Source organism: Numenius arquata, chromosome 1, assembly GCF_964106895.1.
Source record: "Numenius arquata chromosome 1, bNumArq3.hap1.1, whole genome shotgun sequence".
NCBI classification, from domain to species: domain Eukaryota; kingdom Metazoa; phylum Chordata; class Aves; order Charadriiformes; family Scolopacidae; genus Numenius; species Numenius arquata.
In genome coordinates, this window is record NC_133576.1 from 65,257,539 (window position 1) to 65,401,717 (window position 144,179).

The window sequence follows — 144,179 nt, forward strand, 5'->3', positions numbered from 1 at the left end:
AGGGAGACAAGATGGAAGAGCCTTTCTGACTGGATAGAATTGAGATTTCCACAGGTATGAGAGTTGGGAATGGTGTGATGAGACCTGCACTGGAGTAAAAGGGCCAAAACCAAATTTCTACTTTCTTCACCATGTCTTTGCAGAGTGGATTCTTTCCTTCAGTCTTGGTTTGTAACCTAGAAAATTTCTGTTGCTTCCTGAGTTGTACCATTTCCATCTAGTTCTTTCCAAGTCCATTAAAAAAATCTCTCTGTTATTTCTAAAGCTTTACTTTAATATCTGCTCCTTGATGCCTGCAAGCATCCTTCTCTCCTCAGGAGTATCCTTGTCCTAATTTGATCTGAAAGCTCCTTCCCTGCACTCTCATTTCTTGGCCCCATTCCATGAGCTTCTCCCAGCTTCAATTACTTCTACCAATTTCTTCTTTGGGCAGAAGTTCTTTGCTCTTGAGGAACAATTACTACTGCTATATCCATTTTAGTCTCTAATGTTCTCCTTGAGACTCCTGTACTGCACACACTGATGATGCTATGAATCTCATTGTATCCATACATTGTATTTATCAAGGTCTAGTTAATAAGTTCTGATTGGTTTTCTCCACCTTGTCATGGCATTTTGTATTAATATTTATTTTGGCCTCTGAATGATGTCTACACCAAGAACCTCTACCCTTTTTTTCTGGCTTTCTTTGAATAAAACCCTTATGCAGTGGCTTACAGCAGGACATGTTTGTACCCTATTTTTAAACCACCATAAGCACATGTAGCCAGTAAAAAGAGGTGTCTGGTGCCCCCATGGGCTTGTGAAGTTGTATGACAAGCCAGACTGTGCAACCATGTAAGTATTGGAGCTGGCACAGGAGAGAGCTCACAGCCAGAGGAACTATAATAACAAAATGAGGAATTAGCCTGCCTGCTGGAGTTTGTATGCATACTCCAACGTGACATTACAATAATTTATTTTCTTTGATCTCAAGGGGGCTAGTTGGCTCACCCTCTGCGTTAGCCACGGCTATCCTGCTTCCATCCACATAGCACGATGTAGCCTATAGTCTCACTGCTCGTGATTTATGATCTTCCACTCACTTACCTCTAAAGCTCTTTCTATTAGCTTTGGCTGTTATAGGAGCTCTGTCTCTGGCTTCTACTTTAAAGCAGTTGTTCCTTACTCAATAGATGTTAGCAGCAGTCAGGAAAGCCCTCCTCTGCGGCAGGCGGGATGAAATACCTTTGACCAGATTTTTAAAGGAGACCGACACCCACTAATTACTCTGATACGAGTATACAAGCTGTGCTTTTGAAAACCCCTTTTTAGAAGCAAAGATCAGAAAGCCTGGGATGAAGAGGAAAGCAGGAGCAAAGGTCCTCCAGTGAGTAAGCAAGTATGGAGTAAGTAAAAGATCAGCTTTTTTACTTAAAAAAAAATAATAATAATAATTTAAACATAAATCACTTCCATTTTTCCCTCGGAGGGAGACTTTTTCCTGCCTCCTTTACACAAAGCTGATGCTTCTTTCGAGCCGGGGGGTGAATTTGCCTTGGCTCCCACAGAGCCCCAGTACATGGTGTGGGATGGAGATCGGGACAGGGGCAGCCAGTGGGGTCAGCACTTTCCCGGGCGGCATCCAGCCCATTTCCCACGAGGTGTTTCTTAGGAAGCTGTGCTCAAACAATGAACTATATGTCCTGCAGAGCTCTGCTTTCCTTGGATGGCATCCTGCCTCTGCTCTTGCCCTGCTAACCTCTGGCTGTGGGGGTAGCCCAGCCTCTTGCCTTCCAGCGGAGCTGCTCCACCAGATCATAAATAGCAAAAACAACGTGTGAGGGGGGTTAAAGTGTGCATATGGGAGGTAGAGGGGGAGTTACAATAATTAGCAATCTCTGTTTTACTTCCCTCTTTAGTGTTTCAAATCAAACTCCAGTTTTTGGAGGGTTAGGTGGTGAATGGCAGGTATTCTGATTTTATTATTGCTAGAGTTAGTATGGCTTTACAACGGGATGCACAAAGTATCATTTGTTTCCATGTGATCTTCACCGTTTCTCTAGCAGCCACACCTCTAGTTGCTGCTCTTTTAATGTTGTTTGTCTGCCCTGCTTCTGTCTCCAGTTTTCCACCCTCATAAATTGCTCTTGTACCAGCTGTAAGGAAAGCTGCATGTTCATAGCTGAGTAGTTTGAAGCCAGAAGGCACAATTAGATCATTAGACCAGGGAGTGCTAATCATGAGGTGAAAATGCATGACCTAATTTAAAGCTGAGGGGCAGACCATCTCTTTCTGCTAGTGCTCTGAAGGCAGTGTGCTGCTGTGCAGTAGCAAGGCTAGAACAGGGTAGCCACAATAAAGTAAGAAATTTGGGTTGCTCACCACGAGAGTTTTGGTTACCAACAATGCACAATGTTAAGTGGTAATACAATACTATAAACATGGTAACGGATAAGAACCATTGATGTTATCCAGGTCAGTAAGAACTCTATCCCCTCAGTGAGCACTGTTGTAGTTGATTCCCTGAGAGTGTAGAATGGACAGGGAAAAAAAAAAACAGACTACTGAGCATCCCCTGATTTTTGGCTTCTACCTTTCTTGCAAGGACTTCCCTTGTTTTATGGTTGATGAATGGCACCTGTTTCTGGCTCACCAGCTGCAAGCACTGTGCAAGTGACTGCATTCACACCAGCTGGGAGCTTTTTATTCCTTGTTTCACTCATTCTTCGCTTATTGCCTCTTCCTTCCTGAACACCTGGATGCCTAGAAGCTACAGGAGAAAGATGACAGGGACAACAAGGTGGAACAGTGTATTAACGTATGTTTCTTCCAGAGGCACACTGTAAGATGAAGTTAGTTTTTTTAATTATATTCCAATATACTGTTGAATGTGTAATATATTTTTATAGAAGGTGGAAAGCAAGTGTTTGTTTTTGGCTAACAGCTAAGCAGCAACATACCTCTACATGTTACTTGAAAATGTTTGTCCTGATACTTATAATTTACTTTTGTTATATTTAAATAAGTGGTAAAAGGTTTAGATTTTTGTTCTCTTTTTGCATCAGTGTGCAAATAATTTTTTTCAGTAGCTGAAGTTAGAAAAAAAAAAACCAAGAAAGTAAATTCTTTTGCTGTGTCTGATTACTGACAAGAGCTTATTCCAAATTTTTTAGTCAGAGCTGTATCTCTCAATGTTTTTAAGAATGAGAAGTTCCTTTCAATTCTGGTTGATTCCCAGAGTGGGTGGTGGTATTACCAGTCTTCTGGGAGGGAGGGTGAAATGTGAGATATGCCTGGCTTCAATAAACATTGGCCATGGGCAGATATTTTTGAAGCAGAGGTTTGGTTTTTTTTCTTCTCTGTAAGACATCAAGAAGGATAGACTCTTATCTAGGAATATATTCAATATGCGAAATATTGGGAGGATGGGAGAACCGCCTGGAGCCAAGCTGCATTGGGCAAATTGGCGGCTCATTTTTTAGCAGTTTCAGGCTTGCATCTTGCTTTCTGTAAAGCAAAGCTGAAAAAAAAAAAAAAAAAAAAAGCAGGGTGGTAGGGGGGAAGGGTCTGTACAAGACAGGTGATTAGCAAAAACTGTTTAACACTCCTTGGAGTTGTTACAAATTCATTTGAGTTAGGTCCACCTACTTCAGCCACTTACACCAAGCAAAAGCTTCCGTTGCTAAATCTCTTCAAGTGACTGCTGAGGCAGCTGCAAGCTTTGTGGCATTCATGGCAGGTTGAATTAATTGTTTTGTAAGTTGATTAAGCTTTCATTAATGGCTGATAAATTTGGAGAAAGAAGTGGTAGGGCAGTCAAGTGCAGTATCAGCTGCAGAAGAGAATAAGTTTGGGATAAGGTTTACAGACAACCAAAATTGTTTAACTAAGGGGAATGCATCCACACAAAGTTGTGCTGGCCAGTTCCTGCTGTTCGTGGCTCTGCAGGATTTGGCCTCGTTTTGCAGAAATGTTTAGACTGAACTATTATAGAGTCCTATGACTTTATATGTAGAGGTACTAGGCTGAATAACTGATGCTGTGTACTTCTGGTTGTAAATGAAATAATAATGTTTTTAGTTAATAATGACATTTGAGAACTCTTCAGTTGAAATTAAGTAGTAACAGCAGTGATAAATTGCAAGATTTTACATGCTATCAGCTTGAAAATAACCAGCCCTAGTAGACTTCGGTAAATCCACAGATGCATCCAGTAATTCTTTGGGAAGACTACTGTTGAGAGTAATTTAGTATCATCACATATATTCACAGCCCCCTTTGTCTGTGCAAAGACTATCTTAAAATATTAATTCTAAGGATTACTTTGGGATTACATGAACCAGAATTTATATAGTGGGGAGGCTTATTAGTGTGAGAACTAAAAGCAGCCTTGAAATAAAAAAGGAATGGTTTGATGAGAAGGAGCTTCTTCAAGTCAAGGGCCACTTTCTTCAGGTTATTTCAACTCTTTAGGTAAGAGTCTTAAAATTAGTTTTAATTGAGCTTCTTTAGGCCGCTTAGAAAAAGACATCTCATGAAGTGGCCTGTTGTAGAAGATACTATGGAGTTTGTCAGAATGTTGCTCTGATCATGTTTACTGTGAACTGTTAAGTTTCAGCTGGCTGCCATTTATGTGGAGTCCCTAACTTGTGTTACTTTATAATACTTTTCTTTCTTCCACTTAAGGTACGCAATCATGATTATATTGCACTCTTCTTGGACACATGGTTGGATAATAAACGACCTTGCTTGCAGAAAAAGCATGCTCTGTTTGTCTGACTTCATCTTCCTAATACTGGCCCTGTCTCAGCAAAATCGATGAACTTTCAGAGATCTGTGTTTTCTCCCCATGAATTTATGTACTAATTAATATTTTACTGTCTTGTTCTCTCAAAATAAAACAAGTTTTCCTACTCTTGAATCATTTATACGTGGTTTTCTTCTCCCTCTCCAATTCTCAAACTTCACTTTGGAAAAAGTCCGCTTTTGGTCAGTGCACAGTTTGATCCCATCAGTGCTCTTGTCTTTGAGGTAAAGTAATCTCACTAGTCCCTCTTTTGTAAAGAGATATAAGGATTGACTGAGTTATTTTTCTTCCTCCAACATCACACTGGAGACTGTGCTCAATTTGTTGCTTACTATAAGCTTAATTTTTTTTCAGAATTGCCACTTGCCAGGACATGATTGCACTGCTACCTTGCACAGCCATTGCTGCGATTCGCTTCAGCTGAACAGATTTCTGACTCCTTGCTGCATGTATTTTTTTCTACTTCATAGTATTAAAATTGTGTTGTTTGAATTAACCTACTTTTTTTCCCCCAAGCAACCCTGGGCTCAGATGAATCACTTTTCCTGATGCTACATTTGCTTTACGTTTGTGTTATTCCCTTCCCTACCCCCATATAAGAAATTCAGTTCCATTAAAAATCATGTCATCGTTGTTCTCTACTCCCCCCACCTTTTTTTTTTTTTTTTTTAAATTCCTCCCTGACTGTGAGTCTCATAATGTTCTAAAGTCTCTCCCTTTGTACAAGCCCTTAGAGAAGTAGTTTAAGGTGCCAGGCTCTTACACAGATACAACTTCCTTGCAAAGTCTTGTAGGAGGAGCAGATTTCTTGAATGGAAGGATGCTATAATCTCATAATGCTATAATTCTCTAGGTATGCACTTAACACAGCAGTATCACCTTAGAAAATAATTCTAAGGCAGGTACAAGCACCAAATTTTACAGTTCATGTTTTTTTTCAACATCTGTTTGCCTGTGCCAATGGTTTCTAACCTGTCCTCAGAAGATCATTGTCAAAAAAGCTGTGGAGCTCAATTGTGGTGTAAATCCATGTTAAGTCTTGTAAATAAAAGTTACAAATTTTTAATTTATTATTTTAGTGTTTTTTCTTGTATCTTCCTAATGGTTTGCACTTACCCGATTCATTAAGCAGATGTTGTAAAATCACTTGGTAATGTTAGCTGCCAAATCATTTTTAGGACCATCTTAATTACATACTTATTTAACATCTTCATGTTTTTAAGATATGAGAGCTCTCTCCTGAGTGAAAGTCTCTGGCTATACCTTTAATGTTATCATTTCCAGAAATAGCTTTCTAGGTAATTCTGAAAAGGTTTAGTTATACATATGTATCTATAGACATGTTTTGTGTTCTACTTTCTTTCAACCTATTGCTTTCAAGATTTATGTGTGTTTAGTAATGAAACATTCTTGCATTCTTCCTCCGTGTATTGCTGAAAGATGATCACTTTGAGCTCTAAGCATGGTCATTTTATAATGTACAGTGATGCTACATAACAGTTTGGAATACAGACTTGGAACTATAAGCAGTAGGTTACCTGAGATGGAATTTGCCCTTGACCCTATCTTAATCCACAAGCAGGATTATCACAGGGATCAGTAAATATCCAGCACTTAACACCATGAGAAAACAAAGTCCTAGGATGGGGCTGCAGATATCAGTAAAAGTGGATTTCATCATTTGCAGATGTTTGTTTGTTTGTTTTTTCCTTTTTTTTAATGTAACAGAGAGAGGTAGGGAGCAGTACTCTTGTCCCCAGCTTGGAAAGAAGAATGGCCAAGTGATTGAAATGCGCTGTTGGGGACTGCTAATTTCTAGGGTTCTTTACAGAGCTTCCTCCTGCAGTTCTAACTGAATGTATTAGCGCTCTGAAAGGATTCATGATACCAGTATAATGCCCTGTAACTCTTAGGAGATACAACATTGGCAAATTGAAAATTCTCCTTTCCTTAAAATGAGTAATCCAAGTATAGCAATAGGAATTGCCCACACTGCCCTTGAAAAGTAAGGTTTCTCCACAACTCTCTAAATCGCTGTTGTAACTTAGTAATAGAATGTGCAAAACCCCCCAGCTGGAACTTTGCTCTTGGATTACTAAATCCACATAGCCACTGGTTACTTATTTACAACTAGGAGTTCAGAGTCATGTTTACAGAAAAGTCCAGTGTGTCGTGTTTGCCTGTTAGAGGTGATGGTTATTTATTCATTCAAAACCACATTTTTGTATACAAGATCTTCACACCAAAACTGCAAATCCTGGAAAGATTTGCAGGAACTTTCTCAGTCCATGCTAGAGAGTTGCTGCTGCCCCATGTCCTACAAAATTAGTACATATTGCAGTGATAACTCTGCCCAAGTGAAAAATCAGTCCAGGATTAGGCTTTAAGACTATCGATCAGCAATACTTACTTGGAGGAATACATCGCTTCAAATGTTCTAGGCATATTTATATAAAAGGTATGGTGTGTAAAATTTTAAATTCTGTTTTCTGCAGTTATTAAATGTAGTTGATGCTGGTATGAGGCCTGGTTGGCATCTTAGAATGGCAGTAGAGGAGATGGCTTCAAGTCCAAGTGTTCTTGAGTTGGAAGTGCGAGTTTGTTTAGATTTTCCCATTTCTCTTCCAAATATAACTAAAACTGTTTTATTCACTGGAGACAAGGTACTAAAAAAACACCAGAGTGACTTTGGAACATAACCTGAATTTTCATAGATTTATAAAACTTAAAAACACTAATTTTTCTCGGCTCTTTGAAGTTTTTGATATGTTTTGAAATCTATGCAACTGATTCAAGATGAAAATTCCTGGGCCAAATAAGATAACCACCTTCACTCATGTCCTCACTTCTTGGGCTGTAGAAAGGCAGCCTCTCTGACTAGAGTGATCTAGGTGGTAGAGATGGAAGAAATGGAACCAGTAAAATTCTGTCCTCCTCCTTCTGACTGAAAGGGGAGCTGGGAAACAAAGTTCCCCACTATTTTGTGTTTCATGCTTCAGATCTGCTGCCAGATGGCTCCCATCACTCTCCAACCTGTACAAGTCACTTATATTTTGTTGCATTTCAGGAGGTACCTCCTAATGGCTCTGACTTCATGTTTGTTCTGGAACGTGTTTGGCTTCAGTGCAGCTATGGACTCTAAACCGAATATACTTCTGTTTCTGGCTGATGATCTTGGCATTGGAGATATAGGTTGTTATGGGAACAATACCATAAGGTAAAAGATTTCTCAGTACAATATATTTAACACTATAGAACACTTATCCTGGGTAATTAAGCCTAATTATAAAATAAGAAATGTTCTTAACCTCTTAATCCAAGGCTATAAGAATTGTGTATTTAAGTACTTGTATATATACACATAGCACTGGGGCCAAAGTAAACAATATGCAGTGAAAGAAAAAAAGAAATACTCTATTGTCATTTGGTTTTTTAAGTTCTTGCCGGGAATTCCTCCCACCCCTTCCTCCTTTGTGCTAACTCGCCAGCCACTTGTTTTACTATTATAGTTACTGTTTTCTCTCCTCATGCATGAGTTTCATCCTTCCTTTTCATGTGTAGTTTAGCCTTACTCTACCCACCAAGAACTTTTCCAGAATACCTCATCCACTTGCTTGCTGTCTCCTCCAAAACACTCCAGTTCATGTGGGCTGACCCACATAATTTATTACATGATTATGTGCCTTCAAAACTAGTGATTAAATTCCTTCAAAACTAACAAGGCAAAACAGAAGTGACTGGGAATTGAGAGCATGATTTACAAGCCTCAACTCATGTCCTCCAAGCAGAGCACAGACGCTTTGTTGACATGCTCATGGTGCATCTCCCTCATGTGATGTTGGTGGGGTTGTGCAGAGAAATGGGAATGTGCTCGTGGAACTCTGTTGTCATCCTCTGCTGGTGGTGAAGACAGGCGGAAGGCCTCTTTCACTCTTTGTTGTGCTGTAGTCCTTTCTTCTCAGAGTTAGGCTCCCATACAAATGTAACTATGAAAAGATATCACTGTATGTAACTATGTATATAGATATATGTCAAGAAGATGGGACCGGTCTTTTTTCAGTGGTGCCCAGTGACAGGACAAGACAAAATGGGCACAAACTTGAGCATAAGAAGTTCCATCTAAACATGAGCAGGAACTTCTTTACTTTGAGGGTGGCAGAACACTGGACTAGGCTGCCCAGAGAGGTGGTGGAATCTCTGTCGCTGGAGACATTCAAAACCCGCCTGGACATGTTTCTGTGCAGCCTGCTCTAGATGGAGCTGCTTTGGCAGGGGGGTTGGACAAGATGATGTCCAGAGGTCCCTCCCAACCCCATATCATTCTGTGATATCACTGAAATAAATAGCATGTGTTAAAAATATGGAACAGAAAGTCTTGGTTCTGAGAGCTCCAGACACCATGGGATATTCTCTGGCTCAATGAACTCTGAAATTTAGGGCCCAAATGTGTTGGTGAAAGCAATCTGTCGGAAGTATTGAAATAGAAAAATATCAGCCCTTCTTAGTTTTATTTTCAAACTAAACAGTAGCCATAATGCCTAGGTTTCTTTTCAGTGTTGCCAAATGCACTCTATGGCTGTGTCCCTAGAATGGATTCTTCAGTGGCTACAAACCACTTCCTCTGCAATATGAAATTTATTACTATGTCAGTCCTGGAGTATGTAAAGATGAGATTTTTTTTTATTATTATTTTCTAAGGAACTATTCAAAAGCTCTAGTTCTTCTTGGCAATTTATTAAAATAAGTTTCAGATTATCTTGGTTCTATTAAACTTGAAACTGTTTTTTAGGACCCCCAACATCAACCGCCTGGCAAGAGAAGGTGTGAAACTTACTCAGCACATTGCCGCAGCTCCACTTTGCACTCCGAGCAGAGCAGCTTTTCTCACTGGCAGATATCCCATTAGATCAGGTTAGGCCCATTTTGAATTACAAATTTCTGTGTATGGTGCTGAGGTACTACAATAGCCGATAAGTACTGGAACAGGAGAATTCAATATTTCCTCAAGCTGAGACAGAAGATACACTGCTAGAGGCTCAAACTTTCTATCAGTAACTTCTGAGTAGGAACCGCTGCCTCACCAGCTGACAGATCTTTAGCCTGACTTTATAGGATGTGGGAGCTCTATATGATGAAAATAGATAGGTATGGAGAAATGCCAACAGCAGTAATATCTGTCATTTCCTTACTGCAACACAGCCTAGGGCAAACTGATGGAATTCCTTTTGATGGTGATGGTTAGTGGTAAAGGCTTGAAACAGAGCTCCCAAGAGAAATGGGTGAGTTCACTGCCAACAAAGTGCAGGTGGTCATAAAACTCTAGTGAAAAATGGAGTGTTGCATCCATTCCCCATCTACCTAAGGTGCCTAATGGAGGACTTCGTAGATATCCTGCTCTCAATAGGTGCTATATAGGAAAATTACATGCCCACTTTGAGGGCTCAGTACAAAATCAGTGTGTTGGGTGAACTATATCTCATCTAAGATGATACAACAACCCTATGAGGTAGGGAAATGCAACTGTTATCTCTCATTTTAGATGAAGAGTGGAGAGACTAAATTATCATAGTTACTCAGAAAGGCAGAAAATAAAGCTGCTCTGTACTGTCACCAGTGATTTATCTCAGTTTGGTGGTAAATCTGGCGCCAAGCAGTATTTGTTTTGAAATATAACTCTTGACTGCCTGAAGTACTTATACACACTGATGTGACTCTCTACAAGATATGCTCATTTTTGCATCTTTTTGATGACACAAAACTGGGAGGGGTGGCTGACACACCAGAAGGCTGTGCTGCCATACAGTGAGACCTGGACAGGCTGGAGAGTTGGGCAGAGAGGAACCTGATGAAATTCAACAAGGGCAAGTGTAGGGTGCTGCACCTGGGGAGGAATAACCCCATGCACCAGCACAGGTTGGGGGCTGACCTGCTGGAGAACACCTCTGAGGAAAAAGACCTAGGAGTCCTGGTGGACAACAGGATGGCCATGAGCCAGCAATGTGCCCTTTGTGGCCACGAAGGCCAATGGCATCCTGGGGTGCATCAAGAAAAGTGTGGAAAGCAGGTCAAGGGAGGTCATCCTCCCCCTCTACTCTGCCCTGGTGAGGCCCCATCTGGAGTACTGTGTCCAGTTCTGGGCTTCCCAGTTCAAGAAGGACAGGCAACTGCTGGAGAGGGTACAGCGAAGGGCTACAAAGATGATTAGACGACAGGGACATCTCTCTTATGAGGAAAGGCTGAGGGACTTGGGTATTTTTAGTCTGGAGAAGAGAAGACTGAGGGGGGATCTGATCAATGCTTATAAATACTCAAAGGGTGGGTGTCAAGAGGAAGGGGCCAGTATTTTTCCAGTGGTGCCCAGTGATGGGATAAGAGGTAATGGGCGGAAACTTGAATATAAGAAGTTCCATCTAAACATGAGGAAGAACTTCTTTACTTTGAGGGTGGCAGAACACTGGAACAGGCTGCCCAGGGAGGTGGTGGAGTCTCCTTCTCTGGAGACACTCAAAACCCGCCTGGACATGTTTCTGTGCAACCTGCTCTAGATGGAGCTGCTTTGGCAGGGGGGTTGGACTAGATGATGTCCAGAGGTCCCTCCCAACCCCATATCATTCTGTGATCTTGTGAGGAGCTCTGCTGGCTTCAGGTTGAGCTCCTGATGAGGAGGTTGTTAAGGGCAGTCCAGCCTCTGCCGGCAGGAATAACTGGAACTGTTTCTGTCAGGGATGGCATCCAGCAACAGGTATCGAGCGCTGCAGTGGAACGCCGGGTCAGGAGGGCTCCCTCCTAATGAAACTACTTTTGCCAGGCTGCTACAGCAACAAGGCTATTCCACTGGACTAATAGGTAAGGGGAAATGTTTTAGTGTGACCTTGAAGAATGAACTAGTTATATGAAGGGAATTTAGGGATTGTGTTCACCAAAAATGGTCAGTTAATCACAGATACAAAACCTCTCCAAAAGGTTGAGGGGGAAAAACCTTCTTATTTGCAAGAAGACTAACAATACTGCAGTCTAAAGAGTTTTAAGACCATGCTAATGACCTGAACAGAGCATCCCAAACAGGAAGAATTAAAAACTATCTCATTATAATGGGTGAGCATTTATTTTACTTGGCCTAAGATTTTTCAAAGGTTGGTCCACTGTGAGAGTTTTGTTAATGTAGAGATTGTTACAAACAAAACAATGTCTTTAGGTATTTCATCTGCCTTCAGGAGGCAAAAGGCAGAGAAACAAAAGAGGATAGGGAAAGAAAGGAACAAAGTTTCTACCCCCAGAGATGAAGATGAAACACAAGTGTCTCACAGATGAGGTTGTGAGGTGCCGAAGAGGCATGATAAAATGGCTGTTTCCTTAGATGAAGCCGAAATGCAAGGGTGTCAGAGAAATACTGCCCCAGAGCAGCTTCCTGTCTGTGACTTTGGTCAGACCTCAACAATTTCAAGATTCATCATTCTTTTGCCAAATATCTCTAAAATGAACTGGCAAAGTCTCTATTTTCCCCTTCCATTCACTTTTATTACTGTCAGGTGACAGACACTCCTGCAATGGATCCCTTTGCTTAAACGGGTGGTAGCGTAAACACTGTGTTCCTTAAAGCTGGTGTGGCTGGGTCCAGCTGTGCCAAATTCATCGTCATCTCCAAGTGCTGGAAATAGATGTGGCTGCATTGAATCACAAGCTAATGAACTGTAGTCTTTCTGGCTGAGTCTGTAATTACTTGGCAATCACATAACCCAGCAAACCTCAGAGTCCTTTGATCCAGCTGATCCAGCTCATTTTCTAAGCAGACAATGGCTGCTGTCTACTTGCTCAGTTTTGGGCAGGGATAGAGTGAAAGGTTGGTTTACAGCCTTTTCATATGGAGTCGGGACATTTCTGAGAAATCATCTTTCCGAGTCTGGTGATCAAGATATCTGTTAATATTGTCCAAAAGTTTACTGCATTTTCCAGTAAATTTTTAATGTTATGTTAAAATGAAGTTGCAAGTAAACAATTGAAAGTTAGGAAGGGAATATATTAAAGCAGCCAGCGAGTTAGAGTACCTTAATTCCCTGATCCTCATTGAAAGGTAATGAAATCCCACTCTTATGTCACCCTAGGCTAAGTAGCTAAACATCTTGCAAATTTCTCTGTTTACCCCACGTCCATTTGTTGATCACCCATTACAGTATGGCATTCCCCTGATTGGGCACTGGTTTCACCCAGCATCCTTGTGCATGAGGAGAACGCATTGATACTCTTGTCGAAAAATACCCTGTTGACTTTCAGGGCATGCTCTAGTGCCCGAGATTGTTGGATTGTGTCTGTTTGGGAGTGGGGCGTGGTTGTGGGCATTTGTTTTGGTTTGGTTTTGGTGTTGGTGTTCTGGGATTTTTGAGGTGTGTGGGTTTGTTTTGTTTTGTTTTGTTTTTTTTCTGTTGGTTCGACTTGATGATCTCAAAGGTCCCATCCAAACAAAAATATTCTGTGATTCTGTGACTTGCTTAATTCCCAAAGAGAAGTTAATGACGCTACCTTGGGCTCCTTTTGAGTTGTCTACCTTAATGTTCTAATTTCTTTCATGCTTTAAAACCTTCAGGAAAGTGGCATCAAGGTGTAAACTGTGAATCCTTCAGTGATCATTGTCATCATCCTCTAAATCATGGATTTGACTACTTTTATGGTATGCCTTTCACACTTCAAAACACCTGTCAAGAAAACAAACCTCCAGAGCTGGATGTAGCCCTTCAAGCTAAGCTTTGGCTTTACAGTCAGATAATTTTTCTTGCTGTGCTCACTCTCAGTGCTGGAAAAATGACTGGTTTGATTTCCATCCGCTGGAAGATAATTGCCTCTTTTACTTTGGCGGGTGGCCTTTTCTTCATTTCTTGGTACTCCAGTTATGGCTTTGTGCAGTATTGGAACTGTATCCTGATGAGGAACCATGATATCACTGAGCAGCCGATGAGATTAGAGAGGACTGCTTCCCTCATGCTGAAGGAGGCAGTGTCATTTATCAAAAGGTAAATGATTGTTTGTAGTTTTCTTTAAAGGGGCCAGGATGTTCTGGGCTCTTGGAATAGAGTATTTTTCTCCAGTAATTACAGCTGTATCATGATAACTGCTTTGAAACTCATATCCAAGTTCTCTATTTAGAAAGCAAATGCACTTAAATTTTAACTGCAACTGTCTCACATTGGAAGATACAGTAAATGAGGTGGATTTTAACCAAATGATATGTGACCATCTCACTATGCCCCGTGATCTGTAATTACTATTGCTCCAAGATTAACCAGCTAATTTTTACACTTTGCTCTTCAAGCCTCATTTGTGCTCTTTTTCATAAACCCTACAAAACAGCTAGATAAAGCGTGTGTGATGCACAAAATGATTTTGTGTGAAAATCTCAAAGCACTTTACATCTATTTTTTTGGATTGAGAAGGAAGCCAAGATCATTCATTTTCTACATTAAAGTTCCATCTGCACAGCATTCTATAATATTTCTGTGCATCAAGTCTCTCTGTAAAACAGGGAAAGTAACTGTTCTTCTCTTAAAGTTTGTGAAAACAAATATATTGTAAATTGAAGTGGCCATCTTAGAAAAGCCACATGAATGTTAAAGTAAATATGAGACTGTATCTGGTTGCATTTAATTAAAAAGGCATCAGTTAGGCATCTGATTCACTTAAGCACTGTGCAAATGCCATGCCTGTTTACACATTGGCATTTGAAAACAATCTGTCTGAAAAGGATCTTTCTTGCTCACTTTTCATGCAAAAAGAAAACTATCAACTGTGATCAGTGGGGATGTACTAGATATGGGTACAGTCTACACCCAATGTGTGTGTCTGTGCATAAACGAATATGAAATCTTTCAAAATATTCCAAACAAACAAAAAACATTTTTATTTTTTATTTGTTTTCAAGAAACAAGCATGGACCATTCCTCCTCTTTGTTTCCTTTTTACATGTTCACACCCCTCTCTTTACCACGAAAAAATTTCTTGGGAAGAGCCGACATGGTTTATATGGAGACAATGTAGAAGAAATGGACTGGATGGTAGGTAAGTATTCTTCATGAAGGATTTGTTTGTCACATACACCTGTGTGTTTTAAAGCAGAAGAACTAACAAGGCCAAAATCTACAGAAATCTAAGCTATTAAAAATTTCTTATAGGGCTTTGCAAAAGATTATTATCGAAATGTTATAAAAGTGGCTTGATCTTTCTAATTGGTTAATAGGAACCTTGCTGTCTCTCTTCTTAAATTTAAGGCAAAATTCTGGATTCTCTTGACAAAGAAGGTTTGAAAAATCACACATTCACGTATTTTGCATCTGATCATGGAGGACACTTGGAGGTTCAGGATGGATCTGCCCAGCTAGGTGGTTGGAATGGTATTTATAAAGGTGGGAAAAACACTATGACTTTACATGAATGTTAGAATCAGAAACAATGAATTTGCCTGGCTGAAGCTGTCAAGGCTGGAATGAGTTGCATTTTTAGCTTGAAATATAGGTGACAGAGGTGCTTCAAGATTAAAGTCACCTTTTCGTTCAGTAAAGTGCAAGCATTATTACACATCTCCTTGACAAAGGTATTGTCTAGTGTGACACCTGTAAATTATTTGCTGTTCTCAAGTAAAAGGTACTAGAAAAAAGTGTGATAGTTCCTTATATTGAATTCTCTCTCTCTCTCTGAGGCTTTTTTCCTCTCTCCACAATAGGACTGTTTCCCAATTTGCGTTTCTGTTTCTCATTATGTTCCAGAAATCATTGTTCTCCAGCTAATTAATACAGAATAGAGTAAAGACACATTGTGTCATGACTCATCACAACAATTTGTTCCCCGTATGCTTTTGTATTGCACCCAAAATCAATGATTGGCATAAAATCCAAATGGGCTTGGTGGTCTAAGAGGATCTCACTCTTTACCTTCTGCTCGTTCCTTTCTGCTGTGAATCATTCTTCAGCCTGCTAAGCAGTGCAGTGGCTTTTTTCAAGCCTAAAGCATATGCATTCATTGCATTTTCTCCCACCTACCCCAACAGCCCTGTGTCATCAGACCACCTCATCCTGTGACCTGTCACGAATGTGTGACAATATGTGTCAGGGCTTAGGCTCTGTTATCACCGATGAACCATCCACCTCTTGCCTAAAATTTTGATGCTTTTATTTTCCAAAAACATGTTTTTTTCCATTTCAAAACCTTCTTGAGCTGCTCCACAGGGCACAGCAGGTGTCAAAGATATGGAATTTTGGCTCCCATGAGGTGGATGCTCTGCTGCTGGGCAGTGGAAGTTGCTGGCCCTTATGAAGGGGAAGGGTTTTCAGTTAGTCTTTTCATCCTCCCTCTCACTCCCTGATTTTCCTTGAGAAAGCGCTTCTCTGTGTGGATGATAAGACTGATTCGTAAGCCTGATGGGATCTAGCAAAGACAATGTTCATTTCATATTTTAAATATATTAATTAAAACAGGGAGTTAGGTAAATATTGTATTCATACAGCCGGCATCAGGGTGCTTTATTAGGTTAGTTTCTGTTGGTAGCAAGTTGAAAAAAGATGTTTTCCTGCCATTTGAAGTAAAGCATATAAGGTACGATTTCACAGGTTCAGATTTTTTGGCTTCTGAGTTAAGACATGTTGCATTAAGCATTGGGAGAGTCAGATCCAAATCTCAATTTCTAAAAAAAGAAAGAGATGCATAACGCACATGGAAATATAAGTGCTAAGGTCACATATTTGAAGGGAATCCATGGCTATAAAGAGAATTTTTTTAGCTGTCTATTAAAATAGGATACTAATTAGTAAGTCTTGTGTAGGTTTAAAGAGAATATTAATTACTTCTTCAGTCTCTTGAGTTCTTCCAATTTCCAGTTCCCACTCTTCTCTTTTACGGGGATGCTCTTCAGTAGCGCAGGTGAATGCAGACAACCATGAAATGGAGGATAACAGAAAGTTGAAGCTGTTTTATTGTTGCTGAGCATAGGTTTTCAAAGGTAGATTTATTATTTCTACCCTCCCCTGTGGCCAAAGTTAAAATAGAGATTGCCTTCCCCTATTTTTCTAGGTTTGGATGAGTTATATGTCACATTTTGAGGCCTTCTAAAGTATATGAATTCCGATGCAAATTAAGAGTTAAATCTGTTGGATAAGTGGTGTATTACTGCATCTTTTTCTGTACATTCAAATGCAACAAGCCAATGAACCGGTTTGTATTTGTCTGTGAACTGCCATATGTTGACTCATTTCACTGCAGGTGGAAAAGGCATGGGAGGCTGGGAAGGAGGCATCCGTGTGCCGGGAGTATTTAGGTGGCCAGGAGTGTTACCTGCAGGCACAGTTATTGATGAACCTACAAGTCTTATGGATATTTATCCCACACTTGTTCATCTGGCTGGAGGAATATTGCCACAGGACAGGTACGGAGATCTTTTCAACAGGAGAAAATGATAGGAAAGCTAACTGCTAAAAATTTACCTTTTAGATTCTGCAAATATTGTTTAGCCTTGACTGGTCTGAGATTTTAAATTAGTGGGCAAACTCTCCCAGATATGCCCACAAGTGTGCTCATGGCCAGAGGAGCTGTTCCTGCCAAGACCAGCTGCTAGTTCAAAACCCAGGTTCCTGAATGAGTTCAGAAAAGAATTGGTAGAAGAAGTTGTTTTGGTACTAACTGACTTGACTTATGGACACTTACAAATACCTCCTAAAGTTGTTAAACCCAACCTTGCTCAACAGATTTCTTTAAGCTCCTTTGAAAATTTCTAAATGTAAGCAATTATGAGTTTGGTATTGATTTCCCTAACAAATTACTTCTTTCCACTAGACCAAACTCTAAATATTGTTTACATATTGCTAAATGGAATCGTTGACCCAGACATTAAAAAAAATAATATTATCTAGGGACCTAAATATTGGCTTGGCAGTCTGCTGGCTGCTCTAAATCTATGATCAAATTATTCTGTATGCTGTTTCAAGCACTGGTGCAAACAATACAAAGCCAGTGATAAGCATGCAGTTCACTGCCAGGTTTGTCCCTACCTGAATATACTTCTCCCCATTTTATTAGGGTGATTGATGGACGAAATTTGGTGCCTTTACTGCAAGGAAGAGCCCAAAAGTCAGAGCATGAGTTCCTGTTTCACTATTGTGGGTCCTACTTGCATGCAGTGCGGTGGCACGAAAAGGACAGTAAGTATAAATGTTTGTGATTGCAAAATGTGATATTTCTTCTCTTGATAGCCATCTTGCTACTTGAAAAATTTATTGCATGATGGGTGTTGATCAGGACTGGTCTCTGAGATTCTTGAAATTGTTGCGCATGACATACCAGTGACTCTGGCTAGTTGGACGTGTCAAACAGCAAAGAAATGTTTGTAAGTAACAAACCTATAGGAAGTGGGGAGGGAATACAGGCTGTCTACTGTCACACTGGAAATTTAATGTGGCTTTCTTTGTATTTCTAGTGTTTTCCACCTTCAAAGTTAGTACTCCACACAGAGAATCTGATTTGTGGTGCTGGGGGTGCCAGGGTGTGTGAGAAGAGGTCTCCTTAGTAAATAGCTCTACTCCTATTTCTTGAAGGCATTCTCCATTTTCCTCTGTTGTTTTGTAGTTGTGCCATAAGATTTCTTTCCTGCCAGGTGGAGCCATCTGGAAGGCTCATTACGTGACCCCCGTCTTTCATCCACTTGGGGCGGGGGCTTGTTATGGAAAAGGAATTTGCCCATGTTTTGGAGAAGGCGTGACCCATCATGACCCGCCCTTGCTGTTTGATCTCTCGCGAGACCCTTCTGAAGCCAAACCTCTGTCAGCTGACACTGAGCCCCTTTTTGACACTGTAATAAAGAAGATTGGAAGAGCCATAGAAGAGCATCGCAGGACACTGACTCCAGTCCCTGAGCAACTCTCCTTGTACAACATCTTGTGGAAGCCGTGGCTGCAGCCATGCTGTGGGACCTTCCCATTCTGTTGGTGTGATAAGGAAGGTGACAGCACACAAAGTTTGTGAGATGGATGTCTACTAAGATGTCCTGCGGCATCTGAGTCTTCTGCTGACAAAGCCTTTGGAAAATAATTGTGTCCTTTCTCTGGGACACAAAGTGGATGAAAATAAAGAACAGGAATGTTGATCAGAGATTTTCGCCTTCATTCTTCACCACTAGCCAAAGGTCTAAGGAAATCCTGTCTGGTGTGGCAAAGGGCTTGAATGGAGACTGGTTTTGCAGGTTTGGATGTAAGAGATGGGTGTAAAATTATATGCCTAATCTCTGCGTAATGTATGCCTGCTGAAGGAAGACAATTGGAGAACTCTGCAGAGAGCCTAGTGTACGGTGCTGAGCAGGCAGCGGTAAGAAATACTAGACTTATGCAGAACTCTAGATCTTTGCAGTTGTTCCCCTGTAGTCCACAAATCACGGTCGTACTCACTCCAAACATAGTAGTTTGAGTCATTGTTGCTTCCTGTACTGATGTCTGCAGAAATATTGTTGAGAAGTTAGGCAATACCTGAGACCAAGCGAATCTGGTTTAGTGAGGGATCATCCTGAAGTTGTGAATAGCTTTTTGAACAGATTAACAATAGCTTTATATGACAGACGGTAGGAAGTGCAAAATGTTGATGTTGGGTATACCTCTGCAGCACTTACAAAAGAGAGAGAGGCATTTTGCGTTTCAGAAAAAGGTCCTAGTGCATGCTAATCTGGCAATTTGCAATTTTATTTCATATAAGATGCCAGTAGAAATGTTTTGGATTAATAGTTTGCACTGTTTCAATGTCAGTTCTAGAAAAACAAGGTTCATTTGAGAGTCATATTGGAATTAACGTCCAAAAATATTTGGTAGCAGAATATATAGGTTTACGAAGTACAACTTGTAAAAAGGGATCTTGGCAATACTTGTTAAAAACAAAACAACGATCCACCAAACAAACACAGCAAAAAACCTGCAGTGGTGGACCCTAGCCAGATTTTCTAAGGAGACATGATTTTGCACTGAACTTTGCAGTGAAATTGCAGAGATTTTAGGGCTTTGAACTGTATTAATGGCTGTATTTTTGCAGGAATAGATGAAGTCAGAGTTTATTATAAGCCTGCTGCTAGACCTTTAGAGAAATTGGAGTTTGAATTTAGTAAATGGAAAAAAAACTATTCTAGTTTGTTTTGTTGTTGTTTTGTTTGTTCCCTTGAATACCCCTGCAAACATTTTACTCGCTCAGCCACTTCAGTTGATAACGGTTTTCTTCTTATCTCTTAGTGTTTTTTCCTAAGTGTAACATAGTAACAATTTTACAAATTGCTGTTTGTGTCTTTTCAATATTTATGTTCTTCAATCCCTAAGTTCACTCAGGAAATTTGTCAAAAGTAGAAGGGACTATATGAATGCCAGTGTTTACTTTTAGTACTCAGTCATGTGCAAAAAGACAGACAGAAAGTGGCCGTATAAAGCACACAATGACTCCAAAATTAAGTTTTTGCTGGCAGAGAAGTTGCCTGTATGCAGCAGTGAGTAAACAGCAGCTTCCTGTGCTCAGGTGCAGTGTAAAACCAGTTAGCTGAAGAGGAGGAAATACTGCAGGGCTCAAAATGCAGAGATAACAATCATCTCCTTTCTTCTTGATTGTTACAAAGTGCTGCTTTTTTTTTTTTTTTTTTTTTTGGAAAAAGTTCTTGGTTTAAAGCTTGGTTCTGTTGAAGACGATAAGTAATCACGGGTATTATGACTGTACTGGGTCACTAATGTAGTGGTGAGGAACAGGATGCAAGGTCTGTGCTAGCATAATGCCTCCTCTGCTTCCAGATAGTTTTGTTATCAGGGAAAAATTTAAAGTTGTGGTAGTTTAGGGTTGGTTTGGGTTTTTTGGGGTGTGGTGGGTTGGAGTTTTTTTGATTGGCTGGGTTTTTTTTTTAAGACATACCGGCAGCAGCGTTGGCACATCTTCAGTAGTGCTCACATGGTGAGAAAGATGTAAACAGTCTAGAAAGGCTGTCAGAAAAGTTTAGTCATAATTTGGACTAAAGGCAGACGGAAATTAATACTTATGTTACTGGCAACTCTTAAAGATCCATCTTTCTCGAAGCATGATGTAATTTTTGAGAAATATAATTTTTTTGAAGAAAAATCTTTGCACCAGAAGCATCACAAGCTGTTAAGTAATCGTACAAAATAAGTAGTATAGTCAAATAGGTATGAGTAAAAGTAGCCCAATTTGAAAACTCATAAAAATAACTGAGTACAGTTATTAGTGCAAGGGGGTCAACAAATAAAGAAAAAAAAAACCAAAACTGTTTCCAACCATGGTTATCCCTGCTGTGTATTATATAAATCTAATAGTTTAAGCTGCTTCATCTTTCCACCTCACTGACTCCTACTGACTTTTCTAGAATGCAGTGTTAAATTCAGCATTCACTGTATTCAAGTAACTTGGAGAACTGAAATGTCAAAAACCGAATAGATGAGAGCTTCTCTAAGTAATTGCTTAGGACCTTTTGAAGGGTATAGTGTATTATAACAGAGTTAAGTTCTGAAAGGAGTGTGATTGGCAAGGGGGTTACTAAACTTTCTGTTCTTGGGGGAGGGGAAGAAAGTGCTATTAATATCTTCAGCACAGGCAGGTCTACCTTTCTTGAAAATGCAATGAAGAGGAAAAGACAATGTGACAGAAGAAAAGGGGGAGGACAAGCTAGTCCTCTTATCCTGCCTGGAAGGCTGGAAAAGTAAGGTGGGAGAAACAAAACCCCAGGGCTCCAAGTCCTGTCTTGTTATTATTTATAGCATCTCTTTTGAGACGCTGAAATAAAGCAGTGACAGGCTTTATATAAATCTGCACAGAATTAACTGGAATCTAGCAAAGGCAGTAGCCATGTTGTGCCAGTATTTCAAGAATAAGGACTTTGTACTCTGCCTGGAATTCATGTAAAACCTGCACAGCAGTTCCAGTTTGCTGGCTGTTGCTGGCGGGGATCCCAGGCGGTTTCTGTGCTGGAGACTGGGGGAAGGGAGAATACAAGGAAAAGGAGCAAGTCTCAGCCTGCTTCCTCCCACACGCGTCTTGAAGGATCAGGACCACTCAGCACCCCAAGGAGAAAGAGGGATTTCAGAGCGAGAAGAATAATTGAGACAAGGGTTTGTTTTCCACATTGTTAAAAGGGGTTGGCCTTTTTTTTAGTAGTCTTGATGATCATTTATTGTAGCGTGCTGGCTTACAGAAGGAATTGCTATCTGATGTTTTCTCGGATTTCTGTAAGTAACTGCTGATTTCTAAAGACCGATGTTAGATTTATTAAGTTGTTTGTTCCATTTAACAGCTAACAAAACTGGACAAGCCCTAGGGCCCAGTACTGGGTTCATTGCATTCTAGTGATGTCAGTGAGAGCTCTCTTTTCAGAAGGAATCAGCTCCCTAATAGACAAAAGTGAATATGCATATTTAATTTATTTTTTTTTTTAAACAAGTTTGGTACTTCTAGTCCTTCAATAAGGGCACTGTTCCTAAAATGGCTATCAGGAAGCACTAGTTTTAATCACATCATAGCCAGTGTTATTAAGACCCAAATATCATTTAAAACCACCACTGCACTTCCCTGGTTCTATATTCACTGCTTGCCTGAGAGAGGCTGTACAAAGTCTCTGTCTAAAAACTAACATGCCGGCTGAGACCAGCTGGCTGTGCTGCATGGACCTGTGGGGAGAAAGTGGAAGGCAGCAGAGCTGTTGTACCAGCTTGGAGATCTTATCAACACCCATGGGTAATCAAGGGATTTCTTAGATGTCCACATCTGTCCAGTTCCTTTGCACCATTACAGCTCACAAGAGCTGTGATGATCCTCAGCTACTCAGTGTAGGCTGAGAACATTTTCGTTGCAATAGTTTTGGTTTAATCATGTACCCTGAGCCCTTTAAAGGCAACGCTGCCTACCAGTTGCTGGAAAGATAGGGCTCTGCATCCATTGTTAAAGCACCTTAAAGATATGGACCAGGGCCATTGCTAGTTCTTCCATCTTGCAGGTTAATGCCTTTGTGCACTTGCCTGATTGTCACCTCAGAGCTGTCCTACAGGGCCATAGCTCATAAAGGCTTCAGGGGAGCTGCTGCCAGGCTATGATTCTGAGACACCACTACCATATAAATAAAAGATTTGAGCCCTTGGTAGCGAATCCTTTGCTTCACATTAATACAGCCTGCTTTTCAAAGAATGCTATTAGGCTTCTGGTGTCTGCATTCACAGCAAGGTCTTGGTTCAAACAGTCAATGCCTTGGGTAGGAGGGATCTGGCTGCTACCCCATTAATCTCTGACTCAGCCAGTGGCCAGGGAGGATGAACTCTCAGTACTGTCTTTCAGGATCTTGCCAATAGAAAGGGGAAGCATCACCAACCCTATGAAAAATTCCATAACTAATAGAGATCAAGCTTTTTTCTTAAATTTTATTTTTATTTCCCATATTGTCTCAACCGTAGCCAAACAATCACCTGGGTGTTACTTGGAAAAGTCATCTATGGACCCCAGCTTCTGACTCTTTTTATAGTATTTTCCTGGTCAGAATAACAGCACCTACTTTTTTTTTAATCCTGTAGCTCATTCTTTGAAATGCACAGGGCAGGATTATACTCTGCTCTGGCCAGTTTAGTATTCCTTAGACATTCAAGGTAACTGTAACACCCTTATGTACCAAAAAGACAGAAAAAAGTTCTCTCAGAAAATGCTATTTTTTCCCCACTGGAGAACATGTTGATTTTTTGGGGAAAAAAAAAACCACCACACACAGAAAACCCCAAACAAACACTCCCCCCCAAAAAAAACCCAAAAAAACCCCAAAACCCCACCAAAACACAAGTCTTACATTAGTTAAGATGGAACTTTTGGATTCTCTGTGTATTTAAGTGACTTTATGTTTACAAACATGCTTTTAGTTGTTATAGAAAGCAAATATTCATATTATCTTCAATCTGTTCCATAATAGAGGTGACAACGTCTTTGTTTTTGTGCTGGTTTGAAATGGAAAGAGGTGTAGAAAAGCAGGGATTTTGCATGAATGGGGTATTTCAGATTTTTATCTCTCTTCACAGTGAGGAAATGAATGTCATCTCGAATTTACTTCAGTGTACAGCCTGAAGATGAACACATGCCAGTCCCTGTGGAGCTGGTTTATCATGTACTTCTGCATGACTGTTTGCGTGATTCCACTGCAATATTTTCTGCAGATCCCTTAGTCTGTGGCCATTCACAAGGACAAGGCATTTCCCAGGGCATTCTTTGTTTGAAGTGACTAGTTGTGCCCTCTGTTCCAGCACGCATAGGAAACTGCATCTACTCATAAAATTTGCCTTGCCAGATAAAAACAAATATTTAAAAACTGAAAGGTTATTTCAAAGTTTTTTAAAATCCAGTTTGAGTTTATAGAGTTGGCAGCTAGAAAACTTGGCTTGTTAAATTTATAAATGGTATTAAGCTTTGGAGTCCTCTAAGGAAATAATCATATTTATGTTTCTGGACAGTTTTTAGTAACATTCAGATAGAAGCACCTCCTAGAATGTACTAGATGGCATCCAAACCTAAGACTGTTACAGTTCCTTCCCTAAGAATTACACAACAAATATTGCTTTCCAGGATGACTTTTCTTGGAGTCATTTTTTTGTAGTCTTTTAACTCACAGTAAGGATTAGATTATTTTCCTGTACCTTAAAGATAATTTGTGGTTAAGTAAAAGTGAGATACTAGTTTTACTTATCATTACTTCATTTTTAAAATGATTCAAAACTTCCTTTCAGTGAACACCAACAGTTCTGTGCGTGTGTCAAGTCATTGGCACCTTTAACACTTGTTTAAAGCCACGGGCTTAAAGCCTTTGTGCCAAACACAAGTCCCCCTGAAGTTACTGGAAGCTGAGAACAGGCCAGATCTTGCAAAGCTGCATGCTGTGCTGTCTATGTGACCTTACTGGTCCTCAGAAGTGCTCTTTCTGCCTTGCTGTGTCAGTCCAACAGGGTTCTGCCAACACACGCTCAGGAATGTAAGGCCTGCGTAATCAAGCTGTGGGAGTTCACCTCTGTGGTAGCCAGCCGCAGGCAGTGGGCAATATGTTTGCAGTAATGCAGCAGGGCGGTTAATGACTAACCTCACAGACAAGATCACCAGAGCTACTGGGCTCTGATTTTTTTTTTTATTATTATTATTTTTTATTTTTTTCCCAACAGAATTTGTGTAACCAACTATGTACCTGTTTTATACAAAGGGAAGCCATGAAGTTTACCAGAGAAAACAATGGTAAGAAATTACATTCACTGAGAGTCTTCCTGGTTTTTACATGCTGTCCTTAAGAAAATTTAAACAGATCAACAGATCTCCTTTTTTTTTTTTTTTTCTTTTAAGAAACTCCTTGAGAATTGGAAAGCAGTTAATCAGTTAATATAGGTTTAGAACTATTGGCCTTTCAAGGCCTTTTACCCTACTTCTATAGGACATGAAAGTTTAGGAATGCATACAATATATATTTTAGTACATTTAGTATGCATTTGTGACACTGTGGTATCTATTAATGAGCTAGCAGCCAGTTGATATGTTCTAGGATATGTATTTTACTTCAGGTGAACATCTGTAAGCTACCTCTTGCAAATCCCTTGAGCAACTAAGGTAGGTGCTGAGATATTCTTAGGGTTTTCTAGGAAGATGAGCAAGGTTAAGCCCATTGCTGCAATCTTGATTTTGCAGATAGTCCCATGGCTGAGGCCTCACTTTCTAGATGCTATGTGTAGCACTGGGTGCAGTGGACACTGCTGTCATAACCAGTGTGCCTCCCCACCAACAACATCCATGCTCCTGTCCCACTCATTCCAGGAGCCCTAACAGGAGTGTCGTACACCCCTGTACAAAGGGTGCCTCAGGAGTCTTGCAAGCATCCAAGCACTCATTTTACTGGGAGCATCTGCTGAGATCAGTGCAAATCTCAATAAAGGAGTGCATATAAAAGAGTACTGTGTGAATACAAAAAAATAATAATTCTGGTGTTAGAAAACTCAGGAACTTTTGTAACTATTCAGGAGCTCCATCTGCTGGCAGCATTTGGTAGCTGTTTGCATTTATACCGAGTCCCTATAAAACTTTAATAATAGTTCAAAGTCTGTTGTAAAGCTCACAAATGTTTTTGTAATATTACCTCTTTACTTTTAATTTCAGGATCTGCCTAAAAATTTGGTTAATTTTAGGCTTGTTTCCAAGAACCTGTGTATCACATCCTTCAAAACCCAATTTTTTACTGATACTGGCTGATGATCTTGGTATTGGAGATGTGGGTTGCTATGGCAATGATACAATAAGGTAAGAATGTATTCTACAAAATCAATTATCCTTCCTGGTGAATTTAAGTGAAAAAAACACTGATGACAGTATTCATTATTATGGATTAGTTTATCTAGATACACTTCTTTTCAAACCATGTACAAAATAAACATTCTACAGTAATTCCTACTGGAGTAATAATTATATGGGCATGTTTAAGCAACTTTCTTGGACATCTAATCTTCAACACATACAGTTAGAACTTTGCAAATGTGTCCGTGCACTGTATTTGCCAGGCATGTGTATAATTTATAAGTTTCCACAACTCCAGGGTTGAAAAATCAAGGGCTGAGATTAGAATTTAATATCAGGTAACAATTCTAGAAGGCTTGTTATGAAATGACAGCTCAGTCTAAGTGATATATTTATCCCTAGAGCAGTTATCAGTTTATATATAGATTGATTGATCGATCGATAGAATGATTGCATATATATCCTGTGTTTACTCTAATATCTTACATTCTTTGAAATTGTGTTGTGCTATATCTATTAATGGAATCTTTTTCACTATGCTGCATGAGCTTTTTATATGGAATATACCTGAAATACCTTTTCTTTTTTTTTTCTTTTTAGTTATTAATAAAAACACATTTATCCATGCAAAAGTAATTTCTAAGGAGTCAAGGTATCTCAAAAAATATATAACACAGAGCTCTCCCAGTTGAGTTGTAGATAAAGAGAATTTTGTAAATTTGATGGTGATGTCCTTGACAAAACTAGGAGGAGCAGGATACCACAAGCTTCTGTGTAATACATTTTTTTTTTATCAGAGATGGGATTTTTCTCTTTAGAACCCCTAACATTGATGGCCTGGCAAAGGAAGGAGTGAGACTTACTCAGCACATTGCTGCAGCTGCTGTCTGTACCCCGAGCAGAGCAGCTTTCCTGACTGGCAGATACCCCATCAGATCAGGTTGGGCTTCTCTCTAATGGTTCACTGCAGTTTGTCTAGCCATTGTTGCTATTAAAAATCTCGTTAAATAAACCATTTTAAAGACTAGTTAATCTAAGGATTTGGGGTCTCAGTCAGATGGGCAAAAAATAAAGATGACTAGATGCAGTGATGGATTTCTATGGGAAAATCCCCACGTAATGCACATTTACTGTGGCTAAATGACAACACACAAATGGATGAAAAACCAAACAGCACAAAAGCAGCCAGAGTTAGAAACATGAAGAATAAAATAGTGTAAACACTGTATGTTCAGTAGTGTTAAGATTATATCAAGTGTCATATTTTTAAAATCCTGGCAAACTTTTCATAGTGAAATGTGTCAGACTGGAATAGTTCTTAACAATTATGTTTTAAAACAGATTTACTTCAGCCATGTAAATTCATGACAGAAAACTTCAGCCACCGCATATGGCAGTAATAATCAGTGTAGCTCCTCTGATGTGATTCTGACTTACTAAAGGAGAAATATAATCATGAGCTGTACATTTCGGAATTGTGTACCCCTGACTCTGTAGGCCTTTTGTTCTATATTAAACTTTTCTTTTTTTTTCTTTGGTTTTTTTTTTTTTTAACATTATATTTTGATAGAACTTTGGTTGTAAGAGGCTGCCTAATGTCCAAACATAGGCATTAGTGCCATTTGTAGACACTCCAGCATAGCTGAGGCATCTGCATTGGACTAGCAGATAATGACAAGAGACTTGGAGGAGACATCATTGTGGGCGTCAGTCAAAATATCCCAGGGCATACTACATGGCTTATAAAAGGCCCTGGGTTTAGGCACCTGGGTCCCATTCACTAGAAAGAACAATCTGAGAACAAAATAAAAACAAGCTTGATTTTGGATTTTCAAAGACTCTTATTCCTCCCTAGGCATGGCATCAAGCAATCAACGGCGGATTCTCTTTTGGAATGGGTGTTCTGGTGGGCTCCCACCAAATGAAACCACCTTTGCCAGAATACTGCACCAGCAAGGTTATTCTACAGCACTTATAGGTATGAGACGTAGCAACTTGCCGCATTTTCATTGTTTGTTATTCAAATGAGGCTGCTTCTGTAAATATTTTTCTCTGCCAAAATGTCCGAGGATCAGTTAAACCAGAGTTTCTTGTATGTATAACTTTCAAAATCAGCAGGGTTTTTAGAATGCCACCCACAAGCCCCAGTGTCAGCTCAGCATACCTGATAAATCCAAAATGAGGATGTATGGAATACATAGATGTACACTGCAAACAGAAGTAAATGCAAAGGAAAGAATCTTGTTTGCCCAGTACAGATTGCTTTAGGAAGAATCAACAGAGATATTCACTGACCTATTAGAGCAGAAAAATGTTGTCTGCCAGCTGGTACCCAGACACCACAGTGGTCTTAATTATATCTGGTGGCTAGGTTTTTTGTTAGTTACACATCCTGCTTATTATCACAGTTAAGACTCTAGAAGTGCTTTATTTTCTGCAAAAAGAAACTGCCAAAAAAAGCTGAAAAAGTCCCATTTACTTCAGTGGGGTTTGGATCAGAATATGTGTGCAAAAAAAAGAAAATCCTATTAACTCTGCTAATTTTGCCTGAACAGTGATTAAAGGCTGTGTCTTTCAAGCACCTCTCGTTTTTAAACTCTTTTTGATGTACTCTAAGATGTCATGTGCTTAATTGTAATTACTGTGATTTTTCACACCTCTGCTTGGATCCAGGCACACTGAGGTGTCATTTAGTTCCTAAATTGAAGTGAGTCTCGGCAATGTACTGACTTCACACAAGCGTGTGCGAAGGGGTGAACTTTCCCTAGCTCACTGCAGTTTGTTAGAGCTTATACTGTAAACTGCATTCATATACACAAGCACAGAGCTGGTTAGCAGTTCTGAGAAGTTACTTGTCTAGGTAAGGCCCCTAAGTCCATGATTATTGTCCTTCATGTCAGGATAATTACACTGCCCTGTAATATGAGTTCATTAAGGTTCATTATCAGTGTGTGACATATGCTGATATGTCCAATTGTACTGGGTAATTGGAGTGGCCTATTTTGGCTACTTATTTTAGGATTAATATAGAGACACATAGCCAATATGTACAGCTCTTCCTGAAATTTGTTCTTGGACTGTGAAGGTCAGATAGAACTTGTCTGTAAATTAGTTCATATTTTTGCACTTAGCTGTTTCTTTTGGCACAAGGGTTTCTCCCTATCAGGCTACCCATTAATAAATGGCTGCTACATCATGTGAAAAATAATAAGCACCAACTATTGCAACCCTGTATGTTCTTATTCAGGGAGGTGTCTGAGCTGGACCATTGCACTGCGTGGAATTTTCTTCAGATGGGTGAAGAAACCCAGCTGTTCTAGGCAGATAAAGTGCCAATGCACAACTGATCCCAGAGTCTGTCCCCATTCCACAGCAGCTCCTCCCTTGGCTGCACCTTAGCTGAGGAGTGCAGCCAACCTATTAGAAATACAGGCAGACACACCCAAGAGTAATGATGTTGGATTTAATATCTTTGTTTTATATTTTCAGGGAAGTGGCATATGGGTGTGAACTGCAAATCCCGCCATGATCACTGCCACCATCCTTTAAATCATGGCTTTGATTATTTTTATGGCATGCCTTTTACCCTTTTGAATGAGTGTCAAGGCACAGATGACCCTGAACTGGCCAAGTCTTTGCAAGATACATATTGGCTTTACACACAGATGATCATCCTTGCAGTGCTTACTCTTTTGATTGGAAAACTTGCCCATTTATTCTCAGTAAAATGGAAAATAATCATATGCCTGGCCATCTGTGGACTCCTGTATTTCATCTCCTGGTTCTCCAGCTATGGTTTAACTAAGTACTGGAACTGTATCCTGATGAGAAACCATGATATCACTGAACAACCGATGAATCTAGACAAAGCTACTTCTAATATGCTGAAGGAGGCAGTTTCATTCATTGAAAGGTAACCAACAAAAATTGTATTGCTTTTTAACAAATTTTAAAAATAATGTGATTTCTGTGTCACACACCACAAGGTTAGGCAGCTGGCATGCTGAACTACCCGTCCTCATGTTGGCCAGTAATTTGTTGTTTACTGGCATCCCCCTACCTGTCAGCATTCAAGAGCTGCCCTTCATCTTACACATAGCTTATCAGCTCTTCAGGAAAAAGAAGATGAAGTGTGTTTATGTTTTGTTCACCTAATGCAAAGGAGTTCTGGCCAAGGCCTGGGCCTTCTGCCAGGAGGAACAGAAAAATGATCTTAGCCTGGCGAATGAACTGTCATAGAAAGTGTCACATGAAGTTAATATTTTACAAACAGGAGGGTGATAATGAGTTCCATTTTGTTTTGTTTTCCAAAGGTGTCCTTCATTTACAGTACTACCAGTAACCTCAACTGGAATTGAACAAACCACTAAGTCTCTAAAAGTATTGTTTTAGCAAGTCTGGGCATATCCTTGAATAAGATTATACTATTTCTGTCAGAATGTAGGGGTTGTTTCTTTGGGCTTTTTTAAGGAAAATTGGAGGTAAAATAAATCCCTTCTGTAAAACTTTGACTATAGATAAACTCAGGTTCTTTGGCTCCCCGGCCTGATGTTAAAGGGATACAGTTCCTCTGTGGGTGCAGTGTCATATCTGCCTCTTCCATGAGGATGTCTCAGATGCTCAGTAACATCCATGCTTAAGTTTAAGCAAACGAGTCCTATTTTCCTTGCCTCTGAGAGCATGTTAGTCTTTTGGCTATGAACTTTCCTTGTTATTTATTTAATGTTCTACACATGTCTAATGAAAGGGCCATTACTATTTTGGTCTTAATACAGAACCAACATTTTTGAGGAGTGTTTTAATACCCTCTGTCTCCCAAAACCTCAAAAACGCAAAGATGTCAAACCCAAAAATTTTTTATTTAGACCACAATAATAACTTTTCTTGGGATATTCACTATAATATCACTGTTACATTTTGGGTTGAGTGGCAGTTTGCAGAGAAATAACAATTTTTTAATTTTTTTATTTTTTTTCAGAAACAAGCATAGACCATTCCTTCTCTTTGTTTCCCTCTTACATGTTCACACCCCCCTCATTACCACAGAGAAGTTTCAGGGAAGAAGCAGGTATGGCCTATATGGAGATAATGTAGAGGAGATGGACTGGGTGGTAGGTAAGTGGTCTTCTTGAAGACCTTTATTTGAATGCGGAAAAGAAATTGAAGGAGTGGTCACAAAACTCCCTTTTTGTATATAAAATCAGTGAACTTGCCTTGGATACACAGTTAGGTCCAGAGACTGTCATTTTATTTTCACACCTCTTGTTTTTCTTTCTTAAGATGAAAGCTTAAACTTTTCTTGTGAGGATTTGTTCTTTATTTTAATTGACACACTTCTGTGCTGCAGTGTTAAATGCAGTCAAATAATAAAATATGTGCTTGATCATGTTGTTAATCAAAATGTATGACATTTCTCCAGCTCTGTCTGGTCCCAGAAGATGTAAGTGGTGCTGCTGCTGAATATTATATTATACAGTGGTTGTTTGTGTACTTGTTCATTTTTATCAAAGACTAATCCTTGGAGCAGAAACCAGAACTCCCTCCTGGCCAAAAGGCCAAATTAAAAACTATGGAGTTTCACTTAATAAATTGTGTTAAGTCAGTACATCGTGAAGACTCACTAAGGTCTAAATCTAGGCTCTGAGTGCCAATTAGGTTTTTAACCCTTAAATTAGGATTTAAATTAGGATTTTAAGCCTTAGTCTTTCCTTTCTGCTTCAATGGCAGGGAGGGAGATAGCTACGCTTTTTATTTAGTCAAAAATGAAGACCCTATTGACCAAGTATTCACGTCCTGTCCAGGCCAAGATTCAGTTTATGAACCTCTGCTTCCTCCAATAACCATGTTTACAAAATTGTGTTTTGAGAGGAGCCTGATTGCTTCTGATGGCAGGCTAAGAACTCCTGCAAGATCCAGATGAACCAGAGGACCGTGTCATGCTCTTCTTCCAGATTTTTGGCACCAGTCACCTCCTGGCACAGACTACGCAAGCAGGGCTGCATAGCACAAGTTTGATGGTGTAAGGAACGTGCCTTGTATAGGACAAACAGGATGGCAGCTAGAGAGGACAGAAGCCTCCAGGGTTGGACAGCTAAGTAAGAGATATGAGGTCTAATTCAGAACCAACATGCCTAGACTCAATCTCAACTTTTCTTGGGGGAAGGTGTCTATTTTTAAGTAAGAGCAATAATAAGTAGTTTGGCTAAGGAGACACAAAAATTCTGTAAAGGAGAAGAGATTGAGCAAAAGCACCCATCTCTGGCTTATGCTTTTTCCTTGCGTACTGCATTTTTTCTGCTGCTTCTCTAGCTATGGAAGCTGTTCTTGGTGAATATATTTGATTCGGGCAGTGATGAGAACAAGGAATCAAAGATAAAGCATATTCTGTATAAACATTTGGTGCTATCAGTACTGAAAACATTCCTTATGAAGTTAGGTTTGAATTACAGTCTATGAAGTTTTTACCACTGACATCGGAAGATGATTTTGGTTGATAGTTTGCAGCCCAGCCTGATCTCAGAGTCCCTGTTCAGTTCCTGTGAGACACAGCAGTTTTCTATTATTAGAAATCTAGGCAGGACTATTAGTTAAGCTTTTCAAGATGCTTGAGGCTACACAATGGAGACAATCCTTGACTCAGAGAATTTAAAGCATAAAGCTGACAGAGTATTCCGACTAGCTTGAATAAAAGGATCATTCATTTAAATTATTTTCCAGTTGGTTTTATTTTTTATTTTCCTGTTTTCATAGAAACCACAAACAAATTTTGGACACCTTCAGCAGCTTTCTGCTGGGCTTTTATTATTTGCATTGCTTGTGGTAGCTCATAACAGACCTCATTCAAGTAAATGGAAAGACTCCTACTCCACTGAATTTTGAGTCAAAACCTAAAAAAATTGACTGCATCTCTGGCCATAATTATGATGTTTTAGTTTGTTTATAGGCAGACTTCTGGATGGCATTGATAAAGAAGGCTTGAAGAATGCCACATTCATTTATTTTGCATCTGATCATGGAGGATCCTTAGAGGCTCACAGAGGAAATGCTCGGTTGGGTGGATGGAATGGGATCTATAAAGGTAAAATGTTGGTAGTGTGTCTGTGCGTAAGACTTCCTCTTAAAAAGAAAATGATAGAATGAAATACATCTAGATAGATTGTATTTACTAAGATATATGCCGGGATGATAATCTTGGATTGTAGCACTGGAGCAAATTCAGGGCATCAGCTATTCCTCTTTCACCCTCCAGACAGGATCATTTTCACCAAAGTTACTTCTGACAACTGTTAGAAGTATTCTTAAAAAGCTTCAGTGATTTCCCAGATAATCCCATTTTCATTGTCTGTACTACTGGACCTTTTTTTCCTGGTGCCTGTGTTGGATTTCCTTGCTGCAGTTTAAGCAACACATCTTGCCTTATTCACCAGTCTGCAAAGAAGAGATTCTTCCTTCCCTCCTTGCAACAGCCTGTTGTTGCAGGGTAATAGTGTATTTCAATGCTGTTACGTTCCCCCATGTTCATCCTGTCTTTAGACTCCAGTACACTTGCACCCCCTTCTGGCTCCATGTTGTCTTTAAATATTATAAGCATGCTATCTAATCCATAACCCAAAGCATTACTTGAAAACGTTGTAATATCATTGAATATCTCAAGTGGGAAGGGACCCATAAGGTTAATCAAGTGTAACTCCCTGCTCCTCATAGGAGTACCTAAAACTAACCCATATGACTAAGGGTCCAGATGCTCTTTGAACTCTGACAGGCTTGGTGCCATGACCACTTCCCTGGGGAGCCTGTTCCAGTGGCCAACCACCATCTTCATGAAGAACCTTTTCCTAATGTCCAGTCTGAACTTCCTGTGATGCAGATCCAGAACACACTGTTTGGAGTCTCACTTGAAACATCCTTCTGTTTTTCACAGTAGACAATTATCTATGTCAACACTGGTGTACACCATGATGACTATTTTCTTAATGCAGTTTGCCAGTTTTTCATCTATCATATAGATGTTTCATCTAGACGCTCTTTCTATGACTGGCTTGCAACACTGCCAAAAGTTCTACAGAAATTAAGATCTATGGTATCTCTTGCACGTGTTCCCTCTGGACTGTGAAGCCTCAAAAAGCCGCTTGGGCAGCTTGGCACTTATTGTGTAATGAAGCCTGAAAACTGCTCCCATCCCATTAATTCCCTACAGGAGAAGATTTGAGTGCTTTGATCTTGCTTAGCATCAAAATGCACGTTATCTAGTAGTAAGTTACTTGATGAGCCAAGCAAGCAATGTTTAATATAGCTGGGATCTCATCCAGGAACAGTCCTAAATGCTAAATTAGACTTCAGTTCTGGATATGAAGTTTCCATACAAGTAACAGAGGCAAAAAGGCCAATGGGCTCACTTGAATAGCTCAGAACCTAGGGAATTAACTTATTCTGGCCTAACATAGGTATATTAGTAACAGAACAGTTCAAAGAGGAAAGGTGAATTAGACAGAGATCTCAGTATGAGAGGACAATGATGAAATCATAAGAGAAGACAAGATAAGGTATAATATCAGTTTACATATTAATAACAGAAAGGCATTCCCATTTCTGTCCACATACAGCAGAACATCCCAGTGAAACTAAATAGCAACAACTCAAAAAAGATTAAAAAATTTAGTTTCATTCACAAATATCTGTAGAAATCACTTCTGCTATTGCTAACAGGATATTAAAAACAAGATAGATAAGCCACACATTTGAATAATGAGAACAACCGCTAGTGAATAACAAAGCATGAGACATCATTATCTTACTTAGCAAAATATTATTGCACAAGCAGCTGGACTTGCCCTGTTTATAATCCATCATGCCATCCTGTCAGCCTTTAAAACCAAGCTCTGGGAACCTTGCCTCTCAGCTGTAACTATGAGCACACCTCCTCCATAGCAAAGTCTGGCATAACTTAGCAAAGCCAGAGGCTAGAATAAACTACCTATCATCAGCTGCTGATTTCTTAGCTGATCTAATTAGCTAGCTTCAAGTTTTGTCTGCCAATTTTCCTACAACACTTTCCAGCAATGACTTGTAATTTCTGCCCCTGATAGGAGGAATAACAGAGCAGAGGTCATATAGGTACTTGAGCTACAATATTTTGCAATTTTTATTTTCTAGCTGGACTCTCAACTTGGAGTTCTGGCTTTACACCACATTGTTTCATTAATATCCCCTCCTTGACATCTGTACACATCTGTAATTAGTTCATGGTTCTCACTTTGAAATACTATTCAAAACAATGAATATTTTGACTTGCAAGAGAGCCAATGTGTGGAGGAGAGAATTTAGAACCCTAGAGGAATGCAAGAGGAATCAAGGAAGACTCTGTATTATCTGAAGACAACTTCAGTAGAAATGTAGGAGGAAAGTCTTCATCACTGCAGCATATTCAGAGCACTCCCCTGTTTATTGCATGAGTTCTGCGCTCTTCCATTTGGGACCACCTCAGAGCATCCCTGAGACTGTAAACTCCTGGAGGATGATCAAACATTATCCTGATTCTCCTCACTGCTCTCCAGGACTGCAAATCATTTCATAATATTCCTGCTGCCTCTGATTGTGAACTGTCTCGCAATGAAGCTTCCCCTGTGTTAATCCCCCTTCCTCAGGGGCTGCAACCTCTATTCCATTGACACCAAGTCAGAATTTGCTTTTTATTAATAACAGGCTTTTTCCTTGGGCATGTTATTAGGGAGTGTGGAGATTATTCTCAGATGTGACATTCAATTAAAATTATGGATCAGAATGTCAGAAAGCAGAGTTGTTCCTCTTCTGCCAAAAATACTGCTTACTAGTGGATTGTGATATGTGCCATCCAAGAGAGCAGTGTAAAATAAAGAGATTAATAATACTTGGTTTTGAAGAATGAAATTTGCACTGTAGTCATTCTACTGTTCTCCGAGATTTAGTGTGTTTTTAATTAGTTATTTGAATATTCTAAAAGTTTTAAAACCTCTTATTATACATGCATAATAAACATCTAATATCTTTCATTCTTTTATCTTTTTTGGTACTTCTCTCTCTGTGCCCCCCCCCCTCCTCCCCAACAGGTGGAAAAGGAATGGGAGGCTGGGAAGGAGGGATCCGTGTCCCAGGAATAGTTAGATGGCCGGAAGTGTTGCCTGCAGGGGCAGTTATCCATGAACTGACAAGCCTTATGGACATTTTCCCAACAGTGGTTCACCTGGCTGGAGGAGAAGTGCCTCAGGACAGGTACAAAGCTGGCTTCATAAACCATACTTGCTCCTCTTTCTCATTTTAGATAGAAGCTGACTATATATGTCATGCATCCTAACAGCCACAGGTTGGAGCTATAGGAGTATAGCTCATGGCCTGCATTTGGCTGCCAGCACTGGAGAAGTAGCTTCCTTAATAGTAAACAATTTGTAGTACCTCCATTAGACTCCTCTGAAGAGAGCAAGAAAGCGTGGGTGGCTAAGCCATTTGAGCAAAAAGCATAAAGTACTGGTGGTGTGTAGCTAAACCAACTATTAGTCAATTAAGTAAGTGGGGTTTTGGGGTGTGTTGTTTGATTTTTTGGGTTTGTTGGGCTTGGGTTTTGGTTTGTTTTTTATTTTTGTTTTTATGAAGCCTCAAGCTCACAGAGCTATCAGTGACTTCTGTTTCAGGGAGCAATATTGCAAGGTGTGAACCATGCCTTCACTATGGTTATCACTTACTCCCAGGAGAATTAAAGTAATGGTAACTTATCTCCCCAGGCAGGATGTGTGAACTAACTGTAATTGCAAAAATTGCTAGTAACTGCTAATCACTGGTCTCCACCCATCCACACAATTAAAAATCTCAGGGCTTATTAGCTAAATAGCAGCTTGGCTTAGAAATGGTGCTTGAAATCCTAATGCTGCATACATGGAGAGTGAGTACTGCTCACACTCCAGCTGCAGACTAAAATTCTTGAGCACTCTGGTGACTCCTGTCCTCCCCATCAGGGTAATCGATGGACGCACCTTGCTGCCGTTGCTGCAGGGGACAGTTCAGCACTCCGGGCATGAGTTCATGTTTCACTACTGCGGTGCGTTTCTGCATGCAGTGCGGTGGCATCAAAAGGACAGTGAGTATAAACATCCCCCCTCCTGCAGATAAGAGATGAGGTAATGACCTCTAACTTCCAACAGAGTATCATAAAAACGTACCTATGTGTATCTGGAGTAAGTTTATTGCCCCAAACTCTCAGTTCTTCTGCAAGGTGTGGAAAAGCTTTGTTGTTAGCTGTCCTGCCTTGCCTGAGATGAAGGGATTTGCTTCCTGGGTAGCATAGCTTCAAAAATCATCTTTTTGTTGCAGTGTTTCTATCACTTCTGCTGCAAAAGCATTCAGGATCGGCTTTAGTGTAAGATCGAAGAAAAAGGAACTGTACACATAAGGTCTTTATCTTAAGTGGTAGTTTGTTTGTTTTCAGTAGCCCTCTCTTATTTGTTTCATTTTTTTCAGCTGTGGCGTTAGACAAGGTGACTGCAGCTGAAATGCTTTCCTGAGCACCCAATATTTGCTGATGTCACCCTCCATTACGGTGTTAAAGAGAACAGAATGGAGGGTGACATTTGTGCAACCAGGTGCCTGGATCTGAGCTTGTTGTTTTATAGTTATTGGAAAGACCCAGATGTGTACAAGGTGTGACTCACCTCCTTCTGATTAGCTGGGCTGGGTCACTCATGCCTGTTTCCCTCTACTGAGTAGAAAGGGAGCTGAGACTGACCGTATCTGATACAATAAAAAAACCACCTTTATATTAACTTAAAGTTAGTTGAGATGAATTGCACCTCCTGTGACTGGATGATGTGACAGTAAGTGATGACATGACAGTAAGCTGATGAATTCATGGGGATACTGTACTTGGGTTTTTTCATTCCACACAGCTGGAGAAATGCAGAATCCGATGGAGTAGACTATGCCTACTCATCGTCCCATCCTTTAGAAATTTAAATGAGCCCCTTCAATTTTTGTTTTATTTGTGAAGTAAGAGAAGAATTATGGAGTTCTTGAGAGTTTGCCATTAGATAACAGCTACAAAAGCTAGGGCATTCCACCTTCAGCAGCTGTTCACATTCAGCTGATATGTTGGCAAGGAGCTGGCTGTTTGGAAAGTACTTTGAGGGCTGACCATGGGGTGAGATAACCTTAGGCAGCCCAGCAGGAAATCCTTCTTAGATGTTAACTCAGTGTTAACTGAGTGATCTTTCTCATGTCCATTTACATTTCCTTTATGATACTTTGATACAATGACAGTATCAAGTATAGATATTATCAAGCCAAGAATCTACTTCCTCAGTGAACATTTGAAGACTATAAAACTTGTACTTGCAAATATTTCAAAATTGATTTTTCTGCTCCCCTAGATACACACACACACACACGAGACTATCAGGATAATGGCTGAGAACTCTGCTGTCTGTCTTGTATGTATGTCTGGTATGTATGTCAAATACATACCAGAGTTGCAACACCAAACTTTTAGTCATGCTGCCAATTTCACCTTGATGTCAGTGCCCTTGTCATCACACCACATTCAACAGAAGCATGGCTTCCGGGCAGGAAGTCACTGTGCTCAACTGACAGGAAACGTGGAGGAAAGGGACTAAGGACTAAATGTGAGGATATGATGCCAGGTACTGTGGTGGAATTTTATTTTTAGGTTCTTGATCCCAAAGATAAATCTAGGTACTTTGTTCAAGGAAAACTGTGTAAGCTATGCAAGCTGTATGGTACTTGAGGAGCTAATCCCTTCAGGGTGAGATCCAGAGCAACCCCTGTGCTGCTGGAGGAGCTGCGTGGTAGAAAATGCTAAGTACAAGGACATTTCACAAACATGGTTCTTCCATGGAGTGCAGCACCCTCAAGCCTTCTAAGGAAGGTTGGGGGATTATTTTTTTTTGTTGCTTTTTGTTTTTTCTCTTGGGAATCCTCATTCTTTATTTTCTCTGGAGGGAAGATGCTGATAACATTTTTGTCTAAGAACTAGGAAAGAGATTGGTTTTTTTTTTCCTTAAAAAAAAAAAAAAAAGTAAAGAAAGAAGGAAGATGCAAAAGAGTGCTGCAACTGCCCGTCTTCTGCTTTGTAGCAGAGTGGCAGAGCCTTCACAGCCCCGCCAGGGCAGCTGGAGTTGGGCAGAACTGCTGCAGAGCTGGTGCTTGGTGCAGCCACAAGCAGGTGGGGCTGGTCTTCGGTGGGGGGTTGAATGACCTGATACCACCATGGCAATGAAAGCAGGTGATCCCAGGAAGGGAACCACATGACAACTGAGCAATAAAGTTGCTCAAGGCCAACACATTGGCAGTCTCAACTACTTACTTATCTAAGGAGCGCAGGACTCAGTTCTTTCCTCTGTTTGGGCACTGTCAAAATCAATCATCTCTAAGTGATGTGTGTAAATCGCCACTCTGCATCTTTGCTCATCCTGTGGAAATTGGGCCTCTGCAGTAATTACAAATCAAGATTAATTGAAGCAACCCCATAACTTAATGCTTTAAGCACCCAGGTTTGGTTAGGGGTTATCTCCCTCCGTTGCTGCCACAGTGTTTTTTCATTAAGCGCATTAATGTGATTAAGATATTTAGAATATAGGACAAAAAAACCACTAGCGGAGGGGCTGGTGTGCGCCTTACCTGCCGAGCGCAGTAGCGAGTAGCCCAGCCGCTGGAGAGCAAGGCCTTAGCATGGAACGCGCCAGGCGTGGTGCTTGGGGAGGGCTCCGGGGCCCTGCCGGCCGCTCTCTCCTCAGCCGGGAAGCGAAGGCACCGCCAGGGGGCAGCGCGGCACCGCCAACCGCCGCCACCGGCCAACCGCCGCCACCGGCCAACCGCCGCCACCGGCCAACCGCCGCCACCGGCCAACCGCCGCCACCGGCCAACCGCCGCCACCGGCCAACCGCCGCCACCGGCCCGTAGCGCGCGGGGCGGCTGCGCGTGGGGCCCACAGCAGCCCGCGGGTGGCGGAAACGTGGGAGTCACCGCTTTGAATCTCTCTCTCTCTCCTTACGTACCCGATAGTCAGCAGGCCAGGGAGTTCGAGCCAGTCAATGACAGTCCAGCTTTTAGAGCTGCCATTAGAGATCACAGAATCATAGAATGGTTTGGGTTGGAAGGGATCATCTAGTTCTAACCCCCCTGCCAGGGGCAGGGACACCTCCCAGTTAGACCAGGTTGCTCAAAGCCCCATCCAGCCTGCCCTTAAACATTTCCACAACTTCCCTGGGCAACCTGTTCCAGTGTCTCACCACCCCCACAGTAAAGAATTTCTTCCTAATATCTAAGCTAAATCTCCCCTCTTTCAGTTTAATACCATTACCCCTCGTCCTATCGCTCCACTCCCTGATAAAGGGTCCCTCCTCGTCTCTCCTGTAGGCCCCCTTCAGGTACTGGAAGGCTGCTGTAAGGTCTCCCCAGAGCCTTCTCTTCTCCAGGATGAACAACCCCAACTCTTTCAGCCTGTCCTTATAGGAGAGGTGCTCCAGCCCTCTGATCAGCTTCAGATGTGAGAGATCAGTTCACACTTCCCTAGTGAAAAGCTAAATACATACTCATTTGAAAAATTGCTTTTCTGGTTAGAGAATTGCTGTTCTCCTCACCCAGCTTTCACCTCTTCTTTTCCTAGGTTATATACCTTACAGTTTTAATTCAGATCAGAAGCATGCTTTTGAAGCAAACCCTTTTGAGCATACCCCCTCACTGTGCTTTGTGTTGCATTATAGAATGGGCTTGGAGATCATAACTTTAGTTTCGATGAAACTGTAAAATAGGCCCCAGGATCATAGAATGGTAGGGCTTGGAAGGCTCCATCAGAGATCATCTAGTCCAAGCCCCCTACAAAAGCAGGTTCACCTAGAACAGGTTGGACAGGAATGTGTCCAGACAGGTTTTTAACATCTCCAGAGAAGGAGACTCCACAACCTCTCTGGGCAGCCTGTTCCAGTGCTCTGTCACCCTTAAGGTAAAGAAGTTCTTCCTCCTGTTGAGATGGCATTTCCTGCGTTCCAGCTTGTGCCTGTCGTGCCTTGTCCTGTCACCAGACACAGCCTGACCCCATCCTCTTGACACCCTCCCTTCAAATATTTATAAGCACTGATGAGATTCCCCCTCAGTCTTCTCCAGTCAAAACAGTCCCAGGTCTCTCAGCCTTTCCTCATAAGAGAGGTGCTCCAGTCCCTCGATCATCTTTGTAGCCCTCCGCTGGATAATACCTAATGTGTTCTAATCACTAAAAGATGTTGTGTAGACAGGACCAGACAAGAGCTAGCCCCCAGTAGAACACCCCCAGACAACCACAGCATGGAGATGAAGCCATCTATAACTGTCCAGCTCTACAGATTTGTTTCTGCTAGGCCATACCACCAGTAACACAGATATACCTTGCATCTGCATATTGTATTTTGTGTTCCTCTGAAGCCACACGCACAACCCGATCTCCTATGCCTGCCTTTCTACAATTTTGCCCATTGGAACACAACTGCTCATGGCAAGGGCATTGAAAACAATGGGATGTCCTGCCTGTGAAAGATTGGCTAATTAAATATTACTGCAGGGCTCAACTTTCAGCCAAGCCAGAAACTGTGATTCTTAGCTCCAACTGCCATTACTTCTGTCTGGGTTGACACTTTTTAGAGTCTGTTGTAGCTCGTTTAGAAGTATGTCACATTCATATTACATATTTATTGTCTGTTTACTTCTATCTATTGGACAAGCTAGATATGAAGCCATTGTGTCTTCATGTCACCCAGGCAGGACTCATCAATTAAGCTGAAACCAGAAGAATCTTTTGCCTGTATGTTAGAGTCCTTTCCTCTACCACAGCACAATAAGGCTTATTAGTGACAGTTTGTTTCTTTCTGCTCGTTAAATTGATTGATTGTTACCAGATGGGTTTGAGAGATGTTTGGATTGAAGAAGCAGGTTTCTTTTCCCTTAGACATATTCTATTAACATGTTGCCCTAAAATTCACACACATCCTTCAAATTCTGTCAGAGCCACTTCAATAGCAAATTGCATATCCCTCTTTGCCTCTTGGAGGTGACTGAAACCCCTGCTGCTTCCATCAGCTCTGATTTCTACCTTTTTTTTTTTTCTCCTGTTACCCTGCTGTAACCCAGCTGTCTACTCAGCTCACCCACACAGGTTAATTACAATCAGCCTCACTGTATCCTTCTGAATTAACTAACAAGGAGCTGGCTCTTTCCCACTGTGCAACTCCAGTAATTATTTGCAGCTGTGAAAAGTGAGTGTTAAAATTTTGCAGAATCAGAACAATTCTCCTCAGACACTGCACACTCACTTCTCGGAACTGCCCTACAGTGTATAAGCTATGGGGAGCAAAGCACACGCCTAAGGAATACCTGTCCCTAGGAAGCCATCAGGAAGTGAGCTGGTTTCCTTTAAGAAATAGACCTTCTGCATCATTTCTCTCACAATTTCAGAAATAGAGTTACCTAGAATCTGTAACATTTCTAACTGTACTATGCCAAAGCACTTCAGAACCGTTGAGACATAATCGCTCCACAGAAGTGCTTAGCAGGATATGGAAAGCATGGGGTGGAAATAAATAGATACATAGCCAGCCAGCCAACCAGCCAGCTACTAGAGGTTTTAAGTTAAAAGTTTGTCTGAACCTGAATATGCTATTTTTTTTTCCCCCCTCACCTTTTATGAAGCTTTTAGATTTTATTTATTAACAAATTACGTTCTAGCAGTAGTGACACGACAGACAGAAGAATAAAGTTACAGACTCCCAGTCATGAAGAACAGCTCCAGGGACAATAGAAGAAAGGACAGTTAAGCAGATTCCATTGAACCAAAAAGAAAATGCCATGTAGGGACAATGCAGTTGTCACCTATTTGTGCTCAATGCATTACAGAAGTGGCTCCAAGGGTTGAATGTCCCATTTCTTTTTCTCTCCCTTTTTCAGACATAGTACCTAATTGCTGTCTTCTTGATGGGCACGTCCTTGCATCTGAGTTCAGTGTAGTGCTTTCCAAATGCAGGGTGAGGAATAGGGGGAAAAGGAGGAGGGAGAAGGAAGGAAAGTCTCCTGTTGAGCTGCATTCATATTTAGTCCTAGCCATTTGTCATTTCTTCGTTACAAGTTACAGACCTGCACTTACCCAGCGGTTAGTACTAGAGCTTGATAAAGTACAAACTCTAAAGCTGCAAACTCATTGCCTTCATCGTGTTAACATGAAAACTAGACTCCAGGCTTTACTGTTTTCATGGCCTGCAATTACCACCCTACTTGAAAGTGTGCTGGAACGTGATCATGGAAATGAGCTGTGATCAGTTTCTGGCCAGGTGTTCTTCTTGGCTCAGACAGAGAGACCCAACAGAAGAACCACCTACCAGTACCTCCACCCAGAAATCTGGGGCTACATTCTCCATTTTCCGCCCCCAAGAGGCATGTAGAGTCTTAAAGGGCCACAAGAAAGTGCACCCAAAATAATCAGACCTAACCATCCACATAATCTATATGGCCCTGCACATACCAGAGCCAAGGTGTGCCCGAGAACCACAAAAATCACTCTGAATCTTTGAACCTAGGAACAAAGCAGATCACTTAAAACATGAACCAACCTTTCAGGGACCTCCCCTGACTCCTAATGCCATTAAGCTGTTCAAATGTACTGCTTCTTTCACAGATGGCACTGTATGGAAAGCTCATTATACTACTCCAGTATTCCAACCAGAAGCTTCTGGGGCCTGTTTTGGAAGGGGAATTTGCCCATGTTTTGGGGATGGGGTAACCCATCATGACCCTCCGCTGCTGTTTGATCTCTTGAAAGATCCCTCTGAGGCAAATCCGCTATCGGCCGACACTGAGCCCTTGTTTGACATGGTAACAAGGAGAATAGGAGAAGCTGTAGAAGAGCATCACAAGACACTGACTCCAGTCCCACAACAGCTGTCTCCTTACAACAATATATGGAAGCCGTGGCTGCAGCCGTGCTGTGGCACATTCCCGTTCTGCTGGTGTGATGAAGAAAACAACAAAGCAGACAGCATACTTTAATACCAGAATCAAAGTACAGTTAGCTTTAAAAAAGCTGATCGTTTTCACATTCATATGACTACAGTCATACAGATATGGGTCAAATTACACTGGAGTAACTGAAAGGGACATCAGTGATGCATTTCATTCAACCTTTTCTCTTACTCACAGAAATTCAATAAGCCTGCAGCTTAAAAAAAAATTAAAAATGCTCCAAACATTCCACCTATGGGTCAACTGTATAACCTGTCCCTCAAGTGCATAAACAAGTGAAACAAAATTTCCTTCCTTACTGATTTTCAATTCAAGTAAATTATGAATGGTAAGAGAGCAATCTTTAATTGCAGCTGTTTGTTCAGGTAATATGCTTGTTAAGGCAACAGGACTGAGCCCAGGAGGGAATCTCTATTCAGGCCTTCTCTTTTTAATGAGAAAACTGTCCTGTGTTTAAAAGTACAATTGCACATTTAATTTGGAAATGTACCAAAACAAATTGGCCTCTAAGAAATAAACACCTACTAATTACAGTCATTTTTTTTACCTCATCTGTACATTCATTTATCTATCACGTAAGAATCCCCAGGAAAAAATTGAACTGACAAGTATGCTTTAGGAATTAGGTAGCAAAAGTTATTATCTCAAATTCAGCAGCAAAGTATTCTGAAATGCTAAACCACAGCAATTCCTACTGAGATACGTTTTCCATGTTGTTAAGTCATCTCACTTGTGAGACCATTGAAAATCATCACCCAGCTGCTTTGACAAGATAGGTCACAAATTTCACGATCTGCGAGACCAATTCATAAGCTGCATGTCCCACTTGAGTGATAATGCTCCTGATTTCCAAAGAGAGCTATTACGCCCCATGAAAAACCTGCTTTGCTTTGTGAGACAGCATTTTGTTTTCAGTAGGAGGCATTAAAAAATTCACTGCACACACTAATCACTTCAGTGTACAGGTCATCTTCTCCAAGCCAAACAAGTGTCAGCACTCCGTACAGTCATTAGGGAAGGGGAGGGAATTAAAATACCTAATCCTCTCTTGGTGCCCTCAGGTTAAATAAATTCATCTCTCAATGTATAATCCTAACCATGCTCTTGCAGGGTTTTTGAGTCAAATCCGATTTTAAAGTGGAGGTTCCTGCATTTTCTGCTCCAGAAAAAAGTAGACTGCGTGCCAGACTCGGATTCAAGCTTCTAAGCCTTCCTGAGCACTGTATACTCACTCCCACCACACAGCTAAATGTCACGAAGATTTAAAAGTACCAAGAGCACGGTAAGAGCAGCACAGAAAGTGCTTCAGGTGACTTGTTTCCTTAAAGAGAGCCACCTCACAGAACCACACCAGCTGAGCTCTGTTCAATACCAGGGTTGTCCGTGTGTAATTTTTTGCTTTCTGGAGATGGGAGGAGATAAGGCAGCCCCTGGCAACTGATAATCCTGGAGCAGCGCACTGCTCTCACAGCTCGAGCCGCAACAGCAGGTCCCAGCCCTTTCACCAGCCTCAGGACAAAACAGTGCATGTGTCTGGACTATGCACCTTTTGCAGTGTTTTCAGGAAAGCTCATGACTTACACCCCCGATGTGGCATGTCACCATGGTGTGGTAAATTGCTGTTATTTTGCCCTAGACAGCACAGGTTGTGACCATGACGCAGCACCAAATGCAAGTCTCCAAAAAGCTGGCCGGACATTTCCTCATCTTATTTCCCTGCTTTACCTTTCCTCTAAAAGGTCACCAAGCAAGTTATGTGGAAATGATTCCACATAAATGAAAGGGCTAATCTGACAGGGAATTGATAGGACGCGTCAATGTTAGACTTGACAGAAGTATCTAAAAATACATTTGTTCTTACTGCTTGGTAGCATTTAAGTCGACATCAGCATTCCTAATAATTTGTTGGAAGATTTGACATTTTTCTGTGGCTGACCGGGACTGAAAGCAGAGCAGCTACATTTCGCTGGATTCATGCAGAAAGAAAAAAGCATAAACGACAATGCATTTTAAAGCCATTTTGGCCAATTCAGAGATGGAGGAGAAATCTTCTTGCTCAGTGGGGAACAAAGCCAAAAGCTGTTCTCTAGAGTGAAGCCGGTCAGTTCAGCAACATCTACATTGTCAGTTTAGCATGAGGATAAGCTTTTTCTCAGTTCACCCCACTGGCCTCCCCAACCTGCCCACCCCATTTACACACAAGAACATGCCCAGTCACAGATGGGGCCACAATTAGAGCATTTACCAGGGGATGGGAAGGTGTTCGAGCACCCACGCAGCACGCAGGCGTAGGTCCAAGCTCCTCTTGACAGACTGGGAAGCCCAGTACATCAGCAAAACCCCTGAACTCCATCTCCAAGAAGAGTGTGAGCACTTTCAGCCCAAGTTTAAAGCCAGGCTAAGAGCTAGCATCGTGAGCAGAGTGCATTTGGATTGGCTTATGCCACATCCACCATGCAAGCCTGCCCTTCGCCTCACAGGAAAAACATCACCCCACATAACAGTAAACATGAAATTTTGTCAAATACCTCAGTCCTCTAAAAGGTAAATTTGCTAAACTGCCATACAGAGTCAGACACTAAGGAATATGAATATATGTGAATATATGTGTTGCCTTCCTAACATTCAAATGCACATAATTTCATCTTGGTTGGCATCTATGGAAAGCCAGAAGGGCTTTCAGGCAGGAGGTGGGGGGGAAACAGGCCTGGCAACAGAAAGCAATGGGCTTTTGTCAAATAACTGGTAAAGAGTTCAACCAGGCACAGGGAAGTAGATGGACTCTCACCACAGAGAGAGAGGAAGATGGCAGACTGCACACAGAGGTAATCTGCAGGGGAGAAGGAGAACAAAGTAACAGGAAATCACCAAATCATAGAATGGTGCAGGTTGGAAAAGACCTTAAAGATCATCGAGTTCCAACCCATGGGCAAGGACACCACCTACTAGACCAGGTTATAGGTCTATTCCAGGAGTAGGATGCACAATGTCATTTCAAAAATCACGGGGGACAGGAGGGAAAGACTATTTTCAGTTCTAAATTCCACTGTCTAAAGCTAAACATATCTTAAATTTGCAAATTTTGAGGAGACAGTGGTAAGCAAGGAAAGGAGGTAAATTATTTTACCTATTTCCTGCAGATCCTAGCCATGGAGTGGTTGCCGATCTCTTCATCTTTACACACTCTAACCAGAACATGAAAGCTCTGCACAAGCTGTTATTCTGCTCTCCTGTGAAATGCATATTCCCCATAAAGCAGGTGAACCCAACGACATGCTTAAGAGTTTTCCTGGTGCACATTTCCACATAAAATGCATTAATAGGTAAAAAGCTGTTACAAAAAAATGTTTGCATTTGAATAACACCAAAAGAAATAAACTCTTAAGTCAGTTAACTCGGTTTGCTTGAAAAATCATCTATAGTGATCTTTTGCAAAATAAGGAATATAAAAATAAGAGCCAAATTATATGCTTTCTCCCTTTTTTTCCTCATGGTCTCTCCCTTCGTAGAATGGAGCAAGCATCACATATAATGGCCTATTGGGAAAACCTGAGACAACTGGGAAATCTCCAAGCCAGTGTTAACCATGGGATAATTTGCCTAGGAATGGTTACATACATACACCATAGAGAGGGAACCATCACTCTGTAACAAATGAAGTTTATTTTTACTGAAAGAGCTGTGGCTGAGCTCTATAAATGTTTGACATTCATGTTGTATGAGGCTGACTTCCATCTAAATAGTTTCATCATTATTAAATGACAATCGGAACTGCTGCGTTAGACTGACTCAACAAAGTAAGTGTCGAGTCTCACAGTAGCGAGACAATAAGTTTCCAAGAGACCTCACTTCACCGTGTTTAAATATCGGACACGTCACCTTGCTCCCTGCTGGGACCCAAAGGAAAGCCAGTGCATGGATCGCAAGATCCCATCATTTGAGGATGCAAAGTAATTGTGTAATAGATAAACTGAGAAAAGCAATTTGAGCTCAAAGTTTATCCAGCTTGAAATTGCTGGGGACTCTGAGTATATTTGAGAAGCATTTGCATAAATGACCAAAAAGAAGGAGGAAATATAAAAAAAAACAACACACCAATGTTGCTCACCGCCAGACTGTAGGTTAAAATACACTCACACACACATATATATAGTGGGAATAAAATATTGGAGGACTTTTGTAGAATGATTTGATTGTAATGTTACATCTAAGCAACTCTGTAAAAATCAAATTTACTAAAAAACTAGTTTCTCTTTGGGTTACCATACTACTGCATTACTAAGATTTTTTAAAAACAAGAAAAAAATATACACACATACATCCCCCCGCAACAACCCCACATTTCTGAGATAAATGGGGATACTCCAGGTTCCAAACAACCCTGGCTTCTGTTCCGCCATTTGTCTAAAAGCTGTAAGTAAAAGGTTTGGAAACACAAAGGATTTAAGGAGGATTACAAAAAAAAAAAAAAAAAAGTCTTTAAACTAAATAAAACATAAAGCAGTCACCCACCCAGCACACGCAATCAGTTTTGCTCCAAGTATTTTATACTATAAGAATGCTTTGAAAATCATAGTTCTTTGAAATAAATCACCTGTTTCTGATACTACACATCTGAGGGAAAACCACCTATATTTATCAGGGTTCAGAACCCTATACAGTACCATAAAAGGCAACAAACACTTTTCCAAGGTAGTTAACGTCATGCCACCCTGAAGTGGGAACAGTATTAAAATAATCACAAGTCAGAGCCTAGCTCTCTTGGAATTTTAATTTTTTTCCCTCCAGTTTCTTGAAGTTGAAAGTGTTCTGACAACAATCAAAGTAAAAATTAGGAAAAATACTTGTAACTGTCTTTTTTTCCTGTACTCATAGGAATAAAGCCACAAATAAAAAACCAAAATGATCATGAGAAAGCGGGGGGGGGGGGGGGGGGGGGGAATAAATCAAATATATAAAACTTTTTTCTCCATAGGTTGACCTAAATACCTTTACACAAAGGTAAAAATATTAGAGATGTGAATTAAGAAAACAGACCCACCTCATATTATTTTCAAAGTCATAGGAATCAGAATAGTTTAGATTAGCAAAACAACAGAATCAGACCCATTAAGGAATAAATAGGCAAGCTGCAGATTTGTTTCTGTTGAAGAGACATTCTCAGGAGCATGCAAACGTATAAAGCCACATGCTACTAACCCAGCCTCCCATCCATGGACAGAAAAATCAAGGTAAAAAAGTAACTAAGCACTTTTTTCAAATACCAGCCTGAAAAAAACAACTGTGAGCTGACTGAACTAGAGAGACAAGGAAACTTCTTTCCCAAGAGCAACCCAGTTGAAAAGGTCCTCAACAAGACACCAGGCAGTGAGTAAAGTGATATTTCAAGAACAACAATCTCCTTTTCCTGTCAGCTGGGAAAGTGCATTAACCCACATGTCTAAAATTTTCAAGAATTTTCCTTGTGGCACACCCACACCATCTTCTCTTTATACATGAGAAGCACCCAATAAAATTGTTGGATGGCAAATAAAATTACCCTCTAAGTCTAGCTGTAAATAACTCTAAGCACATTATGGAAGATGAATCAGCATGTTTTGTTTTAAACACAAGCTGTCCTCTTTAAATACAGAGTCTGCCACACAGCAATAGGTCAGAGTCTGGCCTTTTAAAATCCTTACAGCTGCTTCTCAGGTCACTACTGACAAAACTCTCAGTCACACACACGCACAGACCAGCTGCTAAAAGATCTTCAAGGGTTCTCATTTTACCATGCCATTTTTTTGCCCCCTTTATGTTTCATTGACTTTATTATTGTACATCGTCTTCCAAATCGCCAAAGTGGAAACATGTCTTGTTTAGGGAGGAATAGTGCTGCCAGAAAGCCTACATTTCTTAACTTTTTTTACCCTCAAAATACCCGGGGCTATACCACACTTTAACCAGGAATAAATTCTAGGTGAAGCTTGCTAAATTTTATTTCTAAGTCACATTTCAACTTAGCAAACCTCAACTTTGTGGTTCATGGCAACATGCAGCCCCTAACACCCCCCAGACCTGCTTGTAGCCCCAAGGTTTCAGAGTTATGTCCATAAGAGCAAAAAATGCTGCCCAAAGCACAGCACTTGCAAATTCTGAATTCACTCACAAGTCTCCCTTCTCACAGCCTGGTGACAACAACGACGTGCTAGAATCCAATACAACAGTACATTACTTGTAACTAGTTCAACATTTTTTGTGTGAAGACAGTACACAAAAACTTGAGCAGGGTTTTTAACCACAGCTATACTATTCCAAATACAATAAACCAATTCCTGTTGTGCTAATCACTAATCAAGAGATCCTAAAGCTTATAATTATGTATGTCTGTGGAAATAATAACTCACACCTTTTAATTCTGCTCAGCAGGTAGTGCTAATGTCTCAAAAGCAATTTAATACAATTAAAAAACATATTAAAGTAACCAGTCAGACACAAATAATACTCCCTGGCACAACATAAACAACCTGTAACTCTGCATCATCTCATAAGTACATGACTTCATATGTCCTTTCCATTTCTATTTTATTTCCACGACATTAATGTACTTTGCAAAACATTGTATAATCCAGACTCAGTACCATCAGTACCATTTTTACATATTAGCATTTTCAAATGTATTCCATGACCACTCCTTTTACTACATTCATATGCTTATTTTAAAACCTTTCGGCTACTGATTTCATGTCAGTAATTCTTCTCCAATAATCTAATTAACGTTCCCAGCAAGATCTATTAGTTACTGTAAAAAGTAAAGCTGCACAAAGCATGAGTTCACATTGTTGGCTACAGTTTTATATAGTCTTCAAAAAAATGAATTGCATTAGCAATAATGCTTATAAAACAGAGAACTTTGTCAGAAATGCATAATTTCACTAAGACTCAGAAAAAAAACAGATCAAACACCACACAAATAAGAGTAGACTGCAGTTGCTGTGATCTCCAGAGTGCTGCGCTGGGCCACACACAAGAGGTAGAATGCACCTGCCTGTGTTAACACACAAAGGTTACCTACCCATGAGAGGCAGGCTGTTGAGGGTCCCTTTATGATCAATGGAGAAATTGAGAAGAATCCTCTTCTGGACATCTCTCTCTTTGACTTCAGAGATCCTAAAAATCTAACTTGAACTAAAAGCTTGAATTCAGTTGACCCACCGGGAGATTCCCACTTTAAGTCTGCTTAGAATAAATGAGAAATAAAGAACTAGACAAAATCAGAAATACCCCACAAAAGTAAAAGCAAATCCACTACTGTGAATATTAGAAATTAATTCTAAAATACTCAAAGATAGTTTTTCTTCCTTTATGGGACCTTTTGGCTCTTTCGTTCCTTTCCTAATTTGTGCAATTTATTCCCTCCATTCCTCCAACTTTTTTGATGGAGGAAAAAAACCCAAAAGTTCCTTCCCTCTTACCTAGCCTTTTTCTCCACTAGCATCTATGGCAATACCTCTGATGCATAATATCACATCATTGCTTTTTAAACAGAATTCCGAAGTTATTTCATTAGGTGTATCTGTACCAACATTTGTGACATATTAAGACTGAAATGTGTTTCAAGTCCTGCATCAGCAGAATTCCTATTCTAATATTGAGGGGTGTTATGAATAACTCTGTCAAATCTGTTACCATATTAGCAGGCCTGTCAAACTTCTTTCTTTCAAAGTGTTTCTTTTTCTTTTTTCGTTAAGATAAACTTGCTGAGACTAGTCAAATTTAAATACTCAAATTCACAAAGCAATCCCCCTTAACTACTTAAAATAATGGGATCTCATCAATAGATTTTTCTGGAACTACACTCAGATTTATTAGTTCCCACACACAGCTATTGTTTAAAAGATCTTCAAAGGGCCTGTTTACTAAAACAAGTGCTAATTGTGTTTTCAGTTGCACTCCAACTGCCTGCAATATGGGGCAACCACACTAAACAAGAACACCACCATTGTCAACTGCAGTTTGAAGGACTATAAACAAATTGATATAAAGCACCAGAAGGTTTACACCATAGTGTCAGGATTTCTTCCTCTGAATATGCAAGTAGAGCTAACAATATTTAAAAAAGCAACAGTATCCTATAGCAACAATATAAAAAGTTAACATACATTATCAGTCTATTTTAAGAGTTTTACACCAGTCTTCATTATGTTGGTGACAAAGCTGAGCAGCTTCCTATAAACAGGGAGAACACCCACTAGTTACCTCAGACAAAGACTAAATTTCCTCTAATCCTAAATATACTTAAATTAAAAAGCTGTGTTGCAGATTCCTATGAGGCCAGGATTTCATCTCTCTACTTCTTTCTCATATTGAAGTCTATGCTACGGCTGCCCTTGAAATTGTTAACTTGGTTTCAAGAACCAAGTTTTTGTTTAAATAGTTTTATAGTATCTTCTAAGTACTTTTGAAATAATCTCAATTTGTGAAATAATCTCAACTTCCAATATATTTCACTCTCATGACTGTTTCTACAGAATGCTTATGGGGAGGAGCAGGGAAGAGTTTTAAGTATGAGAGTTCAGACTCAGAGGGTACCATTCGCCATACTTCAGAAGGCACTATAGGAGAGCAATGAAGATGAGACACACATAACAATAAAGATAAGGCACACTTAACAGTTAAAAAAACAAGACTCTGTATCTGTTAATATTCCCCCAAAATCTATGAGACCCCATATCTACCCCTAACTTTGGTGTCAAATAAACTATGCAGATCACCAAGTATTAAAGGATTGTATTTATAGAAGAAACATAGACCATGATGACCATTACAGAACATTCCATCTTAATGTAAAAATGCATCCAATTTCTTTTTGATATGTTCAAAAGCATCTTTCCCCATATAGTCCATACGCCCTTCCTCCCATTTTCTCCGTTCCTCTTCTGGACTTGGTTCTTCTGGTTTGAAGTGAATAGACAGCTCTGAAACAGAATGTGCAACCTCATTCTGTGGGAAGAAGCAGAAGAGTGGAAAAACAGTCATTTGGTTGTTCTCATTTCAGTGCTATGAAGTTAAACCTTAAATGTCAACCTTGTGCTGTGTACAGTCCCAGTTAAAACAATAAAACAGTATTCAGGCATTCATTCTTGCTTTGATAACGTGATCTCATTTCTCCGTGTCATAACATCTTTGAACATACCAAACTTTTATTGTATTTAACTCAAACCTTGGCACTCTCGGCAACAACACAATGAGAATATTACAAACACGGCCTGTTTAGAGTAGAATATCTCCCATAATGAAGCATAACCATGTATCTGTGCAAATATTGTCTTCAACAGGCTTTTATGTGAAAATTGCCTAGAATTTTTGGTCATTTGTTTTATTTGACCTCCAGTGAGATCATTATTATTTAGCAGTTGTGAAACAGCAGATTACTCATATAATTTAATTCGAAAGATTGGCACTATTCATTATACCGATAACTAGTTCATTTTGAATGATTGTCCAAAATTGTGAATCTCAGCTCAAGATCAAGTTATCAAAGTTGCATGAATGCAAGACACATTAGTGATAATTTCAACCACATAAAAGAAAAACTGTGTCCATGATTGACCAATGTCAGTAAAACCTGAATATCTCAACAATTACAACCATTAATAAAGAAGAAATATAATTATAAACATTAATAAAGATGAAATATAACAAGGACTAATCAAGACAGCCACTGAAAACCTGCTTTCAGTACTACTCCAAGAGGCTCCAACACAAATAACTTATGTTATAAACAAAATTGAAATCAACCAGAATAACTTTCCAGTGAAGCCCTCACAAATTCAATACAAAAATGTTTCAGAACAGAACTTAACGGACAGGAGTCAGCAGCTTGAACCACCTAAATGTCCTGGAATATCCATTACATCTGCCGATTTTGGGCAGATAAGGCACAGGACTTGCTCAAGACCTGTACCTGCCGACAAAGTAAGGTATCTCAAACAGCAAACATATGATTTTAGGTAACTGCATCCTTCCATATTTATCCCTACCTGTGTCCCACTCTACATGACTTTAAACATGTATAAATACTCTGAAGAGCATGCTTGCTACCTATATATGTAAATATGCAACAATAGTTGGCATTTATTTTTCAGGCTTTGTACACACATAACTGCAGTAATCCATGAAGATTCCTTTCTTTACCATTGGCAAGCTTTATCTACAGCTTTGGATGCCAGTAACAACAAGACAGGAATCATCACGTTTTCAGAAATGAAGAATTTTAGCTAGCGCTCAAACACCCTTGGCTGCATGGGACCTACAGTGACACCTACAGTTTTGTTTCTCAGTCTTAAAGTATTTCACTGTAGGGCTTCACAATCGTACAAAAGGCCTCATTAGGAATAAGGCAGTATTGAGTACCTTACAAGATACAAGTCCTTGACACCCTGTCACCCCATCAATGACAAGTCTGGCACTGCTGTCACACTACCCACAGATAAATGCAGTGCAAGATCACAAAGGAAAGCCCAGTAGCTTAGGCTTCCTGTCTCACTCACTCGCTCTACATTCATTTTCCGTTTGCTTGGAAACACCACTTCAGCAGGTAAAACAAAAAAAAAAAAAAACAACACCAAAACCAAACCAAAACAAACAACCCAAAAAAACCAAACCCAAACAAACAAAAAACAGAACAAAAAAGACAAAAAAAACCCCACCAAAACAAACAGCTTTGCTTGTATTAGTATCGGAGAGCTAAAATTAACATCATGCATTTATTACTTGGGGACTAGCACAGGAAAATATACATTTAAAAACTGGAAGTATAACTGATAGAAAGAGATCATACCCCAGTATTGGAAGCAGTTAAGGAATTACATAGCTAAAAGATTCAAGAATTTATTTGCACATTGCATCACAATTAGCTGACATTTCGCAACATTATGTTGGCAGCAAAGACACACATGCAATTATCAATAGGTGTACCATGCAGAAAGCTACATGTACCAGTTCTGAGGTTTCCTGAAACGCAGGATGAAATACAAGTTGTTCTGAAGGTCTGTCAGGCTCAGAGACATGGATGTTAGAACCGCTTTGTTCAACTTCACATACAGGTTGCTAAAATACAGCCACTGAGGTTTTATTAGGAGAATATTTTTTCATAGTTTCCTTATCATGAGAATTCATACAATACAAATCCATTTCAGTCTTGGGGTAGGGGAAAGCAGGGGATGGGAGGAAAAGGTACAAAGCACATTATCACCAAGGACAAAATTCATCTCGCCCAGCTTTAGTTATCAAAATGGTATTGTATCTAAGCTCCTACTATAATCATTCTAGGATAAGTACCTCCAGAGGGCAGCTCATCTCATCCTAAAATAGGTTCAAGAGTGGCTGGCGTTCTTCAGTGACTACAGAAACAGTCTGGAAAGCTAGCTCACAGTAGATGCCTACCATTCACGAGACCAAACTTCAATGAGAAAAATCTCATTTTAGGATAATAGCTTGCTCTATAACTCAGGAGCTTTTCATAGAATGAGAATAGAACAACGAATTGCAAAACAGAGGTAAAATAGACTGCCTCCAAAATACTGCCTCAAATATTTGTCTTTGCCAGATATCAAAACATAAATGAGTAGACAGACCCCATTCTGAAGTCTCTTCCATCAAAACCAAAACAATCCGACAAGATTACTGAAGCTAAGCAACAAAAAGTGGAACGATGGTGTTCCTAAGTAAGAACAGAATCAGACTATTAATTTCAAACTAATAGGATCTTCTGATAAACCAATCCTAGTAATCAAAAAAATTAAAGAATTTTAAATTTGAATGACAATACTTTAAGTGAACATTATGATTTTTTTTTTTACCCCAAAACAAACATCTTGAAAATGCGTCTCTATTTGGTTTGAGCATTTTCAATGGAGTCAGATGTATGAGGCACACTGGATAACACATCCTTTGCAAATAAATTGTTCTTAAATTATAGAGCTGGAAGGCTTGCAATTTTCCTTCATCCCCTCCACGGTCACGGTGGAAAAGAAACGAAGGAAGACTACAGTTTTACTTTATGGAGTAACTATAGTCTCAAAGGACAAAGTACTGAACATAATAAAAACTGTCATCTTACTAGAGAGTAGTACAATAGAGAGCAAGTTACAATAGCAGATTACATTAGAACGTTAATTTCCTTTTATCCCATTGTACCTTGCTGTAGCATGGTTTATTATACAACACGTAATTACTTCAACCTGCAGAAACATTGTGCAATTATGTCCAACTTAATTCCTGCATGATATAAGGGGACCTCTACAATGATCATCAGTGGATTCTTTTAAGACGCTTCTTGTTGCCCAAATCACAGAAATTTATTGAACAGTTTTCCGAGTCAACACTTCTGGAAAAAAACCCAATAATTTCTACAAAAACCCAATAATTTCTACGTAGGAGTGACAGAAAGGATTCTAGTTTTAAATATATTAATTCACAAGAGTATTAATATTAAAAAGATTACTTTGGAAACAGAATTATATTTTAATTTATTGAGTACCTAACAACTTTCAACAAACAACCTCTTTGTGAAATTCTATGTAAATTATTTCAACCTCCAGACACATCATGCACACGTGACTTAAGATTAAAGAACATAAATACTTTTTAGACTTTTTCGGATACTAGCAAGAAAATTCAATAGCTACAGTTAAATCAAAGAAGATATAATCTCCCAGATCAGAAGAACAATTTAAAAAAAAAAAAATCTCATTTCAGTATATCATTTTACTTTTTTACTGCATATGGTAATATACAACATACTTACAGCTTCGAAAGTGAGTTCCTCAGGTGAAGATGCTGTGGGATATAATTCATATGTCTGCTCTGGAAGCACAGGCATTTGCAGCGAGTTGGCCACAGAAGGACTGACCTTTTTCAGTGTAATTTCAACTCCATTGAAAGTGTGCTAATAAAAACAAGAACATCTCACCACTGAAATGCAATTGTGCAGGAAATTGATATCTTATTTACAACAGTTTCACTTCCTTACAGGGATCTCATAGCGTATGGATGGAAAGAAAGCTATCAGAAGTAGTCAACACGGATTCACCAAGGGGAAGTCATGTCTGACTAACCTGATAGCCTTCTATGATGGCATGACTGGTTCGATAGATGAGGGGAGGGCGGTGGATGTTGTCTACCTTGACTCCAGCAAGGTTTTTGACACAGTCTCCCACAGCATCCTCACAGTTATGCTTAGGAAGTGTGCATTAGATGAACGGACAGTGAGGTGGATTGAAAACTGGCTGAAAGACAGAGCTCAGATGGTCGTGATTAGGGGCACAGAATCTAGTTGGAGGTCCATAACAAGTGGTGTTCCCCAGGGGTCAGTACTGGGTCCAGTCCTCTTCGATATATCCATCAATGACCTGGATGAAAGGATGGAATGTACCCTCAGCAAGTTTGCTGATGATACAAAACTGGGAGGGGTGGCTGACACACCAGAAGGCTGTGCTGCCATACAGTGAGACCTGGACAGGCTGGAGAGTTGGGCAGAGAGGAACCTGATGAAATTCAACAAGGGCAAGTGTAGGGTGCTGCACCTGGGGAGGAATAACCCCATGCACCAGCACAGGTTGAGGGCTGACCTGCTGGAGAACACCTCTGAGGAAAAAGACCTAGGAGTCCTGGTGGACAACAGGATGGCCATGAGCCAGCAACGTGCCCTTTGTGGCCAAGAAGGCCAATGGCATCCTGGGGTGCATCAAGAAAAGTGTGGAAAGCAGGTCGAGGAAGGTCATCCTCCCCCTCTACTCTGCCCTGGTGAGGCCCCATCTGGAGTACTGTGTCCAGTTCTGGGCTTCCCAGTTCAAGAAGGACAGGCAACTGCTGGAGAGGGTACAGCGAAGGGCTACAAAGATGATTAGACGACAGGGACATCTCTCTTATGAGGAAAGGCTGAGGGACTTGGGTATTTTTAGTCTGGAGAAGAGAAGACTGAGGGGGGATCTGATCAATGCTTATAAATACTCAAAGGGTGGGTGTCAAGAGGAAGGGGCCAGTCTTTTTCCAGTGGTGCCCAGGGACAGGACAAGAGGAAACGGGCACAAACTTGAATATAAGAAGTTCCACCTAAACATGAGAAAGAACTTCTTTGCTTTGAGGGTGGCAGAGCACTGGAATAGGCTGCCCAGGGAGGTGGTGGAGTCTCCTTCTCTGGAGACATTCAAAACCCGCCTGGACACGTTTCTGTGCAACCTGCTCTAGATGGAGCTGCTTTGGCAGGGGGGTTGGACTAGATGATCTCCAGAGGTCCCTTCCAACCCCATATGATTCTGTGATCTCAGCATTAAAGTAGTAAGTTAATAAATTCAAGAAGTTTGTGATCCCAGTTTCAGAGCATGTTGCAATTTAGATTTTTGCACTCAGGAGTATGCCAGCTCAGGAGGTAAATCTAACAGGTATTTCCACCTTCATTTTACCATGGCTGAAATATTTCTTTACTGCACATTTTCTTAAAAATTAAAGTATGTTAAAGTCTGAGATCAAAAACTACCCATTCCTTCATCTGTTTTCCTATTTGTTATGAGATTAACAAACCAAACTCCTCTCTGGCGCTTTGATGGTAATTGTCCAACTGATCTTATGGGACTATGCAATTAGTTCAATTACAGTAATAGCCTAATATTAAAAAGCATTAAGAAAATATTTGCACATGCATAAAAGTGATCTAAATTGTCATGTTGGATACAGAATTAAAAAATATGCTTCTCCTACTCATTACTGGTCTCCAAGAAATCATATATTTATCAACAGATTTTTTTATTCTATTCATGGAAACCATACATTGCTGCACTTCCTTTGAAGGAAAAAAAGTGTAAAGAGCTCAGTAAATGCTTGTTGACATATGAGTACTGTAAATAACATCCTAAACGTAATTAACACTGTCTTTGCAAATCTAATTTATTTGTTATGAACCTCATAATACAAGTTATAATGCAGTTCTGAAAAAGTAAATTTTACTATTGTTCAAGGGCTAGTTTGATGGTCTACATCAATTTAGTTCCAAAAAATCAAAAGTCTGTTTGTTTCATAGACAGTTTATAATCTTCTGTGGAAAAGTTGTATCACACTTTGTGTTTAATTTGCAGAATCTATACACATACATTCCCATACAAACTCTTCATTAATTAAGAAGGGGGCTGGGGAAATCTTTGGAAAGCCAACAATATTAAAAATCCCTCCTAAACTACTAGTTTAGATGTTCCTAGAAGCAATCATTGCTACCACCAATCAACAGATATTATGTTTTTTTATGCAATTCCTTCCTCTAGCAAACATATAATTTTCAGAATTTTACTTGTGATTTCAGCATATTCCCCACTAACTCCTTATTAGTTACCTTGCATTCCTCAGATTCCAATTCTTCCATATTTTGAAGTTTTTCTAACAAAGGCAATATACTGGCGCTGTATATATTCCACCAGAGTGCAAGAAATGACAGTTGATGAAAAGATCCAGAGGTGGTGCCATCCTGCATAACTCTCTTCGTTTGAAGGTTATATTTGTAGTTCCAGGGTTTCGTTGCTCCCAAGAAGTGAACAACTTTGGCATCTCTACCAAAACTGTAGTGATTAAACATACAGGCCTATACATTAAATATTTCTTTTAGTGTATATAAACTGCTACAGAAACAGGCTTACTCACACTGGTGAGGTAATTTTGACATTTTGCAACAGCAACACATTCAATATGAGTATATATATTAATATTTTTTCTATATTATTAGTTTAAGGTATCCCGTTTGGTATACAGAAAACAAAAGGCTGCATTGCCATTTGCTTTCAGCTGCTGATTCTAGTACAAAAGTTCATGAAGGAAAATGACAGGCTCATGCAGTACTATTTCCAGTCCTCCTGCACACTCTGTTCACAAACAAATAAATACCACTTCAAATGCTGAATCAACAAAATTGGTTATTATTGATCCCATATTAAAATTTACTAATAAATGCATCGTCCTAACTTCACCTTCCAGTAAGAGTGTTTTGTGCAACTGGAGCAGTAATTCATGACACCCTAAAATCAAGTTACCTCCTGGCAGAAAAGTTTTTCTAACTGCATTGTCTGAAGTCCTATAATTACTAGCACAAATTTTGTTTCACAGAAGAACCTAAGAAATGGTTTAAAAACAAACAAACAAAAAAAAAATACCCCAACTGTTTCCCATAGAACTGACTGGAAAACAAGGGAACTACTTTAAAAGTAAAGCTGTCAAAACCTAACGCTAAAGTAACCTCTACTCAAAGTAACTGCAAACCAACCTCCGCTAGAGTAGCTACAACTACTCAAACACGAGAACAACTTCTCTGAAACAACGCATGAGACAGTGTAGCCACCTCTGGGACTCTGTGTGACCATATGCAAGACATTCATATTGTGTTTAAGCTTCTACTGCATGTTTTTTACATAACATCATGTGTGACTACTGTAATTTATAATCGACAGAATATGCCATTATTATTCTCTCTTATAACAGAATGCTTGTTAACAAACTACAGAGGTTTAGAGTCAGTCAGAAGCATTACTACTTACTGATTGAAAGCAGGAACATAGGTGTATACAGCATTGCTGCTTAAGTTATAGAGGAAAGGTAAGTGTTTGCCAATATCTGCTGTTGCCCAGTTGCTGAAGAAGCTATTCAACAAGCCTTGATCACCTCCTAAAGGATATATAAACCAATATTACCATAATTATGCATACACTCAAATTTACATCAAAATTTCACATCCAAGGATGGCAGTGAGACTGGTGTGTTCATGGGACTGCAACTTGGACTTGACAGTATGGCCATGTGAGCAGGTATAAGTGAGTAATACCTGATCCACTCCAATGCAAGCTCAGTGTAAATGGAGTCCTACTGTAATATATGAAGGAAGAAGTAGGAAAGGGTTTTGGTCTCCCTCAGAGCAGAAGACTGAAGATCAGCTGTATTTCTCTCTCCTAAACCAGACAGCAAAATTAAAACTTACTGAGCAAGACTCAGACACAATGTCCCTTCTTTGCACTTTTCTGGAAAGCACAGTCCACAATAAGTACAATAAGTCTTAAGTACAGTGTAAGAGGCAGAATTCTGCACCTTAAATTTTTATGAGGGCACAATTACATAAAGCCCAGAGAACTCCTGCCTTCCTCCATTCGGCCAGACAGCATGGAAGCTACAGAAAAACAGCTTACTGAGAACGAATGTACTGTCTTGCACTTCATCCCTTATGCCTTGCCCCTTACCATCAAAGCTGCCGTGTTCAGCAGCAAACCGGAGCAGTAGATTGTAAGTTTTCAAAGAAGGTCGGAACACAAATACACCACTATTAAAGCAGTCAGGCCAGCCAGAATCAGGAGCTGCTGAAAACTCTTCTCGATCAAACAATTCATCAACATTGCAAAGCACCTTAGAGATATCAGGAAAACAGAAAAACTGTTAGAGCAAGTGTTTTTCTAGAACATGAGTAGCAAAATCAGTACCAAGGGAGTAAATTTCCAGTTTAGCCAAATATATAGCTTCCACAGCATAAAAGCAGTAGCAATGAAAACTACGCTAGGGGTCAGAAACTTTACTTTTAATATAATAAAGTAACATAGAATTATTTGGGTTGGAAGGGACCTTAAAGATCATCTAGGTCCAACCTGCCTGCCACGGCCAAGCACACATTCCACTAGACCAGGTTGCTCAAAGCTCCATCTGACCTGGCCTTGAACGCTTCCAGGGAAGGGGCATCCACAGCTGCTCTGGGCAACCTGTTCCAGTGCCTCACCACCCTCACAGTAAAGAATTTTTTCCTAATATCTAGTCTAAATCTACCCTCTTTCAGTTTAAAACCTTTACCTTCATTCTATCACTACACTCCCTGATAAAGAGTCTCTCCACATCTTTCCTGTAGTCCCCTTTAAGTACTGAAAGGCCACTCCAGGCTAAACAACCCCAAATCTCTAAGCCTGTCTTCATAGGAGAGGTGCTCCAACCCCCGATCATCTTTGTTGGCCCTCCTCTGGACTCACAGAGACAGGTCTATTAATTGTGGCTCTCCTTGATTTCTGTGACAAAAGCACAAACCTTGTCAAATTACTTCATGAGCCTCAGAGACCCTCTAGAAGGTTCTTTGAAATATAACATACCATAACTTCATCCTAAAGCTGGCCTGTCTTCCTGACCAGAATAAGTCCAAATGAAAGTTTACGACAGAGATCTACTTTAAGTATCTGTCAGAAATCCATTTGCATAGAGTTTGTGATCTCTTTTGAGGATAGTCCTGAGGTTACTCTCAAAATAGCATTTATTTCTATGCAGCCAGCAAAACTATGAGCATTGCCAAAACATGCCAGCTGGAGCTCCTGCAACCTTCTGACCAGCAGCAAATCTGGTCACTTCATAGGCCAGTAGGCTGAGTGATGAGCAAGTATCCCACAGTGACAGCAGCTCTTTGAGGCATACACAAATGTTTCCACGGCTCCCAGTCTACTCACCAAAGTGTCTGCATCCATGAAGACACATTTGCTATAATGAGTAAGAGTCCAACAGTGAAGTTTAGTGAAGGTTACACCCAGTTCTGGCCTCTGCATCAGAGCCAAACGGACTGAGTCAGCACTGTCAAGTGCATCCACTTCAATTACTTCATCAAACACACTGCGGAGGACAGACCTACCAGAGCAAGAAGTGGAGAGAAAGAAGGGAATTTAGAGAGATTCATCAGAGTTCATTTCTGGCATGAAAATAGCAAACACACAGCACAACATTTTTTGTGACAATAACAAAGGCTAGATTGATTGGTTTAGAATGAGAAGTCAAGAGTGAAAAGTCCTTGTAAACAGGCTGCTGAAGAGGCACCTATCGGGCCATAAACCACCACCTCTTCCACTACAGGGCCAGCACATCTCCAATGCGACAGGTGCTGTATGGAAGAGAAACCAATTCTAATTTTAGTTACTTAATGCCCTATAGAAGCACCAACAGAAATTAAAGCAGCTTTCATCCTGCACAATTGACTCTAAAGCACAGCACTGTACTGTGTTCCCTGCGCAGTGCACAGGATGTGGCACGCACTGTCAGTGCGGTTATTTGCACCTATTATGCCCGAGTATAAAACTGCAGCTTTTAGAACAGGCAGTATATATTTGCTCACTACGACAAATCATCTCAAATTAGACTTTTAAGGAAGACCCTATGCATATCTCTCACAGGAATTTCATAGGTGATACCAAGGTAGGCAATCATCCTTCAAGATACAAGAAAGAGTCTTTTAAACAGAGCTTATTTATTTACATTACACTATTAAAGTCCTGGATGTCATACAAACACAGAAAAATAAAGTCTCTGCTGACTATCTAGATTTTAGTCATTAGCTTTTACTTGACTGACCTTGACAGGAGTTAACTGGGAAAGAATTAAGAGTTTTAGAAGCATAGTTCAGTGATGTGCTTTTCTAAAACACCATTCTTGATTTAAAAAAAAAAAAAATTATTATAAGGGTTTTTCCCTCCACTGAATGGGGATGAAAAAACTGACTTAGTATTCACCCATTTATTTATATAGTATTCACCCACCAAATTTATATAGTATTCCCTCAAGAAGGTTATATTCTGACAAAATCCATACTTTAAGAAACCTGTAAAAACAGATTTCTGTACATCTAAATCACAGCAAAAATGGGAAAATATGTTTTTTGAGCCAGATGTATTGCAAATACTTTCACATGGCATACAGAAATCAGGAGCTTGCACACTTCCTAAGCCACAGCAGAGCTAAGAGTTTAAGTAGCTATAGCATTTAACATTCCTTTTAACAAGCAGCACAGTCCTTCAAATAACAGGGCTTGAGTTCAAGAGATCTAATGAGATTTCTGTACATGCAATTCTGTAGTGCCTGTAGAATCACAACCCAAATTGGAAAGTGATTTAAAAAAAAAAAGCCAAAATTAATTTATTTCTCATCATGATAGCCATGCACTGTTATTTTAAGAAGATTAGTCATCTGAAACTGAGGCCTTAAGGTTTTTGGAGAGTTCTGATGTCACAGGTGTTACACATCTTGCTCTTCCTAAAAGAGAAACTCTTGGGGAAAAGAACAGTAAAGCCTTTATTCCGGCTCAACAGCAAGACAGACACTAAGACCTTGGTCCCCAAACTTTCATCTTATGTTCCCAAATAGGAGTTTAAGACAACTTCCAGCCACAAGCACTATTTCTGTAAGTGAATTCTTATTAGTCTTACAATCTTATCATGGATGTTATTTGGGACTCCTCTCAGAAATTAGTGGCCAAGGGGAAACTTCTAGACATAATGCTGTGAAATTCACAGAAAGCCTATTAAAACCTTTCACGTTGTTGTTTATTCTTCCACATTATCAACCTCCAAAAATACAAAAATCCTTACCTCATCCCACTGGAAACCACTGGTGTAATTAGTACTGCCAATTTCCTAGATGTCGTATGGTTCCTCAACGACTGTCCGAGAACCAGAGCTCCTTGACAGTACACATCATTGGTAGCAAGGGTCACAAAGGCTTGATCCGTTACTGTGAGCAAATATTCAGAAGAGTCACTTCACAGCTTTAACATAAGCTCTTTGGGCAGGTTCTTACAATCCCCCTCCTCCAGCTAACCAACAGGCTGCAGCTTATAACAACCTGCAGTTCCTGTGATAAGCTCTTTTCTTTCCCAAACTCCCCCACAAGACACAACTGAATAGAAAATCCAGTGAAAGAGACTGCAGAATGTATGTTTCTGAGTTTTTTTGGCTTTTGTTTGCCTGATTTACATAATAACAGGTGTGAAGTTTTCAGATCAGCCTTAAACAAATAATTCCCCAATTTTATTGCCTGAACATAATCAAAAAAGCCCATCTGTAAATATTTAGATTTTACATTTAACTAACATAGTATAATACAAGTGATAAGGAAAATGTTCCTGTTTATACAGTGCCAAAAGCTAATGGAAAAAACAGGAAGTTTAAGTACTAGCCAGAAATGTCCTTCTTTCCATAACCTCACTGAATCCACCCAACAGGCAATATTCTTTGCTTTATCCTCTTTGTACAGGAATAACTGATGCTGGCTGAACAAATGCAGAGAACTGCTACTGAGATTGGCGCACCTCCCAGAAGATAAGGATCCCTACCTCAAGTAACTCCAAGAAAATTAGGAGTGTTCCTCATTGTCAAGAACCACATGGGAAAAAAAAAATTACAATAAAAAAGAAAGCAAGCTACACTCCTGCACAATAGCAGACATAATGCATTTTGTAGCAATACCAGGCCTGTATCACCAGGGGCTGCTTCTTCAGCTCGGCCCTCTGACAGAACCACAGTTATTGGGGTTCTCCTGGGGAGAGCTAGAACCTATGATTCAGCAAGGTGAACAGCATCCTCAGAGCAGAAGGAAGACCTCAGTTTTCTAGGCTGCAAAATTAACCAGAACAAGATAAGCAGGTCACACAGATGAGGGGAATTCCACTGAGCTCTACAGAGCTTCAATAAATAGTTGTGTTGAACCACTTGTTTAAAACCACCATCATCTTAAGGGACAAGCAATTATGTTATGTAAATTAAACCAACAAAACAATAACAACAGAAAAAACCACCCTGTCATACAGTTTCCAGGCTCTGTGAGAGACTCTAGGAAAGAATCTCACAGAACTAGTTGCAGAGAACCCAACAAATGACCTCATGGCTGCCTCAGACAGAGGCTGCCAAAATGAATGAGTTCAAATCTCTAACCTAATACCAAGGTATGAAATGAAGAATGGTTGGTGCCAGTGACAAGCTCTTAGGTACTAAGTATTTTCATTTTCCTTCAAATCCAGATCAAAGCACAGACCCACTGGTATGCTGTCTTCTGCCTGGTCTAGTGGGTGGTGTCGCTGCCCATGGCAGGGTGGCTTGGAATTAGATGATCTTTCAGGTCCCTGCCAACCTAAACCATTCTATGATTCTTCCCCACTTTTTGCCCTACCTCCCACTCATCTCCAGCCAGACCTGAATTTGAATCAAGCACATACACCTTACATTTGCTGACATTGCAACAGATCCCTACACCTCAGGAGAATCCTTTTACCCAGCAGTGTTAAACTTGGCCAGATACACTGAATCATCCATCCAAACTTAAAATAGTTTGCAGGTCCCTCACCTAAGCAAACTCCAATAACATTTTTCATCACAATTTTCAGAAGCAACAAATGAAAAAAAGGAGCTTTCAAATCTTATGTTATCATAACAGCTCTAGCAAGTTCTGGGTGTTCCGGAAAGCAAGTAATAAGGAGTTGCTTACATGGAGTGGTTTAAAAAGGACAATTATGCAAGTTGTGCAGAACCGCTCCTACTGCAACTTTCCAAGAGGTTAAATGAATAAATATAAGCATACATAAAAATCCAAAGCAGAAAACCACTGAACGCTACTTTAGCAATAAAATTATTCTCAAAAGACACAAAGAGTCAGCAAAGAAAAGCAGTGTTGTGTCAGCCAACAGGCATCTTTAGCCAAATAAAGGTAATAAAACAACTACTGAGAGGAACGTGGGGGGTAGGTTAAAAAAAAAAAAAAAAAAACACACACACACCAAAAGTGTGAAACGAGTGGGTGTTTAAATCTTAACTAACAACCACAAAACTGAACATGTAATCTTCCTATTGCTTCTGCAAATTCTTTTAGCTATGAAAGCTGAATTTTTACATAAGTAATACATCTAAAAATACAGAAGCTACTCATCAAAATAGTTCAGCAAGTTGGTATGGCAAATTACCACATCCTACATATGCTTTCATGCCCTGTACTTCTTGGGCTAAAGCTGGGGTGAGCACCACAAGCAAGTAGCTTGCCAAACAAATATAGCTTCTAAGAAACTCTTGCTAATACCTCCCACAGGAAAAAAAAAAAAAAAAAAAAAAAAAACCAACAAAAAAAAAAACCACAAAAAAAACCCACACACCCAAAAACCAACCACCACCAAAAAAAACCCCACCAACACACAACAATTGTCTCTTTTGAGAATCAGATGTGGGATACATATTATAGCCTTCTTAATAGAGTGAATCATTACAAAGATAATTAAATAGATTATCAAATATTGACTGAAACAATGCAATATCAAAATATTTCTAGTGCAAAGAGAGAACCACATCCTAGCAATTTTAAAATCATACAGGGGTACCACTAATCCATTAAAGATCCATAGGGGGTTTAAAATCAAAAGTTTTCATCATTAGTTGTTCTTTCTTCTAATCCCTGCTTTCAAGGACAAAGTGTTATTTGACTTGCCTCATTTATAATGTTCTTCGGAACTCTGTCCCTATATAAAAATAAAACATTTATTTAACTGAAGACTAAGGATCAGTTTTTCATATGAACTTGTAAGAGTAAAATGTTTACCTGAGAATTCCCGTTTAAACAAAGTCAAGGACAACGCTGTATTACATCTAACGGACACAGGATTTCACTCACTGACTTTAAGCTGCAAAAGTTTTGATCTTTTATGTTTGAAAGCCAAAGGTGGAGGTATTTAAAAAAAAAAAATCCAGTTGCAATGAATTTTAAGTGTCAAGTGCACCATTATGTAGAACTTCCAATTCTTTGTGCTGTATGACAATAGTGTCAACAGTATTGAACCTAGTGTGAACAGTATTAAGTTTTCAAGGAAATTGTTTTCAAGCTGTGGAACCCTACAGCTAATACCATTGACTCTCAATGAACTATGAGAAAATTAAGTGTATTATTAGAATCACATTAAAAGCATGTCATGTAAATTTATAAATCTGTTCATTTCTCTTGTCTGGATTACCACACAGCACATAAAGATGCAAATTTAGAAATCATTATCATCAAGGGTGGCTGCTCACTTTTAACACCTAACAATTGTTTCTCAGAACAAACCAAGGATTTTCAAGCAAGTGACTTTGGTGAGTTATTTTAGAGCCTGCACTGCAGCTACAGATACCATCACAGAAGATACAGCAAAAATAATGTGAATCACCACAGTCAGCGTGATTTTATGTTAAACTTGTTACAGTTTTGTTTTGTTTTTTTTTTTAGTGAAGATCACCAACTTCTTGTAAAGCTTACTCATAGCATTAGTACCTCTGACACTGCCAGAGGCAGAATTCTTCAATAGGCCTGAAAAACAATTCTAGGGCAGCTAAAAGCCGTACTTCAAATCCACACCAGCAAGCAGACAGGGTGGTGCTCGCTTTGATGTTCAAAGAAAAAAAAAAAAAAAAAAAAAAAGAGAGAGAGAAGAAACCCGAGGTAGGCACCAAGAATCAGGAGAGACTCGTAATAACAAGTACTGAATGAACCACATGCACCTGCCAGCTCCAAGACAAGTTTAAGTAAGGTCTTTTTTCCTCCATTATCCACTAGACATAGCTTTTAAAACATATTTCAGTCTTTCTTCTGATAGAGAGAAAAAAGATACATGTGCTCCTAGGACGTCTGTGTCTCCTAGAGTAACAACTCAAATTTGCCAAGTTGTCCACTCCCAGTTTATGATGGGAAACTAGAGACTCATATGCTACAACTTTCCTACAAGCATATTCTAAGTAACATGTTGACATCTTATGCATAAAAATAGGAGTTGATAAATCAATGGCTCCAACAGGCCGGTTAGGTCACCAGTATGTACTGCCATTCATACTAACTAACCTTCTACAACTGCGTTCTTAAAGTCCTCCCTGGTACCATCTGCTGCTCTTGTCACCTCCCCCGTTCTACTTCAGACACAGTCTGCACCTGTGCCCACTGAGCCCAAAGCACCTTTCTGAAATCCCGAGTGACAACGACATAGCACAGCCGCAGCTCACATCACGTTCTCTAACAACGATATTTTTACACCCCCTTCCACACGTAGGTCTCTATGCATCCTCCTCCAGAAGCACATCTCAGTGAAGATGTGTCAGACTACTGCAAAGAGAGATAGCAGCCTTCTCACTTCTCCGAACTAGCACAACTCTATCAGAAGCACTTGGGACAGAAGGCTCTGCTTCAGCTGGCACCTACAACCTTGAAAGCAATCAAGAAGTATTTCGGTGTAAGTAGGTAAAATTAATAACCTATGTCAGGCCACCATCAGAAGTTATTATGCAAGTTTTCAGCAAAGAAGCAGTTCTTGCCCTAGTAAAAAAATATGACAGCTGGCAATTTTAACTCTCATACTTCTTCGATCTGGATCCAATAGTAGAAACATTTACATTACTGATGAATATGGCACAAGCAATACAGATCTTTTATAACAAATGCAAATTGACATTTGATGGCATGCAGTATTTCTTTTGGTCTAACAAAGTTCTGCTTGATCCAAAAATAGATTCTCTCCTGCTTTATTAAAACAATACTTAATTTTAGTAGATGAGATTGACTGTTATCTTGGAGACTACAGAAAGAAGACTTGTTTCTCTTTTTATGTAGCTTTTACTATATATATCTTTCAGTTAAGAACAGTTACATATTGCTTCAAGACCCTGCAATTTTGTTATTCCACAGATCATAAGCGATCTTTAGGAAAAATCAAATGCAACAATATTACAATATGCAAATAAGCATAGCTCATAGCACCAAAAGCTGGTCCCAAAATAGTAACATGCCAGTTTGAAAAAAATGAGTAACAGTTGCTTAAGCAATCCAAAAACAGTACAGAGGACTTGATACATTGTCAGGTGTTTCCAGTCTTTCCACCCTCCTTCCAAAGGAAAAAAAGCAAAGAAAAAACCCCAACCAACCACGAAAAAAAAAAAAAACCCTACAATCCTCTAATCCTCTAATCTGCAGACTCCCTTTCTGCATCAACCCCAGGCACTGAGCTGCCACACACACGAATTCAAACCGGGGACCCACCAGGATGAATGCCCAAGGCAGGTATGTCTGCGACACCCTTCAAAGGGTTCCACAAACACAGCTTGGGAGGCGGGAGGGCTGCCACCCCATTTCTTCCTTCAGTTTGGAGAGCAGGTTCCAGAAATGAAACAGCACCTGCACCCACCCCTAAACCAGTCTCTCGTGGCTCTAAGGATAACCGTGAGCAAACTACCGCTGCTGTGCAAGGAGGGACGCGGGAAAGGTTTCTCTGAACCTACCTCAGGCTGAAGGAGCGCGCCCCCCCATCACACCCCCCCGCCTGTCGCCCACCCGGGAAGCGCGCAGAGGCCTGGGCAGGCCAATCCGTACGTGCAAGCAGAACACATAAATGAGTTTAGCAATTTCATCCCACCAGCCAGACGGTTCAAATCCTAATCCGAGCCTGCTAATTACAGCACGCTCGGTCGATAACGAAGTGGCGGAGACCCCTCGCCCGCACAGGGGTGCGAGGAAGGAGAAGGCCCCGGGGCGGGGGGAGAGAGGGGAGGCGACCGGGTTGCCCAGAAAGGCGGCGGCGGGCAGAGGAAGCGGGGTGCCGCCGCCACCACCGCCGAGGGCAGCCCCTCAGAGCCCGGCGGCCGGCGCCGCGGTACTCACCGGACATCCTGCGGCCGGCGGGGGGCCAGCCGGGCGGGGGCACGGCCCACGGCCCAGGCCCAGGGCGCCCACCTCCGCCTCCGCCTCACCTGCTCGCGGCGGGCCCGGTAAATGGCGCAATGGGATTAGCCTCTTTCCTGCTGAAGCCAGTGGTAGGTGAATTATACCCGCCGGGACTCCTGCGCAGCGGCAGAGACACGGCATTAGCGGCAGAGACCATCGAGGAAGGTTGGCACAGCACGACCCGACCCACCCCACGCCCCGCTCCCGGCACTGCCTTTACAAGGCGGGGGGGGGGGCAACCTTCTCTCGCCCCCCGCCCCACCGTGCGCCCCCGCAGCGCCCTGCCCCCGGGGCAGTGCAGAGCCGAGAGCTCGGCCACGGCAGCCGCCGCCTGACGCGGCCCCGCACCTGCCCGCTGCCTCGGAACGGCCCGCCCGGCCACCGCCCCTCACCCCTCTCCGTGCCCCCCACGCCCCCCACGCGTGGCGGTAGCACCGCAGCGCCTCCTGGCGGCGCGGCGTGGCGCTCCCGCCCCATTGGCCGCCCCGCGGCAGCGTCTGCCCGGTTCGGGTGGCGGCGGCCCGGGGAGCCGTCCCGTCATGGCGAGGTCTGGGGGCTTCCATCCTTTTCCTTTCCCTTCCCTTTCTTTTCCCTTTTCCTTTCCCTTACCCCTTCCCTTCCTTTCCCCTTTCCCTTCCCTTCCTCTTCCCTCGGGGCTGTGGGACGCCCAGAGAGCCTCCCTTAGGCTCCCTCAGAGCCTCCCCGCCCGCTGCCTCGGGGGGCGCCGGGGAAGGAGACGGACCCCTACTCCGCCATAATTTCCAGGCTCCCGGGCGGGCGCGGGGCTCCGGCCCCTGCGCGGCCCCCCCGGCCGGCGTTAAAGAGAAGAGCAGTCCCTGCGGGGAGGGATGGAGGCATCCGCACCGCGGGTGCCTTCGGGGTACGGAGGGGGCGGGCGGGCGTCTGAGCAAACCGAGGGGCGAAGGGGGCCGCGTCCCGCCAGCCGCGCTCCTTCCATCGCAGCGCAGCCTCCCCACCAGCCGCACGCCTGTGCAGGAACGGGGAGAAGGGAAGATAAGCTGGGGGACGCTCTAGAGTGCAGCCCCTTTGAGGGAAACACCAATGTCTTTGATGGTGAAGATTGTAGAGGGTGGAAAAAAGGTCTTAGAGCAGGAGCAGGGTGAATCCAAGTGTGGCTTATGGTCACCCGGGTACGTGGGGTTCACTGTGAGTTAAGGGGGTCTGCCCATCAACTTCTCTGGAGCCATCGTAACCCCTGCGGGTACACACAGTCTGATAATTTGTCACACAGGTAAATAAATAAATGTTTTCAGAGGGCTTGTGCTGTATATATATTTTCACAAATATATACAAAAATGCACATATATTCGCACAGTGTGTTCTCACTAGTAACCTAGAAGTGGAGTAGCCGTTATAGGTAATTCAGCCCCACAATGTTCCTGCAAAGTAATTTTAGGCCAATGTAGTTCAGCCAAGGCATTTTTGCATCAAACTCTTTTGTGAATGTCCGTAACTACTCAGCAGAGGACGATTATGACATGCTGCTCAACTGTTTAAACCTTTATTTCCAACAATTTGCAAGCAATGAGTGTTGCCACTCCAACCTGCATTTGTGCTCTCACCCACTGGGAGTATCCTACAGGTCCACTGGAGAAGAGGGTGTCATTGCTGTGATAGTGGTGAGCTGTTTAAGGAAGGAAGGGCATAAAACACAGGAAATCAAGCTTTACTTATCCTGCAGAAACAAAATTCTGGGGAAATGTGTTCATCATCTGCTTATACAGATGGGTCAACTAAACAATATGCTTATGAGTAGCAAGATTGCTATTGTAGGTAACTTTACTGGCAGATCTATTTCAGTTGGGGGACTTTTTCATCAACAAAAGCATTTTCTTATTATAAAAGCCATGCCTACATGTAGCTGATTTTCTGTTCTACTTGTGTGCCAGAAACTTTTTTACAGTATAGAATAGATTTTAAATGTCAGAGCCAGTAATACAAGCTGGAGTTCTGGTGGTGTAACAGATAGTTTATATTCCTTCCTTCCCCTCCAGATTTAAATATGTTAGGGCTTCCTTACATAAACCCCCAATTATCTGAAATTTTTATTATTACAATAATTATAAAATTATTATTGTCATCATCATCATACTAGTTAAAAGGGAAATTAACACTGAAAAGTGTGCCTGCACACCAGTATATTGATCTTATGTTGATGTAATTAGACCACAGGGTTTCAGAGGATTAATCACTTTGATGAGCAGTGTTTAGCAATCCAGATTCATGGGTTTTGCTCAAATTCTCCATAATAAAATCTGCTTTTTGGGCAATAATATTAACACAAGTAAGAAAATATTTTTAAAATATTATGAACAAATTTAAATAAATTGTAATACTATTTCAAATGCAAATATGTTAATAATGTACATAGATCCTTCTCTGGACACCACTACTGAATAAAAAAAAAACTTAAGCTGCTTTCTTTTTTTTCCCTGAAGTCTTTAATTTGAAACAATTCTTTCTCTGTCCTAGTGGGGTGTAGATTAATTTGTACATAAAAGGTATCAGCTGGCATATGTGCCAGAAAGTAACAAACAAAGCAAACAAAACTCAGATCATCTTAGATAAAACACAGTATGTGTTTATTGAAAATTTTCAAGAGGAAGAAGCAAAATATGTATTTTCATTGTTAAACAAAAAACTGAAGTGGTAACCACAGAACACTTTAGCATGTCATTAATCAAACTTTACATCTACCTGACAAAATATATATCAATCTGTTTTAACTATTAACATGGAAAATTAGAATTTTTGAAGAAATATCAAATGTCCTTGAAAAGCAATTTAAAAATATGTTAGTATTCGTAAGTTGAAAGTGATAGCCACAAAGGTGCTCGTTGGTGCGTTGTCAAGATGTTTCTGTATTTAAACTGATGTACATTATCATTTCTCTACTTTCAGGATCAAAATAAATATTATGGTAATCTCCTCAGCAACTGATATATATCCATGTCAAATATAATTTAGATAGAATAATATTTTCTTTAATTTAGATAGAATAATATTTTCTTTCATAAAAAAGTAGTTTTTCTGATGATGTCTTTCTCTCAATAATTTAATAAACACAAAATCATGTTTACCTCCATCTACATGTAATTTCAGTAAGAAAAAGCATGCTTCACATATAAGAGGAAGATAAAAACACACAGAGATTTCCTCTATGCTTTAAAGAATTAGCTAAAACAGCTGTATTGTGAATTACATCAGTAAACTACTAGTTTTGCCAGCTTTCATTTGCATTTAATTCATTTGTGAATATTTTGATTCAGTTAGCTAAATGAAAGCAGAGAGACTGGAAAAGTGTTAGTTTTTGTTGATAGGTTTGTCTTTGTAAGGACATTTATTAGCACAGCAAGGTTCATCAGGAATAAGGGAAAAAGACAAAACAGCCTTGCTAACAAAACTGTATCAACCATACCTCCACATATGTATGAAGTTGAATAGTTGGTGTGACAAAGATTTTATTAGAACAAAGTGTCACAGACTCATTCTAAATTATTCTGAAAACTTGGTGCTTATTTTCTCTTTACAAAAATTATGAATAATATGGTTCTTAAAAAAAAAACCCAGCCTGCCAGATTAATGCCTTTAAAGGCTCCTAGAGTAGGGCCTAAGTTTTCAAGAAGAGAAGCTAAATTTACATCAAATTCCAGTTCCTGAGAAGAGCTAAACACCGTTTCAGAATAAATAAATAAATAAATAAAATCAGCATGAGTTCCTCTCATTTTTATTTTTTTAAACGCTGGTTTGTCAATGTACATATTATTTTCATGCTATATTTTAACGTTAAAAATGAATTTTCCATCTATAGCTCATTTCACTTTGCTAGAATTCAGACATAAATACAAAGTAAAGACATTAAATTTTTTAATCCTTTATACAACTTCAAGTTTTCCTTAGACTTTATAAACAATACAGAAATACACCAAAGAAACCCAACAGTATGAATGAAAATGGTAATTTCATTATTCCTGTTCTATCAGAAGGATTAAGTATTTTGGTTAATTTTGAAAAGAGAAAAAAAATTAAAATTGTTCAGTGACTCAATCACTGACAAACCAAAAACTTTCCATTTTTAGCTTATATTAAACTTGATTTCTTTGTTGTTTAAAAATAAGTTCTGAATCAAAACGCGTATCCAGCCTTTATGAATGCAGGTCAGATAATTCAATATTATTCACGGACATTTTAAGCACATCTTTGATGATGTAAAGCTCAAGGTCCAAGACCGACACCGGGTAAAAGAGAAGAGGATTGCAATGTCTCAACAAAACTTTCATTAGAAGGAAGCTTTTCTTTTGTCAGAATGATAAAGTAGAAAAAAATTGTTGGATCCGGGGAGTGAATGTCACCAACCAAGGGAGCCTGTGATCAGAGGGCAGCTCTTCTTCCAGAGGCTTACACTGTAGCCCCACCTGAAAAATGAAGATTGGGCATTCAGCATTTCCACCATGGATGCCCTTTGCCAGCTCTTCTGGACTTTTTTTTTTTGTTCTTTTTGAGGCAACAGGGGGGAACCTCATATCCCCAGGTGCATATAGACGGCCTTCACCCTTTGTCTCACTCTCCCTTTCCAGAGGGCAGCGGGATCACTGGCCTGGTGCTTTAGTTACACCCCGACCATAGAAACAGAGGAAAATAAGTGTCTGTCAGACCCTGAGGGCACTAACAGCCCTCACGGCCCTGACCTGACTCTCCTGGGGTATGCCAGGCCATGCTCTGGCTGGATGTCCCCTGTGTAACCCTGTCCAAGCCTTCCCCATGTGCCTCACCAGCAGCAGCTGCCCCAGACCCCACTACGGCAGCCCCAGCCCAAGGGCACCCCAGGTCCCCCAGAAACACCTGTGAAGCTTCTCCACACACCTCTTATGTTTCTCTTATGTCTTGGTCATTAATCCCATTATGGAACAAATAACATGAATTTGAGGTTTAAATTCACCTCTGTGGCAGCTGAGGGCCAGGGCTGGGTTGTTCCTGAAATGCTGGGAGCCGAGGGCAGCTGCAAAGGAGCCTGGGCTATCGTCTCCCTGGTGGCGGGCGCGCACGCAGGGGCGGTGATGGCAAATGGGCCCCACGGATGGGCCAGCCATCATCAGGTGGTGAACTGGCCCACTCAAGGTCAAGCCAGGAAGAAAAGCCAGCCAGCCATCCGGACTCATGGCCCGGGCAGGCATGGGGGGATGTGGCAGGAGGCCCACCCAAGCCAGAGCTGAAATGGGGGCCCTGGCCAGAGGATACATGCAGATGCCCCGGACAAGGCTGATCTGGGCCACGTAGACTGGTTTCCGCACACAGGGCCACGACAGTCAGTCACCTCTAGTGGCAGAACCTCACATCGTGCAATTTCCTTCATAAAGTGGCGTACATCCATCTTCTGGGCACATTATGGCTTCCTATACTTGTTCTTGATGAAGAACATTGATTACCAGTACCTCATATAGACCAGTGAGGTTGTTTAGGATGATATTTTCATATTCCCTCATCCCTGACCTATTCCTGTCCCCACTGAAATTGATTGTAAAATTCCCATCTGCTCCAGCGCTAAAGCAACTTGGAAAGCTGGAAACCAATTTGGCTTACCATGTGGTTTGAAGCAAAGTTTCTTGTTCTTATAAGCAGAGTAGGCCGCTATCGATCCAACAACTAGTATTACGAAAGCAGAAATTATAGGAGATGTAACTCCAGCTATTAATCCTGAATCTGTGGAAAAAGAGAGAGATTATTTTCAGAGGCATTGAAATGGTTTGACTTAAACCTGTTTTCTACTAAGGTGTGCTTTTACCAAGCTGTGATAATTGTTTGGTGAAACATTGGAAATTCATTAAATAAATTAAGCAGAAGACTAGAAATTATGTTACATTACAGCTGGTGTGAAAACAGTGTCTTACAGTCTAATCTAGTATATGTACTACCTCTATAAGGCTAACATTTTCTTACTATTTTGTCATGATCAGAAACAAATTATAGAATAAATCATTAACTATACCTGTGTTTCCTCCATGATTGAAATGATGCTCCTCTTCTCCTGGAATAGAGGATGAATTTTCATCAATTTTATCTTGTTTTGAGAATAGTCTTAGCACAGTGTGATTTCGTACAGGAGGTGAAAGGGGGTGGCTCGGCAGGACTGTGGGAGAGGAGCTCCGCTTCCAGTCCTGACTGACAGTTGCGCTGGCCAGAGGAATAACCGTCCATCCTCCTGATACTTCATTTTTGGAGAAGAATATTATTTTCTAAATAAAGGGAGTGGGGGGCCGGTATACTCTGGCTAGTCTCTACTGCCAGACAATTAGATGATTTATCAATAATTTAAGTCAAGATCATAGGCCCAGTGCATCTACTTGCAGTTCTCAGCAGAAGACCCTTGCCTTGGGACTCTGTCCTAGCTAAATTCAAAGGGATTAATCCTGCAAGGTTCTGGCATATGGCAGAATGCTACAAAATGTTTAGGAATATGTTTCAAGTTTGAGCTTCAGGCTCAAAGTCATGGTTTGCGGAGAAGGATAACTAATCTAAATAAAAATAGCAGTCTTGTCCTATACCTTCAGTGACAAACAGATTACCACTAAAGCAAAACTAGCCAGCTCTGACTTACAAGTATTTGGAAGAAGCTGCAAGGAGAATTGTGAAATACTACCTGCTATGTGTGGTGGTAGAGGCTTCCCATCAAGGAGATCTGAGTCATCAAAACCTCCTGTAAAATAAAGATTAGGATTTCTGTTGCAAAATTATCTGATCAATGGTAACTCCCTCAGCTCCTTTGTTGGGTCTTTTTGTAATGTACTAGAGAGGGGTGAGGCGCCTTTGAATTCCCAGATTCGACATGCTGGATGGGTCAGGTGCCTTGCACTGTATGGTCACCTATTCAAATTCACCTGGAAGGTGGAGTACTAAAGCTGTTGCTGTCTACCCATTCTGCATCTCTCTTGGTACCTGTGGAATGTGTGGGCTTCGGTTCTCAGTACCACAAATCCTTATATAATATAGACATCTCAAATCCCAGTGGTTCCTGGAGCAGGAAGTCCTTTCCAGGAAAGACTCTAGAAGGATGCCAGAAGGACCTGTCCATGGTTCACCACTACAATCATACCAGAAATAAATATGGGATACATGGTTGTAGCTCGGGTAGATGTGCTACTTCCACTTTATTTCAGTGGGTGTCTGGGACTACATTCAAAACCAATACAGATTTACATCCATCTCCGCAGTCCCACCTGTTGTGTGCCCTAGGGCCATCTCAGATGGACATCTCATCATGGATTTGAACATAGGCACCTGGGAAAACATAATCCAGGAGTGTAGCACAGACTGGGATCTACCTGGCTGGAAAGCAGCTCTGTGGAAAGGGACCTCATGGTCCTGGTGGACAACAAGCTCAATATGAGTGAACAGTGTGCAGCTGCGGCAAATAAAACCAACAGGATGCTTGGTTGTATCAACAAGGGCATCACCAGCAGAGATAAAGAAGTCATTATTGCACTCTACTCAGTTGTCAGGCCACACCTGGAATGCTGTGTTCAGTTTTGGTCCCTGCTATACAAAAAAGATATGAACAGGGAGGAGAGGGTCCAGAGAAAGGCCACCAAGATGATCAAAGGGCTTGGAAGCGTACCATATGAGGAAAGGCTGAGAGAAGTGGGTTTGTTTGCCTTGAGAAAAGAAGGCTTAGGGGAGACGATATCACCACGTTCCAGTATTTAAAGGGTGGCCACAAAGAAAATGGAGACTCCCTTTTTACAAGGAATCACATGGGAAATACGAGGGGTAAAGGGTACAAGTTATTCCTGATTCTGATTGGACACAAGAGGAAAATTTTTCACAATGAGAACAATCAGCCATTTGAATAATCTCCCCACGGAAGTGGTGAATTCCCCATAACTAGACACTTTTAAGATTCAGCTGGAAATAGTGTTGGGCCATCTTGTCTAGACTGTGCTTTTGCCAAGAAAGATTGAACCAGATGATCCTTGAGGTCCCTTCCAACCTCGTATTCTGTGAATCTATGATTCTATGATAGGCTTATCCACACCCTGTGGCTAGATGTCAAATCAGAACGTTAGTTAGCACAGTTTAGTGTATACATACCCAAAATGAAAAGGCAAACAACGTGAGTGTTTGTCTCACGCCACTTAGGAGTCAATAGCCCACATTTTGGGCAGACAGAAAAGCTTTATTATACCAACACTAAAACTCAGAAAGTCTTTCCAAACACTGGGTCAGGAACAGCAATTACAAAAGGGAGGTGGAGGAAAGGGATGATAAATACTATTTAGAGTAAACTGTTCAAAATATCTGCTCTGAACAGCTCATAGTGCTAGATTTTCGTAGGAGAAAATATTCTTACCAGAATTACTATGGCTTCCCGGTCGTGGTGGAAGAGGTGGGTATAAAGGTTGTCTTGGGATGTCACCTATTGATAATTAATATTGTTAGATGGTTGTACAGGCAAAACTGTGAGCTGTAAATAAAGAGTATCATAACCTGAGATTTTATACCTGTTTCTAATTTATCCTGTGGTCAACAAAGAAAAAGACCTTGTCCCTAGTTAAAAAGTCCCAAGCACTATATCAACAAATAGCTAGCTACTAAAACTAACTAGAAAGTGACAAAAGAATATTTTCAAAGTTAAAATGACAGAAGAATTCACAAAAATGTTGAAGGAAAATATTTCTTGTATTTCTGGCAAGTGGTAATATTGTTTAATGCTGACAGCTGGGAAGCACAGTGTGTTACTGTAGGTGTCAGTGGCACAGTTCTACAGAGCCGACAGAGAAGCTGGTGTTCTGGGGTGGGCAGGAGGCAACAGGTTACCTCTGTGCCATCAGCAGGTATTAATAAGATCTGCAGATTAGTTTCATCTAACACATGCTGAATTTATCTAATGCATGATGAATTTTCGACTCTTGAACAGTGCAAAATGGATGCAGACTTCAGCTTTGTTGTTTAGGACTTTGTGTTGGTATTTGGGCTTAATTTTTGCCAAAGTATTAGGAAGAAAAGCATTGGATAGAGTGAGAGATCTGATGACTAATAGCAGTTTTCAAACCACACATACAGTGCTGGAACAGCAAGAGCTGACTCAGTTCAAAACCTGCCAAAGTTAACTCCCAGGGCTGTTGCTCTGCATATATAGACTAGGTTCCTTCTTGCAGTCCTTTCTCCAACCAGTTCAGTCACATATTTAACTGTTCTCCTAGCCAGACAGCAAACTTAGCTCTGAATAAATCAAAGTTAGGTCACAGAAATAAATACCAATTTCTCTCCCTCTCCTTAAATCTTTCTTTCCCTGTCAGTACATGCCAGATGCCCTTTTATCTTCTTTTCTTCTTGCCTAGCTGCTGAATATAATACTTCTGTTTGTGAGGAACGTTTAGGTTCTGATTCAGAAACTTATTTAGATATATGCTTAACTTCAGGCAAGTTTAGCCTAGAGTGAATGGATTTTAGGTAGAGTCTTCAAGCTTTGCTGAATCAGACTTTGCCTAATTAATTCTCTTCAATAGGAGAGACTTGTTCTGTTCCAGATGTCTGTGTAATGAACTAAGACTCCATGGCACAAAAGCAGAAATCTACTGATCCCATTATTCATTTCTATTATGATGCTGCACTTAGTCTTCTCTAAGCATAAGAAGATATATTCTGTGGCAGAACTAGTGAAAAAATAATGTCTTCAGAACTATTGATAATGAGGTACATATCATAAATCCCATTATACCGTGTACGAATGTCAATTAAGAACCTGAACTGAAAATGGAGCAAAGAAATAAAAACTGAGGGAAACATCATTTGCCATCCTCTGAATGAAAAGGTGGGTTTTAGTGAAGATACTTAAGCATTTAATTAAGAATTTAATCAACATACTAAATACATCTTTATGGATGGGTAAATGTACCCATTAAAAACTTGCAGGAGTGGAACAGTATGGGCAGGAAGAAGTGACAGTATTAACATGGAAATTATAAACAAAATCAGATTCAGCTTTATAGACTGTGGACTAACTTGTCATTCAAACACAAGCATGAAATGCAACAGGGTAACCTGGAAATGCGGAAAGCCCTGGAAATGGGAAAGAATGATATAAAAGTTACGATTCTCTAAGACTGAAACATTAGTAAACCAGACCACTCTGACTGTAGTCATAAATCAGAGGTTCTGTGCAATGGTCTGAGAAGTAATTTTCTTTTGTCTAGCCTTGATTCAAGTGGAACTTCAGGCTTTGATTCAATACTACTTGCATTTTAGGTAATTTCAGTGTACAAGAACCTTTCTTGAGCATTTGACATCCTCTAAACACACTAAACAAAATGTGGTGCAAAAATTCCCAAAGTCAAGGATTTCATATGTCTACGCAGCTCAGCACAGTATTGCGAATACTTCCTGGGTCAGTTCTGGATGTTATAGAAATACCTGGAAGTTACAGCTGGTTACAACAGCTTGACTGCTTCAAGCTTAAGCTATATCATGCCCATCAGTGCTCATCTCTGAAAAACATTCCTTTCTGCATTTCTAATTTGGGATCGGCAGAGCTACAAGCAGCTCACATGTCTCTCTATCCACTGTTACCTCTGGTTCCTAATCTTAGGCAGACTCATTTTAGGTAGCTGAAAAAACTACTGTCATCACCTGTTGTCTTCAACCTTCTGCCAAAGGCCACCACCCTGAACCATCGCAGCTGAATGGGCCATAAATCCTCTCCCCAGCCATGACCTTGGCAGCCTGGCACAGCAATGTAAACCATCACTGACTTCAGTTCCTACAGGTAGGCCAGCCTGCAAGCTCCTGTAGCTGGCAACCACACACAGCCCATCCTGCTGTCCTCACTCTGCATGGTGGCCTCTGGCAAAAGTCTGCAGGTACATGAGTTATCATGACTCCCATCATTACAGTTCCTCCTACAGTCTTGAAATCTCTTTTCACAAATTAGGCAGACTTCAGAAAAAGACTACCAAAAAAACCCAATCATTATATTTGAGAAAAGAAGAGAGTACTCACCCCCACCAAGAGCATCTCCTAAATGCAGATCATTGTCTAAAAATGAAATGGAGGAAGATGTAGAGAAGTGAGTTACACACAATTTTTGAGGGAAGTGGAATGTTAGTTTTAATAGAAAATGTACAACTGAATGTTTGACAAACAACTTTTTCAGGTCAGTCCCACAAATTCAAATAAGGTACCACATTTCTCTTGAAAACTCTTATAGAATTTAATATTTGCCCACAAAATAATTGACAAATGACACTGTATTTTCTACTCAAAATACAAAATATTTATTCTTGCCTTAAATAAACTCAGAATAAATCCCATAGTGGAATCAAGATCAATACCTCTTTAAAGTATTTGCAAGCACATAAATAAAATTAGCTATGTTAAGGTATAAAAATCTATCTATTTTTTAAATATACTCTTTTATTAACAATTATGTTTGTGGTTAAAACTGGTATATGCACGTTTGGCTCAGGTATAATTTGTTGAACTGCTAAAACTGAATACCCATTTCAAGAACAAATATCGGGAAGAAATAAGCCTACTTCAGAAGAGAGATTTGAACGAACTAATTTATGTAAAGGGTCATGGTGACATAAAAAATTTTGCTTCAAGTGATCATATATGCCTGTCTGAGGTTAGGCAACAGTCTGTTTTTCTTTGGCTGAGCTATAAGAGTTGTAAACTACACTCAAATGTCTGCATGTGCATGTTACACAGAGAACCAACAGGCTATTGCCATTCCCCCAGCTCTGTACCCATCTCACTGTACCTGGGATGGAATTTTCCTTCCAGTTAACAGTTTGTCAATGAACTACAGATGCATAAACAAGAGGAACTCCATTTCTAATATGCAGGTGTGGATATGAGCTTGTGCATGATATTTTAGGGTCTGTATGGAATGGCTGAGAGGTCACCGAGTAATAGGCAGAAACACATTAAATGGATTTTATAACTCCAAGGATCCCTTTCTTGCTCCTTATAAATTTAGAGTGCTGGAATGAATCAGAAGGAACAGGAAAAGCCACCAAAATTTTGATTTGGTGTTTATTGCCACAGAAAATTTAGGTAGACACTCAAATGTATTTTTTTCATTATCATTCCAAAAACCCAGGAAAATCCATCTGCATGACTGTGCAGAAGTCTGCCTTCATGTGTTCTTTATATCCAGAGGGAGTGGGAAGATGCTTTTGCACAGTATCTAGTCTCATTTGCGTAACAACTCAGAAATGCTTTGATGTCACCAGGAAATCTGGCAGGAAAATAATCAAATTCATACAACATGACTCGGTTTGCTCTTGTTAAGCCAGGTGTTGATCCTGTCTGTGTCCAGCCAGCAGAGAGCTGCTTTTCAAAAATACCTTTACATGTGAAATGCTAACACTGTAAGAAGCAATAATTTGCAAATTGGGTTCAATTTATTGTGGGGATGAAGAATTCAGGTAAAATGCAAGGTTCCACTCTGGAGGGTTCATGCAGAGATCTGTTACAGAAATGTTAAGGTTGGTATGAATGAAATACAAATGGAATTGCATGTGTGTCTGTAGGGACCAGAAAAAAATGCAGAGTGGAGGGTTAAAAGAACAGACAGTAAAGGTCACCATTCCCAGCAGTAAAATTGAGGAATGTGTTGTTTCTGTCAAAACCAGCAGGTCTGCACTCTGATAAGACGACAGCACAGATGACTTGTCAGCAGAAGAAGAGCAGAAGGGCACTCTAACGCCAAACGTTGCAGCATATCACCTATTCCACTACTTTTCCTGTTCGCCCACCCAGAAAATGCACTGTAGACATAGTCTGTGTACCCCAAACAAGCAAAACCAGACAGTCGCCAGCAGTGGCCTTGGTCTAGGGTTCAGAGATGCTGAAGTAAGCAAGATTATGAGGCAAAGAACCTCTCCATAATAGCTGATGACTCCCAAAGGGTATAAAAGATTTGTACATAAACTAGCTTGTCATTTCTGATCATGAAGAACCTCAGAGACAGGATAAGCTGGTGTACCTTGTCCTGTGGTGCTCACCAGACCACCTGAGCACCCACTCAGGTGCTCATGAGTATGTGGGTTTGAGTGTATGGCTGAATTAAATCAATGGCAGGAGGAATGTGAGTGGGTGAAATCAACTTATTTAGAGATTTTGTAAATAAACGTCACCTTCTCCTTCCATTAAGTTTTGTGTTAAACTTTGTTACACTAGATGGTATGTGCCTACAGGAGAGCTTCAACTCAGGCAGAGGTTTCTATGAGGGAAGCGATGCCCGGAGGACATGGCCTGTGCAATAATTGGCCCCAGCTCAACCAAAGTCATCATCTCAGCCAGCCTCATTTCTTAATGATACTGGCTGAATGAGACAAAGAGAAAACTCTGAAGTTAGGATGAAGCATCAGACAGATGCTAGGACATACTTAACACTGTTTTTTAAAATTAGTTTTAATTGCTTTTAAACTTCCTGCAATCCTCTTCAGTGCTGAAAGAGATTCCAAATTCATCTGGAAAATATGGAGTTCTTCTTTCCCAAGAATTAGTGAAATTGATTCAGGTAGGGTGGATAGTCATCTAATGGTCATTTCTCTAACAGATTTAGGGGTCCCTAAAAATGAAATTCCTTTCACCTGACTGAGGCAGCTTCACTGTTGATATTGGCATCCCTGGGTTACTTTTAAACATGACTGAGGACAGAGCCTTTTAGGGCACGATTCAAGTAACCTACTTAAAATGGCTATATTAGGATGAGAACAAATCCACATTTAGAGTGATATGAACTGTCCCTAGACATGCTGATTTCTCTCCACAGACTTCAAAGGAAGTCAGGACAGTGAGCTAAGTAGAGGTCGGTGGCTTAGCAATACTTTACAATGGACACTTCTAATCTAGGTCAAACACAGATTTTCTTTGCAAAATGAAGTGAGAAGGAAGAATGCAACCAATACAGGACTTAGTAGCTACCACATTTGCAAAATGCTGCCTTGTTTGTTCAAAGTGCAAGCCAGAAAATCATGTGGAAAATGTAACTGCTTGTGTGTACCTAAAGATTTATTGCATTGTTTATCCAGAAAAAGACTGAAAGTTGTTTTGTGGGCTCACGTTATCCAGCATTTCCTAATTCAAGCATTTTGTTTGATAGTCAGAAATTTCTTTCAGTTTAGTTTAGCTGAAAAATCTCTATGTTATCATAAAGTGTTCCATCATAAATGCATATATGGTTTTGTTGTTTGGGCTTTGGGATTTTTCAACAGTAATGAGTGTTTATTGGAAATTGTCATTTGTCGCCCTCAGGACTACAGCTAAAACTTTTTGGTCCTCCCCACTGTTCAGGGCCTCTTTTCCTTTCTGACACAGGGTTTTGTAGGAATCAGTACTAGATAGTTTTAAGTAAATACATGGGGAGAAGAAATAATACCCCAATTCTTTCTGATTTTTTTCCACATGCATTATCAAGCATCATGAATATTTATGCTAAAAGAAGAAATAATGGAAAAAAAGTAGAAAAACAGTTACTTATTTTTAGCAACAGTTACCCATTATTATACTCCCCTGGGAGTTCAATATAGGCTGGAAAAGCATGAAGAAGATCTTCAGGACATAAAATGCCATCAGTGGCTGGTCATGCTCTAAATTCTTACTGGAAGCAGTAAAGACATGTAATTGGTAGTTGTCTAAAACCCACTTACTTTACATACAGAAGACAGCTATTCACACAAACGATCTCAGCTACAGTACATTAGCAAATATGATCAAGAATCTCATTGGAAACAGTTTCTGCTTATCTAAAATCAGCTATGACCCATTGTTCTCATTACTCACTCAACACAGGCCTTGTTGGTTTTCTGATCACTGTAGGTCTCCTGGTGATTATGTCGTCTGTGGGACACAAAAACATTCCAATAAACAATAACAGCTTAAACTTTTTCGACTTATCAAAAGAAGGTATCTGCAAATCTAGAGAGCTCATATGTTCTTTACGTATGTTTTCAAAGCCGTTTTTGTTTTATTTTGTTTTAAAGAAAATTTAAATTTTATGACAGAAACATTGAAATTTAGCATTTCTCATTTCTGTGTATCTTTAACTTAAGCACTAGGCACTTCATATTCCAGTCCTCAAGGAAAAGGACTTAAGATTTATTATTGGGCCTAAATGCCACAGTAAAAGAAGGATAGGAGATTTACCTACCTGGGTGATCAAGAGCATCAGCTAAATCAAAATCACGTTGACCTAGAAGGAAGATGAAAAAGTAAAGAGACTAGGTCAGTGGGCAGGTTTACATGACCTCCAGATCTGAGGGCTCTGGAAAAATCCAGAGCACCAGTAAGAGGCAAAAGAGGAATCCATCCAAACAAGAGCAGGCAAAGAGCAAGCTGTCGGCTGTTGTCCCTGTGCCCTGCAGTCCTGAATGACCGTGCGAGATGGGCTCATTTAATTCAAAGAAGCTGTTCGAAGAAGCAAAGAGAAACTGCTCTCTCACGTTACTCATATTCTGCCGCTGTGCAAACATGCCTTTGAAGGGCACAGGTTGTCTGTTGCAGGGCAAAAGGACTATTGCCGGGAGACGGCTGAAAGTAGCATTCAGCACAGTACGCGCAAACCAGGATCAGTAGGTAAGAACTGTTAATATTTTCATTATTATTTTATTAGCTCAGCTTCAGAAAACAGCTTTACTGGCAAGCCTGCCTTACAGTCACTTGTAACGTGAATCAAGTTTTTTTTAAATTCTTCCTGTAACATGTGCCAGTGGTAAAAAATATAAAGATGAGTTTTCCTAATTTAGTTTCTGCTGTACCTTAAAAAATATGGAAGGGGAGAAAAGAACCCTTCCTGTTCTGTGTTAGGTGACAATGATGTCATAGAATGTCACAGTGAGGCATTAGCACCCTGACTTTTGAAGTTAGCAGGTAAATAAAGCTAGAAAATGTTTTAAATGTATAAACTGAAGCATAGGACTTTGAACTGAACAAACACAGCTATTCATGGGAGTTTTACTTCCACTCTCTACAATCTGCCCCCTTCCTTTTCATACACAGCCCTCATGAAAATTCTCTTTGCAGAGTATGTATCCATAAGTTTTCATCCAGACTGAAACTTCACCATCCTTGTGTTTTGCACATGAAATATAAGATCACCCTGCACAAACCTGCAAAAAGTCATGACATGCCATGGCTTCCCTATGCAGAAATGTTCTACTGTGCTCTGTCAAGTAAGCCTCTTGATTTGCATCTATTTATTATCCTGTCTAAAAGTCTTAATACCTAACTCTTCAATTAAGTGTTTTTCTTTGTATGTCTTGAACACTTCACAGCAAGAAAAGCATCATTGTTCAAGCGGGGAAACTGAGGAACAGAGAGAGGTTCAGAGGTTCTCCAGCACAACAGCACTCTGCGTTCAGCTCAGCCCTCTCTTCTCAACAGATGCTGTCCATCTCCATGGCATTCTTCACATTAATTACTGTTCCTGAATAATAGCTGTCACCTGTGTCAAAGAGCTCCTGGAAAGATTAATTATCAGTGCTAAAACACTGTGTGATCCTCAGATAAAAATCAGCACAGGAGCATAAAGTAGAAATGTTTGGATTCCCATGAGGATATTCACGTAAGTCTGTGAACTTAATTATAGCTGGTGGCTGACAGAAAAGATAAAATGAGGCTGGAATGCAAAACAGTGAATGGCTTCTAAAGCAAAACTGTCCCTATAAAATACTATGAATCATAGAATCATAGAATATTCTATGTTGGAAGGGACCTTCAAGATCATCTAGTCCAACCATCAACCCAACTCTGACAAAAAAAAAAAAAAAAAAAAAAAAAAAATCACTAAACCATATCCCCCAGCACCATGTCAACCTGTCTTTTGAATACCTCCAGGGATGATGCCTCAACCACTTCCCTGGGCAGCCCATTCCAATGCTTGATAACTCTTTCAGTGTAAAAATTCGGCGCAACTTGAGGCCATTTCCTCTAGTCCTGTCACCTGTGACTTGGGAGAAGAGACCGACCCCCGCCTCTCTACAGCCTCCTTTCAGGTAGTTGTAGAAAGCAATAAGGTCTCCCCTCAGCCTCCTTTTCTCTAGGCTGAACAAGCCCAGCTCCCTCAGCCTCTCTTCATAAGCCTTGTGCTCCAGACCCCTCACCAGCTTTGAAACCTGTGTTTGGAAAAACCTGTGAAAAACCTGTGTTTGGAAAGGAAAAAAAAAAGCCTGTTTGTGAAAAACCCATGCTTGGAAAGGAAAAGCAGATAACAGCATTAAGCTTTAACATTTATGTTATTGGAGTAGCATTTTATCTCTTATTTGAACTGATCTTGGAGAGTCATCTTGTCCAACCAGTTCTTCCCCTGCTCTGGCCGCTCAGCCAACCTAGCTAAGTCCAGTAAGCTTTGGACTTGGTTGTTAGATGGATAACATTCCAAGACCCTAACAGGTTGTGGAGTTTTCTTTATATGAATCTATTAAAATACATAAATACATAAAACTGACAAGTGGCTTCCTCAGAATATATTCCCTGACGGAGCGCTGAGGACATCAACAGCCTTTACTGGTGCTGAGCCCCTGCCTGTGGGCTGTCACAGCCGTGCTGCTGCCCAGCCATGGGGCCATTTGATCCCAATGCAGACTACTACCCACAAGCTGAAATCCCAGCGTTGCCTCAATTTATATGGTCAAATTATATTTTTCTGAAGCTTTTCTTCAGTGCTGACAATATGGGTGTCTTAAGTTTGACTATCCTTTGATTTTGTTCTCTGGGTAAATCTTCATTCTTAATTGGCATCCTGAGTGCTACAGGAGGTTGGGTGACCTGAGCCCTGCTGCTGCAGGATACTGCTGGCACAATTCAAACCATTTCTCATCGAAGTGAGTCATCAGAAATAATTTTGTAACACCAAAGAGCTGTCGGCCAAACCAACTCCTTCGTTACAGGTCCTGACAGGCAGGAACTAACGATACTGAAAGTGGCTACCAAGGTCCTAACGCTGAAAAGAGAATGTGACAAAATCGTCTTGTGAAGGAAGACTGGAAAACTTCCAGGTACATTATTTCTTTGAAGTCAGGGAAATGAATAAAATAGAAGGAGGAATCTAATCAAAAGAGTATATGGAATTCAAACAGGATGATGCAGATGCTTCCAATTGCATGAGAACCAAAGCAAAACGGCATACTGAAACAGTTACTAACATCTGCCCTTCTCCTGGACAATATCAATGTTTTCCTCTCCTGTTGTATGTCCACTCTGTTATCAAAAAAGTGGGAAAAGACAAGAGGTGTTCTCTTTTGAAAGAGCAACGGAGAAATAGAAGACAACTACAGAAATTTTAAGAAAAGAAAAAAGAAGCCTGAAAACCCCCTGCAGAAATTATTCGGATTGCTTATTTTTTTTTAATTATTTCTTATGATAAACCAAGTAATAAAATAAACAGACATCACCACAGAATGACTGATTGGGAGTAAGACAGGAATCTTCATTGAAATCTCTTTGGCTGTGTAAATATAAACCTTGACAGATGGGGAGATTGTATGTGGACATCTGTGCAGCATGGTAAATGATATTCCAATAAACCAAAAGATTGCTTGGACTTCCATCCCAACTTCCTCCGATAATAACATCAAATGACCGCAAGGAGTAAGATTTTGTGGAGCAGAATTTTAAATGCTCGTTACCATTTCTGAGACTGCACCTAGACATTTTAAGAATCTAATTTGGGAGGATAACAGATGGTTAAATAGCTGAACAGCCCAGATTTCATCCACAAAATGGTGGGTCTAAAAACAAAAACACATTAGAGACTCAGAGAATATTTAGCTCAATAGGAACTGCAGTCACTTCAGGGAACTTGGAAGATAAATTACAATAGAAATAAATTAGTTGAGCTTCTTCACAGAACAAACAGACTGAAAGAAATTAATTTTCCGCATATAAAAATGGCTGCTTTTTTTTTTTTTTTTTTTTGGACCAGCTTTCATAATAGAAACAGCTGGAAATATACTGATGAAAATGAGAATGAAAGAAACTTTAGTGGGGAGAAAACAGCTTTGTTCCTTTGGGGTTTTTTATTTGGCTGGGGTTTTTCTTGTGTGTGGTTTTTGTTGATTTTTTTTTTGACCTGCATAAAGTTACAAAGAGATTTAGCTATGCAGGAGGTATTATCTCAGAGTTATCTCTGTTATTACTGCTTTGGGCTAGTATGCTATTTCTTGGCATCTCTTCTAGCCTTTCTTCTGGGAGTATCCCTGTTTTTACATAGAAATGAAATTATTGTAATAGTGGTTTTTGTTGGGTGGTCCACAATTATTCATAACAGAGAATTTGAGAAAATGCTTATAAGCTCCTGCGTGACACCACAGAACCATCCTTATCTGCAAATGAGAAAGTCTTAAGCTAAGAAAGCAAGCCTTCCAGATGGATATACAGTTTGCATTGCAAAAGGACCTGTTTTAACTATGTTTACACTAGCTGCTCAATCACAATGAACTGTACAAACAGCAGGACTTTTGCTGGCATTGCCAGCCTTATTTGGGATGTAGTTCCCTCACCTCTACCCAACACATAGCTGTGCCTATAAAAATCCAAAGCTTAGACCTGGCCTAAATAGTTAACAGTAGACTCCTCTGTAGCAGGCAGACAGGGGAGAATAGACTCCATAAAGCCAAGCATCAAAATATAGTAGCTTAAATTTCAAAGTTACAACACCTATTTTTACAGGAATGATTCTTTCAGGCAGGACACTTGCTTTCATTGATGTCCATACTTTCTATGAGCTTTTTAAATGTAATGTATGGAAGGCTGGTGATATAAGATGCTTGTTAGTCCACTTGTTCTGCTATGGAGTCTGTTATGGTTGCTGTTTGCCACAGCGACACTGAGCCAGCTTTTAGTAAGTTCCCTTGAATATAAGACACATCCTGCTGAAGCATCACAGAGATGAGGTCATCTTACCCCACCAAGGCAGTTCCCTGCAAAGTCCTGTCCTCAGGCCCATATTAGTTTTCTGAAAATGGGACCCAAATACCCGGTCACCAAAATGCAGACAGCAGCGTCTTTTGCCTATGGTTGAATTTGTGACCTAAATGTTAAATGGACTTGTCACCCTTTAACTGTGAGCTGATTGATCACAAGGGTCCAAGGTCCCACAGTTTTTGAGGAGGATTTACAAGGAACAGGGCTGGATTCTGCAGGTGGATGTTACCTATTCATCATTATGACTGTAGTCTGAAGTTTTCTGACAAAAGGCTACCATGGCATCACTCTGCAATTTTTAATCTCCATAAGTAGGTTCAATCCTGCACTGGATCCATATGAACACAGCTTCTGGCCATTAAAATGATGCACATTTAGATAAGGCAGTATGAATATCGCTAAATGAGAGTCAGGTTATGTGGCTGACGAAATGAACCTCTCGGGCATTTATTTAATATGTATAGTCTAGTATTAAAAATGAAGATAAGATCCATGAGAAAACATGTCTTTATGTGTATATACATGTGTGTGGACATATATCTTAAATTCATACATGCACATGTGTGTTAGATAAATCCTTTTATCATTAATATGATTAAATTAATGGGCTTTGAGTGCATGGCGAGCAGTCATATGATTGGGATGAGATTACCTATGTTACAAATAAATTAGAAGTAACTAACTTAGAAACGTGAGCAAGGTAGAAGAGGAAAATAAGTTGATTTTGCATTACTTAAAAACAAGAACAAAAATTATTTCTTCAGAGTGATTAAATAAGAATTGGTCTGTGATACAATGAGCTTAAAATATTATGAAACTGGCAGGGGCTGAGGAAGCAGTGGGTGACTCACAAATGAGGACAAAAATTCTCTAAAAAGGAACAATATGTTACTGAAATCACTCATGGGACCCATTTTATGTTCTCTTTAGCTGAAATGGTGTTATTCTTTGTATAGATCATTTCTGATTATTATACAATCACGAGACATATTTCTCCTGTAATGAGAAAATAGGATGTATTCTCTCAGGTATCTGATTCAGAACATACCCGTTTACTGGTCCAACTATTCCGGAAGCGATTATGTTTGTTTAAAGGAAATTACTCATGTAAGAAAAGCTATGGAAGAACAGAAAAGTTTACACCCTAGAGTGGACACTTTGGACAAAATTTCAATGAGCAGGTCCTGTTTCTTTGATGTAATACTGTCATGATCCATATTTCCTGATGAGGCTACTGTAGCTTTTTTTTCCATCATGGCCCTTTCGTTCCATAAACAATGATTACCATTACAACTCCTTGATGTTGGGGTGGAAAATGAGTATGCTTTAAAATCTGTAATTAAGATCTAAGTTCCAGTCCGCAGACCACAGCATATGGACCTGATTATTGGCTTCATGGTTTTTTTTCTAGGCCACTTCTGTTTATAGTTTAAATTCAAGGGAAATGAAAAGGTCTCTCTCACTTATTCATACAAGAACACATTTAAATAATTACCAGCAAATAAGATGGACTAATAAAGCAAGAGTGGCAGTACTGCTTTAGGTCTGTGCAGCATGCTCTCATCAAACATGAAAGAAAATCTTCTAGTTCGATGGTCTTTGTTTTGCTGTGGAGAAACAACAGCTGTTCAAAGGTAGCTGCTGTTCTTTATGATGTGATATGCCCTGCATACATATAGCATGTATAATTTTCTATGTTTTACTTCAGAGTGAGTGCAGAAGAAGCTGGTATGTGCTGTAAAATTACAGGCAGATCAAAGGAGTTGGGGTGTCTGATGAAGCAGCACCGTGTGTTTGCGCATCTTACTGAAACTCAGATTTTCAGCTTTGTGTCACGAGGAAGCACAGCTTAGGCCGTTAGGACGCAGGCTGTTCAGTCAAAGCTTCTCTCTGTCCCTGTGTGGTTGTGAAGCTGTCATCCCTTTTCAGCCACTTGGTCTGAGGGTGTCAGGCTTAATGACAGTCACGTTACATGAGAACTGTACATGCAGGTAGGCTCAAACAACAGACCTATAGAAGTGTTCCTACTGAAAGCCTATAGTGTGGCACAAACAAAAGCTGAGTTGGGCACTCTGAGCGACCCCTCGCTGCCTAAGTACCTGCTGGCTAATCCACACTTTCCCCAGCTGGTAGTTTAGAGACAGCAGAGGGAGCTGAAGGTAATGCTGGAGGTCAGGGAGATGTCAGGCTTTGCTATTTCTGTTACTCACAGAGTGTCTTTTAATGTTCCTCATCCCACCTTCATCCCAAGTACACTGGTAAAATACACGCAAAATAACCTTTAGTTCTTTAATATGGGTAGTACAGATCTCAGTAGTGCTATTTTTTAATTTAACAACAAGTTGAATTTGTTTCAGAAATTCTGTTGTATAATTAATCCTATGCCCCCTGAAGTCACAGTATCCCATCAGCATAATTATTTATATTACTTCCGAGGGGTCAGTAATACTGCCAAGTTAAAGTGGATGATAAGGGCATTTTGTACACTTTCTTTGCTTCTGTGTTTAAGACACAAGACAGCAAAGAAGCAATGCCTGCATCTTCTCTGTTTCATGCCAGTAAGATCATGTTTTCTAGAAAAGAGTAATGCTGGAAAGAGTTGCTGGATGTCAGCAGGCAGATCTGTTCAGCAACAAAGTCTCTGCAGTGTCTCAGGAGCCACCTCTCATCTCATTTGGGCTGAATGAGAAAAGCAATTAGGAGAGCTGAAGAAGCCTCTGCACATGCTGCCAGAGTGCACAGAGAATCCTCTCTGGTTGACCCTGGGCAAAGGGTGATGGAGCATCAGTTGGTATCTGAACTTCAAAAGCAGGAGACTCAGAAGAGGATCTGGCAGTTTAGCTTTTGGAGGGAATAGAAATCAAGAGTCTTGGCATGCAGAATACTCTGCAAATATGGTTGGATTTCTGGAAAAAGAGCCAGCCCTCTTTTTGCTACTGCTCTGCTCAGGAATCACAATGGTCTGTACAGTCTTTGTGAGTAGAAATATCTGGCTCATATCTCCATTTCTGCTCTGTGCAGATGGTAATCTGCCAGGTAGAGTTGCAGTTTTGATGCGATATAGATTGTGATCTGGGAGGCTTTGTTGCTGTCAACACAGGACTGTTTCCTGTGTGGAAGTGTATGCCCCTGGGTCCTCAACCACTGATGTTATAAAACCTGGCACATAAGGAAGGACTTTGCTTTAATTTGTCTGTTAATCTCAGTGCCTACTCTGGCTTTTGTTGTCATTTAATCTGGAACATTGTTGCCCTCTGAAAATATATTGCTGTGGTTTAGCTTTTTAAATAAATTCCTCAGGAATTAAAAAATGCGTTGGTGACAGGCAAAACCTATCCAGTGGAAGTGGGACTGTTACATCTTCACAACCCGTTCAAGCCCTTTCTGTCAATTGGGATGGCCTATTTGCCTTCATGAGGTATTGTACTACAGACAAGATTTTAGATTAGATAGCATTTTCCCGTTACATTCATAGATGTCATCTTCCCCTGTGGAAAAGAAGGAAGACTCTCATCAATCCAATCTGAATTTCTCTCCTCCTAACCATGAGGCAAAATGCCACAGAAAGGCATATTTTTACTGATTTTTAATCTTGGAAGAATTATGACTTTTATTTGTCTATAGACAAATAGCCTAGAGAAAAGGATGCTGAGGGGAGACCTTATTGCTCTCTACAACTACCTGAAAGGAGGGTGTAGAGAGGCGGGGGTCGGTCTCTTCTCCCAAGTCACAGGTGACAGGACTAGAGGAAACGGCCTCAAGTTGCGCCGGGGGAGGTTCAGGTAGGATATTAGGAAGAATTTTTACACTGAAAGGGTTATCAAGCATTGGAATGGGCTGCCCAGGGAAGCGGTTGAGGCACCATCCCTGGAGGTGTTCAAAAGACGGGTTGACATGGTTCTAGGGGACATGGTTTAGTGAGGGCTTTTTTGTCAGAGTTAGGTCAATGTTTGGACTAGATGATCTTGAAGGTCCCTTCCAACCTAGAATATTCTATGATTCTATGATTTATTACCGTCAATGGGATGGAAAGGGATTGACAATCACTGATGCAAATAAGGGAAAAATACGTACTGAAAACAGGCAGTTTGGACACGGCTACCAGGCTTCCAGTGTGGCAGCAATGTTTGAAAAGTGAGCCCAAGAAGCTGAGTAACCCCACTGGTTGTTAGCTCTTCCCAAGCCCTGATGTTGCAACAGCTCCGCTGTTGTTAGCCTTTCAACCAGTTCAGGTATGTCTGTTTATCAAGCTGCCATCACACCCTTGGATGACAGCACTGACATGCCTACAGATGATAGCAGCTCTGGTATTGGGAGTGAAATAGTTTTGGCGCCCAGCAATGTTGTCTGATATATCTGTGCCGATACGGTGAGTGCTTCAGCACATACGCAGGGACCTCACACGGAGCGACAGCAAGTACTGGAGCTTGATGGAGCAGTATGAGAAAAACAGGACTGTGTTTTCCATCTCTCCCATTCTGTCTTTTAACTCCAGTGAAGACTACATTCTTCATAAAACTAAGTCACGTAGTGTCTCAAATCCAAACAGGTCTGTAATTTTCTCCCCATAAAGTGCCTACCTAATTAGCCAAGAATACAATTAGTTTTGAGTTCATGGCTTTGTAAGCCTTAGCTGAACAGTGGTACATGGTTTTACTGGCTGGCAATAAATGCTGTTCCTTTTACCTGTGTAGGCTGTGATACTTGATGCAGTAAAGTTAATGTATCTTAAACACCACCAACCTTTGTGCTGTCTTTGTTACTCACTAAACGTGATCTATCAGTTGGTCTTAAAGACCATGGAGAATGTATCTATATTGGGAACCTGAAGAGCATTTCTGAGCAGTCAGGTCTGAGTGACTGTCTCAGCTGCTTTCCAGCTCCGTATAGGAGAGAGCCCTCAGGTTGCACTGCTTCCCCACTGTAGATATGCACACAGGTGTATGGCCTAAATGGGACCTCTAGTATGTTCAAAGAGGAGCATGATCTCACTTACTTGGGGACCAGGACCTAAGTTGTGTCTTACCACACCCTATGTGGGCAGTGTAGACACAACCAAAGCTGAATTACCACAGGTCAGCTGAGCCACAGTAACTGATAGTGGAACATTAGCATAAACTTCAGTAGAAGTTCTTTCTAGGAAGTTTCTTTCATTTGAGTTGGGCTAAAAGCCACTCACACAGTTCTTGCAGCTCAACTTATATGGGAGACCTCATGGAACCTGTGTAAGCTTGGAAATAACAAAAGCCAGAGTGTAGATAAAAGTATAGAAGACTGCAGTGATCAAGTAACTTCATCGGGTCTCACTTTCCTTGTACAATGTGGTCCTTGGTTGTGCCACACTTCTGTCAAGATGTAGTCCATCAAAGTAATCTAGCCAAATAACTGAAGATAGCTGGACTTGAAGGAAATACTAGATGGTAAGGAGAATGATGTGATCTGGCCTGGCCATGGTGGCACGGTAGTTTCTAGGAGCTATCACAGATGGGTACATCTTAGATAAGAATTAAGGTTTCATATAAAAAGGTGAATCATGCCATAGACATTCCTATCATAAGAACTTAGACCAGCTTTTGATCATCATGGCCAAGCCTTTCTCACATCCTGTGTTGATTAGGACTTAGAAGTGGTTCCTATAAATGTCCCCTGAAACATGGTAAATACTTTGATGATAAAATTCAGTGCCTGTTGCCATAGACTTAAAATAATTAATTTTGCTTTTCAAAGTGGATTAAATAGTTTCCACAGTCATAAGACTCTGCCCAAAGCCCACAGCAGCTTTCACCAATGACTTCTTCCCCAAAGCAGGGCTTGAACTGGCTCTAAATTAGCACGTGTAAAGCAAGAACGGTTAGGCTGGCTATCCTTGTAATTAAAGTGATAGAATATAGGGAAATTGGCTTGCCCATGCTCAGACTGTTTGAACAGAAATATTCAACGTAAGAGAGTCCTCCAGAACAAGAAAGTCTGCATGCCAGTGATGAGAGACCGTGTGAATCACCGCTGTTCACAACATACTACAGGGCTGTCCTACTGCTCTGCTGTTTCTATGTCAAGCTACTTGCTGCAAATCTCCAAATTATCCCTCATTTATTAAAATGGAACTATGGCACTAATTTAAGGCAAGGTTTTTTCACTGCCTGCCACTGCAAGATCTCCTAAGGCCTCCATTTAAATCAGGGGTGGTGGGAGGATGAGCAGCAGCAGCAATTTTGGAACTAGTGATTAATGACCAATTTCTTCCTGCAGTCAAACAGTGTTCCACGTTTTTTGCAGTAATGCTAATACACAAAAAAAAAGAGAAAAGGTTACAACTACACTACATGGCAAATTCTCAAGAGGATGATCCTCTTTGGTTCTGTATCAAAAAAAGTTTTACACAATGTTTTGCTAAAAGAAATTTCTGTTAGAATGTAGAAAAACACCTCAATATGAAAGGAGTACATTTCCCAACTGCTATTCATTTGTAAAAAAATATGCACAAAATGCATTCAATTCTTCATTAATTCTGCATGAAAAAAAAAAAAGTATGGTTGTGTGTCGATTTTATATATTCAGGAAAAAGTTGGCTAAAGTTAATAAATTATTAATTTATTATTATTAAAGCATGAGCACCAATATGAAAGCATAAGCAACCTTGAACTGAATCAGAATTTGTTTTTACAATGTAACTTACATGTTTCAAAATTACAATAACCAAGAAAAGGTCTAAAAACATGAAGTTATTGTTTGACTAAGGATCTCTTTGGAAACATTAAGTTCCCCTGGAAGCTTTCATTTTGCAGCTTCCATTTAAAAAGTTTATTCTCAACTCCAAGCTTGTGAATAATTTTAAGGAAGCAACACTAAAGAGAAAATAAGAAATTGTAACAAACAATCTCCAACTAGAACTGCTGTTACGAGTGATCATCCAAAAGATATGCATATGTCTTTAGAAACTGCAGAAGCACTTATCTAAATGCTCTCAAATGCTTTTTCATGAAACAGCAGCAACAACAAAAATAATGGCAGCAAGCATTTCTAAATGTACAAGCGTACTTTTTGAGGGGTTGGGGTTTATTTTTTTTAGGTTTTTTTTTTTTTTAAATCTTTAATAATCTCAACCTAGAAATAAACTAAGGTAAAGGTCACTTACCTTGCACATGGACTAGAAGAAAGGCAAGGCACAAGAGGGTACTTCTGAATTTCCCCATGGTCTTCTATGCAGTGTCTTGATTGCACTGGTTGATTTTTCCAAGCGACGCCGGTAGGTGTTGCAACTGCAGTGCCAAGGTTTGAGGGCGATGCTTAGAATCAGTGGCTCTGTCCAAAAAGTTCCCTCACCATCGCTTTTAAGCACCAAGAAAGAGAGATGTCCCTAAAAACCTCTTCTAGTACAAGATGAGTATCAAAAGCAAACGACTCTGCTACGGCCAAGCCGTGAGCAGCACCGTAGGTGCCACCCACCCTTGAAGAAATCTATTTATTGCCCAGGCAGAGGCGGGGAGAGCCGGGGAACCAGCAGCAGCGCCCAATGAGGAGGGAGCCAAAGCGCCCTGGATCCACCTCCTTCCCTGAGGGAAAGCCAACCTGTTTGACATCCTCGCCTTCAAAGCAGGGTGTGGTGCCGGGGGAGCTCAGGTAGTTTGTGAGAGGAGACCGACCTTCTCCGCAGCATACTTGAAAACAATCTCTCAGGTATACTCTGTCCTCAAAGCACTGTTTCCCTGCTCAGTTTTTGGCTGGGCAATAACTGCTGGTAAAGGCAATCCTGTCAGAGTCCTAGCCGCTCACTAAAGGGAAGTGGAGACCAAGAATCTGCTTTGGGAAGGTTTACAGAGAGATGACAAAACCCTCTAATTTTATAAACTTAAAACGCGATCTCAGACCACTGAACTGAAGCATGCTCAGCTCCCTGTGGATGCTGGAACATTGTCTGTCATGATTTTTTCCACTGATCTAGATATATTTTTAAATATGAATATCCATGCTTATCCTACATGGAGAGAGATCTGAGACAGTGCTGAGCGTGAGAACACAAAGCTTTGGAAAATGAAAAAAAATCATGCATGCATCCATCCGTGAACATTATTAAAATCACTGATGCCATTTAAATTCAGCTTTAAATCTCTCTAGCAAACACATGTCAGCGCACTTGTCTGTTGAACTGGGCTGCCACCGTCACACTGGTGCCTGGCACCAGCAAGGAGACCTGTGTGCGTCCTCCCTTTCCCCGGGGTTAAGCTGCAGGTGGTTTTGTCAGCGCTGTTTTGACGAGGGCAGCAAATACTCTTGCTACCAAGAATGGCTAATCTGGGCGCTCGTGGTGTTGCTGGGTGACCCGGTCCGATGTGGGGCACGGGCTGGCCCCAAGTGCATTTTTATTGAGTTAAATAGAACATACGACACAGTATGCGCACTGAATTCATGCGTTCACGCTAACTGCAAGAAAACTGATGCAGCAACATAAACAGGACTGATGAAACCCAGTGGTATTGGATCTTCAAGAAGCTTGATGTTCAAGTAGGTCAGCTTCCCACCCCCACCCAAATTTGAACCAGCAGAGTGGTTTATAAAGGCCTGGCTTATTGTATCACACGGTTGGACTATTTTTAAGCTAGTAATAGAAGTTCTAAAGCTCAATTTATGTATCATCATTTTTCTTGTCAGGGCCAGTTGCTCAATCTCAGAAGAGTTAAGGACATTTAGATTTAATAGGTGACTTTGTCAGCCAGGGAAAACAAGAATTATACCATGACATGAGCAATCTCATAAGTCCACCATTTATTTTTTTTCCAGAATAACAAAAGCAGGCACACATGTGCTAATCTTTGTATCGGTGATGAATTTGCCTGAAGGGAACAAGAAAGGTTATGTATTAGTCCCAGGCAAGTCCAAGCAGCTCACAAACATTCTGTAGCTTTACTTCAAAACAGTTGTTCTTGTACGTGAAGTCTTCCCAAAAGGTGTTATCTTGCCCGTCTGCCAATACTGGTTCATCGGGATACTGAAAGTTCTTAAGTTTGAAAATGATGCACCCCTTGTCTAGTTCCTCTGAAGCCAGCTACTGCTCTGTCTAGCTAAATAAAAACAATATGAAGAAGGCACAGAGAGGGCAAACTGGAGGAGTGGATCAAGGACTGGAGTTGGGATGTCTCAAATGCTTATCACACTTTTGCCCTTGGGGCCTTGCAGGAATTTCTTAATCTTGGCTCCCTCTGTCGAAGATGTGCAAGTGATTGCCCGAGATATCAAGTAAACGATATTATATATTAAAAAACAAATATAAGGCCTTACACCTGACCATAAATTGCAGTTTTATTACTTTGGGAAATAATTGCCTCATCTTTTTCTATTGAAAGGGAAAATAAAGTTCTGTTTAATATTCACCTGACAAGGTGGATGACTTACCTGTTTTTTTAACCTTTTCTTTCAAGAAAAACCCCATGTATTTAAGAGATAGGAAATGGGTGGAGAAACAGAGCCAGTGTGTCTGTCTATCCTCTACACCATATACTTTAGCCCATGGGGCCTCTTTTAGATGGGACAAGCTAAAAGAGGAGGAGAGTCACAGCTCCCCACAGTTGCAGTCCCATCCTTCCTGTGGGCAGAGGTTAGACATTGCTCTCTTTGGACTGGGTGACCTGCTGTGTGAGCCTATCGGAAATGAAAGAACCAAATTATACACTAGAACTACTGGGGAAAGCCACTAATATCCTTCGGTCTTCATCTTTTGTCATAAAAATGGAAGTATTCTAATTAAAATATGGAAATAGCTGGTAATATTAGACATTAATTTAAATACAAGCCAAATACACAAGTGAATCAGTGATACAATTTCTTGGCAATGGAATAATACAATTGCTACACACTAGTTAAAACTTCAATGTTTTTTTGCAAGCAGATGGAGGAACATGGATTTTATTATTTTATCCTTGTGATTCTTAAAGTACTTCCAATGCAGGGGTTTGAAAAAAATGGATTTTTGCACCATTCAGGTACTTTTCCTATTCCTAATCATCTCTTCACTTTCTTTCAAATGTGTCTTTTATATCTGTGTAATAGAAAAGAGCAAAAAGAAAACAATCTTTTCAGTTTATGAAAAGCTTAAGGTTTGTTTCATAATCTTGTCAAGTGAAAAACACACAGAGAACAGTACAGTTTAGATAGTGGCCTAAAATAATTAGCGAGAAAAATACCAAAATGCACAATTGGGAGCGTAATTCAGCCCAAGGTACACTGACAGCTGAGTGCACTAAAAACAGTTTTCCTTAGCATTCAAAATCTGGACAGACACTGAAATGAGCATGCATAGGAGCTACAGTAAAAAGCTGGCAAATTTTATGCTTAAGAATCGCTTGCTTTCATTTCCACAGCCCCATTCATTTGTTTGGGTAAGTTTAGATAAGTATTTGAAACAGCCATCCCGTTTGAAAACCTTCAAAACATTTTTCAAGCAGTCCTTTTCACTGATAGTTAGGATGAACTAAACTGCCACCTCAGCTCCCTTGCAGAAGCTAAAGTGACATGATACCATCTATGAGAAGATCCTGCTTTGCTTTTTTTCCTCCTCTTACTGAAGGGTACTCCTTCTCCTCCTCCTCAAAGGAGGTAGACTGGAGAAATACCAGAACTGAAGGGCTCTCTGTTGCCATCCATTTAAACTCAGCTTAATGGTGAAGGTACCTCACCAGGTGTGACCTTGCAGTTTTGGACTAGAAAGGACAGTAATTTTTCATCCCACTGCACAGTCTGGTCAAAACCTGTATGGAAACTAGAACGTTAATTCCCAAATTGGGATCTGAAAGTCACAGACAGCCCATAAGGCCATGATGAGCAGCTGGGAGATAACCATAAAAATCCATGGTTATAATGATCCATGGGAGATAACCGTAAAAGTACTTCAATAGGGTGATGAATAACTGTTAACTGATAATGTTTCTGGATCCAATGACTGTGAAAAATAATGAATTTAGATATTTAGTTATGCAATGCAAGAGCAGTTGAGCTAGGAAGGCACCAGATCAAAGTCTCAATGGGTAGTGAGGAAAATAGCAACATAGCAATCAATACCCCGATAACTAAAAAATAAGTGAACTGCTAGGTTTTATCCATAGATAAGTAACAGAAAGCCATAAATTGGGAATTTCTTGCTCACTACACAACAACAGCCTGAAATTTCAAGCCTTCTCTTTAACCTTTTCTTCCCAGGTGGCAGCAGCCAGTCTTTCTTCCTTCTCAACACAAAGACCATTAAGTTTGCCCATACTAAGCCTTCTATTGCTGTACATATTTTCCGTAGATTTTGTGTTACCAAACCCAGGTGTTCTTCTTCAAAAGCCATGCCTGTCCTGCACAGAGATAGATGTCTTCTCTGCACTTTGTATCGGTAAGCACCCTGTGAAAGCAGCTCACAGTTTTGTTGCTACTGGCCAACTTCCTTCTAAAATCATCAAAATGGCTCCAAGAAATAAACCCGAAAATTGCTGATGGAGCAGGAAGACAAACTTCATTTGAAGACTGCTTCTCTGGTAGGGCACCAAAATTTCTGTATTTCTAAAGCTACTAAGAAGGAAAAATACATACATTTTCTTTTTTCTTTTTTTTTAATTTATTTTTAGAAAAATCACAATGTTGATAGGAGGTTTTAAGAAGTAATTTTTAGTCTTGCAAAAGCTGAAAAAGGATTCAAGAGTCTGATTAGCTAAAAGCTAGTTTGAGCTTCCCTTGCCATTCTATCCCTAACAAACACTGGCTTATTTCTGTTTTCTCTACACTTGGCACTGATATGAGATACCTGTTTATTCATGTAGGTGAGTAGTCATTTCACTTCTTCGTATTTACAGAGATCAAATGGTTACATAAAAATCAATTTTCCACCCTCAAACACACTTAAAGATTTTAGCACTTTTATACCAGAAGTGGGGCAAAAAGAGGTTTACAAATTAATTCCATAACAAAATACTAAAGTCTATGTAAAGCTTTGTTGCAAGCTAAGAAACATGTACAAGAAATTCTTAAATGAATTATCCTTGGCATACATTCATATTTGAATGCACAGATATATTTACATGTTTAATATCCAAATTCATAATGACTTCTAAGGTGTTTCGTGAAATGCCATCTTTCTGCAAAACTTTGCCAGGTGGCTGAAGCACATTAGTAAGACACGTACTGTAAAACTGCATGAAAATTGGAAACAATTAGAATGAAAGCCAACAGAACTGGTCAGACTATTCCTTCCAGACAGCAAAGCCCAGAAGTGCTTTCAGTTGAGGATGGTCCTCATCCCAATGGTAATCCTTCACAAACCCAAAAGCATCCTTTACACGTATGCCATTTATACCATTCAATGGATGCTTGTGGAATGAGGCTGGGTTGTTCTGGTCAGTCTTGCTATTACGTACTTCCAAATTGCTGTACTTTTTTTGCCTTTTAAGTGTTTATGATAAGCCTTCCGAATTCAAAGTATCACATTATTTTCTTTTAAATTTTTGGTTATGGGATTCTGAAGACATTAATTCCCACTCCCCAACACTTCATCCACAACTGTACAGAAAACTGCCAAACATCAATCTCACCAGATGTATAAAATCCAATTATGGTTCTGATTTGCAAATCAGGCTTTTCCACATTTGACCAGCTCAGTACTTGCTAAGCAGGAAGGGCCAGGAAGGCTGAAGGGTTTGTGTGTACTAGTTCGGGTGTTCCGCACTAGTTTGGTGTTCTGAATCTGTACCAGACAGACACAATGAAAAAAAAAAATGCAAAAACAGAACTCTGAATTTTTGTCTCAGATGCTCAAGAACAAAGTATCTCTTCCCTGGTGGCTGACCCAGGCAGCTACACAGATGGTATCAGCAGCACCCACACCCAGATCCATTATCCACACGCAGTGAGCCCTTTGCTTTCGGGTGCCCACGCTGTGTTCCGAGTTGTTTGGTCAGTACACTCACTGCGTACAGGATATTAAAAAAATGTTTGCACTGCCTGAAAGCAATCGTGTAACAAAACATTAATTGCTTATTGTTTTTAGAGGTAAGGAAAAGTTTAACGTACTGAATGCACTTGAGACACACCCATTTGCACAGGAAAGAATGTAAAGGCACAACATGCTTCTACTCTCCTGTCATTAAGGCCATATACTGGTGTGCAAAAATGCTTCACAGGGCTAACCATACAGAACAACTCAGGTCTAAGTCACATTCCCAGAGGTGTTTTAAACAAGAACTGTTTTCTCATGCAACTTCAGACTCTGCTTTTATATTATGCTTTTTTTGGTTGTTTCATATTTTTTTTTCTTTCAGGCAGAACGCAGGCTCTCTATCCAGTTTCAATGGTCTGTTCTTCATTATGCTTTCTTTAATTCAGTTCTCCAGAAGTGTGCGCTGAACTAAAAAGTGAAAAACAACTCAAGATTAGAACACTAAGTTAGTATACATTTTAAGTATTACTATGTTACTATGTATTACTATGTAAAAATATATGTGGACACCACACACTGTCAGTAGGCATTTGAAACTATGGAATAAATCCAGGTAAGTAGAGCCTTGAATCTGTGTAGCCAGAACCCTGCATATCAAGGGATATTACAACCCAGATTTCTCACTCAAATAACCACATCCTCCTAGGTCCATGTAGCTTGCACTTGCAGTATAACCCAACATGCAGTATCAGGCTTTCATTTTTGCATCCACAAAACTGCAATGGAGTACGGTCTGTCAAGCTGATGGAAAAAGCAGGTTACTGAAAGAAAAGTGCTAGCCTACATTATCTACATTTCCAGGAAGTCAAATATAAGCCTACATAAAATTTTAAAAACGCAAACCGGTTCTGCCATGCCATCTGACCTGGCTTAATGCAAGACTGCTTCTATCTAGAAGCCATGGAAGGTACGTCCACACTGTATTACCAAAAGCAGAGCTAATGTCTGCTGACTCCCAGCACTTAGATCAGGAGTAGCACCATGCTGAACATGGTGGCCCAGTTTCTTGGCTCAAAACATGCTCATGCTTGCCTGCCAAGCAGAACAGAGGTATGACATTTCGGATTTAACGTGATAGCAATATGTAGGCAGGAGTAATCATTTGTGGTTTGACTTTATTGGTTAAAATAAAGTATGTCATCTGATGCATTTGACACCTGAGTTCTGGTGAATCTTGGCCAAAATTTTAGCATACCCTGACTCCAACTCCTATGGTCACTGCCTTTGGTAGAGGTCTTCGAACAATACTGCTTGCTTCACTAATGCATAGCTCAGTTGAGGATACCTGCCTATCTCCAGTCCTGACTTCAACAGCCAGTCATAATTAAGCATTTTCTCCTTGAGAGTTTTATATATTTAACAGCTTAAATGAAAAATCTTTATAAAGAGGACCATGAGCCAGATGGAAGCTTGTAGCAAACTGATGAAATACCTGTAAGAAATAAGGTACACCTTTTTTTTTTTGTTTAATTATAAAAAACCACAACTAGTTCTGTAGGTTTTAGATTAAGCTCACTGAAGAATATATTTCAAATTTATACTGCTTTGAGGTTTTAATATTCAGTGTTTCAAAGACATTCAACAAACCTCAGCATGAGGGTATACTGCTTCTTCCTTTGTTAACCAGTCAGAAGGGCTAGAAGGCCAAGTTTTCACCTATACTGTTTCCTCCAGATCTGTCTATGGCTTTCCTGGAAACAATCACCTGTTCCATCAGCCAAGTATCCTAGACAGCCATAGCTGGAAGGGTCAGGCTGTTAGGGTTTTTGTTGCTCTAAAAGAGATCCTTCTGGAGCTTTTCCACCATTGTAGAAAGATTTGTTATTTGATGATTCTTTCATACAAAAATCATTCTATGTTCACAACAGAGAATGTTTTAGTTATGACAGCACGCTGCTAAGTTCAGCCCTCCTGGCTTCCAGTGTAGTTTCATCTCTGTCCAAACACTATTAACATTTTTTAATATGCATACTTGCAGAGTTCTATATAGGTTAACAATCAAAAAAGGTATCAGATTCCAATCAGACACAACATAACTGATAAAACACCTGTCAGCTAATTGCAGTTGTCTATCACAATAAAGAAGCAGGCTTGTGTTTTCATAATCATCTTTAATAATACTTTTGCCGAGAAAATTCAATTCTTTACTTTCTCTAAGCTCCTGTATTTCAAGGACTCCTCAAGGCAATAAACCAATCTGTTCAAAGAATAAAAAACTAGAGAAGAGTGGCCATATTATCAGAACTGAACTCTTGATTTGGTTCTAAGTTAGTTGTCATGGCAATTAAAAAAAGAAATTTTTAAACAAAAAACAGTGCAAGTAATTTTCTCTACTATGTTAGATGTCAATAAAGTGCATTTAATAGGATCCCCACCAAAAAGTTGATCTTCCATCTAGATTCTTCTCTTACCAGGTGGCTCAGATTGCGCTCCCCGATGGCTATCCATATTCACATTCTCTTCATCTGCTGGGAAACAAAGATGCTTAGCATTCAAATTCTCTTATCTTCAAAGTTGTTGATTAATAGAGACAATTTGAGAGGAGAAACAGCACTTAAACAACTGGGCTAGTGTCAGCAGTTGAGTGTCCCTTGTGTTGCCTGCATTTTTATGTTCACGATAGATGTTACTCAGTTTCCAAACTTCCTAAATTACAATCCAGCCAGTGCTGCTCTGTCGTCTCCCTTCACCAATTAGTCAGAGAGACAAGAAAGGGCAAAACCAAAGCTTCTGCCCCACCTATCACCCACAGTATTCCCCAAATTCTCTAATCCAAGTTCTCTCTTATTTAGGTGGAATGGAAGTCATAGCAAGCAACACACAACTGCAGAAGGAAGAATCATTTGGGGATGAATATCTGGGTAGTTGTCAGAAACCTCATATGTAGGCAAGCACCTTGTGAAGATACAAAGGCAATATTTACAAAAGTAGAAATGACAAGTATTCTCCAGCATGAAAATAGTCTCTAACCCCCAACCTCCAGCCAGTTTTCTTTAGTGAAATGTCTTCTTGCAGTCTCTCCTCCTTACTCTTTAGCAGGAAGTGCTTTTACTTTAAGAAATGCAAAGCCTTAAGTCTGTCTGCTTCTGAAAGCCTAAAAATTTTGGCCAAGATATTCTTCAGATAACCTGTCTTAAATGACTAGTAAGAGAGGTTACTTCCTGTCAACACAAATTCACTGCACTATTAAAACTACCTTATGCATAAGATCAATTTCTGTCCCCCATATAAATACAAAACCTCATCTCTTTAGACAGTAGAAAACAAAACTAATCTAGAACTCTTACCGCTTTGTTTGAAGCAGAGTTTCTTCTTCTGGTAAGCAATGAAACTAGATACTGCTCCAACTACAGTAGCAAACACAGCACTTACAATTCCGGCTATTGCTCCCTCAGAAACTGAAAAAAGAGGTTTGTATACATTTTTCAGAATTGAAAGCAATGTCAAACTTGTATTGTCTCAAAGTAAATCCAGTGAACAGTTCCAAAAATCAGTAAACTGAAATTATTACATGAAACAGTAGCAATGAACTCTGTGAATAATAAAAAATGCATCCTCCAATTTTAGAAGCATTGATTTCTTAGCAATGTCTATTGTTAAACAACTTAAGCATGCCCGTTGTAAGATCCACTAATTAAAAAAAGCTACCCTTTCATAGCCACATCTAAGTTGTGTGCATGCAATCACTGCACCAGCATCTGAGACCTTAACGCTTTTGAATCACTTGCAACATAGAGATTTTAAAGAACTATGAAAGCAGCGCTTGAAAGTAAGAAATCTAGATACCATGAAAGTTTTTAAGCCGAAACCCACTACCAGCAGTTACCACCCTAGAAGAATACTAGCAATACAGAAAAAGCCAGAAAACAAGCTTCAGATATGCAGCTGCCATCATAGACATAAATTTATGCATTTACCCTCAGCTGTTTCACCATTATTTGGACTTGGGCCCTTTCGTTCTGTAAAAATGAACAAAAGGTTTAGAGTTTACATTTCTAAAGAACAGTCATATCCTAATTGACAACATTTTTGTCAATTAATCATGCAAAATTACAAACCACCTATTATATCCATGCAGCACTAAGCTGTCTGTCACTCAGACTTTCTGTTTTCAAAGCACAGCTCATGGTGATGCCAACTTCAGCCTTGGGTGCTCAGCAGTTCCACAAAATGAGCACAGCACCTCCGTTAAATCTGTTTTAATGAACTCACCCAGAACCACAGCATACTCAGTGGAGAGGAACAGCATACAATTTCAGGGTAGCATTCAACTGCATTTCCATGGAAGCAACTATGTTTTCCTAAAATCTCAGCCTCATTTACTAAACATGTTTGCAATTCTCTTATGAGACCAGACAGAGTTCTGTAAATACTGTCCTTATTTGGCACTGAAGCAGGAACCTGTGCAGACGAAAACACCACACAAGTTTCAACAGATGCTTCTTGCCCCTACCAAATTTCAAGTTACTGCCCCAAAAGAACCTTGGAAGGTGAAAGTTTCCCAAAAAATTAGGATCAGCAATGTGTCTGGGACAATTCTGTGAAGAAGTCAGTAACCAGCAGCACGTCTCAACATCACATCAAGGTACGTAACCTAACTGACCTGGAAATAGTAAAGTTCCAGTAATGCACACAGGGACTACTAACACCATCCTAATGATGACCATTACTGCAGCTTGGTGAGCTTCAACATAACAATTATACATGGCAGATTACTCAAAAGAAGTTTTGTTTTTATACTGCTCAGAGTAGATAGAACCTACATCACATGGCAGGCTAAGGATCAATTAATTCTGTGGGACAGATGAAATCTTTGAGAACACAAGGCGGACCCTCTTCTGGCCCACGCCTGGGCTTCCTAACCACAAGAACTAAAACAAACTGACAGTATGTCACAGAAGATCTGGATGCCTTTAAGAACTGCATTTGTGGAGAATTTTGAAATAATTACTGCATTCACATTTCAGTTCTAAATGCCATCTTTCTTAGCATAACAGTGCAAAATCATTGAAGGTTCCTAGACCAGTTTTACCTTTTAGCTGTTTGGGGTTTTTTGGCAGAGACAGAACACATTGCTTTTGAACTGTAAGGTATGCTCTTAAGTTTCAGATGCCGGAACCAAAGGTGTTACAAGTTGGACCGTGTTAACCAGCTTGTGAGCAAGGCAGCCATAGGATCAATATGAAGCGCTGCCTACTAGCTGCCATTGCTGCCACTTACCATCGCCTCCTCCTTTTGGTAAACTGCCATCATACAGATCTGAATCATCAAAGCCACCTATAAACAAAAAATATAAATTTTATCTTACATGTTTTAAGTTCCATGAAAAGATGCCTCAAGGCACATAATGACATCAAAGTTTTCTCTAGAACGTTCAGCTGAGTTCGTGGTGGTTTTAGGCTCAGTGTCATAGTCACAACATGTTCATGTTTCAAAAGCTGTCCCAATCTCAAGTCCTTTCAGGTCGGCACTGTACAGTTTGATAGCAGCACTGGTGCCTCTGGACTTCCTGAACAACTGAGAGAAGTCAGTGTCCAAGAGCAGGCAGCGCTGCACAAGTCACAGGCTCTTCAGAGTTGGGTTTCTAAGTCATAACCAATCTTTTGAACCTGTACAACACAGTAGTTAGAGGGGAAAAAAAACCCAAGAATGTTCAACATGCCATAGTCCAGTGGCTGCAGTATTTACCTGACAATGGGAAGATCCAAATGTAATTCCCTCCTTCTTATTGTAAGACATTGAACCAATCCCACTCTCACTGGACCCAAACTCCTGGAGCCTGAGTTCTCCTCCGTACCTCTACTGTCAAATGAATCTTTAGTTTATGCAAAGCAAATCCGTTTCAAGCACCAAAACTAGAAGCACTGCACCAGAGGATGTTTTAGTTGGGTGGCAAAAGCACTGTACTGAGGCATGCAAGACCTGCATTCAAGTATCTGCTGCAAATCAGGCAGAAGAAGGAACAAGAACCAGGGCTTGCATTTCAGGTAAGGACTCTTTACCACCAGATTCCTGGATAATGGCATCATCACAGCAGCATCCATCTGAATCTGTTTTGCTCCAAGTTAGACAAAGACACAGAAGACCTCCAAAGTACAACGGGCAAGGAAGGACATGTATTTTAAGCCTACCTTTCAAAAAACTAAAGAATTGTATTTCTTAACTGGGGCCTTTAAAAGAAAAACTGAAAAAAAATAACCTTGTAACTTTGAGCTTTATCTTTAATTTAGACGCTTTAATAATACTGTTCACAGGTAGTTCCTACCGAGTTTTTAGCAGGACTAGCAGAGATTCAGTTTGTAAAGATGAAAGGAATCAATCCAATACACAGGTACTCCACCACAGGCAGACAAGAACAGCATTGCACCAATCCTTCCTTCTCCCCACACCATCCCGCCTTTAAGTGAAAGTGACTCAACAGGTCTGTTCTGGAATTTCAAGACTGCTGCAAAGCTTATTTGCAAGACAATTTTTCCTCAATCCTCAGTGTTTATCCAGGGCAACATCTGACATACATAGCAGCCAACTAACAAGGAGTAATTATTAGAAGTTTAACTGAAATACTAAAAGCATTTAACAATTCGGAAGTTTGTTACTAGAAGCCTTACCAGTGTCTTTAGGATTGGCAGGTGGACCTTGCTTGGGGTTATCTACACACAAAAGAGAGATTTAGAAAAAAAAAAGAAAAATTTAAGATATCTAAGATATCAAAAGCAGACTACAATACAGTAACTTTGAAAGGGACTAGGAAAGATTAACACATACTTTTCTAGTGTTCAGAAATTCCTGTTAAATTAGTCTTACCAGTGTCTCTAGGATTTGCAGGTGGACCTGGTTTGGGGTCATCTGTAGACAAACAGAGTTAGAATAAAGTGAGCAAAGTTAATACTGTGAAGAGACCAAAAGCAGAGCATATAGTGACCTTGAAAGAATATCTGACCTAAAAAATGGTATGAAATCTTCCCCATGACGTATTCCTTTCCTTTCATTAGCTAGTGCTGTATTTTGGTTTGGTTATCTTAGGTTAAACATTGTACTTTAATGCAATTAACAGTGTGTCTGTTACATTACATGTCAGACCCTATAACTGAACATATACAGAACTCACCAAGTGTTATGCAGTATTTTAGTCTGCACGTCTGATTTCAAACGCTGAACTTTAAATGTTTCTACCAGGTACAGTTTACTTGGCTGTTTCCTCTTTTAAAACTACCAGATTTTAACCAATAATAAAGGTTTGTACCTCACTAAAAAAAAAAAAAAAAGACAAGATACACACAACAGAACTAGAAATATGGTCCCCACAATGACACTTCATTTAGCTTGCCACAAAATAGAAGAATAAGAGATCTTAGTAATTATCTCTGTACTTTTTGTTCACAGTCTTTGTTGCCCACATCAGCATTGGTTTTGTAAAATTGTGTTTTCACCAACAGCTGAACCAACTCAGCAGCCCATTTCTTCTATATACTACTTCATCTTGATGTTGTGTGGTCTTGCTTCCTCCCAGCTCTAGCACAAGTCAGATCAAGTCTCCTTAGGCTCTCCGCATATTCAAAGTAAAGAGGCAGGCACCGCCAGAGCACAGTTCTAAGACTCCACCTTAGGCTCTCCATCCTGTAGAGGATCCTCTCTCTTCACCGATTAATTCAGCCAACTGTTTCTCAATTAGCCAACAGCAGTTGGAAGCAGACGGCTTTAAGAGAGACGAAACTTCAAAGGGCTAAATCCAACAGAGCAGCAAACAGTGCTACTGTCCTACAACTGTACGCCCTGTGTTAGGAAAGCTGTCTATGCTGCAACAGGTCTAGCGATGGGACTGGAAAAGCTGCTGTGCATTATCTGCCTCACGGGGTGCACATTTTACTGGCTGAGTGAAAACAATGCTGCTATTTCTACTGCTGTCCGCACTGCAGAACTGAAGCACATTAGAAAGAGTACCTTCCCTCATATTACTTCAAACAGATTCATGTTTCCTTGTGCTACTAAAATTACTTCCTGGGAAGGAAGAGATCACTTCAGATTTAAAAACTACTTCCATAAGTAATAGTTTATGGAATTAGTGCCATCTAGTGAAGACACAGCAATGAAACAAGTAGGACTTGGCTAAGAAATGAGTGAAATTCATAGTTATTGTGATCCAGACCCTTGAAAATTAAGGTAAATAACATAACTAGACTGCAATTATTTTCATATGCAGCTCGTTACCTTAATCAACTCAGTGCCCTTATTACATTTAGTTAATAAAAGACAGATAGACATTGCACCAAGTACCACTGAGCAGTATCCAGGAAAACATGATACTTACCAGGATAAAGAGCATGTTCCAAGCTGAAATCATCTACAAAGAAAGAAAAGAAATTTTAAAAGTAATGCAAAAACTGGACTAGTTTTAGAATATTTTTACACAATGTTTTCACCAAGAATATAATGGTGTGGCCCATGGAAGAGCACCACAGAATTACCAGGCATTATCTGCCAAACCACCTGTTGCTTTGGTGATCATAGTACATGCCAAGGGCCAGCTGAAGGTGAGCAAGCTCAAAACATGCAGATTGAAAGCCAACAGAAGGGATTCTCGCAGAGTCTTTAAGCTTGTGAAATCACGAAGTAAATTTGTGAAAGCACTAGCAGAAGACTCCAAAATGCAGAAATCCTTTTGCTATTAGGGAATGGCTTTCTTTTATAGAAATATCACAACTCTGTGTGACACTACATTGAAAAATTCAGGCTCTCAAATTAGTATGTACAACTGCACTTGACTTCACAGTAAAAGGCATTACAAGCCAATTAGCTCTCACCAAGATCTGATGCTGGTGGTTTCCGAGATGGAAGAGGCTTCTTTGTAGTTGCTGTCAGGGATGGTTAGAAAGAAAAAAAAAAAAAAAAAAAAAAAATTTTAAATAGTATTTAATACATTATTCAGAAGATACATGAAGGACAAATGTAAGCCTATGTCTATACAAGGAAAAGCACAAGATCAAGTCTATACAGCAAGATATTTCCCCTTAAGAGGAATCCCTGAGTGTTCCCAAAGACAAATTTTTGTTCTATGCAGTCGACATTTTGACGTACTCATAACTGAATTGTTCCATTGAGGTTTAAACAAACCATATGTGGACAAGGTATCATGCTTGGTCATGTGGTGATACTCGGAAACAGACAAGTCAAAAGAGCAGCCACTATATTCCCACCTAGCTCCCAAAATTTGCAAGAGTGTAATAATTACCAAGTGCCTCTTCTAAGTTGAAATCGCTAAGATCACCTGTAAAAGAAGAAAGCAACAATAAGCACACTGTTTCTTCTTACTCAAAACCAACACTTACTACAGTCATAAACATGTCTGTGATCTATCTTGAGGTATGTTTTCTGCTTCTTGCATCAGACTAGAAGAATATTTCAGGGCTGAAGACAGACATTCTTCTCTATTTCTCCAGACTGCCATCCACACATCTCTTTGCAAAAAAAAAAAAAAAAGGAACAGCACAAAAAATTGTCTCTATAGAAAGGATCTGGAGGGCCAGAACATATATTCCTACAATCAATATAATGCACTTAATCCTTTACTCTTGCCACTGCTATTGCCTGCTTTTTCAGCACCATCCACAGCATATTCTTTCCTAGCCTTCTTTCCATTGAACCACAAAATTAGCAGGGGCACAGCTCAAGTTCACAAGAATTTACAAGATGCGAGTGTGAAGAAGAGTCTTGGAGCACAAAGGCCGGTATGAAAGTTATATGATCGGGTAACGGATTTAACACCCTGGCATTAAGAATTAATTTTCATGGGTTTATAAGACTTATCTTTTCCCCTAACAAACATTAAGAGTATGAAGGTGGTTAAGTTATTAGCACAGATGATCTTGAGCAGTCTCTTCAACTTCATAAAAGAAAGCTAAATGCAGCTGTCACCACTATGGGCTCTCCACTCCAGGTAGATTAAGCTTCATTTTCAGTCCTTAGGAAAAGAACAGTCTCTCTTGCTGTGTTAGGTCAGTTGCTAGAACTACTGCTGCTTACCCAGCCAACTGCAAACACACTAACTCAATATATTCATGATACAAACTGGTTTCACAGCATGAATATAGTAGTGTGATCTCAGCAGCTGAGGCTTGTAAGATAAATGGACAGCTAAAACAACTGCTTGGGATATTTCTGATAGTTCATCATTCCTGCTTTCACTGCAACAGGGAAAAAGAAAAAGGCATGAAAGTAGGTACCAGCAATTCAAGAAAAAGACATCCAAATATACTGCTCCAACCCCAAAGAAGCTGGAAGCCTCTTTCTATCTACTGAGTATCAAGCCAGCGAGAGCAGAACTTAATTCCCACCAGAGCTACCTTAATTCAGAAGTTACACACATAAAGCATTGACGTGTCTTGCTTTTCCTCTAAGAATGTAGCTACAGAAGAGGAATCAGAACCGGCTACTGCAAAGTCTGAAGAGAGGAATAAAAAACAAACATCAAAAACCAAACACTGGGCAGAATGTTCCTTCTGCTTACATGACAGGCCAAGCTAAGATAAGGACAACTCAGGAGTCTAGTACCAGGAACGATGGATGCTCATACACTTGGTGACATCCTTAATCTCAACTGAGGTCAAAATTGAAATCTCTTTTCCTTCTCAGATAACTACACTAATAATGCCATCTTTTTTCCTGAGAAGAAATGAGACTAAGGTACATTATTTTATTTTTTTTTTTTAATATGGAAGCAAGGAATGATAACTGGAATAAAAAAATTGAAGGCAAGCTTGCAGTTTCCTGAAAACACCCTTCGAGCAAGTCTTCAGTCTGGCCAGCTGCACTGCTACAGCAGAAACTGAAAACTGCAGCCTAAGCAGTGATTTCCATACTGTAACATTTGAACTGAGTACCACCTTGTCACAGCTAAGTAGGGATGTAGCACTGCCTCGTCAGTGACAGGCTCCTTCATGGCTTTATTTTGGTGGAGCAAAGCGCATTTAGAACCTCCCGGATAAAGTTACTAGGTATAGATCTTGAATAGAAAGCAAGGAGATATTTGACTTGGTGTTCTTCACTCCCGGTGTAGACCATAAGCTCTTCTAGATACTTGGCTCTTGAAAAACTGTTTCACAGAATGTAAAGTATTTGCAAATTGTCTATCTGAAGCCTACATCTTCTTGCAATACAATCTTAAAAACCTTGGTAAACTGCGCAGTTGCTAAGACCCAAATCTCAGTTATCTCTGAAGTTACCCCTTTGTTCAGACTACACCAAGAAACCCCCATATTAACAGGCGAAAAAAGTAAAAACACTCAAGCAGGTGTTTGCATAGTTGATCCTCAAACTTGAATTCTGGTTTGTTTGTTTTCTCAAATACCTACATCTCTCAGGCTACAGTCCTCCAGGGAGGAATGCCTAAGACGGAACCCAAACAGATATTTGCTAGTCTAACTCTAAGAAGGCAGGCAGAAGGATCTGTTGAAGATGCATGCTCTTCAAAACACCCTACCAGAGTAGCAACCAGAGGACGGACCACTACCGTCTGTTAACACCATCTATCTCAAGGTTAAAGATATATCACTAAGTCAATGAACATTACATTGGTGGGTGTATTTCAAGAGCACTATCTCTTTTTACAAGAAGTGACATAGGGAAAAACAAGCACATATACTCAACATTATGCTGGTGCAAGTTTTACCTGGAGCAGAAAATGAAGAGTCTCCCACTGCCACCATGAAACTTACTCCAAGAGCTCTGAACAGTTCCAGCTGCAGTGGTTTCCCTCAAGAGGAGGAGACCAGTGTAAGAGAGTTTTAAGGGATTGCTTTCACATGTGATCTTCATGGAGAAATAATTTAGGATGATACTGCTGACTACCAATCTCACATAAAACATGCTTTGAGAGAGCAATAAACAAATTTGAGAGTTAATAAAAGAAAAAAGTCCTTCTATGCTGACTGGAATGATTCAATATTCTGCAACCACAACTCTGTTTCCCAAGCATGCAGCAAGATGTCAGGCTCTTCAAACACATTACTTTATCTCAATAATGGTAGCAGAAATGTTGGAACCTAGCTTATGAAACTCACTACAATAATCCGTACTCTGAAGTGCTGGCAGTCTGCTTTCTCAGTAAAAACTGGGCATTTCTCCACTGTTCACGACAAACCTTCATACATCTTTAAAGAACTTGCTTTTACAATTGTACTTGCTTAGCTTTTAGCATGGCTGGGTCCATGCTAAAACTAGAAATTCAATTGCTTAGCCTGAAATGAGAGAGACTCAGTACCAGGGATTCTGCTAATTCCAGGGAAGAAACAATCAGACAACAGAGACAAAGCTACAGAACCAGAATAAAGGTAGTATCAGCATCCAAGAAGAAAGAGTCAGCAAGAATATGTTGCACTCCCTACAGGTCTAAGGAGCACCCAGAGTAACCAAACTTATGAGCATTTTCTTAGTCTAAGCAAAGATAATTGCAAATAAAGCAGATACTATTACATATAAAGCATCATACAGCAGGTATTACTAGTTCCTAGGGGCATGAGCAAGTTCAAGAACATTTCAGAAGTGTCTACACTATTTTCCTTCCACGTCCGTAGCTCAAATACCAGGATCTCAAGACAAATCCTCAGCAGGCTGTCCCCAGTAACCTGCAGAGTTTATGTCAGATGGGGGAAAGACAGCAGGTAAAACAAAAGAGCAAACATAAGCTTTAGAAAAGGTGATGAGCTAGAGGGTATTCAAGCGAGCCAAGTAACTACGCAAATAAGAGCTCTTTGCAAAGACCCATCACTGCTCTCAGACACTTACTGCTACGGTATTAGATTAGTCATATTTACATTCCACTGCAGAAGCCAACACGAGCTTTGGAAAGTTCCTCCATTAGTCACGTGTCTGTTGACACACCAAGAAAGGAGACTTGTGATGAATCACAAGCATAATTTTCTGACTTGAGCAACAGACTGCTTGAATTCTGTTTTTCTAAAAATGCCGGTGCTCTCCTCCTTCCCTTCCCAGGGTGCCACAGAACCTGCACGCTGCAGCTGGTCCTCCAGTTGTAGGCCTACAGACCAGATGACAGTGGTCAGCTTGTCTCTATCCCATCACTGGACATTACTTGCCACTCCATCAGTGGCTGACTAACTTACAATCATAGAATAATAGAATATCTTGAGTTTGAAGGGACCCATAAGGATCATCAAATCCAACTCCCTGCTCCTCACAGGACTGCCTAAAACTAAACCATATGACTAAGAGCATTGCCTAGATGCTCCTTGAACTCTGACAGGCTTGGTGCTGTGACCATTTCCCTGGGGAGCCTGTTCCAGTGGCCAACCACCCTCTTAGCGAAGAACCTTTTCCTAATGTCTAATCTGAATTTCCCTGACGCAGCTTCATTTCATTTCCTTGTGTCCTATCACTGGTCGCCAGAGAGAGGAGACCAGCTCCTCCTCCTCTACTACCCACTTTGAGGAAGTTGTAAACCACAATGAAGTCATCCCTCAGCTTTCTCTTCTCCAAGCTGAACAAACCACGTGACTTCAGCTGCTCCTCATAAGTCTTGTCCTCCTCTGAACACTGACAGTTTCTTAGAATCATTCAGGCTAGAAAAGACCCTTTAGATCATTAAGTCCAACCATTTGACGTCCTTCTTATATTGAGGTGTCCAAAACTGCATGCAGTACTTGACGTGGGGCTGCACCAGTGCAGTATAGGGTGGGACAATCACCTCTCTCAACTGGCTAGTTATGTGGTTCTTGATGAACCCTAGGACACAGCTGGCCCTTTTGGCTGCCAGGGCACACTGTTGGCTTGTGTTCAACTTGCCATCAACCCAAATCTCAGGTCTCTTTCCATGGGGCTGCTCTCCAGACCCTCGTTCCCCAGTTTGTATATATAACCATGATTGTCTCATCCCAGGTGCAGAATCCTGCACTTGGTTTTGTTAAATTTCATACGGTTGGTGACTGCCCAAGTTGGGTCTGTCCTACTTAGCTGCTCGTTTTCAAGAAATCTGGAAAAATCTCGAGTTCAAGGAGGCCTCTCATCTCTGTAGAGTTTACAGGAAGTTTGGCAGCCTCATCGGGGGTTGACGATACTGGTAGCCACAAGGGCATAAACTCTCGGGCAACCATGCAAAAAGCAGCTTCTTTAACTTCCCATAGGGAAACCTGGATTTTATACTCCCATGTCTTGTACTCCTTTCCCTTGGGGGACTGAAAATAGGAGGAGCAGAAATATTCAACACTTAACCATAACAGAAGCTGCAGAAAATACAGGAAGGCCAACACATTGAAACTTGTTCATGAAACACTTTAAATAACAGAGCAAAGCCATCGCATTCCTTACAATTGCTTTTCAATCTTACCAGCACTTGATTCCAATGCAGGTTTTGCCCCACCAGCATTAGTTACCTATAATAAAAGCTTCTTCTGCTCAGTTCACATTCCGACAGCTATTTTCCAACATGTCCAAGAGAAGCAATTTAATCACAAAAAGCGTGGGAGAAAGGTGACTTAGTTCTCCGTACCTTGCTGTAAGAACTGCCTTTCTGAAGTTTTAAATGGAGAACGTGCAACATGAAAAACACTTGAAGAACGTACTTAAAACTGTACATCTCCTCCGAGCCAGGGCAGAGGTTTGCACGCAAGATCTCTCTGCATCAGGCAACATAGATGGGATGTTTACTCCCACTGCCAAGCAGCAGTTTATAATTAGCCCTGCCTGGAGTCTCATGAAATTAAATCCCACACAGTTGGTTTCAAACCCTGTTCCTCCTATAAGCACTCACCTATCAATGCCACACTTCAAGATTAATTTCTCTGCAGAGCAAGAGAAAACAAAAACTTTTTCATTACGTTCTGTTCAGAAGAATTAAACCTCTTCCCACCTAAAATAAATATGGCCCAAACACAAATAACAACTGTAAATCAGCCAAAAAACCAAAGATATTTTTTTACATCTGTGGAGTGTCTGCTTTCCGCACATCTGGAGCATTCACTAATGTATCTGATGGGAATAAAGTCAGCGAAGCCTCTGCTGCAACCGACAAAAAGATTTATTTCCTCTTCAGAAAGATGCATAAGACCATCCTAATAACTATCATATTTACTTGTTTACAGTGATCCAGAAAAAGATAGGTAATTATGTGCCGTAATCTTTTTCTGATCTGATTGCTAGAAAATTTTTTAGACCAATATGTGTTTTATTTTAATATTTGAATTACTAAGTATTCCTTCCACCCAAAAATGGCAATTTGATATTTTAAATAAACAAGGGAAAAAGCCTACAAGGTCACATTTTGACTCAAAACTATTTACTTAAATGACTGTAGTCATCTGAAGGGTTTTTTTAAAAGAACATGGTAAAACAAGCCATTCATTGGAGAAGAAAAAAAGATATTTTGAAGCATAGTTTGGGGAATTCTGCTTGTCTGAGTTTTCCCATGCAGTGGGCAACTTTTGTTGCCCTTCTGAGCAGTTGAAAGTAGAAAATGGGGATCTTAACGTTAGCTATCAGCAGGATTTGATGTAGGAGAGAATAAATAGCTCTCAATCAGTAAAAAGCATACAGGAGAACCAAGTCAACTATGAAGACAGAGGATTAACATGATGGCAACAGTCCTGTGAAATGCTGAGCTGCTTATCCAGAAACAAGAAAGGGTAAAAGAGAACTATGCAATTGTTACAAAAGGTCTAAGAACGCCTGTGAGTCCCTTCAATCAAGTAGTGAAGATAAAAGCAAATATTTGGCACCTTAATCACAACCTGTCCAGTGACGAGTTGAATACCACAGTCTGGTTGTCTTCTTACAGTTTTTAATTCTGCATGTCCATAACTAATGTGACTACTTTCCCTCCAAGTAACGGTTTGGATGCTTGGCGATTCTCTTCTGGTTACAACCCTCACTGGCAAACCAATATCACATGGCAGAGCCACAGGCCCCAGATCTCCTCCTTAAGCTTAAATGAGATTCCAAAGCACTGTCACTAATAGCAGCTTGGAAAGAGGTAAAATATTCTCCATGCTTTGAGGAAAGTTGTTTCTTGCAGAGAGAACCTCCCCCACATATTCAAAATATTCCAAACCTGGTTAACCATGGTGCTGGCCAGCTTGCAGTGGCTGACCCTGCTGGAGCAGGGGGTGGGACGGGAAGGTCTCCAGAGGTGTTCTTCAGCCTCAGCACCCTGTGCTTCTGTGACTTGGGCCAGTTCTAGTCCTTGGACTAAAATCCTTGTGCTACAGAACTCATAACTGCAGATAAAATCAATCACTCTGTCGCTCTGCAATTCTTTTTACAGATGTGGACTGAAACACTTTGCTCTGTCTCATGAAGTCTGTATGCAGAAACTTAAGCTACATTAACAAAGGCTATTAGAAGAACATTTGAGTGACAGAAGCATGGCACTTGCATCAAGAAACAACAAGTGTAGGTCACATGGATAGGAAGTGTGAAGAGAGGAGAAGGGTTTTGCAAAAAGGCTAGGTTATTTTCCTGAATCAAAAAGGATGGGAAAATTTTGAAGAATGGGGCGCTTTATTAAAGGTGCTGAATCCAGATGGCAACAAATAAAAAGATATTGGAGATATTTATTTGGTTTTTGCTCATTTCTGCTTACCTGTAACTTCGGGAAGGCCTGACCATGCTTCAAGACTGCAAATGCCATATACTATGCTTATTGCTATTTTACCTATGTACTTGACCTTACCAAGCATAAACGTATTACTAAAATTAGTGTTTTAATAAAGTATTTTCTAAAAAGCAAATGCTAAGCTTCCTCTTATGTAAATTCAGGGACTAAGGTAAAATACGACTGGCAGTCAAAAGCATAGTCTCATCTGCATTCAAGTGCAGGGTACCCTTGACGAAGGCTGCAGGTGTTTGATTAAATATCGCCCAGCCTTACATTATTTAAAGCCTGCACGTTTGCACTTGTACTTGCAAGTGCTGGGCACACTGAAATTTTTAACTTTCTAGGTAACTGCTCTTGAGTTCTTGGTACTCTTCCTCAGAGTAACCCTAAACCACAGAGGTGTCTCTGTGTGCATTAAGCATGGAGTGATGTCAGCAACACCAGTCCCCAGCTGCGCAGTGTCACCCCACAGATGGGGCCACCGCTGCCACTGCCTTCTTTTGCTTCAACACAGCACCTATAGAAGCCAGCCCTGTCCTTCTGCTCCTGGGGCAGGTAAGGAGCACCCCCTGCCTCTCTTCCCAAGTCTCATGTGCCTGCACAATCACCGCTCCCCCAGGGAGGCTCGTGGAACAGGCACAACGGGCTGAGACACCTCTGCTCTCTGTCATTGCCTCTTCAGAACCCTGTGCCAGGGCTGGACAGAAGCTCTGAAGCAGTCTTAGGAAACCCTGTTTTCAAATCTCACCAAGATCAAGCAGGCAGTATGCACCTACTTTGCATTCAGACACTTTTGAAATTCTGTCTTGGCATAAAAAATGTCAGTAGTTAATTTTTTATAAGCCTAAGAAACCAAAATCCTTTAAGTACTTGTTGCTCACAGTCTACAGATTCAAAGTTTAAGCTGCTTGACAGACAGGACTTTAAGCTTTCACAAAGCTGACAAGCCTTGCAGCTACTACTCAAATAGCCTAAATTTCCATAACCAGGTGCCTTCTTACCACAAGGCTCACATTTACTCTTGTTATGAAAGTTCCCGTCCGTAACTATTATATCAATCAGTCTTTACAGTATGAAAGTGTATTAACTTTGTGTATATATATTAGTTCACATTATAGATTGCATGTAGTCAGGTAGTGGAATTTTACTGGAGGCTTTGGTATTGTTCATGCTTATGTTAAAGAAACCAAAGGACAGCTCAGCTCTGTAAATAGGGACTTATTTCTTGGAAGCTTAGAGCTGTCCACGAAGCATAAAAGATACTTCTGGACAGCCAAGACAGTGCCAGCATGCTAAATCCATGAACACCTCTTTGAAACCCTCCCAGTGTTAGGTGGCATCATAGATAGGTAACTATAGCAAGACTGACCCCTGGGATGTCTGGATTAACAGACAAGCAGCAAGAATGTTGCAGAAAGATAGTTGCTTTGGAAAGTTTTACAGTAGTGTGGGTGTTAGTGATTAGTCAAATCACATTGTACCTGAACATTTGAAGGGTACAACTCTGCGTAAAAGAGTATAAGGTATAAGAACTCTGTGTAAAACCACATTTAGGGTGCCCCAATTTGGCTGGGATACCTCATGTGTATGAGTATTTACCCTTGTAATTCTGTATTTTGGTTCTAGCCTTTTGCTAGCAGACATCTATCAACAGCAATAGTTTCAACAGATCTTGGCAAGAACCTTTCCACAGTTGACCGACATCTGTAAAACCTCTTGCTCTGTAGTGTGTACTTCAAAACAGTGGGCATATCACAAACAGTCAAAACTATACTTTGAAAGCTGTGGAGCAATGTACACACTGATGGCACTAAGATGGACACCAGAGGAGATGGTGGGGCTGGGAAGGGGCACACATTCAAGGCCCCTTGAACACTCAGGTCTTCTCACATTCATGAACAGATTCACAAGTGTTAAGCCACACTGGTATAACCACCCAAATCACAGCCAGCACCAAAAACTAACTGTTAGATGCACTGGAAAGACTACAATGGTGTTTAGTCAAAAGATTAGTCTCAAATCTAAGAAACACATTTTATCCAAGAAGGTTCCAAACTCTTCAGTACTGAATAATTGAATAAAATCATTGGTTCTCCTGAAAGTAACCACAACTGACATAGTGTGATCTAATGCTGTTTTATCACCAGAAGTTTATCTATTCTCTATTCAGATAGTAATATTCTCCTCTCTTTGCACTGAAAACCTCTATATGCATCTGTACAGTTCAGTACCCTGCCTTGCCTTGTGCAGAGAAAGGGAGATGTTTTCATGGCAATTGTGTGATCTCTTGAGCCACAACTTCAAGAACAGTGTGCTTTTTTTTTCGCTCATCCCAATTCAGTAAAACACTTTACACAGTCATAAAGTGTGTAAGATGATGTCTAGTGGGAGGTGTCCCTGCCCACGGCAGGGGGGTTGGAACTAGATGATTTTTAAGGTCCCTTCCAACCCAAACCATTCTATGATAGATCGGAGCCTTCCCTCCCCACCAAAGGGTCAGGGAACACCAGCATTTTTTTTTGTCTGCATCTTATTTGCTTACACTCTGCACCTCTGGTAGCCTCTTGGATTGGAGCAGGGAGGGACGGAAGCAAGAGTGGTCCCAGAGAGGAAAAGGGAAGAGCAACAGCAAGGCTCAGCTGCAGGAAGGTTAGGGAGGTCTGCACTAGATGAAAGATGGTAAAATTTTAGCACAAGGAAGAAGGAAGTATTAAGAAACCAAGATTTGTGATCTGGGCCAGTGAAGTAAAAGCTCCAAGAATTCAACAGTTAGTGTGTTAAACAATCCTCACTCTGATCAAGGAAAAAGAATTTAAGTTATAAGTTATGATGAACAAGTAAATTTCCTTTTAGAAATTCCTTCTTTAAAATAAAATCTAGCTGAAATACAGACTTGCAGTGTGCACAGAGCTAAGTCAAGAATACTCTTATTTTTACAGCAGTACACCGAAATGGTGGCTTGCGGTAAGCAGGACTGTTTTATGTCTGCTGGTACTTGTAAGCTGAGAATTTCATTTCACAGCCTGCCTCTTTTCACTTCCTCACCAGAAGCCCTACCAGTTCAAAACAATTTGTATACTAATAGTGAAATTCAAACAAAATTTGTAGTCTAGTCAGAAACATTAACTGAACAGAAAAATTGACTTTGCTTTTCTAGACTCTTTTTCATTGTGGCTTGTTCAGGTATGACTAAAGAGACTTTTCAGTCTTCTCTATCTGCATACTTAAAAATAGCTACTGCAGCTTTTGCTAAAAGGAAGAAGAGGAAGACTTTGGGGTTTACAATGAGGTTTTCCTGTGAGGAAGGTGGGGGTAGAGGAAACCAGACCCAGTACAGTGGTTTGCAATGATTCAACTCATATTTTAATCCATTGCTCTGAGACTGAATCAGTTCTGGCAGTAGTCAACTCATTTTATAACCAAACCTATTGTTCTGCTCAAACTTCAAATGTTGGCATGTTTAAGTAGCACCAATGACACTTTTATTCCTGCAAGTATTTACTGTTAAGGGATCAGTTGAGACACAGTTGCATTAAGTGACAATTCAGCAAGCCAGGATTTCCTAGCTTGTGCTCCGCTGCACCACACCAGCATTGGTTTGGAAACGTGCAGATGTGCAGCCATTTGGAAATGTTCAGCCACAGGACGTGTGATGTGACAGCAGCCTGCTTCTCTGGGCGACGGGGAGCAAACACTACAGGAGAAGGCTCATTTTTTGTACTTCAACTAACTTTGTATCATGTACGCAAAACTACTACCTACAAAAAATATTTCTGAAAGACAGCCATGTACACAGAGATACTGCATGCACCCAGGTCAATGTGACTAGTGTTAGCTGCCCAAACCAGAGATATAAAAAATTAAACAGATAAATTAGAATCCAACTAAGTGGCGGCCACAGGTATATGGCAAGTCAGAAACTTGGCACAGGTTTTGTCAGATGAGGGTTTATTTTTCATCTCTCATGTAAAAAATGATGGGGTTTCTTTTGTTGTTGTTTTCTTTTTATTTCCCATCCCTCACTATCGACATTTGAGAAATATGATAAATCTCTTTTATACCAAGGCTATGTTCTTAGTAGTTCCAATATGTTCATGTACTCAGCACAACATTTGGAACATGTTCACAGTAAAACTGTAAGTATTTCTAGTTCAAGTGCATCTTGTGAAAGTATTTCTATTCTGCTATATTTAGACAAAAACTTGTTATCGAGAATTCTCCATGTCCACCCTAAGAAATAGTTTCACCATCTCCACTCTGGTCCTATATCACCTTCTAACACAAATTGGATTTTATATTCCAGTGTTATCACATGCAGGCAGCCATTACACATGCCAGCCTTTAGTCTGCACTATAAATTTACTCATTTTGTAGAACATCACAGGAAAGCAATAGGAGTGTGGATGGAAAAATTGTCCTTGAGTAAGAACTGCAAGCTGAAGGGAGCTGTGCCTGGCTATAGGAGTGGCAGTGAAGACAGTGACAAAGATGCAATGGCAACACCCAAAGGAAAGGAATACAAGAAGCAGTGGGCAGGAAGAAGGAGACAGGGTCAGAGAGGTCTGGATGCAGAGAAGTTACCACCTCGCTAGAGGCACAAGCTTCAGAATCGCAGCTCTTGCCTGAAGTTTTGGGGAAAAAAGGTCCACATCTCTGCTTGGTTGGCACAGTAAAGAGCTGGCCTTTACAGAAGGCCAAAATAGCAAAAAGAAGAGCTGGAAGTTTTTGTGAGAAGGGGAGGGATGTCATAAATCAGATTACAAACTTGCTGGCTAAGACAAGGAGGGAAAGCTCTGATAGGAAGAAGTGATGTCTGTATATCCATTTGCAACATTTGGGGAGGGAGAGAGCAGGGAATAGTTGAATTAACTACTGAATTTGGGATTCAATCACAAAATGCCTGGCATCCAGAATGTACTGAGAAACACCTAAGCAGGCAGAGGTATCTGCTGTCAGAGGGAGAATACAGACAGGCATGGACAGCTGGAGGTGAGTGAAGAAACAGCAGATTGAAAGATAAAGATAGAAAAAGATAGCCTTATCCAAAAGCTTTCCACATAGGCTTCCCCAAACCCTTCCTCGAAACTTCTTGTTTCTAAATTTAACAAGGACTTGTGTGACTCCAGAGCTGTCTGTTTTGTAGCATCAGCTCTAATAAAAACTGTACCCTACCCGAAGCATTTGCCTCACTTATTTTTAATTCATCACATCACGCTACTACTACTATCATCACTAGCTCCTTCCCTCTTCACACAGGTTCAGTATTTTCCTTCAAATCACAGGAAGCAAACGAGTGGTGGTATAACATAAGTCTAAACACTGTATCTCCATTATCTCCAGACAGAAAAGGTTTCGAGTGTAGTATTTTTGTGGCAGTAATAAAAGCAGTAATACTACCAATATTGCAAAGCATAACCAGACTTGAAGAATCGGCCATCCTGGAAATATCAGAATTTAACAAATTTTTTACTTTACTTTAACTCCAGAATATTGGACTTTTTCACAAACAGAAAAGGTGCAAGCAACATTTTCTGTGGCTAAGCAAAAAGGGATACAGAGGCAGTTTTATAATTAAAGTCTGATTTTTTACCAATTCATTCAATGGGTGTTTAATCAAAAATAACTTCTATTTCATTAAAAGATGAACTTTTGTACTGAGTCATAACATGTACCTGATGAAAGAGCAACTTCTATTCTAAAAACAAAGTTTGATTTTAGCTAGATCAAAACTCTTTGGCTCCAAGTGAAATGAGCTTTGTGGATACTTTACACACATGAAGAAATTAATGTCATTTCTTGTGAAAGATTTTGAAGAAACAAGAGATCCAATGGGAGTTTTACAGGACTCAAGCTATGGGGAAAGTAGAGTAGCATTAACATCTGCAGTTAATTAACACTTGCCTCAGTCAAGAGGTTCTCCTCTTACAAGTACAGTTAAAGATGCCATTTCTTAGATGTTTACAGTATGTGGACTCTTCACAGGTGACTAAAATCTGTTTAAAGGAAACCAATTCCATTCGTTATACAGACAATCATCATTGTTGTTGTGTGATGAGACCTGACTTAAAACGTAAATGTTTTCTTTCAAAATTATTTTCCAAAACTTGTTAAAATGATTCCCACATTTGACATGTTAATTATGTAGTTTAAATGAACTGTTCTATATTTGGAAAAACTGTTGTAAACAGGCCTTACACCACAAAGAACTACGTTCTTGGACTGTCACAGGAATTTGCCTTATGACTTTTTGGAATTCTCTGTAGAAAATATTCTGGATCTTACCCTTCTGGGCTCCCCAGTCACATCAAACACAGAGACTAAAACAGTTTAAAAGGAGTTTGTGATGAGTATCACTGCAGTAATTTTTATTGTCAACAGGTGAAAAATGTGTTTGCCTGCAGCAAGCAGGGAAATCCTTCCCAGACTATTTGCAAGCATAGAGAGAAAGCAAGATTTATGGGTTTTTTAAATGAAAAAGTAAACTAAAACTAGTTTTTATGATACCAAACAACCTTCCAAACACTATCTTTTGCAGTATTGGTCTGAAGTCTGTAGAAAAGCTGACTGTGCTTTTGCTGCCACGATGTGTTTTTGCAAGATGGCACAAAGACCTCCTGAGGCAGCTGATAAGCTACAGACAGGCAAAGGGCAAGACACACAAGCTGGAACACTTGTTTCTCTGTACTGGGAATAACTTGCAGGGTCTAGGAAGAAGGGTCTGATAACATGGTGGGACCACTACTTAAAAAGTAATTAGTAACTGATCCCTGGAAAAACAAGGGGAGAGGGGATCCCAAACACATTAGCCTTACAACAGTCCTGTTAGGCCTGTCCAGAAGCATACTGGAGAACGGCAGTTAACAACAGACGTCAGAGCTTTGAATGACACAGCTGCTGCATTAGCTGCTGGAGTTCCAGGCGTGCTACAGCTGTTGCATGAGCCAAAAATTATACCCAGTATGTTACAATGGATGTTGCAAACACTTTCTTTTCAATCCCTCTGGCAGAAGAAGCAGGACACCAATTGCCTTCACCTGGAATGGAGTGCAATATGTCTGGAACTGGCTGTTGCAAGGGGTGGAAACACAGCCCTACCCTCTGCCATGGCATCATCCACAAAACTTTAAAGCAATACATCTCTAGAGATTTTTCCACTGCATTGATGATATATTAATTAGAGAAAAAACTCTCAGAACAGTAATAATTAATGGGCAACAGGTAACCTTTACTTTTCCCAACTTGAACAGGTTAGTCCATGGCCAGAAAATCAACAAAAAGAGGAAGACTGAGCTCCTCTGGCTATAAAATGCCCCAGCATATGATAAATTATATGTGGTAAGTTGATATGGTGATACGATAAGTTATATGTTTACTGATGTATCCTGTAAAATCACAGCAGGAAACAGGGCTCCAAGCAGCTGCCACCTGCAAAGGGACAAGAGGCTGCCATCAGTTTGCAGAATTAATGGCCTTTGGAGTCGCCTTGGAACATGCTCCAGAGCATGAGTGGCCCTGAGTATACATATTCACACACTCCTCCTGAGTGATTGCTAATGCAGCCCAGAAAAGGCTCAAAGATAGGAACTGTGATAACCAGCAGCAATGAGGAAAACCACTTTCAGCAGCAGAAGAATGGAAAGTAACACAACAGCCACTCGGAGAAACATCTACTTGAACACATGGTGTTAATAAGCATATCTGAAATTCAAAGGCAATTTGAGAAACATAATAACGAAGCTGATCAGTTAACTCAACTTGCCAGAACAGGTTTAGGGTGTGAGCACAAAGGAAAGCTATTTTTAAGCCAGGTAGGTCCATGAGACTGCAGCTCATGCACCGGGGCAGAGAATGCAGCTTAGACTTGTCTCAGAAAGCCATAGTGCAGGCAACTAAGCATCATGAGATCTGTGGAATAATACAACACACATGGAAAGTATGAAAGATGAACCAGTACGTGTGATGGGGGAAAGGGAAGTTTGAAGAAGCCTGGTAAGTAGATCGGCCCCTTTCTTTTCAGCAACACCAGCAGGTTCTGTGTTCTCACAGTGGCAAAGCTAGAAATAGGTTGCTAGAAGCTTTTCTACTTGGAAAGAAAATGTAGGCAGCACCCTAGATGGAACAAACAAGCGTATTTGTTGGCATTACGGAATGCAGCCTTGGCTAGACTCAGATAGCAGTAGTCATTTCAAAACCACAACTGTCCAAGAATGAGGGGAACATTGTGGAGCAGAGCGGGTGTATCATATTCCCTCTAATCCTCAGGCATCTGGAAAGGTAGAATGGTACAATGGCTTACTTGAAACTGCACTCCAGGGAAGGGGAATCTCACCTCTGTGAAGGAGATGGGGGGGAGGGAGCTAGTTAACCTAAAAGTAAGAACTTGTCATAGCAGCCCTGCAGAAAACTATATACCCCCAAGTTCAGCCGGGTGACAAAGTACCAGGCAGCCCTGGGGACACCAGAATTAAGACCCAAGTTTGTGTCTATCCTCCTGCAGCAATTGAAATCCCTAAGGAAGGAGTCCTTATCACTTGAGGACCAGGAATTACCTACTAGGTGGCCACTGGAAAAGTGATAATGAAATTAAATATGTGCTGTTACATATGACAAGTAATCTAATTTTACTTCATAATTTATGCCATGTGTTTTGGAGACACAAGACATATGTCTTTGCAGATAAGATGTATGTCCAAACAGTTCCTAGGTACACATTGCTCAAGAATGTACGGGACATGAACTGGGCGGGATTTCAGCAGCAGGGGGTTGCAGGGTGGCCTGTCTGGGGAAGAGGCCACGAACTGCCCCTTGCCTCTTACAGTCATGTCACGTTGGCACTGACACCAATGGTGTGCACCAAACCTTCAAATAGTCAAAGGAGCACAGAGTATTCCTGCTTTAACACACGTAAGAAAAAGCATCAGCCAGCAGGGACAGGAGACACATGATGAGACAGTCCAAGAAACTCACAGAGGGAGAGACTGCAGAGGGGACATGTGGCTAAAGATGTGGCTCCGGGCAGGAGAGGTTCCACGCCTAGAGGGTACATCCCTGAGAGGTTGCAGCTATGACCCACCCACATCAGGGCAAGGTCACCCCTGGGGACTGCAGCTGTGGGCCACTCACACAGTGACCCTCACTGGCACAGGCACAGTGAGAAGCAAAGGAGAGGAGAGGAAAATGAGCAGGAAGCAAGGAGAAACAGCAGAAAGAAACCACTAGGCATATGACCTTCCTGCTCTGCCCATCATCTCGCCAAAGGAGCAGGGGATGGGCTAAGCACAACCTGCAGAGAAAACCAGGGAAGTTGTGGTGGGGTGGCTAGGGGGGTTTGGCTTAAGTTGAAAGTAGGGAAAGGGGAGGATCTTAGAGGTTTGATTTTCTTTCTCTCAATTCCCAAGACAATGATTAGAAGTAAGTGTTAACTGACAGTAAGCTAATTTAAGTTCTCCAAGAGACTGTTTTGCTCATAACATTCTCTCAAAACACACTTAGTAGACTCCAAAGAGTAGGTTCCCATCCCAGAGCATGGAAAAGCAGTTTGGCTAAAAGAAAAAAGCTCGCCCCTGGCAAGATGATCTTAACTGATGAAGATTACTATTACTACTGCATTTCACTAACACAGCTGTCACCTGAGGAGAAACAAGTTGATTGCAGTGAGAGGTTCAAGACAGCAAGAGTTAAAGCAGAATCCTTTCTCAAGTGCAGGCGACCCCAGCACCAGAGTAACATCAGGAAAATATTGAAATTGGTTTTGGCTGGATGGCAGTAGGCTGAGTCACACTTAACTCTTGCCAAGTTAAATCACTGTAACTGCAGAAAGCTTAAGGATTGTTGCAGTGATGTCATTTTGATGTAGCAGTGCGGTGGCCATTTTATATAAAAAACAACACATAAAAAAACTCTCTTACCCATTTCAAATTAGAGGAAACAGAAAGATGGAGAAACATGTGCTGCACTTCTCAAGTTCACGCTGTTGTATGCACACTGGCACTGCTACTGAAATTGTTCAACTGGAAGAAAGTTGTGTTGTTGTTTTGTTTTGTTGGTTTGTTTGTTCTTTTTTTTAAAATCAGATTTAAAAGGCAAACAACTCCAGAGCCCACAAAGCAGAGATAAGCCTCCAGGAGTCCCTGTGCCACCTCCTTGCCCCAGCTGAAAGCTCCACCTACTGCAGTACAGACAGGCTCATTTCACTGTCTTTCATCCAACTAGTCTTTCTTCTCAACGCTGACTTGCCTCAACAAGAAGTCAGAGGCACAAGTGTTTCCTTCCCTTTGCTCATAGCCCTGTAATTACAGCGGTCTTACAAATAAGGGATCTCCACTTGTAATTCACCTTAGGCTACTGATCTCACAGCATAGATACCTCAGCTTCCGGTGTGTGTTTTGCTCACCTCCCGGTGTTCACTACCACAATTGTGTTTCAATCAACAAGCTCTACTCAATTCTTGCAAAGGAGACTAAAGCACTTATTTCTGAGTCCATACTCAAGATCATTAGTAAGAAGACAGCTTTATACGCCTTGATCTTTCTACAACAGGTAAGGGAAACTTTTGAGCCTTTTGTCTGCATGCAGCAGTTTTCTGCCATTCATCATATGATCTCAAAGGTCCCATCCAACCAAAAATATTCTGTGATTCTGTGACCATGTATATATGTTTTGTTTGTTTTTTTTTTTTAATTCTCCTTCTGCTGTGTTCTTCACAGAAATTATACAGAAGATCTGCTGCTTAATACTTTTTTTGTATTTTGAAAACCAGATGCCTGCAATTAGACGCTGGGCTAACCTGGTGGCTTTGCAGCTGTAAGATGGCTGAGCCAGTCTCGCACCTTGTAGCCAGCCGAAGCAGGAAGCCTCCTCCTCTCTCCTCCCTGCACCCGCCCCAGTTCCACTCTCGGATGCTCGGCACTGCCACTCCCTCGCACTGGCTCCGACACCCATCAAACACTCCGCAGAGCAAACTCACTGCAGCAGATTAGTCACTTGCTGACTTATCAAGCTGAATCATCGCAGTACAGGCCACAATGGGCACCGGACCAAACACGGGAGGAGAGAAATGGAAAGATCCCACTCTTCAGCAGGGGCACGCTGACAGACTGCCTATAGAAACCAATGATATAAAAACTCACATTTGCCCTTGGTCTGGATCCAGCCCCAATGATATCTAAATTCCAGCTTTGCCTACTTGCAGAGCTCATACTTGGCGAATGAGACAACATTCAAACACCAGTTTTGAGGTTAAAACTGCAAGCTCTTTTTCTAAGCAAGCTCAAATAACAAAGTTCACCCTTGCTTAATAATACATTCAAAGCCTTGTGCTACACTGAATATTGTTTTAACACTAACAGCTTTCACATGCCTAAAATGGATGATTCCATAAGAAGTTCTCAGTCCCGAGGCATAGACATGTCTGCTTGTATCATGAGAGCAGCAGTCCCAGTGAAACCAGTTACCTCCAAACCATCACACAACAGGTGAATTGTTTATAAGGTAAGATCCTTAACTTTCTACAGCAGTTCTACAAATGCAGACTACAGATACCTCACCAACAGTAAAATCAAAATTTCAGAAGTATGGAATTCAGGTTTTGGCTATATTTTAATTTAAGATTGCACCACCACAAATCTGAAATTCCCCTGGACGGCCCCACCCTCCCCAGGCTGACATTCTCAACAGTTCTCGAATTCTTACACATTTTGTGTAAGGAAAAAGTGTCCAAACTAATTATAACCTATATACTTGGTTCATATTATCGGTATCAACCAGTACTCAGATAAATTAACCAGCTTTTTAAGACCAATCTGTTAAAAATGTATCATCATTTTCCTTTGAATGTGAAACAAAACCCCTGAAGGCAGTTTTTGCGGGCCTTCCCTACAGTAAAGCATAAACCAGACAGACTCTCTTCACCTCCAGACTTCTTGGCAGCCAGTTTAGAAAAACATATTTCTGAGTAACTCCAAACATCACTCCAAACTAACTTAAGAGCATCACACCAAAGATCTTACTGTCCATGACCATGAGGACTGTTTGCAAAGGTAGAGGGGCAAGTTTTCCACATAAGTAGTAAAATGATATCTCAGTATTAGCAGCCTGAATCATCTATCAGTTTTAAAGGCAGTTACTGTAAAATCGTGCTATTTTTTCCAAGAGCTCAGCTCAGTTTTGCTAACTTTGCAGTTAAGACCACAATAAGCCCACAGCAGAACTGAATTCAAACCAGCTTGAAGCCAAACTGCTTATCCTACAGCCAGCATCTACAGCTTCCAGCCAAAGCTAGGAACAGGTTTTTTTCCTTCTCTCTGACAGTGAAGAGACAGATATTTAAGTGCTGAAGTGTAACTTTTACAAAGTACCTGAAAGAAAATACCTAGACATAGCACCAAGTGTGCTTCTTAACATGGAAAAAAAACCAAAAAAACCCGCCAAAAAACCCCAAACAAACAAAAAACCAACTTCTTAGAACTAAGTCATTCAAATGGACAAATAACAGTTTGCACTGCGTATTCCAGTTTAGGATTCTTCCTCCTGGAAAAAAGAAAACCACCTCGGTATTGGGAACTTGGTTACTTTTCTACCCCACCCAAACTTGTCTCCCGATCCCAAATACCAACGCGCTGTTACATACACACCGTTTTGATCAAGGTTCAAGAAAATCATACCCGACACACTGAAGCCATGAGAAAATGCACTAGTCTGTTTTACACTGCAGTTTTGCCACAATAATAATTAAAAAAAAAAAAAAAAAAAAAGGCTATCGTGCGACAGCAGACTTTCTGGTGAGTAACCATCTGTTGCCCTGGAATTGCCGTAACTCCGCTTTCTTTCCTAAAATGGAAGCCGAGCTGCGGCAGAGCTCCCCGCCGTCCCGAACCCCCTCCCGGCCTCCCTCAGGGACCCCCCTGCACTCCCGGGCCCTACCGGGGCCAGTGCCACGGATCCACCGGGGCCACTGAAAACAAGACAGGGTTTCGTGGGCGGAAAACTCAGGAATACTTTTCCAGTTAGTCAAAAGGCAAAAAAAAAGCCCCGACAACTAAACACCACGAAAAAAAAACCCAAAAACAAAAAAAAAAAAACAAAAAAACAAAAAAACAAAACAAAAAAGCGCTGGAGGGGAGAGAGCGCCATTCTCTGCCCGGGACAGCCGGCACCACGACCCGCCCGGCTCCCTCCCGGGCTCCTCATGCTCCCGGGGCAGCTCCGCAGCCCTCGGTCCCCCTCCCCGGGGACGGAGAGCAGGGGGAGCCGTTCCTCCCCAAGCCCGGCAGGGCAGCGGGGGGTAGCGGGGGACAGCGGCATGACCTCTCCCCGCCGCCCGCCCCTCCTCACCTCTGACAGGGACCAGGACGGCGAGTAGCACCACCGAGGGAAGGAGCCTCCAGCGCCGCATGGCTGCCCGCCCGCTCGCTCGCTCGCCCGCTGACAGCCGATCTCCAGTAACGGCACCGTCCGCAACACGCCCGGGCCGCCGCGCTGTCAGGCCGCCCCGCCCCGGGGCGCTCCGCTGCGGGACGGCCCCCGGCCTGACAGGGCGGTGGCGCGGAAGGGAAGGAGGGGAGGACACGGAGGCCGCCCGGCAGCGTGGAGGGGCTGGCGGGGCGGGGAGGCCGCCGCGGCTCTCCTCAGGGCGCGGCGGTTGGGTGGCGGCCGATCCCGCCGTTGCCGCGCCCTCGGGGGACGGGCGGTGGCGGAGCCCCCATTCCCCGGCGGGCCGGAGGCGACGGGCTGAGGGCGGGGAGCCGGGGTTTGGCCTGTGGGCCGAGGGGGGCCGAGCCCTCCTGGCTCCGGCGGGCTGGGGGAGGAACGGGGCGTGCGGGGTGGTGGCCGCGGACCAAAGAACCCCGAAAGGAGCCTCCATTTTCTGGGCGAAATGAGTTCCAGGGCTTAATCACCGGCCGCGGGTGTTAATAGCAGAAACGCGGGCTCTTGCACTGCTGTCCTCTCATCACCGAGGCACTCTCTTTTCCTGCTTTTCCTCGGGTAAGGTTCCCCAACGAGAAATGTGCCAGGACATCCCGTAACAAGCTTGCTTTTTCTCTGGTCGGACCGAAAACCAGTGAAAAGGCTTTTGAGTTTTGTATTCGTGAGCAGTGCCCACGCCGGGCCCACGGCCGACAGGTACAAATGTTAACTCAGTAGGGCACTGAGTTTTTTTAACTAATTTTGCTGATGTGGGAAGACGGATGTTAAAAATCCTGTGTTCGTTCCTACTTTCTGAAGTCCTTTCCTGATGGTCTTTTCATGTCGGATTGAGGCCCCCTGGGCGCTACTGTAGCGGCCTGAAGCGCTGGTCGTGGGCCTAAACCTTCCTCAGAGGGGTCTATGCCTCTTCTTTAGCATTGGTAGGACCTTGCCGGCTGGAAAAGTGGAAAGCCACAGGCTCTGTCCCTGTCACCAGTTCATAAATCGATGGTGATAGTTTTTTTCCTCCTTGACAGTGCCTTGTCAAGTAATTTTTACATTTAACCTGAGGCAATAAAGACTTTAACTGCAGTAATAAACACACTTAATCTTAGCATTGATCTGTGCTTTAAATTAAGGATAAGCTTTTCCTTTAAAATATTTGAGTTTTGCAGGTACTGCAAAGTACTGGAGAGGCTGTGGAGGACTGTAGGCAGGAGGTGGTTTTTCCAGTCATTATCATTTATGGAGCTGTGCTGGTTTTAGCAGGGATAGAGTTAATTTTCTTCACAGTAGCTAGTATGGGACTATATTATGGATTTGTGCTGGAACCAGTGTTGATAACATAGGGACGTTTTAGCCATTGCTGAGCAGGGCTTACACAGAGTCAATGCCTTTTCTGCTCCTCACACCACCCCACCAGTGAGCAGGCTGGGGGTGCACAGGGAGTTGGGAGGGGACACAGCTGGGACAGCTGACCCCAACTGAGCAAAGGGATATCCCATAACATATGGTGTCATGCTCAGCATGTAAAGACGGGGGAAGAAGGAGGCAGCAGCTCTGTGCCGCTTAGTTGCTGACTGAGGTTAAACCATGACGGGACTCAACATGAGATCGTTGTTAGTGTCTCCCTTTTTTCTGAACTCCAGGCCTAGAAGGCAATATTGAAAATATGCATATGCATGGTGTAATCCAACAGTATGGATCTACTCGTTAATGCTATGTGTACAACACAGGAAATTATTAGTGTTGCTCAAAGGCTGTTGTTAAGCATCGTCTAAGAAGTTGCTCTCGACAAAAAGAACAAGAATCAGTACTCCTCAGACTAAATACTCTCTATTTAATGACGTTGTATGTGGTTTGCCACTTTTTTTTTTTTTTTTTTTTTTTTTCCCAGGATAGCAGAACTAACAGAGAAAGCCTAGTTATCTCACTGGAATTACCACGTAGCTTCCTGTTTCCAAAATTAGTCTTTGTCAAAGTTACCACCTTCAGATGAGGTAAAAGCAACCTCCTGTTAGAACAGATGTGAGATAACTGCACTTTGTACTAGAGCTAGTGGTTTCCAGTTGGTTCAATCTTTAAGGCAGGGGTACAGTTTGCTGACACTAACCACTTTATGGCTAATAAATTTTCCAGATTTATGATTATCAGGTAATTTTTTTTCAATCTTACTAATCTTTTGATCTGAAGATTTCACTCAAATCTTGTGAAACTGAGTTTCATTATTTGTCATTACCAGCTCTTCTGTGTGTGGAACTTTGATTAGAAAAAAAGCCCAGGCTTTGTCATTTCACATGTAAAGCCAACTCATCTGTAAAAATAAAAATAATTTAGTACTAAAGTTGGTTATCTGGTTGAGTGAGTAAAATAGCACCTCTCTTTGCTCTGCTCAACCTGCAATGGTTATCCTAGCAGGTCTTTCACTCCATCTGTGTCCTGCCCATAGCTGCTACCAGGAAGCTTCTGCAAACAGCTTGGGTATTTGTCTGATCTGAAGATGCTTCGGAAGGAGAAAAGGTTACCTTAGGATTTATTTCTAAAGAAGAGTATCTTTAAAAGACATGCATGCTGTATGGTTTGGCTGGAAGAAAAATATGACTTATACGGAAGCACAATAAAGGCTGGAAGTTGTAAAGCCAGATGAAACTGTTAAAACCTGAACAAACGCAATGATGTGAGCAGCTAAAGAGTTGCCTTTGCAGCTGTCTGTGAGCTCTGAAGATAAATGCTCCATTCTTCTCAGTTTCCTCCAGTTCCTCTTCTGAGGTAAGGTCCTTGTAGCTCTTTTCCTGCCTTGGCATAACTTTTTTGCCCTTTTTACCCATGAGCTCTCAACCTTGCCAGAACCTGCATAACTCTCCAGATGTTCAAAGAAGCAAAGGAAAGACAAATAGGTCCTTATTTCCTAAAAGCAAAGTCTTCATGGAGCAGGTAAAACCTTACTGCTCCATCCTCTGAAGATGTCTTTTGGAAGAAGAGGGCCACAGCCACTGCCAGTGGATGGTGAAGCAGACAGGCAAAGACAGCACCAGGAAAAAAAGAAAGGTGGGTGTTATTGGCAGTGGTAAAAAGGTAGTCTTTGATGCACACATGCAGTCAGTCACTGTTACAAAATTGGTATGAGTATGAAAATAACGCTGGAAAGTATGTTGCCTTTTTTTGCTTTTTTAGTATTCACCTGAACTTGGCAACACTCTGCGATGACTCTTTATTTCAGGTGCAACGTTTCTGGCACCAAGAACACTTGTGTATAAGAAGTATATTTGGATCTGTTGATGTTGCGGTTGTGGCCTCATCTGACAGCATGCATTGGAAGGGGATTTGCCAGGAGCATCTCTTATTTTTTTAAATCAATTGGAAATCAAACTGAAGGGCAGGCTTTCAGTGCTGGTTTCTGTCATGGCATCTGCTGAAGCATGGGTTCTGATCTTTATGTTTCTTCTTGCTGTGAGGATAAAAGGTTCACATTTATCTTCATTTTTAAATAAAAATCAAACACGTGAAAACTTATTTTCTCCCAGTGTTTTCATACTTGAGCTATGAGAAGGAGAAGGAGCTAGTTCCACCAGCAAACTTTGCTGTAAATAAGCATAATATTTGAGCAGCAAGTTGAAGTTTTAGGGCCACAAATAAATTGATGTGGTATAGTCGGTCAATACAATCATGATTATTTTTTTTTAAAGGGTAAAATATAAAGCATGTATTACATAGTTAACACCCATTTGATCTTTGGTTAAAGATTATAAAACTGCATCATGTTTGTTTGGGTGGTTTTTTTTTGTTGTTGTTGTTTTGTTTTTAAAGAAGCAGATGTGTTATTTTCAGTTTTAAGTGAGTATTCCTAATGAGCCAGAGTCCAAAAAGACTCCAGAATTTGCTGTGCAGCTTCTGCTGTCTCCCCTGTTGTATGCTATTTTCTGATGCTTTCTGCTTTGCAGAACAGGAGAGACATTAATACACTACAGCCTATGGGTTTCTTCCTAAGGAAACAGATTCCTCTACAACCACCCTGTTCAATAACAAAGATTGTTTCAAAAAGGAGTTTCTGTGGGAGCTGTGCAGATCCCAAACAACCTCTGCAAGGGCCGATTACCTGGTCTCAGTCACCCTCAGCTTTTCCTTTGGCAAATGCCCTCTCTCTATTGGTACCACTTGTTCCCTTCCAGCAGCAGCAATTATTGCAGTAGGCCTACATGACTTAAAGCACTAGCTTGGATAGGAAGGCACCAAAGTCCATGGCAACTGAGAGCCCATCTCTTTTAAAGGTCATCCCATTTCTGCTACTATAGAGATTTCTCCTACTGTAACTATCAGCCGGGTATTGTTTCCTTTTCAGATGCCCTCCACCTAACTTTTATACTTTGTTTTGTTGTTTTTTATCTTCCAGTAACATCTATTCATACTTTGACTACACTTCCTGTAGACTACACAAAGAGCTTTCTATGTCCAAAGTCTATTATGTTTTTTCATAACAGTTCATAAAGAGAAATATGATCTTATAGATCATTTTTCTGCATACTAATCTACTTTTGAAGAGATGTTAGGTGAAAAGTTGTAGCTGTATATGGTATGACATGGATGCCACTCAAAGTTTAGTTCCATAATAGAACATGCAGCATATTGCTTAATGAAATAACTTATTTCTCTTATCAGAAATTTTTTTTAGCCTTATTCTATTTTATCAGAAACAGAGCGATATTTTATTTCCCGCATAACCCCTTTCCAGCAAATACAGCCCACAGCAATAACCCTTAATATGTTCTTCCTTGATTACATAGAGGCTCAGCTATGCTTTTTTGCATACATTAGTAGAATACAGGAAGACCGTCAACCAGATTTGTGGTGGTGATACACAGGCTATTTAAATGCATTAATCTTATTATCTGTAACTGTAGATACTCACTGCTAACTCTTTTCTGCATATCTTTTCTTAACCAATACATAGATCTTGAGGAACTAACTTTCCTACAGTTTTCTGAGCAACCTCTTCTTTACTGTTTCTCTCTCCTTCTCTTAGGAGTTTTCATATTTAATACATAAGGGATACATACTGCAACCCTTTTCCAATAAAGCCAATTTCATTTTCTTCCGGAATAACTCACACAAGTAGAATTGGAACAAGTAGCCTTTTATTAGGATCAGGTGTTAAATAGCTAGTTACCCATCGTCTAGGGTATTGAATTACTTATACATATGCAGTGGCCTTCTTAAGAAGTTTTAATAGTTCCTCTGAAAGATCTAGTGATATCAGAGTAAGCAGGATATAAAGAGATCTTCTTTGGTAGAATTAATTTTGTGGTATTTTTATGCTAAGCATACCAAATGTGGGGGGGGTTAGTTATTATTTTGTATTTTTATGGATTTCTCTTGTGTTGGAACAGATTTTTTTTTACAATTCCTACAGTGTGTTAAAATTTCTATTATTTGTTATAATTATTCATTTAAAGTTTTTTTTTCTTTAATTCCTGTTTCAGTAGACTATAGTATCCTCACTGAATTCTAGCAAGTTGAGGTTTCTGCTGTCAAGAGAGCCATTTATGACTGACCGTTTTCATAACAGTATGGGCTAGAAATATGTAGTTAGTATAAATGCTGAAAGCAGTCTGGTTGTACCAGTATACGATATAGACCTCTACATAGGCTTATCAATTACAGTGAAAAGCTTTTTTGAAAAATAAAGCCTTGTAAGGTATCCTGTTGTGTAGATGTATCCAATGAAAGTAGGTCTTCTGCTGATAGGAGGTCTTGATTCCTCTAGTAATATTTCAATTTTATACTAACTGTATAAGTCTGGCTTTGTAATTTAACTGCTGACATTCGGGTTTCATGGTTTGCTACATATCTTTTGAAACCTGTTTCTCCTATATCCACATTGCACCATGAAACTTTGTTTTGAATATTATATGTCACTTCTACTTTAATGTCAATATTTGACTTACTGAAAAAAAACCCTGAAATATCTTTCCTCTGTCCTGGCAAAGTGACATTTCAGTAATGAAATGTTTGTTCCATTTGAAAAACCTGTGATATCCAATTTTTTTCCTTTTTCTTCTAAAATATTCTTAAATTCAATTTTAAGATGATAACTTAGTGCTGGTTTTGTATGTTCTTTTCTCTGATTCTGTCTCTGCTCTTCGGAAAGGAAGGAAGGAGAAAATTGACTAAAGCAGTTCTTAAACAGGTAAGTGCCACATTCAGTTTATGTTATTTGATTGAGGTGCATTGTTCTGAGTCTAAATGAATGCACTTTTGGCAGTCCTGACATGTATTAGAGGTGTTTTATTCTATAAAACAGGAACATATGAATATATGTTTTAATTGTTCAGATGTGAATGTTAATATTTTTGTTGCTGTTAGCATTTTCTCCTCGAAGGAAAAATAGCTCACTTTCATGAACTGTTACATTCACAAGGAGTAAACCAAAGTTGGAATGCCTTCATTTTTAGCCACAGTGTGATGTTTGTGTACCGACATTGTCTAGACAGTAAAAAAAGGCGGAAGGTTCCTCTGTTCTTTAAAATCTCCCTTTCAAGCATAAGTCTGCAGGCCACATTGTTTCAGAATCAAGTTTCCCCAAAACATCTTTCCTGTAAGAACTGGGGGAAGCAGTTGTACATGTCACTGCATGTGTTCCTTTCCTTGCCTCAGCAATGCAGCCCTGGGTAACTAGGGCTTGCTGGGGTTTGCTTTCCTTCATGCCCTCTGATCCATTCATCCAAAGCCTCCTGTGGCATGGGGCAGAAGCCCACCAACACCAGAGACACCAGTTGGACCAGTTGCCTTGAGGGGCAGTCAGTTTGACACCCAACTGCATGATCTTTAAGACAAACAGGATTTAGGAATTTTGGTGGTTATACAAAGAGATAATCCCAGGTTATGTGCTGTGCTGAGGGCTTGGATTAGAAACAACTGTTTTAGAGCAGGGTAGAAAGCTGAAGTTTCATGAGAACTAATTTTTCTTCCATGGATTGTTGTCTTCTATATTTCCACCTCTGTTACATAGCACAGGTTATGTGACTGCTCAGTTTCATAAACACGGTAAGGGTGTAGCTGGATTCTTGAAAGAGGCCAGAAGATCTGACAAACGTGGCAAGAATTTAGCAGCCATTTGTGAAGGCATTTTGTTCATAATGATTTTTGTGTATGCATGCTACATGCATCACATCAGGGCAAAATCTTTTGAGCTGCACTGATAGAACAAAAACATCTCTGTATTTCTCACTTAGATCTCCATATAATTATCCTTCATTAAGATGCTATGGCAAATGCTGTTGGCAACTTCAGCCGTCTACAGTCTAAGACAGGCATGAGCTATTTTAGTTGTGTGTTGCAGAATAAAAGAAGCAGCTGCTTCAGTGTGTTATGAAGTGCACTGTTGTTGCACTTGGCATTAAAGGGGGGCTTCAGGAAAGATGAGGAGGGATTCTTTATCAGGGAGTGTAGTGATAGGAAAAGGGGTAGTCTAGTGGAACCTGATCTAGGGGGAGGTGTCCCTGCCCATGGCAGGTGGGTTGGAACTAGATGATCTTTAAGGTCCCTTCCAGTTCAAACCATTCTGTGATTCAATGATTCTACAATTAAGGCTTTTAAATTTACACTTTGAGCCCAGTCTTACTTTGAAAGACAGTGGCCTCTGTCTTTGCGTAGCCTGGCTGTGGACTCAGTGGCCCAAAGAAGCTCAAGTCAGTAATGTGCGTGTGCGGAAAGACTCTTGATTTGGTGCCTGGGCACCATGACAGGTATACACTGTCTGTTCTTGAAAAGTCAGAGCTATGTAAATGAATGCAAAAGCATGGCAGCAGAAAACTTGCATTGTTTTAAATACAGGAATACCCAGAATCAATCTTCTTTCACACACAGGAAAACTAAATGCACTGCTCGTCATGCACAGTCTTTGGAACAAATGAGTCCAAATAGGCAAATGCCTCCCTAATGGGTGGGTGCTTAAAAAGACCTGTAGGAAACCATTGTTCATATTTCCCTTTGAAAACTTCAAAATTCTTCTTTAAAGAATAATTTCCAGCAAATTATTATTTCCAGCAAAATTCCAGAGTGGATTTCCTGCTTTAGGATCTTTCTTGTGGTTTATCTCATCATCTGTTTAGGAGCAGATGACAGTCTGTGTCTTTGTGTTCAGTGATGCCGATTAGCCAGCTCATGAGGCTCCCGCCTCAAACCATAGAGCTTTTTTTGGATCATGACACAGAAATGTGTGGCTGTCCTCATGCACTTTGTTGGTGAACAAAGTTGGTTGCCTGAGTTTTGTTCCCAAACGATGACTATTAGTACCCCTTCCCTTGCAATGGAAGAGAGAATGGTGTAACGGTGGGGAAGCCTAGATATTTGTCTAGGTGGAAAAAAGCAAAAAGTTGAGGATTTGCTGATATTGATGTCGTGGTCCAGCTGAGAAGAAACCAAAAAGCAGTTTAAATTATTCAGTGGTTCAGTTTACAGTGAGCGATAAAGTATTTTGTAAACTAATCAGTTGATTCATACTTGGTTTTCTTTTTTTGTAACTGGTGATTTAAAGTCAGTTGAAGGGCAGGAGTAACATTGTAGGCCTTTTTTCCATACTACAGAGGGAAATAATTTTTCTTCCAATTCTCTATTAATTATTTGCTTCTTTTCCGCTTTTGCCTTTCTGCCTTCACAGAAAAAAAAAAAAAAAAGCACATATACCAGTAAGGCACTTAGTAAGCTTAAATAATTCAAGTCCTCTTTTATTATTTCCTTAAAGGACATCTTATGAATAAAAATTTACTTATTTATATGTGATTTTATGCTAATGCTGGGATCTGCGGGCCAGATCTACACTGTAATTCTGAGCAAGAACATTCACAACATTGCATTCTTCTAATATTTTTCTCTTATTATCTAAAGGGAAAAAAATGAGAAGTGCAGCTTACTAAAGTAAAGTTATAAGGTTCTTGGCTGTCTAATTTTTCTATTGCATTGCAAAATTAAGACAAAAAAAAAAAGAAACACGAGGCGAAATTGTATGTATGTGAAATACAAACCACACAGCTGGAACACCCCCTTTTCCTGTCTGTCTAGTTTAGGAAAAGTCATTAAGTCAAACAATACAGCATTTTCCATTTGAGCACATAAAATTTGAGTTCATAGAACCAGCTAGCATAACTGTACCTGCCTTGGGAACACTAGCCATGAATAACTTCTCCACAGAATTTAAGAAATGTGGAAAGCAAGCATCACTTAAGAAAAATAGCTCATGCATTTGTCATTCCCACATCCATTTTTCTGACTCATCTATTTTTACACTGCTATTTTCCTAAGTGCCCAGAGTACTATCAGAAAGCTTAAACAAATGAGAGCAAATCCTCCTGCCTTTTCTCGGCAGGGGCGGAGTGGGGAATTGGAGTGAGGTCTCACTGGTCCTGATAGGGCCAGATTTTCACATATGGAGCTTGTCATTACCAGGTTCAAAATCTCAAAGCTATTACTGCTTGCCTTTCCTATCATTGCTTCACCTTTTCCCCATATATTTTGTTGTGTATGTATATGTATGTATTATATATGTGTGTATGTATATGTATTTTGTTGCCTTGTCTCCTTCTTCTGCATCTGGTTAATTGGAAAAGTCATTTAAGCTTGCCCTTGCTGTCTAGACAGCAGCCAGCAAAGGAATTCACCGTGCCCTTAGCTTCAAGCACCCCCAGCTATGTCTAGTACTGTGGAGTCAGGGAGGAGACCACATTGAGATAAGACTCGTGTGGAGGCCGTTCCCCCACACCCTTGTAATGTAAAATCTGAAGCTTTATTTTTGTAAGATTTAAAAGAAGCTAAAACTACATAGTGATAACAGATGTGGAGGAGGGATCAAAAGCACGACTGTGTGTATTGATGAGGTCTTGCATTGCTGCTGACTACGCTGTATCTTGTTTCTTGTGCAAAACCAGGCCAAGCTCTAAGGGTTTGTTATGCTTCAGTCTGCACTGTGTTGAGTGCGGTGACAGACTTCACAATTTTAAAGACAGCCAAAAAAACGGAACTTATGTTGTTCATATCATATCTCAGAAGAGAGGTAAAGTTTATGTATCTGCCCAGGACACTTCTACCATAATTATATATTTTGCTACAGATGGTCCCCAGTTCTAGTTGACATCTCCTGATATATATGCCAGGGGGAATCTTTTTAAATGTACAAAATACTACAGAAATCTATAATTTATTACTCCTTGCTCATTAGTAAGAACTGTGTGTACACTTCTATGCTTTGAGTGACAAATATACATTTGCACCTCAGTTCCCTCTCTCCAGATGCATCTTGCTAGCACAGGTTCCTATAGGAGACTACTGTGTAATGGGACACTGGGACAGCTGTGGCCTATGATTTAGATGAACTTAAGCAGCAAAATAGAGAAAGGTGCACTTAGCCTCTCTCTGTGAATATTGTGTGAGGGAGTCTGCCTACAGGGAATGAGCTGTCCTCTTATAATTAAAGTAGCCAAGTCATACAGAGCACCACTGGCTTTATATTAGGGTATGGAATACACAAAATGATTTTTTGTTTGTGTAAAGGTTCAAAAGAGGAATTTCCACATTTTGAACAAGGACAGTGATTGTTTAGTGATGCAAACAGGGAGCTTAGAAGTTGAGATTTCTGTTTCTATTCCTGG

At 40.6% G+C, this 144,179-nt stretch overlaps 5 protein-coding genes across 5 annotated transcripts; 2 read left to right on the forward strand and 3 right to left on the reverse strand.

The window, feature by feature from the left end:
• Positions 1-7,863: 7,863 nt before the first annotated feature.
• LOC141477601 (arylsulfatase D-like) lies at positions 7,864-18,784 on the forward strand. The gene is made up of 9 exons (XM_074166876.1): positions 7,864-8,006; positions 9,579-9,700; positions 11,513-11,635; positions 13,371-13,794; positions 14,700-14,836; positions 15,046-15,180; positions 17,030-17,192; positions 17,843-17,964; positions 18,417-18,784. The coding sequence occupies exons 1-9, from the start codon at positions 7,870-7,872 to the stop codon at positions 18,782-18,784; spliced, it is 1,731 nt and encodes a 576-aa protein (XP_074022977.1). The 5' UTR covers positions 7,864-7,869.
• A 6,199-nt stretch (positions 18,785-24,983) lies between these two features.
• LOC141476748 (arylsulfatase H-like) lies at positions 24,984-44,128 on the forward strand. Its single transcript, XM_074165567.1, has 10 exons — positions 24,984-25,036; positions 25,946-26,086; positions 26,899-27,020; positions 27,936-28,058; positions 29,570-29,993; positions 31,059-31,195; positions 33,024-33,158; positions 36,166-36,328; positions 37,066-37,187; positions 43,758-44,128. The coding sequence occupies exons 1-10, from the start codon at positions 24,984-24,986 to the stop codon at positions 44,126-44,128; spliced, it is 1,791 nt and encodes a 596-aa protein (XP_074021668.1).
• An 8,793-nt stretch (positions 44,129-52,921) lies between these two features.
• GYG2 (glycogenin 2) lies at positions 52,922-70,778 on the reverse strand. Its single transcript, XM_074149431.1, has 9 exons — positions 70,648-70,778; positions 64,495-64,662; positions 62,590-62,764; positions 61,354-61,516; positions 60,661-60,787; positions 59,469-59,691; positions 56,892-57,032; positions 55,082-55,192; positions 52,922-53,083 (listed from the first exon to the last, which is right to left on the reverse strand). Exons 1-9 carry the CDS (start codon positions 70,776-70,778, stop codon positions 52,922-52,924), a joined length of 1,401 nt encoding a protein of 466 aa, XP_074005532.1.
• A 4,262-nt stretch (positions 70,779-75,040) lies between these two features.
• XG (Xg glycoprotein (Xg blood group)) lies at positions 75,041-97,761 on the reverse strand. The gene is made up of 9 exons (XM_074149443.1): positions 97,704-97,761; positions 85,797-85,838; positions 85,430-85,486; positions 81,635-81,670; positions 78,987-79,052; positions 77,280-77,336; positions 76,629-76,667; positions 76,223-76,342; positions 75,041-75,057 (listed from the first exon to the last, which is right to left on the reverse strand). Exons 1-9 carry the CDS (start codon positions 97,759-97,761, stop codon positions 75,041-75,043), a joined length of 492 nt encoding a protein of 163 aa, XP_074005544.1.
• Positions 97,762-102,166: 4,405 nt separating this feature from the next.
• Positions 102,167-133,996, reverse strand: CD99 (CD99 molecule (Xg blood group)). The gene is made up of 11 exons (XM_074149457.1): positions 133,468-133,996; positions 112,762-112,797; positions 112,334-112,384; positions 111,841-111,873; positions 110,337-110,378; positions 110,141-110,182; positions 108,753-108,809; positions 107,450-107,491; positions 106,820-106,930; positions 105,944-106,000; positions 102,167-103,940 (listed from the first exon to the last, which is right to left on the reverse strand). The coding sequence occupies exons 1-11, from the start codon at positions 133,994-133,996 to the stop codon at positions 103,915-103,917; spliced, it is 1,026 nt and encodes a 341-aa protein (XP_074005558.1). The 3' UTR covers positions 102,167-103,914.
• Between the last annotated feature and the right edge of the window lie 10,183 nt (positions 133,997-144,179).

Coding starts and splice junctions, on each gene's coding strand:
- GYG2 (XM_074149431.1), bottom strand. CDS start 70,778: ATGGTCTCTGCCGCTAATGCCGTGTCTCTGCCGCTGCGCAGGAGTCCC. Junction 61,517..62,589: donor TCATGGATGCAGACACTTTG/GTGAGTAGACTG, acceptor GATATCTCTAAG/GTGCTTTGCAATGTTGATGA. Junction 59,692..60,660: donor TATGTTCCTGCTTTCAATCA/GTAAGTAGTAAT, acceptor TAATCACTACAG/TTTTGGTAGAGATGCCAAAG.
- XG (XM_074149443.1), bottom strand. CDS start 97,761: ATGGGGAAATTCAGAAGTACCCTCTTGTGCCTTGCCTTTCTTCTAGTC. Junction 85,487..85,796: donor TGATGCTCTTGATCACCCAG/GTAGGTAAATCT, acceptor TGTGTCCCACAG/ACGACATAATCACCAGGAGA. Junction 81,671..85,429: donor ACCAACAAGGCCTGTGTTGA/GTGAGTAATGAG, acceptor TTTCATTTTTAG/ACAATGATCTGCATTTAGGA.
- CD99 (XM_074149457.1), bottom strand. CDS start 133,996: ATGGAGGCTCCTTTCGGGGTTCTTTGGTCCGCGGCCACCACCCCGCAC. Junction 107,492..108,752: donor ACCAAAAGGAGGAGGCGATG/GTAAGTGGCAGC, acceptor TCATTTTTACAG/AACGAAAGGGCCCAAGTCCA. Junction 106,001..106,819: donor ACTCTGCTTCAAACAAAGCG/GTAAGAGTTCTA, acceptor TTTGTTTCCCAG/CAGATGAAGAGAATGTGAAT.
- LOC141477601 (XM_074166876.1), top strand. CDS start 7,870: ATGGCTCTGACTTCATGTTTGTTCTGGAACGTGTTTGGCTTCAGTGCA. Junction 13,795..14,699: donor GCAGTGTCATTTATCAAAAG/GTAAATGATTGT, acceptor TTTGTTTTCAAG/AAACAAGCATGGACCATTCC. Junction 14,837..15,045: donor AGAAATGGACTGGATGGTAG/GTAAGTATTCTT, acceptor CTTAAATTTAAG/GCAAAATTCTGGATTCTCTT.
- LOC141476748 (XM_074165567.1), top strand. CDS start 24,984: ATGTACCTGTTTTATACAAAGGGAAGCCATGAAGTTTACCAGAGAAAA. Junction 28,059..29,569: donor TTATTCTACAGCACTTATAG/GTATGAGACGTA, acceptor TTATATTTTCAG/GGAAGTGGCATATGGGTGTG. Junction 29,994..31,058: donor GCAGTTTCATTCATTGAAAG/GTAACCAACAAA, acceptor ATTTTTTTTCAG/AAACAAGCATAGACCATTCC.